Source organism: Ochotona princeps, chromosome Y, assembly GCF_030435755.1.
Source record: "Ochotona princeps isolate mOchPri1 chromosome Y, mOchPri1.hap1, whole genome shotgun sequence".
Classification (NCBI taxonomy): Eukaryota; Metazoa; Chordata; class Mammalia; order Lagomorpha; family Ochotonidae; genus Ochotona; species Ochotona princeps.
Genome location: NC_080866.1, coordinates 11187488 through 11331666, shown reverse-complemented (window position 1 = coordinate 11331666; position 144179 = coordinate 11187488). Strand labels below are relative to the sequence as shown.

The window sequence follows — 144179 nt, the reverse complement described above, 5'->3', positions numbered from 1 at the left end:
CATGTGGGCTGTTTCTGGGTGTGCCAGTGTCTATGTGTGTGATGGTTCCTGGGAGTTCAGGGTGTATATGTGTGCTATTTTCTGAAATGTCAGTATCTGAACTAATGCATATTCTTTGGTGTTCAGCACCTCTCCATGTGTACTGCTTTCTGAAAGGCTAGGGGCAATGTGTTAATTATTTTATTGGCGGCAGGGCTCTGAGTTAGGGGCTTTCCCTTTGAACCTTGGGATTAGATGTATCTTGTTTCCTTGAATTCTGGAGACTGTGCATGTGTTACTTCCTAGGAGTGTGCGGTGATAGCTCTCACTTGTATTGCTCTGGCAGTGGTATTGGTCTCATTCTCAAGTCCTAAGCCATTAGTTATAGCATTATGATTGTACCTGTGAGTTGTAGAGTCTATTTTCTGTTGTTAATATCACATTGCCAGGTCTGTGTTGTAGTGAATGTGTACCTTTGCTAACCCTGATGAATCAATTCATTAAAAATGAAAATGATAAAGAAAGGAAATTGTATTGCTAGGAGAAAAATGAGAAAACAGTGAAGCAGAATAAGGGAGAACTTTCCAGTACAGAATCAAAACAGGAAATACATATATTTAATACTTGAGGCTATAGCTGAAGGGGAAGATAAAGTATTAGTGACAGAAAAAAATAACGTCAACTTAGAGAAAGATACAAATTTGAATGTCTTTGCCTTGAATAACCACAAAAGTGTTCAGCGGAAGAGAACAAGTAAATTCAAGAGATGTATTAAATGTCACAATGAGCATAGAGAAATATAACAAATGCTAATTTTTTAAAAAACATATTTTTATTTCATTTTCTTTTTTTTTAAATTAATTACATTGCATTATGTGATACATTTTTTTTTATGCACTGGGATTTTTCCCTGCCCCTCCCCAAACCCTCCCCCCCATGGTGGATTGCTCCACCTTGTTGCATTTCCATAGTTCAAATTCAATTGAGATTCTTTCATTGGAAGTTTTGACCAATCATAAATTGCAGCATCTTATTGTCCTGGTAAGTTCAATGGTTTCTTGGTGAGACCATCTCTGGTCTGAAGGTAGAGCCAGCAGGGTATCATCCCAATCAATTAAAAGCCACAACATAATATTTCCAATCATTTACAACATTATGGCATTAATTGACATGGTATTGGTTAATCAATATGTTAATAGGAAAATGCAGGTTCTCAACCACATCCTGTGACTTCTTCATAGACATTTCAATTTTGGTTTACATTCAACCGTGTTCTATACACCTTAAAATGGCTTAGATGGCTATTCAGCTGTCTCATGCCTATTTTCATTTTAGTCTTTAGCAGTTTATAGCATTGAAGCATGTTTTCGCTGAACCTGGCTGTTTTTCAGGTGGTCTAACTCTATAATTCTAACTGGATATATTTCAACAGTTTAGGTGAGCATGTTTAGCAGGGGTGTGCAGAGAAATGTTCCATACCCTAGTGAGGAGTAACTAAACTTTGTGTCCCACACAGTGAGTTATAAGTGCATCCATGCTAACCATTTCCTGTCTGTTTCTAAGCTTTCCTTGTTGTTCTCTGTCTATCTATTCTAGTTTGGTTTGTTGGTTTGTTTGTGTGTTTGTTTTGAGTGGTTTCTGGAGCCCTCCTGATGGTTATTACGAGAGAGGGTGGGGACCCAAAGTTGGAAGCAGGCAAGGACCAGAGAAAGCTCCTCTCCCTCGTCCCGAAGAAAGTTTACTGTTCTTCTGTGTCTGCGGACCACTCAGGGTTCCTGGTTGTTGTTCCGATGACCTTGGATCCTGCAAGGCAGGACTTGGGCTTCTTCCATCCCATGTGGTAGATCCAAATGGGGGTGGTTGACCTCAGAGTTCTTGGTCTCTGAAGGCACTCCATTTCCTCATGGTCTCCTTGGCAGTAGGGATGTAGTCCTCGGTGCTCCTTGGTACTGGTAGTCCTTGGTGAGTATCTGGGAGTATTAAGGATTGGTATAAAAGCCTCCTCCTGTCCGCCTGACCATTCTGAGGTCCCCCCTGCTCTATGCATATGCCCTCCTGTTAAGAGGTTGTTAGGATTACTCCTGATTCCCCCATATGCCTTTGTATATTTACTATTGTCTAATGCTAATTCGAATCTATTTCTATGAGTTACCAGTTATGATCCTGATAGGTTATATTTCCCGTCTGCCTCACACCTTCTAGGGTGATGTAGATTTCTCTGTTCTCCCTCCCCTTTTCCAAGTATCATGGGGCCTTACAAGTACATTAGGTTTAATTTTCCTGTTTTTTTTTTTTTCTTGCCTTAATATTTATGCTTACTATTGCTGGGAATCACCAGAAATTCATCTCTGACCTACACTGGGAGTCCATTTGGGCACCATTTCTAATCCTAGTGGCCCTGCTTCTCACCCAGCTCCCTGCTTGTAGCATGGTAAGGCATTTGAAAGATGTGGGACCCTTCATATATGGGGGAGACCTGGAAGAAGCTCCTGTCTGCTTGCTTCGGGTTGCTTTAGCTCCAGACATTGCAGCTGCTTAGGGAGTGAATCAGTGAACCGATGATCTTCTCCCCTGTCTCTGCGTCTCTCTGTATATCTGATTTTCCAATGAAAATATCTTTAAAAAAGATATATATATATATATATATATATATATATATATATATATATATATATATATATATTTATTTATTTATTTATTTATTTTCCAGCTGTCTTTAATCTACGTAATTACCAAATCAGGTCTAGCCCAATACAGTAACTTCTTGCTTTGTGAGAATGCTTACTTCCTGAGAAACACATTCTCATGCAGTTTTCTGTGTGTATAAATACCATGCTGTGTGCTCAAACTAAGATGATTACAATGTTTGTGGGTGATGAGATCACTCTTTTCTGAGAACTTGCTAAATTGTGTTATACAGTGCTTGCTAAGTTGCTTGCTATACTCAACCATGTGCATGCATATCCATATAAAAGCCCTATCCATTGCAACAAAAAGAAGGACACTCTTTTAGGGTTTGCCAGTGGGTGACCAGGTGCACCAATTATGGCATATCTGTGTAAGAGTATAGAAAAATAATGTCATTGGGAATGGAGCTGAAAGCTTTTTATTTTATGCTGCCATATATTTTTGAATCTGTGTATTATTTAAAGCCGTTTATTTTTATTAGAAGGAGTAACGTAGGGACTGGAAAGGGAGGAGAAAGAATAAGGTAGGTAAGGAGAAAGGGAGAGTGGGAAGGAATAGACAGTCTGGGGTAGGATAGAGGAAAATAGGTCTCTCATCTGCTGATTCAGCCCGAAATTGCTACAAAAGCCAGGAGTAGGCCATTATGATGTTCCCTGCAGGTGTGTAGGTGCCAGAGCACATTGGCTATCTTCCACTATTCTGTCACATTAGCAGGAAGCTTGATCAGAAGAGGAGCACCAAGACTCCAATCATGTCCCAAATGAAATTCTAGGATTCTGGGTGATGCTTTACCGATGCCAGACCTGGCCCTGGAGATACATATGTCATTTCACATTTTCTATAGATGCTTTGTCATATTCCCACACAATGTTGAGTCATGCCAAGTGGAGCATAATGGATAGAGTAATACCGTGCATTAACATCCTACAACCAATTATTAACAAGAGAGGACATGCACTTGGACTGGAAGGGAGGATGTCCTTGTGTGAAGGGATAGTAGTTTCTCTCTGATCCTGCTTCAACATATCTATTAACACATAAACTGGGAGGCAGCAGGTGGTGGCTCCTGAGTCTAGATGTCTGTCACCTGCCTGAGAAATGCAAATGGAATCCTGATTCCAGCCTTTGGCTTATCGTAGCTGTGGATGTTGCACATATTTTGAGAGTGAAATAGTGCCACACAGAAGCTCAGCTCCAGGGAGAACAGGTCTGCATTGAGCGGGTCACAGAACAACTGCAGGGTTGACTGCAGATGCACATCTCTGGTTTTCCTTTGGAGGAACACACAGAGTAGATCTCCCATCTCTCAAAGTGGGGCCAACTGTGGTCATCTTTACACACGTTTGTCCCTGGTGATTTGCGTATGTTTAGAGGCAGCCCAATAGTCACATTGCAGTACCATATCCACTCCTGGGAGAAGCAACCTGATAGATTTGTTTTCATACACAAATTTTAAAAAATGCAGTTTAATCTTTTTTTGTGATGCAGTTCCATAGGCTCTAGCATTTACCTTCCCTCTTACCTGTACTCCACAGCCTGTTTTCGCCTCTATCATCACAATAGTGTTGTCCTTCCAAAATAGTCATTAAGTTCATTACTCTGCTATTTAAGTATATCCTGACAATTTAATACGAACAATGCCTTAAAAGGAACCATTATAAATACTATATTATAATACATGTTATATCTTGTATAGTATATCTATGTATTTTTAATTATATATTTATATTTTATACTTTAAACATTTAATTTTTATTGAGATTTTTTTCCTGGCAAAACCATAAGTACATGTAATTTATGCAGTATTTTAAATTGTAACATTTCTGTGCTTCTGTTATATGTATTCATATAACATATCATTTAAAATGATCCACTGTTTTCCTAACATAGTGATTTTCTGAAGAAAAATTCTGAATCTAGGATTACAACATTCATCTGACAATTATTCATGTTAATTCTGCTTTACTTTATTTCAATCTCATTTTGGATACCCTGTCAGTGAGGATCAGGCCAACAACTTACAGAATATTTCACCTTTTTTATTTTACTTTTTATCCCCCCTACTTCCTTATATGTTAATTTTTATTTAATAGAGTCATTTATCCCTCCAGAATTGTCTGCTTTCTTGAGAGGCTGCCGTGTGTTAGATTCTCGCTTCATCCCTAGGAGTGTGTAGCAGTATGCAGGGTCTTGAGGACCCATGTTTTGGTTTAGTTTGAAGACTAAGAAATTTAGAGCCAACAGGTTTTTGCTCTGTTACTCAGACATACAAATAGGGGGATAAATCTGAAAAAATTAGGTTTCTTGTAAAGTGGAATGACTTGTAAGTGTGTTTTGAGTAAGTTCAATCCTGCTAGTTACTCTGATTCATGACATAGTTGAATGAGTCTGAGAAATGTAAAATGTTCTCCACTCAGATTTCTCACAGGCAATAAGCTAAACTCTATGGCAAATATTTCAGAAAGATATGAAAGCATGCTGTGGGTTTCTATCAGATCATCTTATACTATACTTGAATAACACCTTAGGATCCTTTGTTGTCGAGATGATCTTCTGTCTAGGGTGATAATATATAGGAAAATCTTAGCAAAGCATGAAACATTAGATTAAAGTCTAACAAACTCTGAGGTTAAATGGAATGTCAGTGCCTAGTTTGTCAAATTTGCTTTGTAAAGATCCCTTAATTCCATGGTTAAGTTTTTTTCGAGGTACTTACAGAGTTCTCTCAGCTTTGTGAATGGGACCCTATCAGGCATTTCATGTCTCTTTTCATATTCTAGTTTTGAAGAATCGCTGTGTTCCTTTTAGGGAGTCTTACTCACTTCTGTGTTTTTGTTTCTTGTATTTCTGTATTTATTTTTAGGCATATCTAGAAGTACTTTTTGGTTTTTCCTCTGATGGCTTTTATCTTTGAACTACTCTCTGTGACTTGGTTGCGTGACTTCTTCAGTGAAGATCTGGGGGTGTATCGATCGAGGGAATTATCAAGGCATAATCACAGTATCACATCCTCTCTTTCCAGAAGAGCAACAGCCATGATTAGCCCATAGTGGCTACAACTGTCAGCACTTGCAGCACACAGAACCTCAGTGTAGGCCTGTAAGTGCAGAGCCCTGCAATGATTTACCTTGGATACATAGAGATCTTTTAGCCTTGATGTCAGACATGTTGAATGCCCAAAGACCCAGCTTTACACCATACACTATCATGCAGTCACAGCATTCCCATAGTCTTTGCATAGAAGACTCCAACAGTCACAAAATGTTGGGAATTCTCTTGTTTCTGCGAATCTGCCCCACCTGCAGGGTGAGGAGTGGTGTTCCCAGCGCCAGTTATGAATGGCCTGCCTTCGTAGTTTGTGCCCAAGAAACTGGGCTCAAAGTCAGTGAGGAACATGCATTATCCTTATAATACAATCATCTAGCAGTGCTCTTGTAGAACTAGGTGTGCACCACAGCCACTACAATCCCTGCTGATCTCAAAGAGGTGGTTTCTCCTGAATAAACCAGGGCACACCAAAGTAACACTATCTCCTACTGGTCCATATGAGTTATAGATTTTTAATTATATATATATATATATATATACACACACATATACATCATACATATACATCATACATATACGTTATATGTATATATTATACACACATCACATACATATATACATATATACATATACATATAACATACATATATACATATATTATACATACATTATGCATATACATTACACATATCCATTATATGTGTATATATGTATATATATTAAAGGTATATGTATTTTTTTATTGTTGATTATTTTGCATTATGTGACAGTTTCATAGGCTCTGGGTATCCCCCTCTCCCTCCCCCTCCCCTCCCCCCTGGTGGATTCCTCCACCTTGATGCAGTATTACAGTTCAAATTCAATCAAGATTCTTTCATTGCAAACATATACCAAACATAGAGTCCAGCTACTTATTGTCCAGATGGGTTGAACAGTTTCTTGGGGAGACCATTTCTGGTCTGAAGTTTGAGCTGGCAGAATATCATCACAGTCAATTAAGAGTCCCAATATAACATCAACAGCAATTTGCAATGTTATGGAATTGACATGGTTTTGAGTAACCAGTGTATTAAAAAGAAAATAAATAAATTAAAAAAAAAAAAAAAAGGAAAACAAGTCCTAGCCACAACCTATGATTAGCTCATTGACATTTCAATTTAGTTCATATACAGGACCGGCTGCTCTATACCTTAAAATGGCCATAAGGCACCATTCAGCTGTTTCGTGTCCATTTCATCTTAGTATTTAGCCAGTTGTTGTGTTGAAGTAAAATTTTGCTGATCTTGGCAGATTTTAGGATAATCCAGACTGGCTTGTAACTCTAACAAGATATATGTCAACATTTTAGGTGCAGAACATTTTTTTTGGGGGGGGGGTGCAGGAAAATCCTCAACACCATGGTGAGGAGTAAAACTAATCTTTGTGACCCACCCAGCGAGGCATGAGCCAATCCATGCCAGCTCTTTCCTGTCAGATTTCAAGTTCTACTTTCTGTTGTTTATTTATTTTAGGGTTTTTTTTTTTTTTTTAGTTTGTATGATTGTTTGCTGTGAGGGGTTTTCAAAGCGATCCCGTGGTCATTGCGAGGGAGGGGCGTCCAGAGGTGGAGCCAGGCTCGGACCAGAGAAAGCTCTCCTCCCTGGTCCCGAAGGACGTTTATTGTTCTTCTGTTTCTGCAGAACACTCAGGGCTTCTGGTTGTCTTTCCGATGACGTTGGTTTCTGCGCAGTAGTGTTTGGACTTCTTCCATCCCCTGTGGAAGCTCCGGTTGGGGGTGGGTGACCTCAGAGTACTCGGCCTCCGAGGGCATCCAATTCCCTGTGGCCTCCTTGGCAGTTGGGATATAGTCCTTGTTGCTCGTATTAATAGTTTGTGGTGAAGGTCTGGGAGTCTTCATGGTTGGGATCCAAGCTTCCTCCTTACCACCTGCTCCACTCTGGAGTGCTCCCCTACTCCACGCACATGACCTCCTGTTAAGAGGTTGTCAGAATCGCACCCGATTCCCCCCTCATGCATTGGTATAGTAGTTTTAGTGTTGTTTAGTGCCGCTTTGAGTCTGTTATCTATGAATTACCAGATTTGATCTTGATAGGCTATATTGTACTTTTTTCTCACTCTTTTTATGGTCCTGAAAGATTTCCCTGCACTCCCCCCCATTACAGGTTAACATAGTGTATTGAGGGTATAGTAGGTTTTACAGATTTTCGATGTAGATCTTAAGTATTCTGACATTAATTGTTGTTTTATAGATTATATCGCCTTATCTTATTGCATTGGATACAGGTTGTTAGAGATTGCACTAATATTACAATATACAGGTACTATTTTCCAAGTTGTTCTCTTTTCATCTCAGATTAAGGCAAACATGTGGTATTTAACCTTTTGGGATTGGTTCATTTCTCTTAGCATGATGGATTCCAGTCGGGCCCATTTGTCCACAAAGAACTGCATTTCGTTTTTTTTAATAGCTGAGTAGTATCCCATGGAGTAGATGAACCATAGCTTTCTTAGCCAGTCTTCCACTGATGGGCATTTTGGCTGCTTCCAGGTTTTTGCGATCATAGATTGTGCTGCTATGAACATAGATGTGCATGTTGGTTTCTTGAGTAGAAGATGTTTTGGATATATCCCAAGGAGTGCTATTGCTGGATCATATGGTATGTTGATTTTCAGTTGTTTGAGTATTCGCCAAACTGATTCCCATAGAGGCTGTACAAGTCTGCACTCCCACCAGCAGTGGAGAAGGGTTCCCTTTTCCCCACATCCTCGCCAGCAAGTGTTGGTGGTATTATGTATGTGTGCCATCCTTACTGGAGTTAGGTGGTACCTCATTGTTGTCTTCATTTGGATTTCCCTTATTGCCAGGGAACTTGAGCATTTTTTCATATGCTTGTTTGCCATTTGGGTTTGTTCTTTTGTGAAGTGTTTGCCCATTTCCCGTGCCCATTTCTTGAGCAGTTTGTTTGTTCTGGTGTTTTGGTTTCTCTGTAGCTCTTTGTATATTCTGGAGATTAGCCCTCTATCACCTATGTCGTGTGCGAAGATCTTCTCCCATTCTGTGGGTTGCCTTTTTACTGTATTGATTGTTTCTCTAGCTGTACAGAAGCTTTTTAGTTTGATGAGGTCCCAATTGTTTATTTTGGTCTCGATTTCTACTGCATTTGGCGTCTTTTTTAGGAAGTGAGGGCCTACCCCTAAGTGTTGCAGTGTGTTTCCAACATTTTCTTCCAAAAGTTTGAAGGTTTCTGGATGTAGGTTTGGGTCTTTTATCCATTTAGATTCGATCTTGGTGTATGGTGAGAGATGTGGGTCTATCTTTTTGTTTCTGCAGGCTATTAACCAGTTGTCCCAACAGCATTTATTGAACAGACCTTTCCATTTGCTTGGGTTGTTGTCTGTCTTTTTGTCGAAGATTAATTGACTGTATCTGTGTGGGTTTCCATCTGTTGTTTCTATTCTGCTCCACTGATCTTCCTCTCTATCTTTGTGCCAGTACCAGGCTGTTTTGATGACCACTGCCCTATAGTATGTCCATAGATCCGGTACTGTGATTCCCCCTGTTAAGTGCCTGTTCTTCAGAGTGGTTCTGGCTATTCGTGGTTTTTTGTGTTTCCAGATGAATCTGTGTATCATTTTTTCCAGTTTGACGAAGAATGCTGTGGGTAATTTGATTGGGATTGCATTGAATGTATATATTGCTTTTGGTAGTATAGACATTTTGATGATACTAATTTTGCCTATCCAGGAGCATGGGATGTTGTTCCATCTTTCGAGGTCTTGTTCTATTTGATTTTTGAGTGTTTTGTAATTTTCTTCATAAAGGTCATCTACGCTTTTGGTTAAATTTATTCCCAGATATTTCATGCTTTTCTCTGTTATTTTGAATGGTAGCTTGTTGGTTAGATCTTCTTCCATCTTGCGGCCATTTGCATACACCATGGCTATTGATTTTTGTTCACTTATCTTGTATCCTGCCACTCTGCCAAATTCTCGTATGAGTTCTAGGAGTCTTTGTATTGAGTTTTTTGGTTCTTCTATGTAGAGAATCATGTCGTCTGCGAATAGTGAAAGCTTGACCTCTTCATTTCCAATTTGGATTCCTTTGATTTCTTTGTCTTGTCTTATGGCTTCTGCAAGTACCTCTAGGACTATATTGAATAGCAGTGGTGATAGTGGGCAGCCTTGTCTTGTTCCAGATCTCAGTGGGAAGGGATCCAGTTTTTCTCCATTTAGTATGATGCTGGCATTGGGTTTTTCATATATTGCTTTGATTATGTTGTGGATTGTTCCTTCTATCCCCACCCTGGTTAGGGTTTTTAACATGAAGGGGTGTTGAATTTTGTCGAAGGCTTTTTCTGCATCTATTGATACTCTTATATGGTTTTTGTTTTTCAGTTTTTGGATGTGATGTATCACATTTCTGGATTTTCTTATGTTGAACCATCCCTGCATTCCCTGGATGAAACCTACTTGGTCTGGGTGGATGATCTGTCTGATGTTTTTTTGTATTCTATTGGCTAGGATTTTGTTGAGAATCTTAGCGTCAACGTTCATCAGGGAGATCGGTCTGTAGTTTTCCTTCTCTGTTAATTCTCTATTCGGTTTGGGGATTAAGGTGATATTGGCTTCATAGAATGAGTTTGGAAGAGTTGCTTCCTTTTCTATTGTTTTGAAGAGCTTGTAAAGGATTGTGGTTAGCTCTGGTTGGAATGTTTTATAGAATTCTGTGGTAAAACCATCTGGGCCTGGGCTTTTCTTTGTTGGGAGCTCTTTAATCACTGATTCTATCTCTGATTCAGTAATGGGTTTATTCAGGTCTTCTGTTGCTTCTGGGGTGAGTTTTGGTAAGTGGTGGGAGTCTAGGAATCTTTCCATTTCCAAGTGGTTATCGAATTTGTTGGCATATAGTTCTTTGTAATAATTTCTAATTATTTCCTTAATGGTAGTAGCGTCTGTTGTTATGTTGCCTTTTTCATCTTTGATACTGCTAATACTTGCTTTGTCTTGTTTTTTCTTTGTCAATCGGGCCAATGGGGTATCTATTTTGTTTATCCTCTCAAGGAACCAGCTTTTTGATTCATTTATTTTCTGAATGGTTTTTTTAATTTCTTTCTGATTTAGTTCTTGTCTTGTTTTGATAATTTCTTGTTTCCTCTTGTTTGTGGGGTCTTTCTGCTGTTGCTTTTCCAGTTCCTGGAGGTGTGTCCTTAATTCTTGCATTTGTTGCCTTTCTTGGGCTTTGACGTGCGCGCTTATTGCAATAAACTTACCACGCAACACTGCTTTGGAGGTGTCCCATAACTGTTGGACTTTTGTATCTGGGTTTTCGTTGATTTCCATAAATTTTTTGATCTCGTCTTTAATTTCTTCTCTAACCCATTGTTCGTTTAATAGCATATTGTTCAGCCTCCAGGAGTTTACATGTTTCCTGGGACATTTTGAGTTGTTGATTTCCAGTTTCACTCCGTGATGGTCTGAGAAGGTACATGGTACGATTCTGATATTTTTGTAATTAGTTAAACTTGCTTTGTGTCCTATTATGTGGTCTATCCTGGAGAAGGTGCCATGCACTGCTGAGAAGAAGGTGTAGTCTGTGGCCTTAGGATGAAATATTCTATAGACGTCTACTAGGTCCGGTTGTTCTATTGTGTGTGTGAGATCTGTGGCTTCTCTGTTGAGCTTTTGCTGCGTTGATCTATCTATTGGTGTTAGTGGGGTGTTCAGGTCTCCCAGAAATATCGTATGTTCATCTATGTCTCCCTTTAAGTCCAAAAGTAGTTGTTTCACGTAGCTGGGTGCATCCGGGCTAGGAGCATAAATGTTAAGAATGGCGATTGGTTCTTGTTGGATCCTCCCTTTCAAGAAGATGTAGCGCCCTTCCCTATCCTTTTTGACATTTGTTACTTTGAAGTCCGTATCATCTGAGAATAGGACTGCCACACCAGCCTTTTTTTCTCGTCCATTGGCATGGAATATTTGTTTCCACCCTTTCACTTTAAGTTTCCTGAAGTTCCTTCTGGTTAGATGTGTTTCTTGCAAGCAGCATAGAGTTGGGTCCTGATTTTTAACCCAGTCTGCTAATCGGTGCCTTTTGAGTGATGAATTTAAGCCATTTGTGTTGAGGGTTAATATTGAGAAATTATAATTTTGCCGTGACATATACCTGTGTTTTTGAGGTTGTTGGTAATTGATTGTCGTTTCTGTGGATGGACTTTATTGAGATCTCCCTGATTGCCATCCTTGCTTATGGCTTGCTTCCTTTTTCTCTGGGAGTAGCGCATTTCTAAGGAGATTTTGTAGAGTTGGTTTTGTGTTGGCATATTCTTCTAATTTCTCTTTGCTGTGGAAGTATCTAGTTTCGTTCTCGTATACAAATGAAATCTTTGCTGGGTAGAGTATTCTTGGTTGACAGTTGTTCTCTTTCAGTACTTGAAAGATTTTGTTCCACTCTCTTCTTGCCTGGAGCGTCTGTTCTGAGAAGTCGGCAGTGATTCTGATGGTCCTGCCCCTAAATGTAAGCTTCTCTTTGGTTTGTGCTAACCTTAGGATTCTTTCTTTGCATTCATTGGAGGGTAGCTTGATTACCACGTGTCTTGGGGAGGATCGTTTTGGGTCCACCCTGTGGGGAGTCCTCTGGCCTTCCTGAATTTGGATTGGGTTCATGTTCCAGGTATTTTGGAAGTTCTCCTGCATAATTTCCTCAAGTACTGGTTGTATGCCTGTCTCTCTTTCCACTCCTTCTGGGAGCCCCATTATTCTGATATTTGACTTCTTGATGTTGTCGTTCATCTCTTGGATCGTCTTGGTTGCCTTGTGTAGTTGTGACTCTAGTTGGTTAATAATCTGCCTGTTTTCATTCTGGGAATCTTCCAAGTCGGATATCCTGTTTTCTGCTGCTATAATTCTGTTGGCTAAGCTCTCAACTTTGTTCTTCAAGTCTAGGATCTCATTTTTGAGCGATTTTGTTTCTGTGATTATGTGGTTTTTAAAATCTTTGAGCTCGTCCCATCGCTTTTCATTGTCTCTGAAGAGTTTTATAATTATTTTTCTGAACTCCTTATCAGAGACGTCTTCAATTTCTTCATCTGTAATCTCTGCGATTGACCAGGCTTTATGGTGGCTTTTTGGGGCGGAGCAAGCTGTGTCTACATCACTAACTCTCTTATTCCTTCCCATATTTGTGGCCCAAGGTGTTGCTGGATTCTCACCCTAGTCTAGTGTTTGTTTTTGAGAGACCCAGGCACCAGCTTGCTGAGGGGTCTCCAAGCGCTATCCTGTAGAGATCCGAGCGTGCAGGTGTGGAGTAGCAGGGTGCGGGAATTTTCAAGGCACTTTTGGTGCGTCTCCAGTACACTGGACAACAGGGCGCCACTTCCAAGGCCCAGCAGATTCAAAGCGCACACTCAGCTTGTCCCCTACACGTATGAGACCACAGGACGTGGGGGAATGAAGGCACTCTGTGTGCGCCCCCTTTGCGCAGGAACACAGGGCACAGAGGATTCTAGGTGCTTTCTCAGTGTGTCCCCAGTGTCAGGGACTGCAGGGCGTGGAGGTTCCAGGCGCTCTCTGGGAACGCCTCCTGCACGCGGGTCCGCAGTGCCCTCCTGGTGTGTTTTCCAAGCACAGGACTGTAGGGCGTGGGTTGTTCCAGATGCTCTCTAGAAGCACCTCCTGCGCAGGTCCGCCCACCCCAGCAGCACGGGACCGCCCACCCGAGTGCAGGGGACCGCCCGCCCCAGCGCTTGTACAGGACTGCCCAGCCCAGAGGCACACCCGGGTCCTCACAGTCCAGAGGTGTGGGTTCCTGTGGGTCAGTACCGCCTAGCTGTGTGCCAGTCTGCAAGGCACGGGGGAGTATTCAGTGTGCCTTCTGCCTTTCTCCTCAGCTCACAGGACCACTGTGCGTCAACTCCAAGACAGTTTTGGCAGTTTTAACGCACTTGCCTTGTGTCCCCAGAGGCTGGAGTCGCCCGGGGGGGGGGGGTTGGAGGGGTGGGGAGATGAGTACCAAGGATGTTCAGGGTCTGTGCCTGCCGCTGGAGAGTTAACTCCCGGAGCCTCCGACCCACTGCTGCCCCTACCCAGCATAGTACATACCCTTACATAGTACATACCCTTACATAGTACATATTGTAACATATATAAATATTGAACAACTATTTAAGGGAAGAAGAAATTGAGAGAATGCAAGAAAATATTGGAACGTGATTAATTGAGTGTGAGTCTGCTTGTATCAAGTGTATATGAGCTTCTCAAATAAAGCATCTGCAACAGCAGCAACAGAAGAAAAGCAATGCATTTATTAGATGCTTGTGCACATTTCTTAAAAAAACAAAGCAGGATTATAAACAGAATGAATCATGCTCTCAAATCTTGATAGTTTTGTAAAGAAAAGTGATTTTCTAGCACTTTGTGAATTTCCTAAAGAAGGAAAGCTCAGTACATCTGGCTTTTCCCTTTAACTGCTCTTCGAGTCCCTGAATATCAATTCTGAGTTGTGAGGAAGCACTTTTTTGCAGTTCAGTGTTACCCACATGATGTAGGACATTGATTGTTACTGAATTCATTATAAGGCCATGTGCAGCTGAAACCACATGCCAAGGTTTACATGTTAAAATGATATCTTGTTTTTATTTGAACCACCAACATGGAAACAGAATGAATGACGCTGTGAGGCTGATTCAGCAGATTGTTTCAAAGAACAATTCAAACTGTAGCCCACATAATTTGATAAAGAAGACAATCTCCTCATCCAAATTAGAAAATTATCAGAGACGTAAGATTTACAATGCTGACAAATCACTGCATCAGTTGTGAGTAAAGTTAATTTAATCTGGCCTAATTTCCCTTGTGTATGGCAAGTAATCTAACCAGAATTCCCCACATATTAACCTGTGATATATTGACGATAAAGGACTTGGCATTTTCCTGTAATCTGAGTCAAATGTACATTTCATCCTATGGTCAATAAAGGAATGCTGCAATCTTCATGGAATAAGTCTCTTGAATTTTTAGTTTTTCTTGACATTATAATCTTGTAATATATGCAAGGTCAGGTGTATGCTGGAGATTTGAAAATTGAGAGGAGAACTATTTTCTCATTTTTTCTTCTGTGTCACTGCATATTAATATTCCACATATTTGCAACAGAATATTCTGAAAAAACACATACTAAACTTTCAGAATTGCCTTTGAAATTTGGATAGGATAATTTAACTACACAGATGGAAGAGAAGTTGAAACCTAATTGAATATATATAAAAAGTGAATCCAAACTTGAATTATCCTATCATCTTATTCTGATACATTTCTCCTTACATTGAAATAAATTATTTAGCATGTTAAACATATATGTTCTTTTAAAATTTTGTCTTCAATAGAGAAATAGGGAAAGACATATCTCAGTGAAATTCCTGGATCAATGACATGCTCTACTGATATTCTTATCTTGCCATATCCCTCTTTGGATCCACATTTTTACAGTTGTGCACCCTAGAAAGGAATAGGTGATGGCCAAGAAACATATTTCCTGCTGTTCATGAGGAAGTTTGAGTTTGAGTTTCTTTCTCACACAAATGACTGACCTATTCCTGATGACTGTAAAAATCTCAACAAATGCTGCAAGTTTGCCTTGTGCGTCATTGGGGAGAAGAACAATCAAAAAGAAAGGCGCAGGGGTCTTTGCCTGGAGAGCTATCAAGATTTATTTTCAGGGTTTCAGTTCCTACATACTTATAAAGCAATAACTCAAACACAACTCAGAATTAGATCATGAATGTAAGCAGGAAGTTCAAAGAAAATTAACAAGGGAGCTTTGTCAAAGCACTATTAAAATGCAGAAGAGATAAAGAGTACCGTCTGACCTTGGTTAACTGATTAGACTGACCACAGATGTTCGCCTTTCCTCAAGGAGTGGATGAAAACACCTTGGAGGACTCAGTGGTGGTACCATGTATGCTGGGTGAGAGGTCCTGTTCCCCCGTTCCTAGATACTCTTTTTGACACATCCCCAACCTTGAATCTGTCACCCCCGATTTACCTTGTTGGATGCATTCCAACAACAAGCACGACCTCACCACATACATTGAAACACTTACACACAGACTTCTCATATCTAACAATAGGAGTTAACTGATGGAGATTGTCAAAGGAAACTGGAAGATAGACTTAGATTAAAGTGAGAATAGCCTTCTCTTTTGAATTATAGTATAGGCTGATTTAGTTGCTGGGCTCCATGCAGTAGGTTTGGATAACACAGCAACTTCAAAGGTGTGAAGAGAACAGCTCCCATGTTTGGCAGGACCTAGGGTAGCTGCCAGCAGTTTGGCAGGGTCTGGTGGGTGTCTCTCTAACCACCTTGACACAGCTTCACCCCATTTTGCACAGACACTCAACCACTGCACACAGTTATGGGTTATTTCACTTGCCTTTGCCTAGCTAATTATTATTAGGAACTTGTAACTGGAATAAAGGTTATAACACATCTTCTACTTTGACTTTTGCAACCCTAACCATTAAATATTTTGGAGAGTATAAACCAGACAAAATAATCTCTCTCACTTCCTTACACTTACACTTACACTTACATAGCGTAAAATTTATTTCAAAGTCAACAGATTGTTAATGAAAGAAAAGCTTTGGCCAAGGTAAATTACATGGAATACAAATTACTTGAAAGTGTGTCACTGAAACATAAGTCCACCTAGTACACACCAAAGGGATTTGGTTTATTTTATTTTATTAAATTTATTCATTCATTACATTGTGTTGTAATTTCGCAGGAACCGGGATTCTCCCCCCCAATTCCCCATATCCTCCCCCCATGGTGGGTTCCTCCACCCTGTTGCATAACCATAGTTCAAGTTCAGTGAGATACCCTCTTAGCAAGCATATGCTAAGCATAGAGTCCAACATCTGATAGTCCAGTCAAGTCCAACTACTTATTGGGGAGACCCTCTCTGGTCTGAGGGCATAGCCAACAGAGTATCATCCCAGTCAAATAAAACCACTAACATATTATCAGCAACAATTAACATCATTATGGAATTAATTGACATAGTATTGAGCAGCCAACATGTTAAAAAATAAATGCGATTTCTCTTTTTTTAATATTTTATTTTTTTATTCATTGATTACATTGTATTATGTGATACAGTTTCGTTGGAACTGGGAGCTTTCATTGGAACTGGAAGCTTGAGACTGATGTAACCGAGAGTTCTAAAATTCAGGGACAGGAGCAGTCTGAAGTGAGCCCGAAAGGAAAAGAACCTTGGGGAACACTATGAGAAATTCCCCACTATCCCCTGGACTGAAAAAGGCAGCACACAGCAGAAATAAGAACGCAAAATACTGGGATCAGAAGCATGAGAAGGACAAAGAGGGAGCCCTGAGCTGCAGAGACTCAAGTGAAATTGGCGAGTGATATTTGGGGAGCAAACCCTGGTGAGTTGCTAATACAGGGAAATGTCCACCCTTAGCAGGAGGCCAAATCAGGTGAGCGAAATTCTGGGAGCGAACATAGATGAGTTGCCAACACAGGGAAGTGCCTGCCCATAGCAGAAAGAACTTGGGAGAAAAACACGGTGAAATTCAATCGAATCTGGGCAGGTTTGGATCTGGGCAGACAGGTCGGAGAGGGCAACAAGGCACAGAAACAAAGAACCTGGGCAACTCTGGTAGCTGGAGCTCCCAGCAATGGGTGGTGCCAATCCCAGGGCCATGAGAGGTTCACAGAAGGGACATTCAAAGCTACCGTAGGGCCCGGTGGTGTGGCCTAGCAACTAAAGTCCTTGCCTTGAATGCACCAGGATCCCATATGGACACCGGCTCTAATCCCGGCAGCTCCACTTCCCATTCAACTCCCTGCTTGAGGCCTGGGAAAGCAGTTGAAAAAGTCAGACACTGCACTCACATGAAAGACCCAGAAAAGGATCCTGGTTCCCTAGCCTCGGATCGGCACAGCACCAGACATTGCGGCTCACTTGGGGAGTGAATCATCGGACAGAATATCTTCCTCTGTATTCCTTCTTCTCTCTACATGCCTGACTTTGTAATATAAATAAATAAATAAATAAATCTTTGCAAGAAAGAAAAAAAGGCTAACATAAATCCCAGTTTTAAAGAGCCCACAAAACCACAGACTTAAGTCGGGGGAGGGAAATTCAGATGCCACAAAGAAGAAAAAAAAAATCTAGGTTTGCAAGACCTCAGGTCAATCACTTGGTGGCAGCGTGGTCAAGCGATAGAAGCCAGCAATGCCCATTATCACATAGACATGAGGCGAGGTCACAAAAATAAATGAGTCAGAGGAAGGAGCCAGTGCCACCCCAAAAAGACACTGAAAGGCCTGGTCAATCGCAGAGATTACAGATGAAGACATTGAAGACCTATCCGAGAAGGAGTTCAGCAAAGTAATGATGACACTTTTCAGAAACAATGAGAAACGATGGGAGGAAATTAAGCAATTCAAAAACCACATAATCACAGAAACAAAATTAGTCAAAAATGCGATCCTTGACCTGAAGCACAGAATTGAGAGTTTAGCCAACAGAATTATAGCAGCAGAAGGCAGGATATCCAAATTGGAAGATTCCCAGAATGAAAGCAGGAAGATTATTAACCAAGTAGAGATACAACTGAACAAAACCAACGAGGCAATGCAGGAGATGAATGCCAACATCAAGAAGTCAAATATCAGAGCTATAGTCCTTCCAGTAGGAGTAGAAAGAGAGACAGGCATACAATCGGTGCTCAATGAAATTATACAGGAGAATTTCCAAAACACTTGGAACATGAGCCAAGTCCAAATCCAAGAAGGGCAGAGAACATCCCACAGATTTGACCCAAAAAGATCTTTACCCATATATGTGGTAATCAAGCTCCCCACTAACGAATACAAAGAGAGAATCCTGACGTTAGCACGAAGCAAAGGCAAGCTTACATTTAGAGGCAGACCCATCAGGATCACTGCTGACGTCCCTGAACAGACACTCCAAGCAAGAAGGGAATGGAATAAAGTCTTTCAAATCCAGAAACAGAACAATTGTTAACAAAGAATAATGTACTCAGTCAAGATCTTCTTTGCATTCGAGAATGAAATTACATACTTCCATAGAAAGGAGAAATTAGAAGAATGTGCCAGCATAAAACCAGCTCTGAAAAATCTCTTTAGAAATGCGCCTCAGCCAGAGAAAAAGAAAGAAAACCATAAGCAAGGATGGCAAATGGGAAGACGTCCCCACTAAAGTCCAGGCAAGGAAGAACAATTAGATACCAACAACCTGAAAAACACACGCAATGCAGGACAAAAGGGTAACCTCTAAATATTAACCCCAAACACAAATGGCCTAAATGCATCAATCAAAAGACATAGATTAACAGATTGAATCAGTAAACAGGACCTAATGATATGCGGCCTACCAGAGATGCATCCAAGCAGAAAAGATCCTAAGAAACTGAAAGTGAAGGGATGGAAAAAAGATGATTCATGCCAACCCATGAGAAAAAAAGGCTGCTGTAGTGGTCCTAATCTCAGATGATATAGACTTCAACGTGACAAACATCAAAAAGGACACACACAGGCATTTTATACTGTTGAAAGGAAAGATCCATTAGGAAGTGATTATCATGCTTAACATTCATGCTGCAAGTCCAGATGCACCCAGCTATGTGAAACAATTACTTATAGGCGTAAAGGGAGATAAAGATGAACATGCAATAATCCTGGGAGATCTGAACACCTCATTGACACCAATAGATAGATCAATGAGACAAAAGCTCAACAGAGAAGCTACAGAGCTCACACAAACAATAGAACAATTGGACCTAGTAGGTATATACAAAACAGTTCATGCTAAGGCCACAGATTACACAATTTATTCAGCAGTGCATGTCACCGTCTCCAGCATAGACAACATGATAAGACACAAAGCAAGTCTAATTACCTTCAAAATATCAGAATCATACCATGTACCTTCTCAGATCATCAAGAATGAAACTGCAAATCAGCAATTCAAAATGCCCCAGGAAATATATAAACTCTTGGAGATGGAATAATATGTTATTAAAGGATTGATGGGCTAGAGAAGAAAGTAAAGATGAGATACAAAATTATGGAAATCATTGAAAACTCAGATACAGCAGCCCAAAACTTGTGGGACACCGCCAGACACTGTTACAATAAGCTTATTGCAATTGGTGCTCATGTCAAGGCCCAAGAAAGACATCAAATACAAGAATTAAGCACACACCTCCAAGAATTGGAAATACAGCAGCAAAACGACGCCACAAACCATAGCAAACAAGAAATTTTCAAAGGAATGGAGGAACTTAATCAAATAGAAATAAAAAGCTATACACAAAATCCATGAATCAAAAAGCTGGTTTCTTGAGAAGATAAATAAAATAGACACCCCACTGGCCTGACTGACAAAGACAAAGCAAGAGAAAGCAAGAATTAGCAGCATCAAAGATGAAAAAGGCAATATAACAACAGACATTGCAACCATTAAGAAAATATTTAGAAATCACCACAATGAACTGTACTCCAACAAATCAGAAAACCACCAGGAAATGGAAAGGTTCCCAGATTCCCATCACTTACCAAAATGTACCTGAGAGGCGACAGAAAATCTGAATAAACCTATATCTGAAGCAGATATAGAATCAGTGATTAAAGATATCCTAACAAAGAAAAGCCCAGGTCCAGATGGCATCACCGTAGACCTCTACAAAACATTGCAACCAGAGCTAACCCCAATCCTCTACAAGCTCTTCAAACCAATAGAAAAGGAAGCAACCCTGACAAACTCAATCTATGAAGCCAACATCACTTTAATCCCAAAACCAGATAGAGAATTAACACAAAAGGACAACTACAGACCAATCTCCCTGATCAACACTGATGCTCAGATTCTCATCAAATTCCTAGCCAATAAAATTCAAAAGCACATCAGACAGATCATTCATCCAGACCAGGGAGGTTTCATCCTGGAATGAAGGGATGGTTCAACACACAGAAATCCAGAAATGTAATACACCACATCCAAAAACTGAAGAACAAAAACCATATAATATTATCAATAGATACAGAAAAAGCCTTCGACAAAATCCAACATCACTGCATGTTCAAAATTTTAACCAGGGTAAGCATAGAAGGAGCAATCCACAACATAATCAAAGCAATATGTGAAAAACCCAATGCCAGCATCATACTGAATGGAGAAAAACTGGATCCCTTCCCACTGAGATCTGGAACAAGACAAGGATGTCCACTATCACCACTGCTATTCAACATATTCCTAGAGGTACTCGCAGAGGCCATAAGACAAGACAAACAAACCAAAGGAATCTAAATTGGACGTTCAAATGGGAAAGCAAGAATTCAAGCTTTCACCGTTTGCAGGTGACATGATCTTCTACATAGAATAACCAAGAGACTCAATACAGAGACTCCTAGAACTTCTGCAAGAATTTGGTAAAGTGGCAGGGTAAAAAATAAATGAACAAAAATCAACAGCCATAGTATATACGAACAGCCCCCAAATGGAAGAAGATCTAACCAGCAAGATACCATTCAAAACAACAGAGAAAAGTATGAATCATCTGGGATAAATCTAACCAAAAATGTAGGAGACTTTTATGAAGAAAATTATGAAATGCTTAAAAAAGAAATTGAGCAAGACCTCAAAAGATAAAACAACCTCCCATGCTCCTGGGAGGGCAAAATCAATATCATTAAAATGCCTATACTACCAAAAGCAATACATACATTCAGCGCAATCCCAATCAAATTGCCCAAAACAGTCTATATTGAACTGGATAAAATGATACAAAGGTTCACCTGGAAACACAAAAAACCATGAATAGCTAGAACCACTCTGAAAAATAGGAACTTAATAGGGGGAATCACAATCCAGGACCTCTGGACATACTATAGGGCAGTGGTTATCAAAACAGCCTGGTACTGGCACAAATATAGAGAGGAGGATCAATGGTACAGAATAGAAATACCAGAAGGAAACCCACACAGATACAGGAAAATAATCTTTGAGAAAAAGACAGAGGACAATCCAAGCAAATGGGAAGGACTCTTCAATAAACACTGTTGGGACAACTGGTTGATAGCCTGTAGAAACAAGAAGATAGACCCACATTTTTAACCATGCGCCAAGTTCAAATCTAAATGGATAGAAGGACCTAAACCCACACCCAGAAATCTTTGAACTTTTGGAAGGAAATGTTGGAAACACATTGCAAGATTAGGTGTAGGCCCTGACTTCCTAAAAAGGACACCAAAAGCACTAGCAATCAAGGCCAAAGTAAACAAATGGGACTTCAAAAAAACGAAGAAACTTCTGTACAGCAAGGGAAACAATCAACAAAGTAAAAAAGCAACCCAAAACTGGGAGACCTTTTCATACTACATAGGTGATATGGGGCTAATCTCCAGAATATACAAGGATCTCCAGAACAACCAAAACAGAAAAACAAACAAACCACTCTAGAAATGGGCAGATGTTTCACAAAGGAACAAACCCAAATGGTAACCAAACAAACATGAAAAAATGCTCATGTTCTTTGGCAATAAGGGAAATCCAAATTAAGACAACAATGGGGTACCACCTAACACCAGTAAGTATGGAACAGATACAAAAAAACACCAACAGCACTTGCTGGTAAGGATGTTGGGAAAAGGGAACCCTACTCCACTGCTGGTGGAACTGCAAACTTGTACAACCTCTGTGGAAATCAGTATGGAGAACACTCAAACAAATGAAAATCTGCATACCATACGATCTAATAATAGCACTCCTAGGAATATAACCAAAACACTTGCTACACAAGAAACCAACATGCATCCCTATGTTTATAGCAGCACAATCAATAATTGCAAAAACGTGGAAGCAATCAAAATGCTCATCAACAGAAGACTGGATAAGAAATCTATGGCTCATTGACTCCAGCGAATACTACTTAACTATGAAAAAAAACAAAATGCGGGTTTTTTTTGTGGCCAAATGGGTCCAACTGGAAATCATTATGCTAAGGGAAATGAGCCAATCCCAAAAGGTTAAATACCACATGTTTGCCTTACTATAAGGTGAAAGGATGTCAATCCAGAAAATGGTACCCCTGTATTATAATATTATTATTAGTTTTTAAATTGTGCTGTTTTGGCTTCATCTCTTGATTTTTTTTAAGATTCATTTATTTTTATTGCAAAGTGAGATATACAGAGAGGAAGAGAGACAGAGAGGAAGATCTTCTGTCCGATGATTCACTTTCCAAGTAGGCTCAATGGCCAGTGCTGTGCTGATCCAAAGCCGGGAACCAGCGACCTCTTGCTTGTCTCCCACATGGGTGCAGGGTCCTAAAGTTTTGGGCCATCCTCAACTGCTATCACAGGCCACAAGCAAGAAGTTGGATGGAAAGTAGCGTGGCCAGCATTAGAACAGGAGCCCATATGGGATCCTGGGGCGTTCAAGGTGAGGACTTTAGCCACTAGGCCACGCCACCAGGCCCTGTAATAGTATTTTAACTTCAAGCAGTCTGTGTATCTAATGCATTATGATATTGTGATGTATCAAGGAACATACAATTAATGTGAATCAGACTGCTTATGTTCTACATGAAAGAATTGTAAAACCTAATATACTTTTAAGACCCTAAGCCACTCAAAAATGGGGTGGAAAAACAGGGGAAATCTTCCATCTCCTTAGAATGTCTGAAGAAGGCATAAAGCATAACCTATTAGAAACATAGCAGGTCATTCATAGACAATAGACTCAAATCAGCATTAAGCCATAGTTAAATTATAAAGACATACAGGGGAATCAAGAGCTATCCTGACAACCTCTTAACAGGAGGTCATATGCACAGCGCAGGGGGGAACCCCAGAGTGGAGCAGGTGGACAAGAGGAGGCTTGTATCCCAAGCCTGAAGACTCGGATTCTCACCAAAGACTATCAGTATGGGCACCAAGGACTACATCCTAAGAGACTAGGAACACATGGGGCATTGGAGTGCCTTCTGAGGCTGAGAACTCCAAGGTCACCCAGCCCCATCTAGATCTATCACATGGGATGCAACAGGCCAAATTCCTTCCTCAACAGACCCAAGGTCATTGGAACAACAGGACCCAAGGAATCCTGAGTGATTTGCAGAAACAGAAGAACAGCAAAGTTCCTTTGGGACTAGAGAGAGGAGCTTCTTTTGGTCCTTACTTAGTTCCAACATTGGATCCCCACCCTCTCTTGCAATGACCTTCAGGATTGCCCTGGAGCCTCAAAATTCAATCAATCAATCAATCAATCAATCAATCAATCAATCAATCAAATATAATAGAAAGTGAGAAAAATACAAGGAAAGCTTAGAACCAAACAGGATATTATCATCGTGGATCCACATACACCTTACTAGATGGGATGCAAAGATTACTTACTCCTCACTAGGTATGGGCTATTTCCCTGCACACCCCTACTAAAACAGTTCTACACCTCAACTGTAAACAAAGGCCTGATTAGAATTATAAACCAGTTTTTAAACTATGCTAAAATTTACCAGGTTCAGCAAAATTATGCATCCACACAATAAACAGCTAAATTATAAAATGAAAACACACATGAGACAGCTGAATAGTAGCCTATAGACACTTTAAAGTGTATAGCAGCCGGGGCTGAGTACAAACAAAATGCTGAAGTGTCAATGAAGTAATCACAGGAGGTGGTTCAGAACTTGCACTGTTATAATGTATTGATTATTCAATACTATATCAATTAATTCTATAATGTTGTACAATGTTGTTGATGTTGTGCTGGGGCTTGTAATTGATAAGGACGATATTCTGCCAGTTCTACCTTCAGACCAGAGAAGGTCTCCCCAACAAACTGTTGAATTGATCTGGACAATAAGATGCTGGACTCTATGCTTGGTATATGATTACAACGGAAGAATCTTGACTGAATTTGAACTGTAATACTGCAACAAGTTGGAGGAACCCACCAAAGGAGGAGGGCATGGGGAGGGCATGGGGGAATCCCAGAGCCTATGAATCTGTGTCACATGATGCAACGTAATTAATAATAAAAAAAAAAGCTTACAAAAGTTTCCTGTCACTCCAGTGAAATTGGTGGTATTCACTGCAAGAAGAGATGTGGATAGGAACAGCATGCTCGATTTCCAACAGGAAGAGAAGTATGCAGGACAGGATAGAATCACATCGCCAGTTACCTGTCACTCATGTCCTATGTGTACTCTCTGAGAAACATCTCACCATTGATGTTAGCTCGATATTCCTTAACAATCACTGTGTTAGAGAAATAGGGATTGCTGAGGAAGAACAACCTGATCTTGATGCAATTCTTGGGAGCTGGAGTTTGGCCACCTGCTAGGAGAAGATGGAGCAGCTCCTGTGTGGATTTCGGTGTCATGTGCAAGGTGAATATCTAGTCTTTCAGCCTTTAACCGTTGCCCATATGTCCCTCATTTATGCTGTCTCTGTCACTTTCTCTTGTTGACAAAGAATTAACATTTTAAAAACAGAAGACACACATATTCAAGAGATAGAATATTTACTTGCTTTAGTTTGAATCTACTTTCTCAAGACAACAGCAGTTATAATCTTAAGACACCTTTCAGTTTGTTTTATTGTGATGGAAGCTTCATCTAGAAGGCCTACAGGGAAGTGTTGCCCAGAGAACCTCAAAAAAGAACATTCAGGAACCTTAAATACTGTTAAGAAACACCATGTATTTATGAATTGGTACGCAGAAGTTCTAGAGTATTTTTAAATTATTGAGGATATTGACATAAAGACATCTGACTTTGAATCTGGTGTGTTGGCCCAATTAGTACAACCATACTTTGCATGTGCTGTGATCACACATGGATGCTGCTTAGTGACCTGGCTGCTGAAATTGCCACTGAGCATCCTGTTGTGACCTGGGAAAACAGTACTGGATGGCCCAAAGCCTGTGACCCTGCTCCCAAGTGGGAAATCAGGAAGAAGCTTTGAGTTCTTGCCTTCAGATTGGCTAGATTCAGCTCTGGATATTGGGGCTTATTTGGGACTGAAGCATTCGATGGTCAATCTTTCACTCTGAATCTCTTTCACACTGTAAATCTGCCTTTCCAATATAAATAAATAAATAAATAGTTAAAAGAAAACACCAGTCTTCATATATTACTGAAACTATGAGCATATTATTCTTCTGAGGCAGTCATCAAGCTTTGTTCCTATGAGGCTACAACTGATAGAAGGAGACATTTTGACAAGCAGCAATTTATCCAGTTTGTCGATTCTGCTGCTAAAACTACCAATCCTATTATGTTCACTGATAGAGGCTATTTTCTGCTGAATCTTATGGCTATTCCTAATCAGCTTAATCAACTTACTATCTTTCATTGATGTCTTGGATTGATGTTCTTGTCTATTTGCCCTTCTGTATTGTAACTCACTGAGTTTCCTTAGAGTTGCTATTTTGAATCATGCAATTGTTCTTTCACTGAGACGTTGAGAGATTTGGGAGCACTCGTACAACCCTGCTTTTATTTGTTTCATGTGTCCTCATCATAGTCTGCTCATCTAGCTACATGTCCAACTTTCTAGAAGGAGTTGGTTTTATGATTCGTGAGTTTATCTCTCTTCATCATACTTGAATTGGATTGGGTTTCTTTCGCAGCCATAGGGCTGCTTGTATATCAACATTTGCTAACTTCAGTGGAATTATTTTCTTTTTTTTTATGTGTAACAAGTTTATTTTATTTTATTTATTTTGTTATTTTTTAATTATTATTTTAATTCATTCATTACATTGTATTATGTGACACAGTTTCATAGGTACTTGGATTCCCTCTTCCCCTCCCCAAACCCTCCCACCATGGTGGATTCCTCCACCTTGTTGCATAACCACAGTTCAAGTTCAGTTGAGATTCCCGCATTGCAAGCATATACCAAACACAGAGTCCAGCATCTTATTGTCCAGTCAAGTTCAGCGGCTTCTTAGGTATATCCTCTCTGGTCTGAAGACAGAGCCAGCAGAGTATCATCCAGATCAATTAATAGTCCCAACATACCATCAGCAAAAATTTACATCGTTATGGAATTAAGTGACATAGTACTGAGTAACCAATATGTTAAAAGTAAATGCGAGTTCTTAACCAACTTCTGTGACCACCTCATTGACATTTCAATTTTAGTTGATACACAACATATCACATACATGACATAACATGTTATGCATAACATCATATCATCTTAAATTAAGGCAAACATGTGGTATTTAACCTTTTGGGATTGGCTCATTTCCCTTAGCATTATGGTTTCCAGTTTGGCCCATTTGGCCACAAAGAACTGCATTTTGTTTTTTTTAATAGCTGAGTAGTATTCTCTGGAGTAGATGAACCATAGCTTTCTTATCCAATCCTCTGCGGATGTGGATTTTGGCTGCTTCCATGTTTTTGCAATTACTGATTGTGCTGCTATGAACATAGGAGTGCATGTTGGTTTCTTGTAAAACAGGCGTTTTGCATATATTTCTAGGGGTGCTATTGCTGGATCATACGGTATGTTGATTTTGAGTTGTTTGAATGTTCTCCATACTGATTTCCATAGAGGCTGTACCAGCCTGCACCCCCACCAGCAGTGAAGTAGGGTTCCCTTTTCCCAGCAACTTTGCCAGCAAGTGTTATTGGTGCATTTATTCACGTGGGCCGGTGTTACTGGTGTTAGGTGGTACGTCACTGATGTTTTAATTTGGATTTCCCTTATTGCCAGGTTACTTGAGCATTTTTTCATATGTTTATTTGCCATTTGGCTTTGTTGCTTTGTGAATTGTCTGCCCATTTCCCGTGCCCATTTCTTGAGTGGCTTGTTTGTTTTGGTGTTTTGGCTGTTTTGTAGTTCTTTGTATCTTCTGGAGATTAGGCCTCTATCACCTACGTAGTGCACAAAGATCTTCTCCCATTCTGTGGGCTGCTTTTTTGCTTTATTGATTGTTTCCTTTGCTGTACAGAAGCTTCTTAGTTTGATGAGGTCCCATTTGTTTATAATCGTCTTGATTTCTAGTGCTTTTGGATTCCTTTTTAGGAGGTAGGGACCTACCCCTAGATCTTGCACAGTATGTCCAACATTTTCTTCCAAAAGTTTGAAGGTTTCTGGATGTCGGTTTAGATCTTCTATCCATTTAGATTTGATCTTGGTGTATGTTGAGAGATGTGGGTCTATCTTTTTGTTTCTACAGGCTATTAACCAGTTGTCCCAACAGCATTTATTGAACAGACCTTCCAATTTGCCAGGATTATTGTTTGTCTTTTGTCAAAGATTATTTGGCTGTATCTGTGTAGGTTCCCGTCTGGTGTTTCTATTCTGCTCCATTGATCTTCCTCTCTACCTTTGTGCCAGTACCAGGCTGTTTTGATAACCACTGCCCTATAGTATGTCCAGAGGTTTGGAACTGTGATTCCCGCTAACTAAAACCCTGTTCTTCAGGATGGTTCTGGCTATTCGTGGTTTTTTGTGTTTCCAGATGAACCTTTGGATCATTGTTTCCAGTTCCATGAAGAATTTTTTTTTTTTTTTTTTTTTTGGCAATTTGATTGGAATTGCGCTGAATGTATATATTGCCTTTGGCAATATAGACATTTTAATGATATTGATTTTACCTATCCAGGAGCATAGGATGTTACTCCATCTTTCAAGGTCTTGTTCAATTTCTTTTTTAAGTGGTTTGCAGTTTTCCTCAAATAGGTCTCCTACATTTTTGGTTAGGTTAATTCTCAGATGCTTCATACTTTTCTCTGTTATTTTGAATGGTATCTTGCTGCTTAGGTCTTTTCCAACTTGGGGCTGTTTGCATACACTATGCTGTTGATTTTGGTTCGTTAATTTTGTGCCCTGCCACACTACCAAACTCTCGTATAAGTTCTAGGAGTCTCTGTTTTGAGCCTCTTGGCTCTTCTATATAAAGAATCATGCCATCTGCATATAGTGAAAGCTTGACCTCTTCATTTCCCATTTGGATTCCTTTGATTTCTTTTTCTTGTCTTATGGCCTCAGCGAGTACCTCTAGGACTATGTTGAATAGCAGTGGAGAAAGTGGACATCCTTGTATTATTACAGATCTCAGCGGGAAGGGTTCCAGTTTTTCTCCATTCAGTATGATGCTGGTATTGGGTTTTTCATAAATTGCTTTAATTATGTTGTGGATTTTTCCATCTATGCCTACCTTGGTTAGGGTTTTTAGCAGGAAGTGGTGTTGGATTTTGTTGAAAGCTTTTTCTGTATCTATTGATACTATTACAGGGTTCTTGTTTTGTAGTTTTTGGATGTGGTGTATCACATTTATGGATTTCCTTATGTTGAGCCACCCCTGCATTCCAGGGATGAATCCTACTTGATCCGGATGAATGATGTGTCGGATGATTTTTTGAATTCTATTGGCTAGGATTTTGTTGAGTATCTTAGCATCAATGTTCATCAGAGAGATAGGTCTGTAGTCTTCCTTCTTGGTTGGATCTCTGTCTGGTTTGGGGATTAAGGTAATGTTGGCTTCAGAGAATGAGTTTGGAAGGGTTGCTTCCTTTTCTATTGTTTTGAAGAGTTTGTAGAGGATTGGGGTCAGTTCTGTTGGGAATGTCTTGTAGAATTCTGCAGTGAAGCCATCTGGGCCTGTGCTTTTCTTTGTTGGGAGATCTTTAATCACTGATTCAATCTCCACTTCAGTTATGGGTTTGTTCAATTCATTTGTTGCCTCTGGCCTCAGTTTTTGCAGATGGTGTGAGTCTAAGAACCTTCCATTTCTTGGTGGTCCTCTGATTTGTTGGAGTACAGTGCTTTGTAGTAATTTCTAATTATGTTCTTAATGGTTGCAATGTCTATTGTTATGTTGCCTTTTTCACCTTTGATGCTGTTAATTCTTGCTTTCTCTTGCTTTTTCTTTGTCAGTCAGGCCAGTGGGGTGTCTATATTGTTTATCTTTTCAAAAAACCAGCTTTTACATTCATTGATTTTGTGTGTGTGTTTTTTCTTAAATTTCTATCTGGTTGATTTCCTCCCTTGTTTTGATGATTTCTTGTTTCCTGTTGTGTGTGGGCCCCTTCTCTGCTGTTTCTTATCCAAATCCTGGAGGTGTATGGTTGGTTCCTGTATTTGGTGCCTCTCTTGGGCCTTGACATGAGCTCCAATTGCAACGAATTATTCCGTAGCACTGCTTTGGCCGTGTCCCACAAGTTTTGGAATGTTGTGTCAGAGTTTTCATTGGATTCCATAATTTTTTTATCTCATCTTTAATTTCTTCCCTGACCCATTGTTTAATTTCATATTGTTCAACCTCCAAGAGTTTCTGTATTTCCTTGAGCATTTTGAATTGCTGATTTCCAGTTTCATTCCGTGGTGGTCTGAGAGGGTATATGGTATGAGTCCTATCTTTTTGAAGTTATTTTGATTTGCTTTGTGTCCTATCATGTGGTCGATCCTGGAGAAGGTGCCATGCACTGCTGAAAAAAATGTATCATCTGTGGCCATGGGGTAAAAAGTTCTATAAATGTCTACTAAGTCCAGTTGTTCTAATGTTTATATTAGCTCTGTTGTTTCTTTGTTGAGTTTTTGTTTTGTTGATCTGTCTATAGTTGTTAGCGGAGTGTTAAGATCGCCCACTATTATTGTGTGTATATCTATGTCTCCCCTTAAGTCTGTAAGTAATTGCTTCACGTAGCTAGGTGCATTGGAATTAGGTGTATATATGTTCACGATTGTAATTACTTCCTGGTGGATCAATACCTTCATCAATATATAATGTCCTTCTCTGTCCTTTTTGATGTCTGTCAGCTTGAAGTTTAAATCATCTGAGATTAGGACAGCTATGTCAGCCTTTATTCTCGTCCATTGGCATGAAATGTGCTTTTCCATCCCTTCACTTTCTTTTCTTTTTTTGTTTGTTTTGCATTGGTTGATTTCATTGGTTCTTTTTTTTAATCAAATTTATTCATTAATTACATTGTGTTGTAATTACATAGAATCCGGGATTCTCCCCCCACAATCTCCCCATGGCGGGTTCCTCCACTTTGTTGCATAACCATAGTTCAAGTTCAGTTGAAATTCCCTCTTGCAAGTATATGCCAAGCATAGAGTCCAACATCTTATAGTCCAGTCAAGTCCAACTACTTATTGGGTAGACCCTCTCTGGTTTGAGGGCAGAGACAGCAGGGCATCATCTCGGTCAAATAAAAGCACTAATATACCATCAGCAACAATTAACATCGTTATGGAATTAGTTGACATAGTATTGAGTAGTCAACATGTTAAAAATAAATGCGCACTTGATGAACTCCACCTTTCCATGTTGGCTTCCTTATATGAGAGAATATATGGTATTTATTCTTTTGTGATTGACTCATTTCGCTGAGCATAATAGTTTCTAGTTGGGGCCACCTGGTTTTGAATAGAATAATATCATCAAGTGACCATGGAGTATGCGAAGGAAACATAGTTCCTAAGAGACTTCTGTGTTTCCTTTTAGTTAAGCATGTGCTGCCTATTCAGTGACACATCACTTAATAAAGGTGTTACAATTTGTCGTTGACGTTGTTGCTGTTGTTATTCATGCTGTGATTGATGTGTTAAATTTGCATTAGTCAGTCATTTTCCTTGTAAAATGCTATGATTTATAGGTAGCTGAAAGAGCTGTGCATTTAGTCTAATCAGTATGTGTAAAAGTGCATATGCAGGGTTAAAGATGGGAATTATTGAAAAGATGGTTGATGTTACTGTTAAAATTATTGTACTTCTTTATAAGTAGTTCTGATCTAAAATATAGATTGCTGCAAGTCAGGTCCCACAGCAAGAGATGGTGAGAATTCTCTGTTCTAGGCATGTAGGCATTCCATGGATGAAGTAACAACAGCGTATATTTAGCATGTTGTGAACATGAATATGGCAAATTGGCAGTTTCCGTCAGTTGCTGGCAATAGTTTAGAGTGATGACAAATATTATTTTGATTTTTTGTGTGTTGTTTAGTTATGAGGAAAGTGTATGGTAAGCAGTCCATTTGATGGTTTACTAATTTCCTCGTTGTTCAGAAGTCCGAGTTGATTATGTAATTAATATGATAACCATTTGTGTGCTGTGAATTGCATTAAGAGTTATGTAGGGCAGAGTTGATGCTTACTAAATGTACAAAATGGATTGAAGAGATTAGCCCGTTAAATCTTTTCACCAGTAAGGCACACAACAGCCCATGAGATATTTATTAGAAATGTCAAGTAAATCCTCTTATTTTTGTATCATAGTGTCAAATAGCAGTAAAATAAACATGTTGAGATCCTTAATCTACTGCTATGTTTCACTGCAAAATTTACCTTTGTTAAAATTTGCTTCTGTTCAAATTTGTTGAGACCGCACGTAAAAGTATCCTAATATTACTTTGGCTGGTATTTTCTAATTACTGTACAATATTTTGGGAATGCAAATTTTATTTGAATGTCAACTACAGTTAAGCATGTGCCGTTTGTTTTTCTTACTCAGGTTTTGTAATTTGATGGAATGTTTTTATCACAATTTAATAAATGCTTGCTTTATTTAAAAAAAAATAAATGCAGTTTCTTAACCACTTTCTGTGACCCCCCCATTCACAGTTCAATTTTAGTTTATATACTACATATGACATAATATCCATAACATAACATGTTATGCTTAACATCATATCATCTTAAATTAAGGCAAACATGTGGTATCTAACCTTTTGGGTATGGTTTATTTCCCTTAGCATTATGGTTTCCAGTTTGGCCCAAATACAAATGAGAGCTTTGCTGGGTACATTATTCTTGGTTGGCAGTTGTTTTGTTTCAGAATTTGAGAGTTTTACCTCATTCTCACCTTGCTTGCAGCGTTTCTTCTGATAGGTCGGCTGTGATTCTGATTTGCCTTCCTCTGAAAGTAATCTTACCCTTTTTCTTACTTGTCTTAGAATAGTTTCCTTGTATTCACTTGAAGGTAGCTTGAGGACCACAGGTCTGGGTGAGCATCTGTTTGGATCGAATCTGTTGGGGGTTCTTTGTTCTTCCTGGATTTGTGGTGGATTTATATTTCCCGTGTTCTGGAAGTTCTCCTGTCTTATCTGATTGAGCACCGGTTGCAAACCTGTCTCCTTTTCCACTCCTTCGGGAAGGCCTATTATTCTAATATTTGACTTTTTGAGGTTGTCTTTCATTTCCTGTATGGACCTATTGGCTTTCTCTAGATTTGTCTCCACCTGTTTGATGAGCTGCTGCCTTTCATTCTGATTGTCTTCCAGTTCTGATATTCTGTCCTCTGCTGTGTTCATTCTGTTGGTTAGGCTTTCAATTTTGTGTTCTATATCAAGGATTCCCTTTTTGACTTGATTTATTTCTGCAGTGACATGGGTTTCGAATACCTTGGACACTTCCCAGCACTTCTCACTGTCTCTGATGTATTTCATCACTAGTTTCTTAAAGTCCTTATCTGGTATTTCATCTATGTCTTCATCTTGCATCTCAGATATTGAGATTAGTTTTGGCTGTATTAGGAGGGAGTGCTTGATCTTTCCTCTGGGTCATTTTTCTGATACTTCTCCTCATTGTGTTTTTGCTTCTTGTTGTTTTGGGATTTTAGTGTCTGACTTGCTTGTCCACAGCCGTTGCCCTCAGTGCTGTAATCTGTAGGAGGTGTGATCTAGCTGCTGCTGTATGGGGTGCTGGCATAAGCGTTATATTTCTTACTCTATTGGGGACAGCAGGTGATGGTGTGGTTGTTGTTGGGTTGCTTCGTTTGTGCCTGGGTTTATATTTCTGCCACCTGGCTCCGTTGCAGCTAGTTGGTTAGGAGTTGTCCTACGTGCACCACCACCTCTGAGGCTCCAGCTGAGTAGAGCAGTGGGTGCTGCCTGAGTCACCAGCTGCATGCTGCTCAGAGTTTGTAATCTACAGCCCTGAGCTGGGTCAGAAGGCTTTGTGGGCCAGCCCTAGTGCCAGGCCCCTTCCGCTGCGGCACTCTCTCAAAGGCGTTGCCCCACTGAGGACTTCTGCCTCAGTGCTGAACCAATACACTCCTTCAGGGCTTAAGATTAGCACCGCAAGTGCCTCTGCTGCTCGAAACTTGAAATCCCCAACCCCGGGCTGGGTTGGAAATTTCTGCGGGCCTCAGCACCACCAAACTCTGCTCTCCAGAATTCCCACTCAGAAGTGCTGCTCCACTGAGAGGTGCAACACCGCTTCCCGCCACAGGGCAGGCAGACTTTTCTGAGCGGGCTGCCACTGGGAGAGCCTGTCAGGTCGATTCCGCTGAGCCGGCTCTGGTTTGGGGTCTCCAGCTGAGCCTGGCAGGGTGTACTGCCTGAGTCACCAGCTACTTGCTGTTCAGGGTCTGTAGATCACAGCCCCGAGCTGGGTCAGGAGGCTTTGTGGGCCAGCCCTAGTGTTGGGCCCCTCCCCCTACAGCTCCCATTCCAAGGCGTTGCCCCACTGAGATTCACTCTGCCGAGCCGCACCTCGGCTCTGGGTCACAGGCCTAGCACAGTGGGGGTTTCTGCCTCAGTCCCAAGCCGAGATTCTCCTTCAGGACTTGAAGTTAGCACAGCAGAGGACTCTGATGCTTGAAACTTGAAATCCCCAACCCCAGGCTGGGTGGGAAATTTCTGCTGGCCTCAGCGCTGCCGAACTTTGCTCTCCAGAAATTCCCACTCAGAAGCGCTGCTCCGCTGAAAGGTGCAACACCGCCTTCCGCCACTGGGCAGACAGGCTTTTCTGAGCGGGCTCCTGCTGGGAGAACCTGTCTGGCCCATTCCACTGAGCCGGTTCTGGTTTGGCCTCTCCAGCTGAGCCCAGCAGGGGATTCTGCCTGAGGCAGTGGCTGTTCACTGCTTCGAATTCACAGCCCTGGCACCTATATGAAGCTACTTTCTCAGTTGCACTTTCTCAATGGTGGAAGCAGAGCCCTGAGAGGCACAGAGCTGTGAGGGGCGTGCAGCCATGCCCCTACTAGTTTGCTCTTCTGCCCAGGTCGTGAGGTTCTGCTGAGTGTTGCCCAGCCTCTGGAGCTCAGGCTGAGCCCAGCAAAAGGATCCACTGGATTCTCTAGCAGCCAGTCCAGTGTTCGGAGCTGAGATGGGGATTTCTGAGCCCCAGTCCCACAGCGCAGCTCCAGTTCCCTCTGCACTCTCTCAAAGCTGCTAAACAGTTGGGAGGAACGCTTCTGGGAAATCTCCCCTGCTTGTCCTCCACTTCCGCAGGGGATGATGACCCCTATGATCAGTCCAGTAGCCTCCTCTTGGGGCTCCTGCCCTCCAGTGGACTGGTGCTCCTGTCGGTGTGGGCGCCTATCCTTCCAGCCACCTCTGTTTTCCCTGGAACGGTTGAGACTCTGCCTCCTTACCCCTGGCTGGGATCGTGACTCACCAGGTTTCTTGCTGCGTGCTGTATTTTCTTTCCCACTTTTTGTGGCTGTTCCTTCACGCTGTGTAGATCTTGCTTTAGTGAACTCCAGTGACCTTCCCGCTCTTCTCCCTACAATTTTGGTTTACCTGGCGTGTTTCTCTGCTGGATCGGTTCCCCTCTTTCCCTACTCCACCCTACACCAGCTTTCTGCGATAGGCCATCTTTTTCCTATCCCCCACCCCGATGATTTTCTATCTAACAATTCCACTATACTTTCCTGTGAACTCTAGTAGTAGTCTTATGGTAGTCTGTATTCCCTTGTGCAGATAATAGTTTGATGTGCCCCAATATTCTCCTGACTTCCTCTCTTACACTTTGTATCCACTTGATACTCATTTCTTCGATTAAAATATCCAGGATTCTATTTACTAACTGGAAAGAAAGCGTGCATTTTCCTTGTCCCAGGATACTAGCATGTATCTACAGATTTTTCCCTATTCAATATGATATTGAGCTATGTGTGTTGAAAGCATTGCTCATTTTGAGAAACATTGTTCATTTCCAACTTTGCTTTATGTTTTCAGCACAAAAGCCTATTATATTACAACCAATGTTTTTCCTGGGTCTATTGAGTTAAGCAATGCTTTCATTCGTTTAATAGGTTGTAGTCTTGTGTAATATTTATTGATCTTATATAGGAATAATCGCTGCACAACTTTCATACATTCTCTAAGTGGGTAGTGTTCTTAGTGAGATGAGGGATATGATTAGCTAGCATTTGTTGAGAATTTCTTTTGATTAAGGTTTATGTGGCATTAAGAGATCATTTATTAGTTACTTTTCTGATTATCAATATAGGTGTGAGCTTATCTTATTCATTTTTTGTTGCAAGTTGTGACTTGCTGTGTTGTTACATTCATTCACTTCCAGGCATGTTTCAGTTTTCTTTTGATATCTGCCATGGCCAGTTTTTCTTCCAGGAGCATGTTATCGCAGTTCTCTTTCTTTGCACACTTCCTACAGTTTCATTAACTGTTGATTCCTTTTCATTTAATGGTGGTCACAAAGTAAATAGTCTACATTTCAGTTTTCACAGTCTTAGGTATCTTTTTCCATAGCATATACTATTTCTCTGGTTTTTGATGTGTGTGTGTGTGTGTGTGTGTGTGTGAGTGTGATGAAGCTGAAATATCTAAATGTTTGACTATAGTTGTATTGAATCCTTTGTCCTACTTTGCATGTATTAAGAAATGCTTTAAATAAGTTGGTGCCATGATGTTGGTCCATATATACCTTCTGAAAGAATTTCTCTATATTGAATATTGCATTATCTTTTACTGAAACACATCTTCGTTTCTTCTATGATTTTTTTCTGATATCTGAATGACTGATGTCCGTTTTTCTCCATTGACATGGAATTTCTCTACCACTATTTCACTCTGTATCTGTGTATTTCCATTGGTGAGTTGCAATACTTAGAGACAGCAAATGGACTGTCTTATTATTTAATACGTTAGGTAAGTATAATCTTTTGGTTTAAGACTTTAAGGCCATTTGCATATGGGTTTATTATTGAAAACTAACAATCTGATATTATCATTTTTCCATAAGCATTTCAGTACCTAATTTGTGTCCTTTGCACATTGATCAGGGAGAATTTCTTCTCACATTCTTCTCGCGAAATGATTGTAATTCTGCATTGTTGAGTACAGCACTTGGTTAATTATTACTTGTGTCAGAATAGGTACTGGTCATTTCCTCAAGTTGCTGATCATTTTGGATTATTTTCCTACCTGATTTTCATTGTGTTTTCTTTTTGCATTCAACTGGCTGCCATAGATGTGGGGTGTAATTTTTGAGCTGGATTTTGTTTTTTCCAGAATCTAAATATTGAAGAGGAAAGATGACAGTCTAAGGTGCAGACAGGTTTAACTGAAGGAGAATCATAAGTGAGGGTGAATCACAAAGGGCAGATTCCAGGAAAAGAAATCTGGCCAAGAGCAGTGGAATACCTGGAATCCCCTGCATGCAGCGGAAGTGACAAGAGCACAGCAGCACAGCAGAAATCAGATATACATGTGGCAGTCAACAAACAGGCATGCCATCCAAACTCCAGGGATAGTCAAAACGTCAGCAGCAGCCAGGTTAGAGATGAAATTCACTGGGAGCTTAGGAATTGAAGACAGAAAGAGAATGGTCATTCTCTTGATGCACTTGACTGGATATGAGCAGTCACAGATGGAAAAGGTCATTTGGTATATTTGGCATGCACCTTACATCGTTTGGTTTCACTTTTGTTAGTTTATATCATTATTCAGGTGTTTATAAATTTTACCCAACTTCATTCCAGTGTGTCTTGTGTGATAATCTCTACTACACAGATACCTTTCTCTCTGGAATGTTTCATCCTTACTGTTAAAATTTCTACAAGTGCTCTCTATTTTATGCTATTTGTATATATATACAAAGGTATGTAAACATAGACAAAGCTGTGTTTCTTACCCATTTCTTAACCTATTTCCTATTGAATTTCACTATTTTCATCTCATACATTCAAAAATCTTTGGAATTTGAGTTTTGTGTTTTAGTAGTATAATGCATTTGTTGTGGTCAAGACATAAAATGGCATATGGAGAGAAGTGCACTAGGCTGATAAGATGGGTGCCGATGATGCTTGAGAACAGTCTTCCTACAGTATCCGCAGGGGCTGTGTGACCTGGAGATTTCAAAGTGTGAGGCAGAAAACTGGAGTATGATTTGAGTAACTGTGTAGGAGTCATTGTGTGGTGCAGACACAGCGTAGACTTGTAAGCTGATTCACTATGTGTGGGCACTAGTTCAGGGTTGTTAGCGTGTGCACCACAGAACAAGAGATAACACTAATAGAAAAAGCATTCATGAAATTGAAGATTATGACCGATGTATCAGCGAGTGTTGTCTTAAGGGTTGCAATATCACTTTAAATGGGCACCTTCACTATTCATCGTCAGGACCCATGCTATAGGATCAATTCTTGCAGAGATTCAAAGTGCTGTATCCGAACTCAACTAGCTGCACAATCTGAATTCAAATTGAACTGTACGACTTAGTACTACATCCTTCTAACAATAATTTGTTGTAACCCATGAAATATGTGAAAATCAAATACACAATAGTATTTGCACATGTCGTAAGATCCAGTGAAAATCAGTAAAAGTTTGCATTCTGCAAGAGATACAAATGAGACAAAGAAAGATTCACCAGTGGCTTCTATGTGAAAGACACAAACAGAGATAAAAAAGAAAGATGTAATTTGTCTAATGGCAAATTAATCGCACATTAAATATCGCCAGATGCTTATTTTGATTGGTAACTGATCTCTAAGCCATTAACTTCTGGACAGAACACATTTCTAGTGTCTTCCTTTCGAATAATTCTGTTGTGATGGTAGAATGAATACTCTTTTGCAGGATTGTTTAGTAACTTAGTGAGGCTCCATAGGTAATGTTGAGTTGTTATTCATATTCTTTAAAACCCTGCCAAGATACAAAACATAAAGTTATTGTCCAAGTTGTACTTTGTGTGTTATCCACATTAGATTCAGGTGGCTAAAGAGTCCCAGGAGTTTTCATAAGCTTGTTTGATAATATACTGTCATGATTTTGCAGTCTGTATCATGTGGATCCCTTACTTTTTCAGTATTATTTTTCAGTAAGTAGTGTAGGATTTTGCAGTATAAATCACATGGATCCCTTAAGTGATAAGTGGAATTTTCAAGCGCTTTGATTTGCAGAAATAAACTACTTTCCTCCATTTAACATTTAGGGGATGATTTGCAGAAAGAAACTACTTTCCTCCATTTAACGTTTAGGGGATGAGTAAAGCAGGGCTGGCTTAGAACAGTGCATGTGGAATGTGTATAGTTACTTCTCACTTTCTCGGTAATAAAGACAACGGACAGATTGTGGAAGTTTTCACCATAACTTTCAAATTAGTAAATATTAAATACTAAGAAAATCTCTTCCTCTTGCAAAATTTAATTCTTTTCAGTCACTGTTGTCTTTTGCTGTAAGATCTCTTTGTGAAAAATTTCTTCATTGCCATTAAATATCCTTCATTCTCATCCCACATCCCTATTTCAATTTGGGTCTGCCTATTACTTGGATATTTCATATAAAGAAAACCCTCATCTTTCACGTCCTACTGCTCTATTTCTGAGTCAGATCCCTGCTAACGAGCATGGGAAGGCAGCAGATGATGACTCAAGCCCTTGTGTCCTTAAATCCACATGAGAGAACTGCAAGGAGCTCCGGGCTCCCAGTCTCCTTACTGCTCAGCTCTGGACATTGCAGTGATTTGGGGAATGAAGCAGTACTTCAGAGACGTCTCTGGCTTTCAAATAAGTAAGTTACACTTTAGAAACAAAGAAAAACACTTTACATTCAACACTGAAAAAGACAAATGAAAAAGAGAAAAAAATATATCTAAACAGCTACTCAATTACAAGGTTTGCAGCTTTCCAGGAAAGACACAAAGCAACACTCAACATCCTTTCATAAGGAAAAGATACACAGAAAATACAGCAGTAATGCACACCAATCAAAAGAGTCAAGAACACTCCTAACACAAATTAAAACTTCAATAAAGCACGACAGAAATAGAAATTCTCACTCATTGCTGGTGGAACATGTAATAGTTTGCTGGTTTGGAAGAATATTAAGCAGTTTTTCCCAGTGTTAACCTGAGTCTCAGCATATTCTCTAGCACTTCGGAAACCATAAATCATAAAACTAGAAAAATAGCTTTGAAGATGGCTATCCAGATAACATTAAAATGTGGTAGAATTGAATTCATACACCAAACAACATGAGAAATTGCAATGCCCTTCAATAGATGGGAAAATGGCAAAATCTTTTTAGTGGTTCTGTAGTGTTCTGTGGAGTAGATGTTCCACATTTTCTGTTAGATGTGCTAAAGAAAGAAAATACCAACTAAGTACAAACAGACCTTCATTATGCAAAGAGAAGTCTGTTCCTGGGCCTATCTCTTGTGGCAATGGCAAAAGACAGAAGAAAAGACAGAAGCACTGTGAATGTTACTGAACACTCTCCAGCAAAGGAGCAAAAGCCTCTACTACCCACAAAGTTAACTGAGGAAGACAAGAGAGAACTCATTATAAAATGCCTGACCAACAACAAGAAGCACATACAAGAGTTCAAGGAATTTAAGGAATATGTCACACAGGAAATAATGGCAATGAATTAAAATAAGAACACAGTGGAGCAAATTAAAAGCAAAGAGGGGAGTATCAAAAATAGAAAGAATGAAGCAGAAGAAAGAATGTTAGAATTGGAAGATATTTTCTGTCACCATGAAGAAATAAGAAAAAAAAAAAAAACCTGGAAGCAGAGATGGGTCAAGCTAAAACAAGTATTCAATAATTAAAAGACATGATTAAAAGGCCCAACATGAGAGTTATGGGAGTTCCAGAAGGCACAGAAGGAGAAGTTGGGATTCAAGCTGTATTTAATGAAATGATAAAGGGAAACTAACCTAATCTGGAGACAGAATTGGAAAACAATATACAGGAGGGTCACCAAATTCTCAACAGGGTTGATTAAAAATGAACTTCACACCAATACATGAAAATCGTGCTCTCTTCATTTGAACAAAAAGGAAAAAATCCTTAAGTGTTCACCTTTAAAGAAATGAAGTGACCTATACAGGAAGCACAATCAATCAATCAGCACAGCTGACCTCACAGGGCAAACACTACAGGCCAGAAGAGAATGGAATGACATATTCCAGATTCTAAAAGCAAACAAGTTCAGCCCAGAATAATGTACCCTGTAAAGTTTTCCTTTGTCTTTGAAAATGAAATAAAATTCTTCCACAATAGAGAAAAACTTCAAGAATTTGCCTCTTCTAAACATGTCCCACAAATGATACTCAAAGAAGTTCCCATGAAAGTCAAAAGGGGAAAGCAACTACAAAATGCAAAAGCAAATGTGGAGAACATCCCACTAAAAGGCTAACAGAAGACTCACTCAAGGAACAACCCATCGCTAAAATGACAGGACCAAACTGCCCCTTACCATAATAATGCTGAACTTAAATGGCCTAAACTCATCAGTCAAATGGCATAAATTAGAGGACCAGATCAAAAAACAAAATACATCAATCTGCTGCTGACAAGAGACACATCTCACCAACAAAGATCAGAGGCAATTGAAAGTGAAAGGATGGGAGAAGATATTGTAAGTGAATCATAAGGAAAAATGTGCAGGGGTAGCCATTCTTATGTCCGACGACATAGGCTTTGATGTGAAGAACATTAAAGACATAAAGATGGACAACACAAAATGATCCAAGGATCCATTCGGCAAGAAGATCATCATAACAAATGTATATGTGCCAAATGCCAAAGCATCTAGCTATGTGAAACAAATATTAATGGCTTTAATGGAAGAAACAGACTCCAAGATGATCATAGTGGGGGATCTTAATACCCCATTAGCATCAATGAACAGATCAAGGAGACAGAAACTAAGGAAAGAAATAGCAGAACTCACCCAAACTCTAAAGCAAATGGACTTAGCTTATATCTCTCAAACAGTCCATCATACAGACAGAAAATAAGCCTTTTTTTTTATTCAGAGCATGGAACTGTCTCCAGAATTGACCATGTTTCATGCCACAAAATAAGCCTCGGCAAATTTTAAAAATTAAATTTATACCAAGCATCTTCTCAGACAATCTTCGACTGAAGCTAGAAACTAAGAATTCAAAACACCAAACAAGACTTGCTAACACATGCACACTAAATAATATGTTACTAAATGAGTAGTTGGTTAGTGAGGAAATCAAAGGGAAATCAATGTGTTGCTAAGAGAAAAGTTCATTTCAATCAGTGCTTATGTCAAGAAACTAGAAAAGCATCAAATAGATCGTCTAACCTTACAGTTCAAGAAGCTAGAAAAACAACAGCAACTCAATCCTGATATTAGAAGCAAGAAAAAAAAACAACAAAATAAGGGAAGGAATAAGCAAAAAAGAGATAAAAGAACTAGACATAAGACAATGAATCAAAGAGCTGGTTCTTTGAGAAACTTAACAAAACAGACTCCCCACTAGCCCATCAGGAACTATTACAAGCAACTATATGCAGCAAATCACAAGATCTAAAAGAGATGGATAGATCTTTGGACACATACAATCCAACAAAACTGAATCAAGAAGCAATTAACAACCTAAGTAGACCTATCCCATTGCATTGAAATTGAGTCAGTAATTAAAGCCCTTCCAACCAAGAAATGTCCTATACCAGATGGCTTTACTGTTGAACTCTAACAAATGTTTCAAGATGAACTTTCCCCAATTCTCCACAAGATTTTCCAAATAATAGAAAGAGAGACAAATCTTCCAAACTCTTTCTATGAATCCAATATCACTTTAACACCAAAGCCAGAGAGAGAAACAACAGAAAAAGAGAACTACAGACCGATATCCTTGATGAACATAGATTCAGAGATCCTCAACAAAATGCTAGCCAACCAGATCCAACGACACATCAGATCATTCACCTGGACCATATGGGATGGTTCAACATCCACAAATCAATAAATATGATACAGCACATACACAAATCAAAAATAAAAACCATATGATCTTCTCAACAGATGCAAAGAAGGCATTGGATAAAATCCAACACACTTCATGCTGAAACTCCTAAGTAAGAGAGACATAGAAGGAACATTCCACAACACAATCAAAGCAATATACGAGAAAACCAATGCCAGCATCATACTAAATGGAGAAAGATTGGAAACCTATCCACTAAAATCAAGAATTAGACAGGGATGACATCTGTCACCACTACTCTTCACCATAGTATTGGAAGTCCTTACCAGAGCCATCAGGCAAGAAAGAACAGAATTAAAGGAATCCAAACTGGAAATGAGGAACTGAAATTGTTGCTACTTGAAGACTACATGATTCTCTACATACGAGAACCAAAGACTCAGCCAAGAGACTGTTGGAACTCATTAGAGATTGTGGCATAGTAGCAGGATACAGAGTTACTGAGCACAAGTCAATGGCACTGCGTACGCAAACAATTTCAAGGCTGAGAAAGAAATTGTAAGTACAGTTCCCTTTAACATAGAAGAGAGCAACCTTAAATGCCTTAAATGGGACTACATCAAACTAAAAAAATTCTGTGCGGCAAAGGAGACAATTATCAAAGGGAGGAAGTAACCAACAGAAACAGAGAAATATTTGCACACCACACAAGTGATAGGAGACTAATATCCAGGATTTACAAATGGCTACAGAATCCCAGAGACAATAAAAAGCAAACAAGCAAACAAGCCTGTAAAGAAATGGGCAAAGGATTGAGCAGACATTTTTCAATAGAACAGACTCAAATGGCTAACTGACATATAAAAAGATACTCAGGCTCTCAAGCCATCAGAGAGATCTAATTGAAAGCCATGTTGAAGTACCAGCTAACTCCAGTGAGACTGGCCTACACTCAGAACTCAAGTAACAATACCTGCTGGCAAAGATGTGGAGAGAAAAGTAGTCTCCTTCACTGCTGGTGGCAGTGTAGGCTAATGCAACCATTGTGGAAATCAGTATAGAGAGTGCTGGGAGAATTGTAAACAAGTCTGCCATATGATACAGTTCTCCTGCTCTTACGAATATACCCAATAGGGATGAAATCTGCATATGTGAAGGGGATCTATAGGCCTATATTTGCAGAAGCAAAATCTACACTGGCAAAGACATGGAAACAATCCAGATGTGCTCCCAAAGAAGAACAGTTAAAGAAGCTGTGCTGCTTCTACTCCTTGAAATAGTATTATCTATTAAGATGAACAAAATTATGCCATTTACAACCAGGTGGTCCCAAGGAGAGTCCATTATGCTCAGTCAAATATATCAATCCCAGAAGAGCAAATACATACGTTCTCACTAATATTAAGAAACCATCATGGAAAGTATAACTTCAATGACCTGATCCATACTGGTTTTTATGTGTTTGTTAGTTTGTTAGTTTTTGACTATTTTATTTATATTTTTTTGCTGCATCCCATCTTTTAATGTTTTAGAACTCAGTTACATTTATCCCAGATACATTCTTTTCCTGACTGGACAATAAGATGCTGGACTCAATGATTGGTATATGCTTGCAATGGGGGAATCTCAACTGAACTTGAACTGTGGTTATGCAACAAGGTGTAGGAATCCACCATGGTTGGAGGGTTTGGGGAGTGGTGAGGAGAATCCAAGTACCTATGAAACTGTGTCACATAATACAATATAATAAATGAATCAAAATTAATAAATAAATAAAAAAGAAGCCATCATGGAAAGTATAACTTCAGTGACCTGATCCATACTGGGTTTTATTTGTTTGTTAGTTTGTTAGTTTTTGACTGTTTTATTTATTTATTTATTTATTTATTTATTTATTTATTTATTTATTTATTTATTTATTTTTGCTGCATTCCATCTTTTGATGTTTTAGATTTCAGTTTCATTATCCCAAATACATTCTTTCCTTTATTTGAATTCCTCACTGCCTCGTGGATTACATGGTGGCATCATTTTTCCCAAGAGACTTATTTTTGATAAAGATTGGTTAATTTTTATTGCAAAGTCAGATATACAAAGAGGAGCAGAGATATAGAGGAAGATCTTCCGTCTGATGATTCATTCCCCAAGTGAGTTCAAGGGCCAATGCTGTGCTGATCCAGAGCCAGGAGCCAGGAACCTCCTCCATGTCTCCCACATGGGTGCAGGATCCCAAAGTTTTGGGCTATGCTTGACTGCTTTTGCAGGCCACAAACAGGGAGCTGGATAGGAAGTGGAGCTGCCGGAATTAGAACCGTTGCTCATATGAGATCCCGGGCACGCTCACGGTGAGGACTTTAGCCCCTAGGCCACGCTGCTGGGCCATAAGAGACTTTCGCGTTTTTTTTTGTTTGTTTGTTTGTTTGTTGGTTTGTTTTGTCACACTTGTGTTGTTTAATCAGTGGTGGTTTTTTCATGGTGTTGTAATTGCTGTGGTGATTCCTGGTTCCTGTTATTCTAATTCATACCAGTATTTGACTTTGTTTTATGGCTTCTCATTTATGGAAATGAGGGGAACAATGCAACATTCATTCGTGCTTCCAAACAAAAGGTGGGCTCCCAATAAAATTGTTGGAAATATGTAGACAATGGGTTGCTGAACTGTTTGACATTGTCTGCACCAGCAATGCTTGGGCACACTTCAATAAGAGACTGATGCAATTATGACATAATTATGGAATTATCTGGAAGTTTTTGTTGTGCTGTGTGGTAGAATCCCAGTCTATACAATATTGAACCACAAAATTCAAAAATTTCAAAAAATATATACAAAAAAGCAAAAGAATCAGCTAATGAGAAGTACAATGCTCAAGAGTAAAAGCAGAGACCAAATCACAACATAGATAACTGAAGACTCCCCTGCCAAGGAAGAAAAGCCTTTAGCTCCCTCCATGATAACTCAGGACTACATTGAGAAAATGGGCCTACAGAATGACAGTGGCAGAAGAATAATCTCAGAGTTCAACGATATTTCTTATTACAATGGGAAAACAATTAAAAGGTGGAAGCAGAGCTGGGTAAAGCTATAAAAGGAGAAAAGGTATTTAAGAAGTAAGACACACTATTAAAAGACCCACATAGAAGAGTTATAGAAATCCTAGAAGGTGCAGAAAGAGAAGTTCTGCTTAAAAATGCATTCAATGGGCCAAGCAGCATGTGCTAACAGCTGGGTTCCTCATCTTGGTGGCGCCCGGGGTCCCGTGTGGGTGCTGGTTCTAATCCTGGCAGCTCCACGTCCCATTCAGTTCTCTGCTTGTGGCCTGGGTAAGCAGTCAAACACAGTCCAAAGTTCTGGGATCCTGCAGCCATGTGGGAGACCCAGAAGAAACACCTGGCTCCTGGCTATGGATTGACTCAGCTCCAGCTGTTGCACTCACTTGTGAAGTGAATCATCGGACGAAAGATCTTCCTCTCTGTCTCTCTTCCTCTCTGTATATCTGACTTTGTAACAAAAATAAATAAATCTTTATCAAAGAAATGAATTCAATGGGTCTGGCATGGTAGTCTAGCGTTCAGAATCATCATTTTTCATGCATCAAGAACTCATAGGACACTAGTTCTAATACACATGACCTGACTTACCCTACAGCTCCTGGCTTGTGTCCTTGGAAAACAGTGAAGGATGGCCCAAACCATGCTATGCTGTACCCAGACTGGAGACCTACAAGAGGCTCCTGGCTCCTGTTTTCAAATCAACTCAGCTCCTGCCATCACTGATGCTTGGGAAGTGAGTCAACAGGCAGAAGATCTTCCTCTGACTCTCCTGCTCTATATATTTGACTTCCCAATAAACATAAAATAAATCTATTTTAAACAACAAATTCAATGAAATAACAAATGAGAAATTTCACAAACTGCAAAAAGAATAGACATTAACATCGAGAAAGGGCACAGAACACCCTACAGGTGTTTTGATCAAAACTAATCTTGACCACAATGCAAGATAATCAAGCTCTAGTCAATGGAACACAAAGAAGAAATCCTTCAATGCAGTCGAGAAAAAAAAAAAATCAATTGACATATAGAGGAAGTACAATTAAATTCATAGCTGATCTCTCACAGCAGACTATAGGCCAGAAGAGAATGGTGTGATATATTCCAAATTCTGAAAGCAAAGATTGTGAGTTCAGGATAACATCTCAGCAAAGCTTTTCTTTGTCATCTTCTCCTAGTTTTGGATTTTTATTTATTTTCATTTTTGGTGATTTTTTACATAGGTGATAAGGATGAATAGGGTCAAGGGCTACAGGACAATGGGTGAGATCACAATTTCCACGTTCTCTCTTTTTTTCTTTTATTGCTGAATCTGCAGGAAGGGAGTAGTCAAGGAGAGAAGTCACATTCAGCCTCCTTTATTGACAAGGCAGATAGAGAGGAGGAAAGACAGAGATCTTCTGTTCAATGATTCAGTCTCAAAGTGACCACAATGCCCAGATCTGAGCCGATCTGAAACCAGGAGCCAGGAGCTTCTTCTAGGTCTCCCATGTGCATGCAGGGTCCCAAGGCTTTAGGCCATGCTCGACTGCTTCCCAGGCCACATACAGGGTGCTGGATGGGAAGTGAAGTGGACCACTGGGATTAGAGCCAGCACCCATATGAGATCCTGGCCTGTGCAAGTGAGGACTCTAGGCTACCGTGCTGTGCCTGGCTTTGTTTTGTAAAAATGAAGATTCTTCCACAGTAAAGAAAAAAGAATATGCCTTGACTGCTCTCCATGAGCCAGCATGCAGGTGGAGCAGTGGGCAGGCCTTCCAAAACCAGAGTGTCTTTGGGAGGAAGAAATGTCTTTGCTTTCACAATATGCCTTATACACAAATTGTCTGGTTCCAATTCTATGAAATCTGTGAGATTGTTCGGTGCACAGCTGTTAGCTAAGAGGAAGGAAATTTACAACTGACAGTTCAATCATAACATGCACTTTGCCCCCATGGCGATTTTCTGGTTTCATGGCCCCTACAGAAATGAGCATCAGGATTATTTAGAAGGATGAGCAAGTGCATGGAAAGAAGCTGCATGGAAATGGAAGCCAAGGAAAAGAAGGGAAATAAGTAACAAAAAGAAATAGTGTTGGCCTATGCAGAGGGAACCTGCTTTGCAGAGACTGAAAGGAGCATGTGTAGTTCTTGTCCACGTTGGAGGATGTTCCTGGTACTCAGTGACGTGCCTTGGGAGAACACAGTCATCTCCATGCTGAAGCCTCATGCAATTAAAATGTGACAGTTCTCCTCAGCATTCTCATTCTGCAAAATCATTCTGGTACTGGGTCTGTGAGCTGATGTTTACCTAACAGAATGAATTGCCTAGCGAAATGATTCTATCAATGAATACATGATTGTCCCATGACTTACTTTAGGGTGGAGATAGAACGTTGTAGTAGTGGGAGGTGGGGGGCAGCCTCATTCCATGACTGTTCGGAGAATTTCCGCCTCACTCACCTTTTGCTTCCCAAATCACTGAACCCTAATCTTCTTTGGCCATCAGCCTCTGTTACCCACACCAAGATTCAAAAACTCTACAATTCCCCACCTATGTAGCCCTTTGAGAATAGCTAGTAAGATGAATGAGTGTATTAAAGGAACTGCCTGAGAAGAGAATATTGAACACCAACCTATGAAAAAAAAGGTCCTGGATCTATGATAATGTGGTGATTGCCAAGTGAAATATTCCGTATTACACAGAACACTGAATCCTACAGATGACACTACTATTACATATGATTGTATTAAACGTTACAAAGGAAAAAGCCAGAGTTTGATGAAAATGTGAATGGATGTCTAGATGGGTCCAGAGGCAAGGTCCAAACCTCAACAGTTTAAGAAGAAATTCCCTAATCAAATATTTAAACTGAACTTCAAAGGATCAATGAGTACCAGATGAGTAACAGTTGCTCTAGTGGTTAAGACACTGGTGGAGGGGTCAGCACTGTGGCCACTACCTGTACCTTAACCTGTACTTTAAGCCATTACCTGTGATGCCCACATCCTGCATGAGCATGGGTTGGAGTCCTGGCTGCTCTACCTCTGATCCATTTCAAATAAATATTGATAACAAAAAATCATTGAGACATCACACTCCGTGTCAGAGTTCCTTCAGTATGACACAGAATGAATCATCCAGACAGAAAGCCAATAAACCTAAATTCAAGTCAAATCATGCTATCCAGCAGATGGGCTTCACAGACAGTTTGCATAATATTTGACCTAATATCTACAAACTACACACTGTTCTCATCAGCATTTGGAACCGTATCAGAATTAGACCACGTATCATACCCCAAATCGAGTCTCAGCAAAAGTCAAAAGTATTTTCTCACCCTAACCATTGAAAAGCTGCCATGTAATACTGTCCAAAGCTTCTCTGGGTAGCCAAATGAGTACTGCTTCCCAAGCCCTTGCACGACCTGAGAAATTCTCCACTTAGACCTGGAACTGGCACCAACTCATCTGTAGTTCTGTGCAGCCAATCCTGGGAGCCACTGGTGTCCCTGTACTGGGTGTAGCATCTGTGTAGATGGATTCATAATTGTAGTGTGTCTACCCATGACTGGTCAGGCCCTGAAACTTTGGACCTTTTCTCACTGTTTCTCCCCAGCCCCATCAGACACAATATGAATTCTCTACCCTCAGACACACCCAGCCAGCAAATGTTACCTGGGTCCTTGCAGTCTCAGGAGCATCGGCTTCTCCTATAATTAGCATATAGGAGAGAAACACACATGAATATGTGTTACTCATGATCATAGGCACATACATACATATGTCATTACAATTCCCTGACATGCACACAGGTGCACATTTCCATGACACCCACATAGTCATGCAAACACCTACATGTAAGTGCACCATACATCTGTTGGTCTTCAACCCTGAGGGTATAGAGCCTGGAAACAGCAGGTGGAGGTACCAGAAGATGCCATTTCTTGCAACAATATCAGAGCCAAAGTCAAAGAGAGGCCATCATGCTTCACTGGAGATAAGATTCCTCTCCTAAACCCAGTGTCTGTTTAACAACAGGTTTCTCTCCCACAGTCTGTGAACAGATCCGCCTTTCATATACTCAAAAGAAATACAGGTTTACAGCTCCATGAAGTCTTAAGGAAACCTGATCTAGAACCTCTGTCTTAAACAGTAATAGCAGTGGTGGCATGTAACTTGGTCTTCAGGTGTGTATGCAGACAACATTCATTAGCATGAAGAAAACAGGTTGGTGAAAGATGTGTCTAAGGGTCACAAGTCAACATCCCCCAAAAATCTCAGCAACACTCCTCTGTTCTCTAACCCATTTCTCATGAGAGTGGAAACGTGCTTAAACATTTCTTCAGTCTGTACACTGTTGGAGAAACTCATGACTCCAATAGCTCAAGACCTCTCTGAACTAAATGCTGCTGGCTTGTGTTGGCTGTTAGATGATTTTATCTCTCTTTCACTCTCCTTCTCCACAAACACGCTGCTTCCTCCCACATGTGTTCTCTAGTAAGCTGATGAGTGTAGTCTCAACCACACTCCCTGAAAGCATATGGCTTCTACCTTCTGTGTCCTCTGGTGTGTGATGAAATGTAACTTCTGTGTGAAAACCCTCCTACACTCCCTTCAAATTGAGAGCTTCTCCCTTGTGAGTCTCTTGGTGCCTGGTGAGGTGTGATTTTTGTGTGAAGCATTGCCTGCATTATTCACAATCATTGGGTTTCTTCCCAGTTTGCAAACTCTCTGGTGACAGATAATAATCTGTGACATATCACTGATGCCCTACAAACAGTTGCCATACTCAGTCCCTACTCTATTTGGGAATGCTACCTCTCACAGAAGATTTGAATGCTTCCTCTGCATTCACTGCCTAGCCTCTTGTGGGATCATCCTCTTTTTCTCACTCTCACTCGAGGCCTCCAATGACTTTTGGGTGGAGGCTGGAAGAAAAAAAGAATTGCCCTTATTTCTCCCTCTGCTTTCTTGTTTTTGAAATGGGTTTGGAATTTTTATGGACCTCTCGTCCTTAACTGTGTCATGGCAACTATGTGGATCAGATGGTGCCCATCCCCTTGAGAATGGTTCCCTGGTTACAGGAGCTGTCTTGCAGATGTTTCTGAGAAGTCCCAAGAGCAGTAACTAAGGATGGCATGTCAAATGAGGGACTTGTGACTGAAAACGACAAGCGAGCATAGGTAACCAGGATGGATTTCTGACTACATTGTGTCTTCCAAAATAAGATGGTTTGAGGTTAGGACAGATACAGAGAAACAGCCTGGCTACCTGCTTTCACTTGGGTTAAGCCTGTCCTACTATTTGTTCCTCATGTACTAGAAACAGCTGGCATCCACCAAGTGATCCTGTGTGATACGTCAATTATCTTCTTTTTTTTTTTAATTTCTATGACAGCTTTAGAAATCCAAAAGGTCTGTATCAGCAGATCTTTTCACAAATGAACCAGTCCAATGCAACCCAACTACCATTCTGTAGTTTCACTCTTAGACTACCTTCATAGCTTAGACCTCAGGGACCTCTACCACATCTGTTGAGGATGTCCTCTTCATTCATGTTTCCCTGTACTTCTCTGTCCCCCAAAGCCTTCACTTGGATCCCTGGCACTTTGTCTGAAAAGCTACTTGAGGCTATCTTTTTGTGTTGAAAAGAACTCTGATCACTCAGGGTAGAATTTCCTTCTTGACACTCTTTATGAACAGGAAGAGTTCTATGAAGGAAGAAGCCACACAACAGGAGATCCACAAATTTGGAAGACACATTTTGTTTAAGATGAGCACCTATGAGTAGATCTGTGTTTCTCAACCCAAAATAAGTGCAACTTGATGTTTTGTGCTACTGCTCTGGCTAGGCAAGGGACAGTAATGCTCGTTCCTGAGTCTGAGACAACCTAACTACCACTGACTCATGCCTACGCCAAGGATTGCTTTTCCTCCCTGTCACACAAATCATGTGAAAGACTATCGTCAGGTGTCATGCCTCTCTGTATTGACCAATCTCAGCGTTTGCCTATTTTCCATGCATTGGACCTTCCCACTTCCAAGATTACTCCATCCATTGACTGACTAGCTCTCTGACCCCAATTTCAGATACCCACTGCCCTCTGATAGGTTTACACATAAGACTCTATCAACCTCAGTGAGATGACCCAAATCTCCACAAGAGTCTTTTTTACTCAGGAAAATCTAGACGGGGGAAAACAGCGTGGTGGTGAGGTGCGTTAAGCTTCAGACTGCAGTGCTGCCAGCCTGTATATATGATTGCTGGACTCGTAGCTATGCTGCTTCTGAGCAACCCCCCTGAGAGTACGTCTGGGAAAACAGCAGACTATGGCCTTAGTTTGTAGATGCCACTATGTGCGAAACCTGAAAGAAATTCTTTGGCCCTGACCTAAATCTGGTCCAGCCCTTGTTGTTGGGGCTATTTGGGAAATGAGCCAGCAGATAATGGATTTCTCTCTTCCCTGTTTGTAGCTTTTCAAGTAAATAGAAAAGTCTTTCTAAAGAGGCAAACAGACATGAAAACCAGACCTATTCTGAAACACTTGGCTGTGCTCATACTCATATTTCACTCAATTGTATTATTCAGCAAATCTCCATTTCCATGGACATTCTTAAGCACAAAATTCACATGACAACATCGCATTGAAACAATGACTAAATAGAAACATATGGCTTTTTTTTGGAGGGGGCGGGGAGCATGGAGAAAATGTAAAATAAACTGTTCATGATCCAGAGGGAACTTCCATAGTAGAAGAGCTGCAAAGTGACCAAGACCTTGTTTTTTGTGTTGGGCCCTCTCCAAAGGGGGTGTTGTGGGATATTTTTGTGCACCAAGTATTTAACAAGTAAAAGAACTAAATGAAAACGGTATCAATTGTACCCAGGAGTCAAAGACATAAAAAATGGGTCAGGATTTGGTTACACTGGTTTAAGTCACTGACTATGACACTAGTATGCCGTAGAAGCATTAGATTGAGCTCTGGTTGCTCCATGTTCAATCTCCTGTGTGTTACTGTACCCAGGGAAAGAGCACAAGATGGTTCAAGTGCTGAAATACATGGGAGACCTAGATGCATTCCAGACTCCTGGCTCAAGCCAGAGATAGTTTTGGCAGGTGCAGCATTAAATCTAATTGCATTTATATATGTATATATATATACATATATATTATATTACATATTTATATATATCATATGCAGATACATGGTTGGTGTAGAGACAGAGAGGAAATCTTCTGCCTTTTGATTCACTCCCCAGTGGCCACAATAACCAGAGATGTGTCCATTCAAAGTCTTGAGCCAGGAACTTCTTCCAGGGTCCCCCATGTGTGTGTAGTATCCCAAGGCTTGAAGCCATCCTCACGTGCTTTCCCAGACCACAAACAGGATTCTGGAAGGGATTTGGAGCAGTCAGGACATGAACCGGTGTCCATATGGGATCCCAGCATGTCCAAGGTGAGGACTTTAGCCATAGGATGCCATACTATGCCCTAGTGCAGCTTTTGGGGAATAAAACAGTAGGTGGTGATCTCTCCTTTCTATCTCTCTCTATCTCTGTGCTTGAGTCTCTTATAACTCTTCCTTTTATTTGATAAGTAAGTCTTTGTTTTTGCTAAATGGAAATCACATTTGAATTGAACTTTGGCAGCACTTACAATACATTTGACTCCTTAGAGTTGAATCACAAATATTCCCAAGGGGACTCCTTTGCTTATTTCAACACAACAGTGCTACTTACCTCTCACTGTTGTGAGCTCTTCCTTTTTCTTCCCTTCTTTTTCTTCTCGTTGCTTCCCTTGATACCCAGCTTCTGGCCATACTCATCCCCATACCATATTAGCAGCTCACAGCCTGGTTTGATGACCTGGCAGGTGCGGTAAAATATCTGCCTGTGGTACTTACTGGAAGGCCACCAAATTCTGCTCCTCATCATTGCGGGCACAGTTCACATATCTGGGGTGGAGGTAAATGCTGAGTTTGAATGCTCTGTCACGTTCAAATCTCGTGTGTTCTGTAATAGCCTCCACCCTGCTTGAATCCCAATTCTGCAAGAGCTCTCCCAGAAAACATACACCTCTCTCATGAGATCAGTGAACTCCCAGGTACAAGTTGTAGATACAGTGTTCATTGTGATAAGTATGCTTTCTTCCTTCCTTCCTCACTAGTCATCCTCAAAACTCAAGCCCACCTTACTCCCACCTTGACTGCCATGAAGCACACAGAGTTTCCCTAAACTCCAAATTTCATTCAGTTTTCTGCTACAGAATTGGATGAGTGGACACACTCCTTACATCTAGCTTTCCACACATGCTCCACACCTCAGCTTTCCCAAAGGCAATCCTTTGGAGTCCTTTCTCTTGGATCTTTCTCCTGGATCTTGGGAGTCCAAGATCCAGATCCAGAAATGTAGATGAGTCTTCATTGTTTCTTATCCTCTCACAGAACTGCTCACAGAAACCTTTGTCCAGATACAGCTTCCTTCTCTCATCCACATCCCAGGTTTGGTTTTGTTTTGCTTAATTGATAAAGTTTAGTGTTTTATTTTTATTTGAGAGGCAGAGAAGCAAAGAGGACAAGGGGAAAAAGACAGAGATGCCAGGAGAACAGGTGGAATGGGGACACAGAAAGGACACAGTGGCAGGCAGGAGCTTCAACCAGGTCTTCCACGTGGGCACAGAGGTCAAAGATTGAGGACATTCTCCAAAACTTCCCTGGATGCATGGGGAAGCCACTGGTTTGGCAGTAGAGCAACCAGTACTTGGGATGCAGGCTTCACAGTCACTGCCTTAGCCCACTGCTTGTCAATGCCTGTCCCCAGAACCCAGCTGTTTACTCTTTTTTTTTTTTTTTTTTATCTTTCACTGTCTCATCGATTGAAGGTCTTATGTCTGAAGTTGTTCTGACAGTGTATAATTGTCAAAAGACTAAGAAACATTACTGCCAGGCACCAATTTCATGGAATCTCCATGTATTTAGGAAATTTTTGACACTGGAAGGGCTTAATCAATGCTAATTAGAGAAAGAGTGAGTCTAATGGCCCCAGTTGATCTAGATTCCTCAAGGCCCATCTTTGTGTTCTGTTTATTAAGCATAGTGATTTATGTTATGGTAAGAAAGCAAGAATTAACAGCATCAAAGATGAAAAAGGCAACATAACAACAGACACCGCAGCCATTAAGGACATAATTAGAAATTACTACAAAGCGCTGTACTCCAACAAATCAGAAGACCAACAAGAAATGGAAAAGTTCTTAGGCTCACACCACCTGCCAAAACTTAGTCCAGAGGCAGCAAACGAACTGAACAAACCCATAACTGAAGCAGAGATTGAATCAGTGATTAAAGATCTCCCATCAAAGAAAAGCCAGGCCCTGACGAAAACGCTACAGAATTCTACAAAACATTCCGAACACAACTAACCCCAATCCTCTACAAACTCTTCAAAACAATAGAAAAGGAAGCAACCCTGACAAACTCGTTCTATGAAGTCAACATTACCTTAATCCGAAAACCAGACAGAAAACCAACAGAGAAAGAAAACTACAGACCTATCTCTTTGATGAATATTGATGCTAAGATTCTCAACAAAACCCTAGAAAATAGAATTCAAAAACACATCGGACAGATCATTCATTCAGATTAGGTAGGATTCATCCCTGGAATGCAGGAATGGTTCAACATCCGGAAATCCATATATGTGATACACCACATCCAAAAACTGAAAAACAAAAATCACATGATCGTATCAATAGACGCAGAAAAAGCTTTCGACATAATCCAACACCACTTCCTGCTAAAAACCCTAACCAAGGTAGGCATTGATGGAATAAACCACAACATAATCAAAGCGATATATGAAAAACCCAACGCCAGCATCATACTGAATGGAGAAACACTGGAACCCTTCCCATTGAGATCTGGAACAAGACAGGGATGTCCACTTCCTCCAATACTATTCAACATAGTCCTAGAGGTACTCGCTGAGGCCATAAGACAAGAAAAAGCAATCAGAGGAATCCAAATGGGACACAAATCAAGCTCTCACTGTACACTCTCACCATACACTAAGATCAAATCTAAATGGATAACAGATCTAAACCTACATCAAGAAACCTTCAAACCTTTGGAAGAAAAGGTTGGAAATACTCTGCAAGATCTGGGGGTAGGTCCATACTTCCTAAAAAGGACACCAAAGGCAATAGCAATCAAGACCAGAATAAACAAATGGGATTTCATCAAACTAAGAAGCTTCTGTACAGCAAGGGAAATAATCAACAAAGTAACAAAGTAACCCACAGAATGGGAGAAGATATTCACGCACTACATAGGTGATAGAATATACAAAGAGCTACAAAACAACCAAAATGTCAAAACAAACAAGCCACTCAAGAAATGGGCATGGGAAATGGGCAGACACTTCACAAAAGAACAAACCCAAATGGCAAATAAACATACGAAAAAATGCTCAAGTTCCCTGGCTTTTAATTGATTGGGATGATACTCTGCTGGCTCTGCCTGCCGTCCAGAGAGGGTATGCCTAAGAAGCCGTTGAACTTGGCTGGACAATAAGATGCGGGTTTCTATGTTTGGTATATGCTTGCAATGGAGGAATCTCAACTGAACTTGAACTGTGGTTATGCAAAATGTGGAGGAATCCACTATGGTGGGAGGGTTTGGGGAGGAGTGGGGAGAATCCAAGTACCTATGAAACTGTGTCACATAATACAATGTAATTAATGAATAAAAAAAAATAGTATTTATATAGAATATGCTTTTAGAAACAGGTCATGACATTCACAGGTCATTAGAATAAACATGAAAGAGGACATATGATGCAAAAGTCACGGAGGAAAGTAAAGGAGAAAGGAAAGAGATCTTGTCTTGGAGAGAAATATCCTGTATAGTTGTAACATGCCATGGCTCTTACCTCATCCAGTTGGCCAAAGAAGTATCCTTTCCATCCACGTACTCATAGCTGTTCCTGCCCTTGGCTATCTGAGTTTCAAAAAAATAGGTTAATACGTTTCTGAAATGGGTGTAGTTCAGCAGAATTATTAACAACTCTATCCTCATGTTCTGTGACATTACATGACTCCGACACATGTTGAGACTTTACATAGTGTTGGTACACATTTATTCTGGTTTATTTCCCTACAGTAGAAGCCCATAGAGGAGATTGCCACTGCTTTATTTTTAACAGCTCAGTGATTTTCTCTAGGCTAATATTTATTTATTTTTTGGAATTATTTATTTTTATTACAAAGTCAGATGTACAGAAGAGGAGACAGAGAGAGAGATTGGAAGGTCTACCATCTGATGAGCCACTCCCCCAACTAACCACAGCAGCCGGTACTGTGCCGATCCGAAGCTGGGAACCAGGAAACTCTTTGGGGTCTCCCATGCAGATGCAGGGTGCCAAGGCGTGGGCTGTCCTCAACTGCTATCCTAGGCCACAAACAGGGAGCTGGATGGCAAGTGGAACTGCTGGTATTAGAAAGAGTGCCCAGTTTTGATCCCAGCAGGTTCAAAGTGAGGACTTTAGCCACAAGGCCACGACGCCGAGCCCTGTGCTAATCTTTACAGCCTGGCTGATCATGTTGGCTCAACTCATGCCATAATGTGTAGAAGGACACATGAACCAGTCTCATGCTAGGTAGGTGAAAAGCCATCAGACTGGAAAGGGATGTGCTTCTTACCTGCCAGCTGTACCCACTGTCAGCTTCATCTTCTACTTCTGTGATCTTGCCCTCAAAAGGACCAAAGTGCAGCCCCAAAGGCAGATCAGATGCTTCATTAAATACTCCAAGCCCAGCTTCCGGAATGCTCGATGGGCCAACTCGAAGTCCAGTGGGCACACTGAGGAGAGCACGACTAGGATGTCCCTTTTCCACTGGATTGTCCTTTAGAAACACGGGGGGTCCATGAGCAGGAAGCAGATCTGACACTTCTCACAATCTGGAGATGAGACTGGAAGGGATGAGGAACATATACCAAACGTTGCTGGCTATAGAGAGTATCAGAAGCAGTCAAGTGCTCACATCACTCAGTCTCAGTCTTGCACCCCAAGTTACCAGAAGACAGAATGATGTAAGACCAAATTACAAGTGGAATTTCAATTCAGACTATGGGATTTTTCTTTGTGGATGTGCCAAAGGGTCACTTACACAGGTAGTCATCATCCTCAGTCTCACTGAACTCTTTGTATGTCTAACTCTTTCTTCCTTTCAAGTTGTACATCTGAAATTCTTCATTCTCATCCTTTCTTCTGAGTTCTGAGATGGAGAGACTAAGTCAGTGAAGTTATCAGTTCTTTTGGGTTTAATGTTTCAAATAAAATAAAGGGCTTTCAAGACAAGGAAAAACTGCATGGACATTTGTTTTTCATTCCAATCTCTGGTTTTAATTCATTTCCCCTGAAGTTTGAATATCTGTTTATTTAAACAGCAAAGAAAGACACATCTAGAGATTGACACAGCAGTTGAGAGAATCAGAGTATACAGAAGGCAGAGAGAGGTGGGTGGGTTCACTTTTTGAGTAACCTGGATAGCACCCAAATCAGTCTCAGATCAGAAAGCTTTATTCAGTTTTCCCAGGGGGTTGTAAGACCTCAATCACTTATCTCCTCACCAAGTGTTACTAATTTGTATATCAACAATTTCCTAGAGTCAGAGATAGGGTCAGTTCTGGAACCCAGGCACTCTGCCATGGGAAACAGGCATATTAACTAGTATCTTCACTCCTAGGACAACTGACTTCCTCTCCATGAAGTGTCTGCATATAGGCTAAGTAACCTGATCCCACTATTTTTTTTTTTTTTTTAGATATTCCCCAAAGAGCTTAAAATGTAATCATGTTTCTAGAGGCTCTATTTATTTTGTGTTGAGTGTGACCCAAGCATGCAATTGCATCCCTCACAGCTTGACCATCCTCATCAAGCTTCACCTTCCTTGGGCTTCCTAGTGGGCCTAGAGAGACAGCTCCTGAAATTATTTTCTTACCAAGTTTTTGTGTAGAGTGCTGTCCTGAGCTGTTTGATTCCTTAGGATGGAACACTGTTTCCCGGCCCTTCTTTGAGCCAGTTGTGTTTAGTAAATTTGCTGTTCCTGATGATTCCTTCGTACTGATTTCATTATGTAAAGGCCCGCTGGACTTTCCCTTTAATGAGAAAGTAACATTTTTTTAAACTCATTGTTCAGTGCATTTGTCCTTTGGGATTGCAAAGTGTTTTCAGGTACATGGCATTCTTTAAAGTATCAGCAAACATGCGAACATATGAGGTGATTGAATACTAAAGGGAAAAGCAGTGTCTGTGTTTCTAGTGTATTTGGGGATAGATCACATCATTTGAGGCTGTTTCTCTCTAGATGGTTTTCAATTTCCTCTGCACAAATGAAAGTGGAAAAGGGGAGAACATTTAGAAAGATAATCTGGAGGACAATATTTGTGAAAGCAGGTTGGTAGGGCTTCTTTAGGACAGTATGTCTTATCAACCTGTGGACCGTGAAGGGAAAATATAGGAAAGCACAGACAGGATGAAATACAACTGGAGAATTTGGTGGCATACATGAGGTTAGAAAAAAAATTAAGATGGTGATAAAAGCTGAAAAGGACAATATCCTGAGCTTAATTGATTTGGGGATTGGATGAGCTGGTGCCTATATCAATTGGCTTGAACCCAGATGTACTGTTAGATACTTCTCCACAGCTACTCTTGTTGACCTGTAAATTGGCATACATATAGCTAAAGTTCATTTTGAGATATTACATACTCATTAATTTGATTTAGTAATATCTATAGTGCTACGACCAGTTTACCATGTTTTTATAGCTGAAACCCAAGTCATACATACATATATCATATATATGATACATATAGCAGATATGTATAAGATATATATATATCTTTAGAATTCCTTGGACTTGCTTTTCTGTTTTATCAGAAAATGTTGAATGAATTTTCCAGAAAATTTGGGGAAGTTCTTCATGACCCAAACTCTGCCAAAATTTTGGAGAAATATTTGTAATCAACTGGACGCTCAAAAGTCACGTTGTATTGTCGAAGCAACAGGAAACAAAAATAATTGCAAACATTGGAAGGACTGCGTACTCAGTACCCAGAGAAAGAGGATGTTGTTTTATCCTACAAGAATGAGGACATGAGTTCAAGATACAATTCTGTTTAATGTATGAGTGAACACAGAGGGAAGTTTAAGTTACTGCCTGTTTGATACATTCTCAGCATTAAAGCCTGGAGTCTTCAGGCTTGGAGGTTCTCTCTCTCTCTCTCCAGTAAGATTTCATGTTAATTCGTAAGGAACATTTCCAGAGGGAAAGAGAGACAACTATTATCAGTCCACTGGATCATTCCCAAGTGATGGCTACAGCCAGAGCCAGGCTGATCTGAAGCCCAGAACCAGGAGCCTCCTCCAGGTCTCCCACGTGGTGCCATGGTCGTAAGGTTGGGGCCATCCTACACTGCTTTCCCAGGCCATCAGCAGGGAACTGGATGGGAAGTGGAACAGCTGGGAAATGAACTGGCTTCCACATGGGACCTCGGAGTGTGCAAGGTGAGGATTTAGCCACTAGGCCCTTGCAGACTTTCTCTGCTCTAAATAAAGTCCCTATGAAGGTGTGGACACCCACTCTTATCTCAAACACTTAACAGTACTATACCTCACATTCCTCAACATTTAAAGGAGTGTATTTCAGTAACTGATTCATAGGGTTGTTGGAAGGTTTAACTGTGTGTGTTGATGATAAACCTTACAAAGTCTGAAATACCGTGAAAACAACACAAGAAGTAGCAACACAAGAAGTCTTGTTTAAGGTTCCTGATCATGTTAGCTATTACGAAAGATCATGAGAGGAAGAAGACAGTTAATAGTATATGGTGTCCTTTCTTCTCTTACCTGTGAGGGACTTAAGAGGATCATTATTTATCGATTTATTATTATTTTCTTTTAGTGAAAGGGTTTTAAGAGCTACTCACCTTCTGCTGTCTGGTGTGTTTCTTTTTGCAGGTCATGCGATGAGGTTTGACTAGAAGGTGACAAGAAAGCATTGATAAATATTTCAAAACTTTGCAAACTCTTAGCAGAAAAGAATTTTGGATCAGAGAGTAGGGATTCTACCTGTGATCCAGATGTGACATGAAAATATCTTTTAACTATCACTAAGATGTATGTGTATGTGTTGAAGATTTTTATCTTTAAAACAGACCCAAAAAAACAAAAGAAATCCTTCATTTCCACCTCCACTCTGACTTATGTCTATTGTGTTCAATTAAATAAAGTAATTTGATTTTCAGAATGTAACTGATGAACAATTTAGGAACAGAAAGAAATTTCCTTGAAAAGAAAATAAAAATCATACGGAAAAATCTGTAATTAATTGCATAGTTAGTTTTTAGAAATTGAAAATAATTTCTCTAAGATCAGAAACGAGGAATGGTTTCTACATACTTGCTACTAATATTTGATCTGAAACTTTTCCTAGACAGAACAATGAGGTGAGGAAATAGCTTCTCCAATTTGGAAATGAAGCAACATGTTTTCTACATTTGCATTTGGCATGAGCTTACACATGGAAAACCCTGAAAATTCCATTAACAACCTGTGAGACTTAATAAAAAAAATAGCATAGTCATCAGAAAGAAAGAAAGTCAACACTTCCAATGAATTGTTGGGCGGCAGTTTGAGTAGTCTACAACATGAGCAACCCCATTCTTGAGCACTGGTTTCAGTTCCACCTGTCATTTTCACTTCATCACCTGGTGGTGCAATTGGGGAAGCAGGAAGTAATGGCCCTAATACTTGGGATTCTTCTACCCAAATGAAAGCTTCCGGTCTCTAATGTTGACCAGGTTCATCTGCACAGACTAGGGAGTGAATAAATGGGTAGATCTTTCTGTCTCTTTTTCGCTCCCTGTCTCTGACTTTGAACAACATACACAAACCACTTATGTACAAGCTTGGTTGTACTTCCGTCTTGAATTAGTTAGTTCATGTTAAGTGTCAACTGTTCATACATTTTCCACTTTTTGTCTGATTAATAGCATAGTTACTGTTCTAGGATCTAATATAAGTCAGCAGCCTCTGACAGGCACTGTTTTCAAGATAGTAAATGGTGTTAATCAAATATTGCTGAGTTTGATCCCAAGAATGGTTTTCAGTTGCTGCTTATTTCTCCTGGCCCTCACTTTCTTTATAGGCCTCTATTCTCAAAAGCATTAGTGTTGTCCAGGGGCTGTGAGTGCCAGCACTCATAAGAAAACCAGTTGAGGGGGCTCTCAGAGTTAGATTAAAGCAAAATCTTCCCTTTAGGCAATACACCTAGAAGAAGAAGTGCTAGGCAAAGCGATTCATAGCACTCCCAGGATGCACGGGGAGTATTGAGTACAGGTGAGAGGTCTGCATAGTCAGAACACAAACATCCTTGTCCATATTCATCCCTGAACAGGTGGGACAAGGGGAGGGGAAACACACAGGCACAATGGGCTGATGCTGCATAGGTCTGTGTGACTTGCATGCTATATTTCCACTTCATTTTTGAAAGTTGGTCTGCTCTGACTTGCCAATCTTTGCACACTATTCCTTGGAGAACTACATGGAAACATTTTTGAAGGCATCTTGGAATGTTAGAAGACATGAGAGGTTGCTGTGTAATCACAGTGGCTACAGAAGAACAAAGTATCAGCCATGTCCTCTGGTCTCGATACAGTTGTCTATTCTGCCAATGCTAAACATCTGTCCTGAACCTCCTGTGCCAACCTCACTAACACAGCAATGTGCCCGAGGCTCTCACCTCCAGATTTCCCAGTGCTGAAGCTGGGTGTGTCCAAGCTTGCTTTGGCAGGAATCTTGACACATGTGATTCTGGTATCCCACTCCAACTCCTCTGAGTCTGTCATCAAGCAAGAATTCTGAGAGAGGGAAGATGCAGGGGCTTGCTCTGAGCTAGGTCTGAAAACCAGGAACCCAGCCATGGGCTGTGGCACCAGCAGGATAGTGATCAACAGGCAGGCTCTGCTCTCACTGAATTCCTACAGCTCTAGACATCTGCTGTCTCAACAAAGAGAGGTGCATCGTCATGGAAACCAGAATGTGGGGCAGACAGGCAGTTAATGGAATACTGGAATTCAGGGCTCCTTGGGGGTGAGGAGGGGGCCAAGCATGTCAACTTGCAGATCTTCAGGTTTGTACTGAGAATGATGGGCTTCCCCAGAGGTGGATAAAGTTTGCGGTCTCAGGTGAAACAGGGTTAGAGTCTAAGATGGGAAGCTTATGAGCCTGACTGAAGAGTATGTGCCTTTGGTACTTTGAGGTTACTGAAACCTGGGTAAGTGTATGCATTATTTGAGGCTAAGCATTTGTGTGAATGAGGCTTGGGATCTCTCAAGTTGGGCAGTTTAGGACTGGCCTGTACTTTATTCAAAGGACAACTCTGTGATTGGTGACATGCTGGGTGGGGGTTATTGCAGCACACCAGGCTTGAGGGCAAAGGGCTCTCTCAGGCTAGTGGACATGGTCTCTCAACTGCAAAGGACCCATACTCTATCACCCTGAGGAGATTGGTAGGTGCTCAGGGTGAAGGGGCCTGTGGCACAGGCTAAGGAGAAAGGGGTCACACTATAATGTCACGGCCTGGGCTCTGGTCTATTATTCCTGCTCTCCCAAGTGCTGTTAACCATTGTTGTCCCCTCCTGTGACACGTCTGGGATTACAGAAAATGCCAGTATGAAGTGTGAATATTCTGTATGGTACTGCTTTTTGATGATGCTATGATGAAAGCAATAGTGCTGTTTGGCAATCTAGGAACTGATGATGTTCCCTGCAGGTGTGTAGGTGCCAGAGCACATTGGCTATCTTCCACTATTCTGTCACATTAGCAGGAAGCTTGATCAGAAGAGGAGCACCAAGACTCCAATCATGTCCCAAATGAAATTCTAGGATTCTGGGTGATGCTTTACCGATGCCAGACCTGGCCCTGGAGATACATATGTCATTTCACATTTTCTATAGATGCTTTGTCATATTCCCACACAATGTTGAGTCATGCCAAGTGGAGCATAATGGATAGAGTAATACCGTGCATTAACATCCTACAACCAATTATTAACAAGAGAGGACATGCACTTGGACTGGAAGGGAGGATGTCCTTGTGTGAAGGGATAGTAGTTTCTCTCTGATCCTGCTTCAACATATCTATTAACACATAAACTGGGAGGCAGCAGGTGGTGGCTCCTGAGTCTAGATGTCTGTCACCTGCCTGAGAAATGTAAATGGAATCCTGATTCCAGCCTTTGGCTTATCGTAGCTGTGGATGTTGCACATATTTTGAGAGTGAAATAGTGCCACACAGAAGCTCAGCTCCAGGGAGAACAGGTCTGCATTGAGCGGGTCACAGAACATCTGCAGGGTTGACTGCAGATGCACATCTCTGGTTTTCCTTTGGAGGAACACACAGAGTAGATCTCCCATCTCTCAAAGTGGGGCCAACTGTGGTCATCTTTACACACGTTTGTCCCTGGTGATTTGCGTATGTTTAGAGGCAGCCCAATAGTCACATTGCAGTACCATATCCACTCCTGGGAGAAGCAACCTGATAGATTTGTTTTCATACACAAATTTTAAAAAATGCAGTTTAATCTTTTTTTGTGATGCAGTTCCATAGGCTCTAGCATTTACCTTCCCTCTTACCTGTACTCCACAGCCTGTTTTCGCCTCTATCATCACAATAGTGTTGTCCTTCCAAAATAGTCATTAAGTTCATTACTCTGCTATTTAAGTATATCCTGACAATTTAATACGAACAATGCCTTAAAAGGAACCATTATAAATACTATATTATAATACATGTTATATCTTGTATAGTATATCTATGTATTTTTAATTATATATTTATATTTTATACTTTAAACATTTAATTTTTATTGAGATTTTTTTCCTGGCAAAACCATAAGTACATGTAATTTATGCAGTATTTTAAATTGCAACATTTCTGTGCTTCTGTTATATGTATTCATATAACATATCATTTAAAATGATCCACTGTTTTCCTAACATAGTGATTTTCTGAAGAAAAATTCTGAATCTAGGATTACAACATTCATCTGACAATTATTCATGTTAATTCTGCTTTACTTTATTTCAATCTCATTTTGGATACCCTGTCAGTGAGGATCAGGCCAACAACTTACAGAATATTTCACCTTTTTTATTTTACTTTTTATCCCCCTACTTCCTTATATGTTAATTTTTATTTAATAGAGTCATTTATCCCTCCAGAATTGTCTGCTTTCTTGAGAGGCTGCCGTGTGTTAGATTCTCGCTTCATCCCTAGGAGTGTGTAGCAGTATGCAGGGTCTTGAGGACCCATGTTTTGGCTTAGTTTGAAGACTAAGGAATTTAGAGCCAACAGGTTTTTGCTCTGTTACTCAGACATACAAATAGGGGGATAAATCTGAAAAAATTAGGTTTCTTGTAAAGTGGAATGACTTGTAAGTGTGTTTTGAGTAAGTTCAATTCTGCTAGTTACTCTGATTCATGACATAGTTGAATGAGTCTGAGAAATGTAAAATGTTCTCCACTCAGATTTCTCACAGGCAATAAGCTAAACTCTATGGCAAATATTTCAGAAAGATATGAAAGCATGCTGTGGGTTTCTATCAGATCATCTTATAGTATACTTGAAGAACACCTTAGGATCCTTTGTTGTCGAGATGATCTTCTGTCTAGGGTGATAATATATAGGAAAATCTTAGCAAAGCATGAAACATTAGATTAAAGTCTAACAAACTCTGAGGTTAAATGGAATGTCAGTGCCTAGTTTGTCAAATTTGCTTTGTAAAGATCCCTTAATTCCATGGTTAAGTTTTTTTCGAGGTACTTACAGAGTTCTCTCAGCTTTGTGAATGGGACCCTATCAGGCATTTCATGTCTCTTTTCATATTCTAGTTTTGAAGAATCGCTGTGTTCCTTTTAGGGAGTCTTACTCACTTCTGTGTTTTTGTTTCTTGTATTTCTGTATTTATTTTTAGGCATATCTAGAAGTACTTTTTGGTTTTTCCTCTGATGGCTTTTATCTTTGAACTACTCTCTGTGACTTGGTTGCGTGACTTCTTCAGTGAAGATCTGGGGGTGTATCGATCGAGGGAATTATCAAGGCATAATCACAGTATCACATCCTCTCTTTCCAGAAGAGCAACAGCCATGATTAGCCCATAGTGGCTACAACTGTCAGCACTTGCAGCACACAGAACCTCAGTGTAGGCCTGTAAGTGCAGAGCCCTGCAATGATTTACCTTGGATACATAGAGATCTTTTAGCCTTGATGTCAGACATGTTGAATGCCCAAAGACCCAGCTTTACACCATACACTATCATGCAGTCACAGCATTCCCATAGTCTTTGCATAGAAGACTCCAACAGTCACAAAATGTTGGGAATTCTCTTGTTTCTGCGAATCTGCCCCACCTGCAGGGTGAGGAGTGGTGTTCCCAGCGCCAGTTATGAATGGCCTGCCTTCGTAGTTTGTGCCCAAGAAACTGGGCTCAAAGTCAGTGAGGAACATGCATTATCCTTATAATACAATCATCTAGCAGTGCTCTTGTAGAACTAGGTGTGCACCACAGCCACTACAATCCCTGCTGATCTCAAAGAGGTGGTTTCTCCTGAATAAACCAGGGCACACCAAAGTAACACTATCTCCTACTGGTCCATATGAGTTATAGATTTTTAATTATATATATATATATATATACACACACATATACATCATACATATACATCATACATATACGTTATATGTATATATTATACACACATCACATACATATATACATATATACATATACATATAACATACATATATACATATATTATACATACATTATGCATATACATTACACATATCCATTATATGTGTATATATGTATATATATTAAAGGTATATGTATTTTTTTTATTGTTAATTATTTTGCATTATGTGACAGTTTCATAGGCTCTGGGTATCCCCCCCTCCCTCTCCCTCCCCTCCCCCCTGGTGGATTCCTCCACCTTGATGCAGTATTACAGTTCAAATTCAATCAAGATTCTTTCATTGCAAACATATACCAAGCATAGAGTCCAGCTACTTATTGTCCAGATGGGTTGAACAGTTTCTTGGGGAGACCATTTCTGGTCTGAAGTTTGAGCTGGCAGAATATCATCACAGTCAATTAAGAGTCCCAATATAACATCAACAGCAATTTGCAATGTTATGGAATTGACATGGTTTTGAGTAACCAGTGTATTAAAAAGAAAAAAAATAAATTAAAAAAAAAAAAAGGAAAACAAGTCCTAGCCACAACCTATGATTAGCTCATTGACATTTCAATTTAGTTCATATACAGGACCGGCTGCTCTATACCTTAAAATGGCCATAAGGCACCATTCAGCTGTTTCGTGTCCATTTCATCTTAGTATTTAGCCAGTTGTTGTGTTGAAGTAAAATTTTGCTGATCTTGGCAGATTTTAGGATAATCCAAACTGGCTTGTAACTCTAACAAGATATATGTCAACATTTTAGGTGCAGAACATTTTTTTGGGGGGGGGGTGCAGGAAAATCCTCAACACCATGGTGAGGAGTAAAACTAATCTTTGTGACCCACCCAGCGAGGCATGAGCCAATCCATGCCAGCTCTTTCCTGTCAGATTTCAAGTTCTACTTTCTGTTGTTTATTTATTTTAGGGTTTTTTTTTTTTTTTTTTTTTTTTTTTTTTTTAGTTTGTATGATTGTTTGTTTGCTGTGAGGGGTTTTCGAAGCGATCCCGATGGTCATTGCAAGGGAAGGGGGGTCCAGAGGTGGAGCCAGGCTCGGACCAGAGAAAGCTCTCCTCCCTCGTCCCGAAGGACGTTTATTGTTCTTCTGTTTCTGCAGACCACTCAGGGCTTCTGGTTGTCTTTCCGATGACGTTGGTTTCTGCACGGTAGTGTTTGGACTTCTTCCATCCCCTGTGGAAGCTCCGGTTGGGGGTGGGTGACCTCAGAGTACTCGGCCTCCAAGGGCATCCAATTCCCTGTGGCCTCCTTTGCAGTTGGGATATAGTCCTTGTTGCTCGTATTAATAGTTTGTGGTGAAGGTCTGGGAGTCTTCATGGTTGGGATCCAAGCTTCCTCCTTACCACCTGCTCCACTCTGGAGTGCTCCCCTACTCCACGCACATGACCTCCTGTTAAGAGGTTGTCAGGATCGCACCCGATTCCCCCCTCATGCATTGGTATAGTAGTTTTAGTGTTGTTTAGTGCCGCTTTGAGTCTGTTATCTATGAATTACCAGATTTGATCTTGATAGGCTATATTGTACTTTTTTCTCACTCTTTTTATGGTCCTGAAAGATTTCCCTGCACTCCCCCCCATTACAGGTTAACATAGCGTATTGAGGGTATAGTAGGTTTTACAGATTTTCGATGTAGATCTTAAGTATTCTGACATTAATTGTTGTTTTATAGATTATATCGCCTTATCTTATTGCATTGGATACAGGTTGTTAGAGATTGCACTAATATTACAATATACAGGTACTATTTTCCAAGTTGTTCTCTTTTCATCTCAGATTAAGGCAAACATGTGGTATTTAACCTTTTGGGATTGGTTCATTTCTCTTAGCATGATGGATTCCAGTCGGGCCCATTTGTCCACAAAGAACTGCATTTCGTTTTTTTTAATAGCTGAGTAGTATTCCATGGAGTAGATGAACCATAGCTTTCTTAGCCAGTCTTCCACTGATGGGCATTTTGGCTGCTTCCAGGTTTTTGCGATTGTAGATTGTGCTGCTATGAACATAGGCGTGCATGTTGGTTTCTTGAGTAGAAGATGTTTTGGATATATCCCAAGGAGTGCTATTGCTGGATCATATGGTATGTTGATTTTCAGTTGTTTGAGTATTCGCCAAACTGATTCCCATAGAGGCTGTACAAGTCTGCACTCCCACCAGCAGTGGAGAAGGGTTCCCTTTTCCCCACATCCTCGCCAGCAAGTGTTGGTGGTATTATGTATGTGTGCCATCCTTACTGGAGTTAGGTGATACCTCATTGTTGTCTTCATTTGGATTTCCCTTATTGCCAGGGAACTTGAGCATTTTTTCATATGCTTGTTTGCCATTTGGGTTTGTTCTTTTGTGAAGTGTTTGCCCATTTCCCGTGCCCATTTCTTGAGCAGTTTGTTTGTTCTGTTGTTTTGGTTTCTCTGTAGCTCTTTGTATATTCTGGAGATTAGCCCTCTATCACCTATGTCATGTGCGAAGATCTTCTCCCATTCTGTGGGTTGCCTTTTTACTTTATTGATTGTTTCTCTAGCTGTACAGAAGCTTTTTAGTTTGATGAGGTCCCAATTGTTTATTTTGGTCTCGATTTCTACTGCATTTGGCGTCTTTTTTAGGAAGTGAGGGCCTACCCCTAAGTGTTGCAGTGTGTTTCCAACATTTTCTTCCAAAAGTTTGAAGGTTTCTGGATGTAGGTTTAGGTCTTTTATCCATTTAGATTCGATCTTGGTGTATGGTGAGAGATGTGGGTCTATCTTTTTGTTTCTGCAGGCTATTAACCAGTTGTCCCAACAGCATTTATTGAACAGACCTTTCCATTTGCTTGGGTTGTTGTCTGTCTTTTTGCCGAAGATTAATTGACTGTATCTGTGTGGGTTTCCATCTGTTGTTTCTATTCTGCTCCACTGATCTTCCTCTCTATCTTTGTGCCAGTACCAGGCTGTTTTGATGACCACTGCCCTATAGTATGTCCATAGATCCGGTACTGTGATTCCCCCTGTTAAGTGCCTGTTCTTCAGAGTGGTTCTGGCTATTCGTGGTTTTTTGTGTTTCCAGATGAATCTGTGTATCATTTTTTCCAGTTCGATGAAGAATGCTGTGGGTAATTTGATTGGGATTGCATTGAATGTATATATTGCTTTTGGTAGTATAGACATTTTGATGATACTAATTTTGCCTATCCAGGAGCATGGGATGTTGTTCCATCTTTCGAGGTCTTGTTCTATTTGATTTTTGAGTGTTTTGTAATTTTCTTCATAAAGGTCATCTACGCTTTTGGTTAAATTTATTCCCAGATATATCATGCTTTTCTCTGTTATTTTGAATGGTAGCTTGTTGGTTAGATCTTCTTCCATCTTGCGGCCATTTGCATACACCATGGCTATTGATTTTTGTTCATTTATCTTATATCCTGCCACTCTGCCAAATTCTCGTATGAGTTCTAGGAGTCTTTGTATTGAGTTTTTTGGTTCTTCTATGTAGAGAATCATGTCGTCTGCGAATAGTGAAAGCTTGACCTCTTCATTTCCAATTTGGATTCCTTTGATTTCTTTGTCTTGTCTTATGGCTTCTGCAAGTACCTCTAGGACTATATTGAATAGCAGTGGTGATAGTGGGCAGCCTTGTCTTGTTCCAGATCTCAGTGGGAAGGGATCCAGTTTTTCTCCATTTAGTATGATGCTGGCATTGGGTTTTTCATATATTGCTTTGATTATGTTGTGGATTGTTCCTTCTATCCCCACCCTGGTTAGGGTTTTTAACATGAAGGGGTGTTGAATTTTGTCGAAGGCTTTTTCTGCATCTATTGATACTCTTATATGGTTTTTGTTTTTCAGTTTTTGGATGTGATGTATCACATTTATGGATTTTCTTATGTTGAACCATCCCTGCATTCCCTGGATGAAACCTACTTGGTCTGGGTGGATGCTCTGTCTGATGTTTTTTTTGTATTCTATTGGCTAGGATTTTGTTGAGAATCTTAGCGTCAACGTTCATCAGAGAGATCGGTCTGTAGTTTTCCTTCTCTGTTAATTCTCTATTCGGTTTGGGGATTAAGGTGATATTGGCTTCATAGAATGAGTTTGGAAGAGTTGCTTCCTTTTCTATTGTTTTGAAGAGCTTGTAAAGGATTGGGTTTAGCTCTGGTTGGAATGTTTTGTAGAATTCTGTGGTAAAACCATCTGGGCCTGGGCTTTTCTTTGTTGGGAGCTCTTTAATCACTGATTCTATCTCTGATTCAGTAATGGGTTTATTCAGGTCTTCTGTTGCTTCTGGGGTGAGTTTTGGTAAGTGGTGGGAGTCTAGGAATCTTTCCATTTCCAAGTGGTTATCGAATTTGTTGGCATATAGTTCTTTGTAATAATTTTCTAATTATTTCCTTAATGGTAGTAGTGTCTGTTGTTATGTTGCCTTTTTCATCTTTGATACTGCTAATTCTTGCTTTGTCTTGTTTTTTCTTTGTCAATCGGGCCAATGGGGTATCTATTTTGTTTATCCTCTCAAGGAACCAGCTTTTTGATTCATTTATTTTCTGAATGGTTTTTTTAATTTCTTTCTGATTTAGTTCTTGTCTTGTTTTGATAATTTCTTGTTTCCTCTTGCTTGTGGGGTCTTTCTGCTGTTGCTTTTCCAGTTCCTGGAGGTGTGTCCTTAATTCTTGCATTTGTTGCCTTTCTTGGGCTTTGACGTGCGCACTTATTGCAATAAACTTACCACGCAACACTGCTTTGGAGGTGTCCCATAAGTGTTGGACTTTTGTATCTGGGTTTTCGTTGATTTCCATACATTTTTTGATCTCGTCTTTAATTTCTTCTCTAACCCATTGTTCGTTTAATAGCATATTGTTCAGCCTCCAGGAGTTTACATGTTTCCTGGGACATTCTGAGTTGTTGATTTCCAGTTTCACTCCGTGATGGTCTGAGAAGGTACATGGTACGATTCTGATATTTTTGTAATTAGTTAAACTTGCTTTGTGTCCTATTATGTGGTCTATCCTGGAGAAGGTGCCATGCACTGCTGAGAAGAAGGTGTAGTCTGTGGCCTTAGGATGAAATATTCTATAGACGTCTACTACGTCCGGTTGTTCTATTGTGTGTGTAGTCTGTGGCCTTAGGATGAAATATTCTATAGACGTCTACTAGGTCTGGTTGTTCTATTGTGTGTGTGAGATCTGTGGCTTCTCTGTTGAGCTTTTGCTGCGTTGATCTATCTATTGGTGTTAGTGGGGTGTTCAGGTCTCCCAGAAATATCGTATGTTCATCTATGTCTCCCTTTAAGTCCAAAAGTAGTTGTTTCACGTAGCTGGGTGCATCCGGGCTAGGAGCATAAATGTTAAGAATGGCGATTGGTTCTTGTTGGATCCTCCCTTTCAAGAAGATGTAGCGCCCTTCCCTATCCTTTTTGACATTTGTTACTTTGAAGTCCGTATCATCTGAGAATAGGACTGCCACACCAGCCTTTTTTTCTCGTCCATTGGCATGGAATATTTGTTTCCACCCTTTCACTTTAAGTTTCCTGAAGTTCCTTCTGGTTAGATGTGTTTCTTGCAAGCAGCATAGAGTTGGGTCCTGATTTTTAACCCAGTCTGCTAATCGGTGCCTTTTGAGTGATGAATTTAAGCCATTTGTGTTGAGGGTTAATATTGAGAAATTATAATTTTGCCGTGACATATACCTGTGTTTTTGAGGTTGTTGGTAATTGATTGTCGTTTCTGTGGATGGACTTTATTGAGATCTCCCTGATTGCCATCCTTGCTTATGGCTTGCTTCCTTTTTCTCTGGGAGTAGCGCATTTCTAAGGAGATTTTGTAGAGTTGGTTTTGTGTTGGCATATTCTTCTAATTTCTCTTTGCTGTGGAAGTATCTAGTTTCGTTCTCGTATACAAATGAAATCTTTGCTGGGTAGAGTATTCTTGGTTGACAGTTGTTCTCTTTCAGTACTTGAAAGATTTTGTTCCACTCTCTTCTTGCCTGGAGCGTCTGTTCTGAGAAGTCGGCAGTGATTCTGATGGTCCTGCCCCTAAATGTAAGCTTCTCTTTGGTTTGTGCTAACCTTAGGATTCTTTCTTTGTATTCATTGGAGGGTAGCTTGATTACCACGTGTCTTGGGGAGGATCGTTTTGGGTCCACCCTGTGGGGAGTCCTCAAGGTATTTTGGAAGTTCATGTTCATGTTTGGTTCATGTTCCAGGTATTTTGGAAGTTCTCCTGCATAATTTCCTCAAGTACTGGTTGTATGCCTGTCTCTCTTTCCACTCCTTCTGGGAGCCCCATTATTCTGATATTTGACTTCTTGATGTTGTCGTTCATCTCTTGGATCGTCTTGGTTGCCTTGTGTAGTTGTGACTCTAGTTGGTTAATAATCTGCCTGTTTTCATTCTGGGAATCTTCCAAGTCGGATATCCTGTTTTCTGCTGCTATAATTCTGTTGGCTAAGCTCTCAACTTTGTTCTTCAAGTCTAGGATCTCGTTTTTGAGCGATTTTGTTTCTGTGATTATGTGGTTTTTAAAATCTTTGAGCTCGTCCCATCGCTTTTCATTGTCTCTGAAGAGTTTTATAATTATTTTTCTGAACTCCTTATCAGAGACGTCTTCAATTTCTTCATCTGTAATCTCTGCGATTGACCAGGCTTTATGGTGGCTTTTTGGGGCGGAGCAAGCTGTGTCTACATCACTAACTCTCTTATTCCTTCCCATATTTGTGGCCCAAGGTGTTGCTGGATTCTCACCCTAGTCTAGTGTTTGTTTTTGAGAGACCCAGGCACCAGCTTGCTGAGGGGTCTCCAAGCGCTATCCTGTAGAGATCCGAGCGTGCAGGTGTGGAGTAGCAGGGTGCGGGAATTTTCAAGGCACTTTTGGTGCGTCTCCAGTACACTGGACAACAGGGCGCCACTTCCAAGGCCCAGCAGATTCAAAGCGCACACTCAGCTTGTCCCCTACACGTATGAGACCACAGGACGTGGGGGAATGAAGGCACTCTGTGTGCGCCCCCTTTGCGCAGGAACACAGGGCACAGAGGATTCTAGGTGCTTTCTCAGTGTGTCCCCAGTGTCAGGGACTGCAGGGCGTGGAGGTTCCAGGCGCTCTCTGGGAACGCCTCCTGCACACGGGTCCGCAGTGCCCTCCTGGTGTGTTTTCCAAGCACAGGACTGTAGGGCGTGGGTTGTTCCAGATGCTCTCTAGAAGCACCTCCTGCGCAGGTCCGCCCACCCCAGCAGCACGGGACCGCCCACCCGAGTGCAGGGGACCGCCCGCCCCAGCGCTTGTACAGGACTGCCCAGCCCAGAGGCACATCCGGGTCCGCACAGTCCAGAGGTGTGGGTTCCTGTGGGTCAGTACCGCCTAGCTGTGTGCCAGTCTGCAAGGCACGGGGGAGTATTCAGTGTGCCTTCTGCCTTTCTCCTCAGCTCACAGGACCACTGTGCGTCAACTCGAAGACAGTTTTGGCAGTTTTAACGCACTTGCCTTGTGTCCCCAGAGGCTGGAGTCGCCCGGGGGGGGGGGGTTGGAGGGGTGGGGAGATGAGTACCAAGGATGTTCAGGGTCTGTGCCTGCCGCTGGAGAGTTAACTCCCGGAGCCTCCGACCCACTGCTGCCCCTACCCAGCATAGTACATACCCTTACATAGTACATACCCTTACATAGTACATATTGTAACATATATAAATATTGAACAACTATTTAAGGGAAGAAGAAATTGAGAGAATGCAAGAAAATATTGGAACGTGATTAATTGAGTGTGAGTCTGCTTGTATCAAGTGTATATGAGCTTCTCAAATAAAGCATCTGCAACAGCAGCAACAGAAGAAAAGCAATGCATTTATTAGATGCTTGTGCACATTTCTTAAAAAAACAAAGCAGGATTATAAACAGAATGAATCATGCTCTCAAATCTTGATAGTTTTGTAAAGAAAAGTGATTTTCTAGCACTTTGTGAATTTCCTAAAGAAGGAAAGCTCAGTACATCTGGCTTTTCCCTTTAACTGCTCTTCGAGTCCCTGAATATCAATTCTGAGTTGTGAGGAAGCACTTTTTTGCAGTTCAGTGTTACCCACATGATGTAGGACATTGATTGTTACTGAATTCATTATAAGGCCATGTGCAGCTGAAACCACATGCCAAGGTTTACATGTTAAAATGATATCTTGTTTTTATTTGAACCACCAACATGGAAACAGAATGAATGACGCTGTGAGGCTGATTCAGCAGATTGTTTCAAAGAACAATTCAAACTGTAGCCCACATAATTTGATAAAGAAGACAATCTCCTCATCCAAATTAGAAAATTATCAGAGACGTAAGATTTACAATGCTGACAAATCACTGCATCAGTTGTGAGTAAAGTTAATTTAATCTGGCCTAATTTCCCTTGTGTATGGCAAGTAATCTAACCAGAATTCCCCACATATTAACCTGTGATATATTGACGATAAAGGACTTGGCATTTTCCTGTAATCTGAGTCAAATGTACATTTCATCCTATGGTCAATAAAGGAATGCTGCAATCTTCATGGAATAAGTCTCTTGAATTTTTAGTTTTTCTTGACATTATAATCTTGTAATATATGCAAGGTCAGGTGTATGCTGGAGATTTGAAAATTGAGAGGAGAACTATTTTCTCATTTTTTCTTCTGTGTCACTGCATATTAATATTCCACATATTTGCAACAGAATATTCTGAAAAAACACATACTAAACTTTCAGAATTGCCTTTGAAATTTGGATAGGATAATTTAACTACACAGATGGAAGAGAAGTTGAAACCTAATTGAATATATATAAAAAGTGAATCCAAACTTGAGTTATCCTATCATCTTATTCTGATACATTTCTCCTTACATTGAAATAAATTATTTAGCATGTTAAACATATATGTTCTTTAAAAATTTTGTCTTCAATAGAGAAATAGGGAAAGACATATCTCAGTGAAATTCCTGGATCAATGACATGCTCTACTGATATTCTTATCTTGCCATATCCCTCTTTGGATCCACATTTTTACAGTTGTGCACCCTATGGCCAAGAAACATATTTCCTAATGTTCATGAGGAAGTTTGAGTTTGAGTTTCTTTCTCACACAAATGACTGACCTATTCCTGATGACTGTAAAAATCTCAACAAATGCTGCAAGTTTGCCTTGTGCGTCATTGGGGAGAAGAACAATCAAAAAGAAAGGGGCAGGGGTCTTTGCCTGGAGAGCTATCAAGATTTATTTTCAGGGTTTCAGTTCCTACATACTTATAAAGCAATAACTCAAACACAACTCAGAATTAGATCATGAATGTAAGCAGGAAGTTCAAAGAAAATTAACAAGGGAGCTTTGTCAAAGCACTATTAAACTGCAGAAGAGATAAAGAGTACCGTCTGACCTTGGTTAACTGATTAGACTGACCACAGATGTTCGCCTTTCCTCAAGGAGTGGATGAAAACACCTTGGAGGACTCAGTGGTGGTACCATGTATGCTGGGTGAGAGGTCCTGTTCCCCCGTTCCTAGATACTCTTTTTGACACATCCCCAACCTTGAATCTGTCACCCCCGATTTACCTTGTTGGATGCATTCCAACAACAAGCACGACCTCACCACATACATTGAAACACTTACACACAGACTTCTCATATCTAACAATAGGAGTTAACTGATGGAGATTGTCAAAGGAAACTGGAAGATAGACTTAGATTAAAGTGAGAATAGCCTTCTTTTTTGAATTATAGTATAGGCTGATTTAGTTGCTGGGCTCCATGCAGTAGGTTTGGATAACACAGCAACTTCAAAGGTGTGAAGAGAACAGCTCCCTTGTTTGGCAGGACCTAGGGTAGCTGCCAGCAGTTTGGCAGGGTCTGGTGGGTGTCTCTCTAACCACCTTGACACAGCTTCACCCCATTTTGCACAGACACTCAACCACTGCACACAGTTATGGGTTATTTCACTTGCCTTTGCCTAGCTAATTATTATTAGGAACTTGTAACTGGAATAAAGGTTATAACACTTCTTCTACTTTGACTTTTGCAACCCTAACCATTAAATATTTTGGAGAGTATAAACCAGACAAAATAATCTCTCTCACTTCCTTACACTTACACTTACACTTACATAGCGTAAAATTTATTTCAAAGTCAACAGATTGTTAATGAAAGAAAAGCTTTGGCCAAGGTAAATTACATGGAATACAAATTACTTGAAAGTGTGTCACTGAAACATAAGTCCACCTAGTACACACCAAAGGGATTTGGTTTATTTTATTTTATTAAATTTATTCATTCATTACATTGTGTTGTAATTTTGCAGGAACTGGGATTCTCCCCCCCAATTCCCCATATCCTCCCCCCATGGTGGGTTCCTCCACCCTGTTGCATAACCATAGTTCAAGTTCAGTGAGATACCCTCTTAGCAAGCATATGCTAAGCATAGAGTCCAACATCTGATAGTCCAGTCAAGTCCAACTACTTATTGGGGAGACCCTCTCTGGTCTGAGGGCATAGCCAACAGAGTATCATCCCGGTCAAATAAAACCACTAACATATTATCAGCAACAATTAACATCATTATGGAATTAATTGACATAGTATTGAGCAGCCAACATGTTAAAAAATAAATGCGATTTCTCTTTTTTTAATATTTTATTTTTTTATTCATTGATTACATTGTATTATGTGATACAGTTTCGTTGGAACTGGGAGCTTTCATTGGAACTGGAAGCTTGAGACTGATGTAACCGAGGGTTCTAAAATTCAGGGACAGGAGCAGTCTGAAGTGAGCCCGAAAGGAAAAGAACCTTGGGGAACACTATGAGAAATTCCCCACTATCCCCTGGACTGAAAAAGGCAGCACACAGCAGAAATAAGAACGCAAAATACTGGGATCAGAAGCATGAGAAGGACAAAGAGGGAGCCCCGAGCTGCAGAGACTCAAGTGAAATTGGCGAGTGATATTTGGGGAGCAAACCCTGGTGAGTTGCTAATACAGGGAAATGTCCACCCTTAGCAGGAGGCCAAATCGGGTGAGCGAAATTCTGGGAGCGAACATAGATGAGTTGCCAACACAGGGAAGTGCCTGCCCATAGCAGAAAGAACTTGGGAGAAAAACACGGTGAAATTCAATCGAATCTGGGCAGGTTTGGATCTGGGCAGACAGGTCGGAGAGGGCATCAAGGCACAGAAACAAAGAACCTGGGCAACTCTGGTAGCTGGAGCTCCCAGCAATGGGTGGTGCCAATCCCAGGGCCATGAGAGGTTCACAGAAGGGACATTCAAAGCTACCGTAGGGCCCGGTGGTGTGGCCTAGCAACTAAAGTCCTTGCCTTGAATGCACCAGGATCCCATATGGACACCGGCTCTAATCCCGGCAGCTCCACTTCCCATTCAACTCCCTGCTTGAGGCCTGGGAAAGCAGTTGAAAAAGTCAGACACTGCACTCACATGAAAGACCCGGAAAAGGATCCTGGTTCCCTAGCCTCGGATCGGCACAGCACCAGGCATTGCGGCTCACTTGGGGAGTGAATCATCGGACAGAATATCTTCCTCTGTATTCCTTCTTCTCTCTACATGCCTGACTTTGTAATATAAATAAATAAATAAATAAATCTTTGCAAGAAAGAAAAAAAGGCTAACATAAATTCCAGTTTTAAAGAGCCCACAAAACCACAGACTTAAGTCGGGGGAGGGAAATTCAGATGCCACAAAGAAGAAAAAAAAAATCTAGGTTTGCAAGACCTCAGGTCAATCACTTGGTGGCAGCGTGGTCAAGCGATAGAAGCCAGCAATGCCCATTATCACATAGACATGAGGCGAGGTCACAAAAATAAATGAGTCAGAGGAAGGAGCCAGTGCCACCCCAAAAGGTCACTGAAAGGCCTGGTCAATCGCAGAGATTACAGATGAAGACATTGAAGACCTATCTGAGAAGGAGTTCAGCAAAGTAATGATGACACTTTTCAGAAACAATGAGAAACGATGGGAGGAAATTAAGGAATTCAAAAACCACATAATCACAGAAACAAAATTAGTCAAAAATGCGATCCTTGACCTGAAGCACAGAATTGAGAGTTCAGCCAACAGAATTATAGCAGCAGAAGGCAGGATATCCAAATTGGAAGATTCCCAGAATGAAAGCAGGAAGATTATTAACCAAGTAGAGATACAACTGAACAAAACCAACGAGGCAATGCAGGAGATGAATGCCAACATCAAGAAGTCAAATATCAGAGCTATAGTCCTTCCAGTAGGAGTAGAAAGAGAGACAGGCATACAATCGGTGCTCAATGAAATTATACAGGAGAATTTCCAAAACACTTGGAACATGAGCCAAGTCCAAATCCAAGAAGGGCAGAGAACATCCCACAGATTTGACCCAAAAAGATCTTTACCCAGATATGTGGTAATCAAGCTCCCCACTAACGAATACAAAGAGAGAATCCTGACGTTAGCACGAAGCAAAGGCAAGCTTACATTTAGAGGCAGGAGCATCAGGATCACTGCTGACGTCCCTGAACAGACACTCCAAGCAAGAAGGGAATGGAATAAAGTCTTTCAAATCCAGAAACAGAACAATTGTTAACAAAGAATAATGTACTCAGTCAAGATCTTCTTTGCATTCGAAAATGAAATTACATACTTCCATAGAAAGGAGAAATTAGAAGAATGTGCCAGCATAAAACCAGCTCTGAAAAATCTCTTTAGAAATGCGCCTCAGCCAGAGAAAAGAAAGAAAACCATAAGCAAGGATGGCAAATGGGAAGACGTTCCCACTAAAGTCCAGGCAAGGAAGAACAATTAGATACCAACAACCTGAAAAACACACGCAATGCAGGACAAAAGGGTAACCTCTAAATATTAACCCCAAACACAAATGGCCTAAATGCATCAGTCAAAAGACATAGATTAACAGATTGAATCAGTAAACAGGACCTAATGATATGCTGCCTACCAGAGATGCATCCAAGCAGAAAAGATCCTAAGAAACTGAAAGTGAAGGGATGGAAAAAAGATGTTTCATGCCAACCCATGAGAAAAAAAGGCTGCTGTAGTGGTCCTAATCTCAGATGATATAGACTTCAACGTGACAAACATCAAAAAGGACACACACAGGCATTTTATACTGTTGAAAGGAAAGATCCATTAGGAAGTGATTATCATGCTTAACATTCATGCTGCAAGTCCAGATGCACCCAGCTATGTGAAACAATTACTTATAGGTGTAAAGGGAGATAAAGATGAACATGCAATAATCCTGGGAGATCTGAACACCTCATTGACACCAATAGATAGATCAATGAGACAAAAGCTCAACAGAGAAGCTACAGAGCTCACACAAACAATAGAACAATTGGACCTAGTAGATATATACAAAACAGTTCATGCTAAGGCCACAGATTACACAATTTATTCAGCAGTGCATGTCACCGTCTCCAGCATAGACAACATGATAAGACACAAAGCAAGTCTAATTACCTTCAAAATATCAGAATCATACCATGTACCTTCTCAGATCATCACAGAATGAAACTGCAAATCAGCAATTCAAAATGCCCCAGGAAATATATAAACTCTTGGAGATGGAATAATATGTTATTAAAGGATTGATGGGCTAGAGAAGAAAGTAAAGATGAGATACAAAATTATGGAAATCATTGAAAACTCAGATACAGCAGCCCAAAACTTGTGGGACACCGCCAAACACTGTTACAATAAGCTTATTGCAATTGGTGCTCATGTCAAGGCCCAAGAAAGACATCAAATACAAGAATTAAGCACACACCTCCAAGAATTGGAAATACAGCAGCAAAACGACGCCACAAACAATAGCAAACAAGAAATTTTCAAAGGAATGGAGGAAATTAATCAAATAGAAATAAAAAGCTATACACAAAATCCATGAATCAAAAAGCTGGTTTCTTGAGAAGATAAATAAAATAGACACCCCACTGGCCTGACTGACAAAGACAAAGCAAGAGAAAGCAAGAATTAGCAGCATCAAAGATGAAAAAGGCAATATAACAACAGACATTGCAACCATTAAGAAAATATTTAGAAATCACCACAAAGAACTGTACTCCAACAAATCAGAAAACCACCAGGAAATGGAAAGGTTCTCAGATTCCCATCACTTACCAAAATGTACCTGAGAGGCGACAGAAAATCTGAATAAACCTATATCTGAAGCAGAGATAGAATCAGTGATTAAAGATATCCTAACAAAGAAAAGCCCAGGTCCAGATGGCATCACCGTAGACCTCTACAAAACATTGCAACCAGAGCTAACCCCAATCCTCTACAAGCTCTTCAAACCAATAGAAAAGGAAGCAACCCTGACAAACTCAATCTATGAAGCCAACATCACTTTAATCCCAAAACCAGATAGAGAATTAACACAAAAGGATAACTACAGACCAATCTCCCTGATCAACACTGATGCTCAGATTCTCATCAAATTCCTAGCCAATAAAATTCAAAAGCACATCACACAGATCATTCATCCAGACCAGGGAGGTTTCATCCTGGAATGAAGGGATGGTTCAACACACAGAAATCCATAAATGTAATACACCACATCCAAAAACTGAAGAACAAAAACCATATAATATTATCAATAGATACAGAAAAAGCCCTCGACAAAATCCAACATCACTGCATGTTCAAAATTCTAACCAGGGTAAGCATAGAAGGAGCAATCCACAACATAATCAAAGCAATATGTGAAAAACCCAATGCCAGCATCATACTGAATGGAGAAAAACTGGATCCCTTCCCACTGAGATCTGGAACAAGACAAGGATGTCCACTATCACCACTGCTATTCAACATAGTCCTAGAGGTACTCGCAGAGGCCATAAGACAAGACAAACAAACCAAAGGAATCCAAATTGGACGTTCAAATGGGAAAGCAAGAATTCAAGCTTTCACCGTTTGCAGGTGACACGATCTTCTACATAGAAGAACCAAGAGACTCAATACAGAGACTCCTAGAACTTCTGCAAGAATTTGGTAAAGTGGCAGGGTAAAAAATAAATGAACAAAAATCAACAGCCATAGTATATACGAACAGCCCCCAAATGGAAGAAGATCTAACCAGCAAGATACCATTCAAAACAACAGAGAAAAGTATGAATCATCTGCGATAAATCTAACCAAAAATGTAGGAGACCTTTATGAAGAAAATTATGAAATGCTTAAAAAAGAAATTGAGCAAGACCTCAAAAGATAAAACAACCTCCCATGCTCCTGGGAGGGCAAAATCAATATCATTAAAATGCCTATACTACCAAAAGCAATACATACATTCAGCGCAATCCCAATCAAATTGCCCAAAACAGTCTATATTGAACTGGATAAAATGATACAAAGGTTCACCTGGAAACACAAAAAACCATGAATAGCTAGAACCACTCTGAAAAATAGGAACTTAATAGGGGGAATCACAATCCAGGACCTCTGGACATACTATAGGGCAGTGGTTATCAAAACAGCCTGGTACTGGCACAAATATAGAGAGGAGGATCAATGGTACAGAATAGAAATACCAGAAGGAAACCCACACAGATACAGGAAAATAATCTTTGAGAAAAAGACAGAGGACAATCCAAGCAAATGGGAAGGACTCTTCAATAAACGCTGTTGGGACAACTTGTTGATAGCCTGTAGAAACAAGAAGACAGACCCACATTTTTAACCATGCGCCAAGTTCAAATCTAAATGGATAGAAGGACCTAAACCCACACCCAGAAATCTTTGAACTTTTGGAAGGAAATGTTGGAAACACATTGCAAGATTAGGTGTAGGCCCTGACTTCCTAAAAAGGACACCAAAAGCACTAGCAATCAAGGCCAAAGTAAACAAATGGGACTTCAAAAAAACGAAGAAACTTCTGTACAGCAAGGGAAACAATCAACAAAGTAAAAAAGCAACCCAAAACTGGGAGACCTTTTCATACTACATAGGTGATATGGGGCTAATCTCCAGAATATACAAGGATCTCCAGAACAACCAAAACAGAAAAACAAACAAACCACTCTAGAAATGGGCAGATGTTTCACAAAGGAACAAACCCAAATGGTAACCAAACAAACATGAAAAAATGCTCATGTTCTTTGGCAATAAGGGAAATCCAAATTAAGACAACAATGGGGTACCACCTAACACCAGTAAGTATGGAACAGATACAAAAAAACACCAACAGCACTTGCTGGTAAGGATGTTGGGAAAAGGGAACCCTACTCCACTGCTGGTGGAACTGCAAACTTGTACAACCTCTGTGGAAATCAGTATGGAGAACACTCAAACAAATGAAAATCTGCATACCATACGATCTAATAATAGCACTCCTAGGAATATAACCAAAACACTTGCTACACAAGAAACCAACATGCATCCCTATGTTTATAGCAGCACAATCAATAATTGCAAAAACGTGGAAGCAATCAAAATGCTCATCAACAGAAGACTGGATAAGAAATCTGTGGCTCATTGACTCCAGCGAATACTACTTAACTATGAAAAAAAACAAAATGCGGGTTTTTTTTGTGGCCAAATGGGTCCAACCGGAAATCATTATGCTAAGGGAAATGAGCCAGTCCCAAAAGGTTAAATACCACATGTTTGCCTTACTATAAGGTGAAAGGATGTCAATCCAGAAAATGGTACCCCTGTATTATAATATTATTATTAGTTTTTAAATTGTGCTGTTTTGGCTTCATCTCTTGATTTTTTTTAAGATTCATTTATTTTTATTGCAAAGTGAGATATACAGAGAGGAAGAGAGACAGAGAGGAAGATCTTCTGTCCGATGATTCACTTTCCAAGTAGGCTCAATGGCCAGTGCTGTGCTGATCCAAAGCCGGGAACCAGCGACCTCTTGCTTGTCTCCCACATGGGTGCAGGGTCCTAAAGTTTTGGGCCATCCTCAACTGCTATCACAGGCCACAAGCAAGAAGTTGGATGGAAAGTAGCGTGGCCAGCATTAGAACAGGAGCCCATATGGGATCCTGGGGCGTTCAAGGTGAGGACTTTAGCCACTAGGCCACGCCACCAGGCCCTGTAATAGTATTTTAACTTCAAGCAGTCTGTGTATCTAATGCATTATGATATTGTGATGTATCAAGGAACATACAATTAATGTGAATCAGACTGCTTATGTTCTACATGAAAGAATTGTAAAACCTAATATACTTTTAAGACCCTAAGCCACTCAGAAATGGGGTGGAAAAACAGGGGAAATCTTCCATCTCCTTAGAATGTCTGAAGAAGGCATAAAGCATAACCTATCAGAAACATAGCAGGTCATTCATAGACAATAGACTCAAATCAGCATTAAGCCATAGTTAAATTATAAAGACATATAGGGGAATCAAGAGCGATCCTGACAACCTCTTAACAGGAGGTCATATGCACAGAGCAGGGGGGAACCCGAGAGTGGAGCAGGTGGACAAGAGGACGCTTGTATCCCAAGCCTGAAGACTCGGATTCTCACCAAAGACTATCAGTATGGGCACCAAGGACTACATCCTAAGAGACTAGGAACACATGGGGCATTGGAGTGCCTTCTGAGGCTGAGAACTCCAAGGTCACCCAGCCCCATCTGGATCTATCACATGGGATGCAACAGGCCAAATTCCTTCCTCAACAGACCCAAGGTCATTGGAACAACAGGACCCAAGGAGTCCTGAGTGATTTGCAGAAACAGAAGAACAGCAAAGTTCCTTTGGGACTAGAGAGAGGAGCTTCTTTTGGTCCTTACTTAGTTCCAACATTGGATCCCCACCCTCTCTTGCAATGACCTTCAGGATTGCCCTGGAGCCTCACACCACAAAATTCAATCAATCAATCAATCAATCAATCAATCAATCAATCAATCAATCAAATATAATAGAAAGTGAGAAAAATACAAGGAAAGCTTAGAACCAAACAGGATATTATCATCGTGGATCCACATACACCTTACTAGATGGGATGCAAAGATTACTTACTCCTCACTAGGTATGGGCTATTTCCCTGCACACCCCTACTAAAACAGTTCTACACCTCAACTGTAAACAAAGGCCTGATTAGAATTATAAACCAGTTTTTAAACTATGCTAAAATTTACCAGGTTCAGCAAAATTATGCATCCACACAATAAACAGCTAAATTATAAAATGAAAACAGACATGAGACAGCTGAATAGTAGCCTATAGACACTTTAAAGTGTATAGCAGCCGGGGCTGAGTACAAACAAAATGCTGAAGTGTCAATGAAGTAATCACAGGAGGTGGTTCAGAACTTGCACTGTTATAATGTATTGATTATTCAATACTATATCAATTAATTCTATAATGTTGTACAATGTTGTTGATGTTGTGCTGGGGCTTGTAATTGATAAGGACGATATTCTGCCAGTTCTACCTTCAGACCAGAGAAGGTCTCCCCAACAAACTGTTGAATTGATCTGGACAATAAGATGCTGGACTCTATGCTTGGTATATGATTACAACGAAAGAATCTTGACTGAATTTGAACTGTAATACTGCAACAAGTTGGAGGAACCCACCAAAGGAGGAGGGCATGGGGAGGGCATGGGGGAATCCCAGAGCCTATGAATCTGTGTCACATGATGCAACGTAAATAATAATAAAAAAAAAGCTTACAAAATTTCCTGTCACTCCAGTGAAATTGGTGGTATTCACTGCAAGAAGAGATGTGGATAGGAACAGCATGCTCGATTTCCAACAGGAAGAGAAGTATGCAGGACAGGATAGAATCACATCGCCAGTTACCTGTCACTCATGTCCTATGTGTACTCTCTGAGAAACATCTCACCATTGATGTTAGCTCGATATTCCTTAACAATCACTGTGTTAGAGAAATAGGGATTGCTGAGGAAGAACAACCTGATCTTGATGCAATTCTTGGGAGCTGGAGTTTGGCCACCTGCTAGGAGAAGATGGAGCAGCTCCTGTGTGGATTTCGGTGTCATGTGCAAGGTGAATATCTAGTCTTTCAGCCTTTAACCGTTGCCCATATGTCCCTCATTTATGCTGTCTCTGTCACTTTCTCTTGTTGACAATTAATTAACATTTTAAAAACAGAAGACACACATATTCAAGAGATAGAATATTTACTTGCTTTAGTTTGAATCCACTTTCTCAAGACAACAGCAGTTATAATCTTAAGACACCTTTCAGTTTGTTTTATTGTGATGGAAGCTTCATCTAGAAGGCCTACAGGGAAGTGTTGCCCAGAGAACCTCAAAAAAGAACATGCAGGAACCTTAAATACTGTTAAGAAACACCATGTATTTATGAATTGGTACGCAGAAGTTCTAGAGTATTTTTAAATTATTGAGGATATTGACATAAAGACAACTGACTTTGAATCTGGTGTGTTGGCCCAATTAGTACAACCATACTTTGCATGTGCTGTGATCACACATGGATGCTGCTTAGTGACCTGGCTGCTGAAATTGCCACTGAGCATCCTGTTGTGACCTGGGAAAACAGTACTGGATGGCCCAAAGCCTGTGACCCTGCTCCCAAGTGGGAAATCAGGAAGAAGCTTTGAGTTCTTGCCTTCAGATTGGCTAGATTCAGCTCTGGATATTGGGGCTTATTTGGGACTGAAGCATTCGATGGTCAATCTTTCACTCTGAATCTCTTTCACACTGTAAATCTGCCTTTCCAATATAAATAAATAAATAAATAGTTAAAAGAAAACACCAGTCTTCATATATTACTGAAACTATGAGCATATTATTCTTCTGAGGCAGTCATCAAGCTTTGTTCCTATGAGGCTACAACTGATAGAAGGAGACATTTTGACGAGCAGCAATTTATCCAGTTTGTCGATTCTGCTGCTAAAACTACCAATCCTATTATGTTCACTGATAGAGGCTATTTTCTGCTGAATCTTATGGCTATTCCTAATCAGCTTAATCAACTTACTATCTTTCATTGATGTCTTGGATTGATGTTCTTGTCTATTTGCCCTTCTGTATTGTAACTCACTGAGTTTCCTTAGAGTTGCTATTTTGAATCATGCAATTGTTCTTTCACTGAGACGTTGAGAGATTTGGGAGCACTCGTACAACCCTGCTTTTATTTGTTTCATGTGTCCTCATCATAGTCTGCTCATCTAGCTACATGTCCAACTTTCTAGAAGGAGTTGGTTTTATGATTCGTGAGTTTATCTCTCTTCATCATACTTGAATTGGATTGGGTTTCTTTTGCAGCCATAGGGCTGCTTGTATATCAACATTTGCTAACTTCAGTGGAATTATTTTCTTTTTTTTATGTGTAACAAGTTTATTTTATTTTATTTATTTTGTTATTTTTTAATTATTATTTTAATTCATTAATTACATTGTATTATGTGACACAGTTTCATAGGTACTTGGATTCCCTCTTCCCCTCCCCAAACCCTCCCACCATGGTGGATTCCTCCACCTTGTTGCATAACCACAGTTCAAGTTCAGTTGAGATTCCCGCATTGCAAGCATATACCAAACATAGAGTCCAGCATCTTATTGTCCAGTCAAGTTCAACGGCTTCTTAGGTATACCCTCTCTGGTCTGAAGACAGAGCCAGCAGAGTATCATCCAGATCAATTAATAGCCCCAACATACCATCAGCAAAAATTTGCATCGTTATGGAATTAAGTGACATAGTACTGAGTAACCAATATGTTAAAATTAAATGCGAGTTCTTAACCACCTTCTGTGACCACCTCATTGACATTTCAATTTTAGTTGATACACAACATATCACATACATGACATAACATGTTATGCATAACATCATATCATCTTAAATTAAGGCAAACATGTGGTATTTAACCTTTTGGGATTGGCTCATTTCCCTTAGCAGTTTGGCCCATTTGGCCACAAAGAACTGCATTTTGTTTTTTTTAATAGCTGAGTAGTATTCTCTGGAGTAGATGAACCATAGCTTTCTTATCCAATCCTCTGCGGATGGGGATTTTGGCTGCTTCCATGTTTTTGCAATTACTGATTGTGCTGCTATGAACATAGGAGTGCATGTTGGTTTCTTGTAAAACAGGCGTTTTGCATATATTTCTAGGGGTGCTATTGCTGGATCATACGGTATGTTGATTTTGAGTTGTTTGAATGTTCTCCATATTGATTTCCATAGAGGCTGTACCAGCCTGCAGCCCCACCAGCAGTGAAGTAGGGTTCCCTTTTCCCAGCAACTTTGCCAGCAAGTGTTATTGGTGCATTTATTCACGTGGGCCGGTGTTACTGGTGTTAGGTGGTACGTCACTGATGTTTTAATTTGGATTTCCCTTATTGCCAGGTTACTTGAGCATTTTTTCATATGTTTATTTGCCATTTGGCTTTGTTGCTTTGTGAATTGTCTGCCCATTTCCCGTGCCCATTTCTTGAGTGGCTTGTTTGTTTTGGTGTTTTGGCTGTTTTGTAGTTCTTTGTATCTTCTGGAGATTAGGCCTCTATCACCTACGTAGTGCACAAAGATCTTCTCCCATTCTGTGGGCTGCTTTTTTGCTTTATTGATTGTTTCCTTTGCTGTACAGAAGCTTCTTAGTTTGATGAGGTCCCATTTGTTTATAATCGTCTTGATTTCTAGTGCTTTTGGATTCCTTTTTAGGAGGTAGGGACCTACCCCTAGATCTTGCACAGTATGTCCAACATTTTCTTCCAAAAGTTTGAAGGTTTCTGGATGTAGGTTTAGATCTTCTATCCATTTAGATTTGATCTTGGTGTATGTTGAGAGATGTGGGTCTATCTTTTTGTTTCTACAGGCTATTAACCAGTTGTCCCAACAGCATTTATTGAACAGACCTTCCGATTTGCCAGGATTATTGTTTGTCTTTTGTCAAAGATTATTTGGCTGTATCTGTGTAGGTTCCCGTCTGGTGTTTCTATTCTGCTCCATTGATCTTCCTCTCTACCTTTGTGCCAGTACCAGGCTGTTTTGATAACCACTGCCCTATAGTATGTCCAGAGGTTTGGAACTGTGATTCCCGCTACTAAAACCCTGTTCTTCAGGATGGTTCTGGCTATTCGTGGTTTTTTGTGTTTCCAGATGAACCTTTGGATCATTGTTTCCAGTTCCATGAAGAATTTTTTTTTTTTTTTTTTGGCAATTTGATTGGAATTGCGCTGAATGTATATATTGCCTTTGGCAATATAGACATTTTAATGATATTGATTTTACCTATCCAGGAGCATAGGATGTTACTCCATCTTTCAAGGTCTTGTTCAATTTCTTTTTTAAGTGGTTTGCAGTTTTCCTCAAATAGGTCTCCTACATTTTTGGTTAGGTTAATTCTCAGATGCTTCATACTTTTCTCTGTTATTTTGAATGGTATCTTGCTGCTTAGGTCTTTTCCAACTTGGGGCTGTTTGCATACACTATGGCTGTTGATTTTGGTTCGTTAATTTTGTGCCCTGCCACACTACCAAACTCTCGTATAAGTTCTAGGAGTCTCTGTTTTGAGCCTCTTGGCTCTTCTATATAAAGAATCATGCCATCTGCATATAGTGAAAGCTTGACCTCTTCATTTCCCATTTGGATTCCTTTGATTTCTTTTTCTTGTCTTATGGCCTCAGCGAGTACCTCTAGGACTATGTTGAATAGCAGTGGAGAAAGTGGACATCCTTGTCTTATTCCAGATCTCAGCGGGAAGGGTTCCAGTTTTTCTCCATTCAGTATGATGCTGGTATTGGGTTTTTCATAAATTGCTTTAATTATGTTGTGGATTTTTCCATCTATGCCTACCTTGGTTAGGGTTTTAGCAGGAAGTGGTGTTGGATTTTGTTGAAAGCTTTTTCTGTATCTATTGATACTATTATAGGGTTCTTGTTTTGTAGTTTTTGGATGTGGTGTATCACATTTATGGATTTCCTTATGTTGAGCCACCCCTGCATTCCGGGGATGAATCCTACTTGATCCGGATGAATGATCTGTCGGATGATTTTTTGAATTCTATTGGCTAGGATTTTGTTGAGTATCTTAGCATCAATGTTCATCAGAGAGATAGGTCTGTAGTCTTCCTTCTTGGTTGGATCTCTGTCTGGTTTGGGGATTAAGGTAATGTTGGCTTCAGAGAATGAGTTTGGAAGGGTTGCTTGCTTTTCTATTGTTTTGAAGAGTTTGTAGAGGATTGGGGTCAGTTCTGTTGGGAATGTCTTGTAGAATTCTGCAGTGAAGCCATCTGGGCCTGTGCTTTTCTTTGTTGGGAGATCTTTAATCACTGATTCAATCTCCACTTCAGTTATGGGTTTGTTCAATTCATTTGTTGCCTCTGGGCTCAGTTTTTGCAGATGGTGTGAGTCTAAGAACCTTCCATTTCTTGGTGGTCCTCTGATTTGTTGGAGTACAGTGCTTTGTAGTAATTTCTAATTATGTTCTTAATGGTTGCAATGTCTGTTGTTATGTTGCCTTTTTCACCTTTGATGCTGTTAATTCTTGCTTTCTCTTGCTTTTTCTTTGTCAGTCAGCCAGTGGTGTGTCTATATTGTTTATCTTTTCAAAAAACCAGCTTTTTGATTCATTGATTTTGTGTGTGTGTTTTTTCTTAAATTTCTATCTGTTTGATTTCCTCCCTTGTTTTGATGATTTCTTGTTTCCTGTTGTGTGTGGGCCCCTTCTCTGCTGTTTCTTATCCAAATCCTGGAGGTGTATGGTTGGTTCCTGTATTTGGTGCCTCTCTCGGGCCTTGACATGAGCTCCAATTGCAACGAATTATTCCGTAGCACCGTTTTGGCCGTGTCCCACAAGTTTTGGAATGTTGTGTCAGAGTTTTCATTGGATTCCATAATTTTTTTATCTCATCTTTAATTTCTTCCCTGACCCATTGTTTAATTTCATATTGTTCAACCTCCAAGAGTTTCTGTATTTCCTTGAGCATTTTGAATTGCTGATTTCCAGTTTCATTCCGTGGTGGTCTGAGAGGGTATATGGTATGAGTCCTATCATTTTGAAGTTATTTAGATTTGCTTTGTGTCCTATCATGTGGTCGATCCTGGAGAAGGTGCCATGCACTGCTGAAAAAAATGTATCATCTGTGGCCATGGGGTAAAAAGTTCTATAAATGTCTTCTAAGTCCAGTTGTTCTAATGTTTATATTAGCTCTGTTGTTTCTTTGTTGAGTTTTTGTTTTGTTGATCTGTCTATAGTTGTTAGCGGAGTGTTAAGATCGCCCACTATTATTGTGTGTATATCTATGTCTCCCCTTAAGTCTGTAAGTAATTGCTTCACGTAGCTAGGTGCATTGGAATTAGGTGTATATATGTTCACGATTGTAATTACTTCCTGGTGGATCAATACCTCCATCAATATATAATGTCCTTCTCTGTCCTTTTTGATGTCTGTCAGCTTGAAGTTTAAATCATCTGAGATTAGGACAGCTATGTCAGCCTTTATTCTCGTCCATTGGCATGAAATGTGCTTTTCCATCCCTTCACTTTCTTTTCTTTTTTTGTTTGTTTTGCATTGGTTGATTTCATTGGTTCTTTTTTTAAATTAAATTTATTCATTAATTACATTGTGTTGTAATTACATAGAATCCGGGATTCTCCCCCCACAATCTCCCCATGGAGGGTTCCTCCACTTTGTTGCATAACCATACTTCAAGTTCAGTTGAAATTCCCTCTTGCAAGTATATGCCAAGCATAGAGTCCAACATCTTATAGTCCAGTCAAGTCCAACTACTTATTGGGTAGACCCTCTCTGGTTTGAGGGCAGAGACAGCAGGGCATCATCCCAGTCAAATAAAAGCACTAATATACCATCAGCAACAATTAACATCGTTATGGAATTAATTGACATAGTATTGAGTAGTCAACATGTTAAAAATAAATGCGCACTTGATGAACTCCACCTTTCCATGTTGGCTTCCTTATATGAGAGAATATATGGTATTTATTCTTTTGTGATTGACTCATTTCGCTGAGCATAATAGTTTCTAGTTGGGGCCACCTGGTTTTGAATAGAATAATATCATCAAGTGCCCATGGAGTATGCGATGGAAACATAGTTCCTAAGAGACTTCTGTGTTTCCTTTTAGTTAAGCATGTGCTGCCTATTCAGTGACACATCACTTAATAAAGGTGTTACAATTTGTCGTTGACGTTGTTGCTGTTGTTATTCATGCTGTGATTGATGTGTTAAATTTGCATTAGTCAGTCATTTTCCTTGTAAAATGCTATGATTTATAGGTAGCTGAAAGAGCTGTGCATTTAGTCTAATCAGTATGTGTAAAAGTGCATATGCAGGGTTAAAGATGGGAATTATTGAAAAGATGGTTGATGTTACTGTTAAAATTATTGTACTTCTTTATAAGTAGTTCTGATCTAAAATATAGATTGCTGCAAGTCAGGTCCCACAGAAAGAGATGGTGAGAATTCTCTGTTCTAGGCATGTAGGCATTCCATGGATGAAGTAACAACAGAGTATATTTAGCATGTTGTGAACATGAATATGGCAAATTGGCAGTTTCCGTCAGTTGCTGGCAATAGTTTAGAGTGATGACAAATATTATTTTGATTTTTTGTGTGTTGTTTAGTTATGAGGAAAGTGTATGGTAAGCAGTCCATTTGATGGTTTACTAATTTCCTCGTTGTTCAGAAGTCCGAGTTGATTATGTAATTAATATGATAACCATTTGTGTGCTGTGAATTGCATTAAGAGTTATGTAGGGCAGAGTTGATGCTTACTAAATGTACAAAATGGATTGAAGAGATTAGCCAGTTAAATCTTTTCACCAGTAAGGCACACAACAGCCCATGAGATATTTATTAGAAATGTCAAGTAAATCCTCTTATTTTTGTATCATAGTGTCAAATAGCAGTAAAATAAACATGTTGAGATCCTTAATCTACTGCTATGTTTCACTGCAAAATTTACCTTTGTTAAAATTTGCTTCTGTTCAAATTTGTTGAGACCGCACGTAAAAGTATCCTAATATTACTTTGGCTGGTATTTTCTAATTACTGTACAATATTTTGGGAATGCAAATTTTATTTGAATGTCAACTACAGTTAAGCATGTGCCGTTTGTTTTTCTTACTCAGGTTTTGTAATTTGATGGAATGTTTTTATCACAATTTAATAAATGCTTGCTTTATTTAAAAAAAAAATAAATGCAGTTTCTTAACCACTTTCTGTGACCCCCCATTCACAGTTCAATTTTAGTTTATATACTACATATGACATAATATCCATAACATAACATGTTATGCTTAACATCATATCATCTTAAATAAAGGCGAACCTGTGGTATCTAACCTTTTGGGTATGGTTTATTTCCCTTAGCATTATGGTTTCCAGTTTGGCCCAAATACAAATGAGAGCTTTGCTGGGTACATTATTCTTGGTTGGCAGTTGTTTTGTTTCAGAATTTGAGAGTTTTACCCCATTCTCACCTTGCTTGCAGCGTTTCTTCTGATAGGTCGGCTGTGATTCTGATTTGCCTTCCTCTGAAAGTAATCTTATCCTTTTTTCTTACTTGTCTTAGAATAGTTTCCTTGTATTCACTTGAAGGTAGCTTGAGGACCACAGGTCTGGGTGAGCATCTGTTTGGATCGAATCTGTTGGGGGTTCTTTGTTCTTCCTGGATTTGTGCTGGATTTATATTTCCCGTGTTCTGGAAGTTCTCCTGTCTTATCTCATTGAGCACATTTTGCAAACCTGTCTCCTTTTCCACTCCTTCGGGAAGGCCTATTATTCTAATATTTGACTTTTTGAGGTTGTCTTTCATTTCCTGTATGGACCTATTGGCTTTCTCTAGATTTGTCTCCACCTGTTTGATGAGCTGCTGCCTTTCATTCTGATTGTCTTCCAGTTCTGATATTCTGTCCTCTGCTGTGTTCATTCTGTTGGTTAGGCTTTCAATTTTGTGTTCTATATCAAGGATTCCCTTTTTGACTTGATTTATTTCTGCAGTGACATGGGTTTCGAATACCTTGGACACTTCCCAGCACTTTTCACTGTCTCTGATGTATTTCATCACTAGTTTCTTAAAGTCCTTATCTGGTATTTCATCTATGTCTTCATCTTGCATCTCAGATATTGAGATTAGTTTTGGCTGTATTAGGAGGGAGTGCTTGATCTTTCCTCTGGGTCATTTTTCTGATACTTCTCCTCATTGTGTTTTTGCTTCTTGTTGTTTTGGGATTTTAGTGTCTGACTTGCTTGTCCACAGCCGTTGCCCTCAGTGCTGTAATCTGTAGGAGGTGTGATCTAGCTGCTGCTGTATGGGGTGCTGGCATAAGCGTTATATTTCTTACTCTATTGGGGACAGCAGGTGATGGTGTGGTTGTTGTTGGGTTGCTTCGTTTGTGCCTGGGTTTATATTTCTGCCACCTGGCTCCGTTGCAGCTAGTTGGTTAGGAGTTGTCCTACGTGCACCACCACCTCTGAGGCTCCAGCTGAGTAGAGCAGTGGGTGCTGCCTGAGTCACCAGCTGCATGCTGCTCAGAGTTTGTAATCTACAGCCCTGAGCTGGGTCAGAAGGCATTGTGGGCCAGCCCTAGTGCCAGGCCCCTTCCGCTGCGGCACCCTCTCAAAGGCGTTGCCCCACTGAGGACTTCTGCCTCAGTGCTGAGCCGATACACTCCTTCAGGGCTTAAGATTAGCACCGCAAGTGCCTCTGCTGCTCGAAACTTGAAATCCCCAACCCCGGGCTGGGTTGGAAATTTCTGCGGGCCTCAGCACCACCAAACTCTGCTCTCCAGAATTCCCACTCAGAAGTGCTGCTCCACTGAGAGGTGCAACACCGCTTCCCGCCACACGGCAGGCAGACTTTTCTGAGAGGGCTGCCACTGGGAGAGCCTGTCAGGTCGATTCCGCTGAGCCGGCTCTGGTTTGGGGTCTCCAGCTGAGCCTGGCAGGGTGTACTGCCTGAGTCACCAGCTACTTGCTGTTCAGGGTCTGTAGATCACAGCCCCGAGCTGGGTCAGAAGGCTTTGTGGGCCAGCCCTAGTGTTGGGCCCCTCCCCCTACAGCTCCCATTCCAAGGCGTTGCCCCACTGAGATTCACTCTGCCAAGCCGCACCTCGGCTCTGGGTCACAGGCCTAGCACAGTGGGGGTTTCTGCCTCACTCCCAAGCCGAGATTCTCCTTCAGGACTTGAAGTTAGCACAGCAGAGGACTCTGATGCTTGAAACTTGAAATCCCCAACCCCAGGCTGGGTGGGAAATTTCTGCTGGCCTCAGCGCTGCCGAACTTTGCTCTCCAGAAATTCCCACTCAGAAGCGCTGCTCCGCTGAAAGGTGCAACACCGCCTTCCGCCACTGGGCAGACAGGCTTTTCTGAGCGGGCTCCTGCTGGGAGAACCTGTCTGGCCCATTCCACTGAGCCGGTTCTGGTTTGGCCTCTCCAGCTGAGCCCAGCAGGGGATTCTGCCTGAGGCAGTGGCTGTTCACTGCTTCGAATTCACAGCCCTGGCACCTATATGAAGCTACTTTCTCAGTTGCACTTTCTCAATGGTGGAAGCGGAGCCCTGAGAGGCACAGAGCTCTGAGGGGCGTGCAGCCGTGCCCCTACTAGTTTGCTCTTCTGCCCAGGTCGTGAGGTTCTGCTGAGTGTTGCCCAGCCTCTGGAGCTCAGGCTGAGCCCAGCAAAAGGATCCACTGGATTCTCTAGCAGCCAGTCCAGTGTTCGGAGCTGAGATGGGGATTTCTGAGCCCCAGTCCCACAGCGCAGCTCCAGTTCCCTCTGCACTCTCTCAAAGCTGCTAAACAGTTGGGAGGAACGCTTCTGGGAAATCTCCCCTGCTTGTCCTCCACTTCCGCAGGGGATGATGACCCCTATGATCAGTCCAGTAGCCTCCTCTTGGGGCTCCTGCCCTCCAGTGGACTGGTGCTCCTGTCGGTGTGGGCGCCTATCCTTCCAGCCACCTCTGTTTTCCCTGGAACGGTTGAGACTCTGCCTCCTTACCCCTGGCTGGGATCGTGACTCACCAGGTTTCTTGCTGCGTGCTGTATTTTCTTTCCCACTTTTTGTGGCTGTTCCTTCACGCTGTGTAGATCTTCTTGCTTTAGTGAACTCCAGTGACCTTCCCGCTCTTCTCCCTACAATTTTGGTTTACCTGGCGTGTTTCTCTGCTGGATCGGTTCCCCTCTTTCCCTACTCCACCCTACACCAGCTTTCTGCGATAGGCCATCTTTTTCCTATCCCCCACCCCGATGATTTTCTATCTAACAATTCCACCATACTTTCCTGTGAACTCTAGTAGTAGTCTTATGGTAGTCTGCATTCCCTTGTGCAGATAATAGTTTGATGTGCCCCAATATTCTCCTGACTTCCTCTCTTACACTTTGTATCCACTTGATACTCATTTCTTCGATTAAAATATCCAGGATTCTATTTACTAACTGGAAAGAAAGCGTGCATTTTCCTTGTCCCAGGATACTAGCATGTATCTACAGATTTTTCCCTATTCAATATGATATTGAGCTATGTGTGTTGAAAGCATTGCTCATTTTGAGAAACATTGTTCATTTCCAACTTTGCTTTATGTTTTCAGCACAAAAGCCTATTATATTACAACCAATGTTTTTCCTGGGTCTATTGAGTTAAGCAATGCTTTCATTCATTTAATAGGTTGTAGTCTTGTGTAATATTTATTGATCTTATATAGGAATAATCGTTGCACAACTTTCATACATTCTCTAAGTGGGTAGTGTTCTTAGTGAGATGAGGGATATGATTAGCTAGCATTTGTTGAGAATTTCTTTTGATTAAGGTTTATGTGGCATTAAGAGATCATTTATTAGTTACTTTTCTGATTATCAATATAGGTGTGAGCTTATCTTATTCATTTTTTGTTGCAAGTTGTGACTTGCTGTGTTGTTACATTCATTCACTTCCAGGCATGTTTCAGTTTTCTTTTGATATCTGCCATGGCCTGTTTTTCTTCCAGGAGCATGTTATCGCAGTTCTCTTTCTTTGCACACTTCCTACAGTTTCATTAACTGTTGATTCCTTTTCATTTAATGGTGGTCACAAAGTAAATAGTCTACATTTCAGTTTTCACAGTCTTAGGTATCTTTTTCCATAGTATATACTATTTCTCTGGTTTTTGATGTGTGTGTGTGAGTGTGATGAGTGTGAGTGTGATGAAGCTGAAATATCTAAATGTTTGACTATAGTTGTATTGAATCCTTTGTCCTACTTTGCATGTATTAAGAAATGCTTTAAATAAGGTGGTGCCATGATGTTGGTCCATATATACCTTCTGAAAGAATTTCTCTATATTGAATATTGCATTATCTTTTACTGAAACACATCTTCGTTTCTTCTATGATTTTTTTCTGATATCTGAATGACTGATGTCCGTTTTTCTCCACTGACATGGAATTTCTCTACCACTATTTCACTCTGTATCTGTGTATTTCCATTGGTGAGTTGCAATACTTAGAGACAGCAAATGGACTGTCTTATTATTTAATACGTTAGGTAAGTATAATCTTTTGGTTTAAGACTTTAAGGCCATTTGCATATGGGTTTATTATTGAAAACTAACAATCTGATATTATCATTTTTCCATAAGCATTTCAGTACCTAATTTGTGTCCTTTGCACATTGATCAGGGAGAATTTCTTCTCACATTCTTCTCGCGAAATGATTGTAATTCTGCATTGTTGAGTACAGCACTTGGTTAATTATTACTTGTGTCAGAATAGGTACTGGTCATTTCCTCAAGTTGCTGATCATTTTGGATTATTTTCCTACCTGATTTTCATTGTGTTTTCTTTTTGCATTCAACTGGCTGCCATAGATGTGGGGTGTAATTTTTGAGCTGGATTTTGTTTTTTCCAGAATCTAAGTATTGAAGGGGAAAGATGACAGTCTAAGGTGCAGACAGGTTTAACTGAAGGAGAATCATAAGTGAGGGTGAATCACAAAGGGCAGATTCCAGGAAAAGAAATCTGGCCAAGAGCAGTGGAATACCTGGAATCCCCTGCATGCAGCGGAAGTGACAAGAGCACAGCAGCACAGCAGAAATCAGATATACATGTGGCAGTCAACAAACAGGCATGCCATCCAAACTCCAGGGATAGTCAAAACGTCAGCAGCAGCCAGGTTAGAGATGAAATTCACTGGGAGCTTAGGAATTGAAGACAGAAAGAGAATGGTCATTCTCTTGATGCACTTGACTGGATATGAGCAGTCACAGATGGAAAAGGTCATTTGGTATATTTGGCATGCACCTTACATCGTTTGGTTTCACTTTTGTTAGTTTATATCATTATTCAGGTGTTTATAAATTTTACCCAACTTCATTCCAGTGTGTCTTGTGTGATAATCTCTACTACACAGATACCTTTCTCTCTGGAATGTTTCATCCTTACTGTTAAAATTTCTACAGGTGCTCTCTATTTTATGCTATTTGTATATATATACAAAGGTATGTAAACATAGACAAAGCTGTGTTTCTTACCCATTTCTTAACCTATTTCCTATTGAATTTCACTATTTTCATCTCATACATTCAAAAATCTTTGGAATTTGAGTTTTGTGTTTTAGTAGTATAATGCATTTGTTGTGGTCAAGACATAAAATGGCATATGGAGAGAAGTGCACTAGGCTGATAAGATGGGTGCCGATGATACTTGAGAACAGTCTTCCTACAGTATCCACAGGGGCTGTGTGACCTGGAGATTTCAAAGTGTGAGGCAGAAAACTGGAGTATGATTTGAGTAACTGTGTAGGAGTCATTGTGTGGTGCAGACACAGCGTAGACTTGTAAGCTGATTCACTATGTGTGGGCACTAGTTCAGGGTTGTTAGCGTGTGCACCACAGAACAAGAGATAACACTAATAGAAAAAGCATTCATGAAATTGAAGATTATGACCGATGTATCAGCGAGTGTTGTCTTAAGGGTTGCAATATCACTTTAAATGGGCACCTTCACTATCCATCGTCAGGACCCATGCTATAGGATCAATTCTTGCAGAGATTCAAAGTGCTGTATCCGAACTCAACTAGCTGCACAATCTGAATTCAAATTGAACTGTACGACTTAGTACTACATCCTTCTAACAATAATTTGTTGTAACCCATGAAATATGTGAAAATCAAATACACAATAGTATTTGCACATGTCGTAAGATCCAGTGAAAATCAGTAAAAGTTTGCATTCTGCAAGAGATACAAATGAGACAAAGAAAGATTCACCAGTGGCTTCTATGTGAAAGACACAAACAGAGATAAAAAAGAAAGATGTAATTTGTCTAATGGCAAATTAATCGCACATTAAATATCGCCAGATGCTTATTTTGATTGGTAACTGATCTCTAAGCCATTAACTTCTGGACAGAACACATTTCTAGTGTCTTCCTTTCGAATAATTCTGTTGTGATGGTAGAATGAATACTCTTTTGCAGGATTGTTTAGTAACTTAGTGAGGCTCCATAGGTAATGTTGAGTTGTTATTCATATTCTTTAAAACCCTGCCAAGATACAAAACATAAAGTTATTGTCCAAGTTGTACTTTGTGTGTTATCCACATTAGATTCAGGTGGCTAAAGAGTCCCAGGAGTTTTCATAAGCTTGTTTGATAATATACTGTCATGATTTTGCAGTCTGTATCATGTGGATCCCTTACTTTTTCAGTATTATTTTTCAGTAAGTAGTGTAGGATTTTGCAGTATAAATCACATGGATCCCTTAAGTGATAAGTGGAATTTTCAAGCGCTTTGATTTGCAGAAATAAACTACTTTCCTCCATTTAACATTTAGGGGATGATTTGCAGAAAGAAACTACTTTCCTCCATTTAACGTTTAGGGGATGAGTAAAGCAGGGCTGGCTTAGAACAGTGCATGTGGAATGTGTATAGTTACTTCTCACTTTCTCGGTAATAAAGACAACGGACAGATTGTGGAAGTTTTCACCATAACTTTCAAATTAGTAAATATTAAATACTAAGAAAATCTCTTCCTCTTGCAAAATTTAATTCTTTTCAGTCACTGTTGTCTTTTGCTGTAAGATCTCTTTGTGAAAAATTTCTTCATTGCCATTAAATATCCTTCATTCTCATCCCACATCCCTATTTCAATTTGGGTCTGCCTATTACTTGGATATTTCATATAAAGAAAACCCTCATCTTTCACGTCCTACTGCTCTATTTCTGAGTCAGATCCCTGCTAACGAGCATGGGAAGGCAGCAGATGATGACTCAAGCCCTTGTGTCCTTAAATCCACATGAGAGAACTGCAAGGAGCTCCGGGCTCCCAGTCTCCTTACTGCTCAGCTCTGGACATTGCAGTGATTTGGGGAATGAAGCAGTACTTCAGAGACGTCTCTGGCTTTCAAATAAGTAAGTTACACTTTAGAAACAAAGAAAAACACTTTACATTCAACACTGAAAAAGACAAATGAAAAAGAGAAAAAAATATATCTAAACAGCTACTCAATTACAAGGTTTGCAGCTTTCCAGGAAAGACACAAAGCAACACTCAACATCCTTTCATAAGGAAAAGATACACAGAAAATATAACAGTAATGCACACCAATCAAAAGAGTCAAGAACACTCCTAACACAAATTAAAACTTCAATAAAGCACGACAGAAATAGAAATTCTCACTCATTGCTGGTGGAACATGTAATAGTTTGCTGGTTTGGAAGAATATTAAGCAGTTTTTCCCAGTGTTAACCTGAGTCTCAGCATATTCTCTAGCACTTCGGAAACCATAAATCATAAAACTAGAAAAATAGCTTTGAAGATGGCTATCCAGATAACATTAAAATGTGGTAGAATTGAATTCATACACCAAACAACATGAGAAATTGCAATGCCCTTCAATAGATGGGAAAATGACAAAATCTTTTTAGTGGTTCTGTAGTGTTCTGTGGAGTAGATGTTCCACATTTTCTGTTAGATGTGCTAAAGAAAGAAAATACCAACTAAGTACAAACAGACCTTCATTATGCAAAGAGAAGTCTGTTCCTGGGCCTATCTCTTGTGGCAATGGCAAAAGACAGAAGAAAAGACAGAAGCACTGTGAATGTTACTGAACACTCTCCAGCAAAGGAGCAAAAGCCTCTACTACCCACAAAGTTAACTGAGGAAGACAAGAGAGAACTCATTATAAAATGCCTGACCAACAACAAGAAGCACATACAAGAGTTCAAGGAATTTAAGGAATATGTCACACAGGAAATAATGGCAATGAATTAAAATAAGAACACAGTGGAGCAAATTAAAAGCAAAGAGGGGAGTATCAAAAATAGAAAGAATGAAGCAGAAGAAAGAATGTTAGAATTGGAAGATATTTTCTGTCACCATGAAGAAATAAGAAAAAAAAAAAAAAAACCTGGAAGCAGAGATGGGTCAAGCTAAAACAAGTATTCAATAATTAAAAGACATGATTAAAAGGCCCAACATGAGAGTTATGGGAGTTCCAGAAGGCACAGAAGGAGAAGTTGGGATTCAAGCTGTATTTAATGAAATGATAAAGGGAAACTAACCTAATCTGGAGACAGAATTGGAAAACAATATACAGGAGGGTCACCAAACTCTCAACAGGGTTGATTAAAAATGAACTTCACACCAATACATGAAAATCGTGCTCTCTTCATTTGAACAAAAAGGAAAAAATCCTTAAGTGTTCACCTTTAAAGAAATGAAGTGACCTATACAGGAAGCACAATCAATCAATCAGCACAGCTGACCTCACAGGGCAAACACTACAGGCCAGAAGAGAATGGAATGACATATTCCAGATTCTAAAAGCAAACAAGTTCAGCCCAGAATAATGTACCCTGTAAAGTTTTCCTTTGTCTTTGAAAATGAAATAAAATTCTTCCACAATAGAGAAAAACTTCAAGAATTTGCCTCTTCTAAACATGTCCCACAAATGATACTCAAAGAAGTTCCCATGAAAGTCAAAAGGGGAAAGCAACTACAAAATGCAAAAGCAAATGTGGAGAACATCCCACTAAAAGGCTAACAGAAGACTCACTCAAGGAACAACCCATCGCTAAAATGACAGGACCAAACTGCCCCTTACCATAATAATGCTGAACTTAAATGGCCTAAACTCATCAGTCAAATGGCATAAATTAGAGGACCAGATCAAAAAACAAAATACATCAATCTGCTGCTGACAAGAGACACATCTCACCAACAAAGATCAGAGGCAATTGAAAGTGAAAGGATGGGAGAAGATATTGTAAGTGAATCATAAGGAAAAATGTGCAGGGGTAGCCATTCTTATGTCCGACGACATAGGCTTTGATGTGAAGAACATTAAAGACATAAAGATGGACAACACAAAATGATCCAAGGATCCATTCGGCAAGAAGATCATCATAACAAATGTATATGTGCCAAATGCCAAAGCATCTAGCTATGTGAAACAAATATTAATGGCTTTAATGGAAGAAACAGACTCCAAGATGATCATAGTGGGGGATCTTAATACCCCATTAGCATCAATGAACAGATCAAGGAGACAGAAACTAAGGAAAGAAATAGCAGAACTCACCCAAACTCTAAAGCAAATGGACTTAGCTTATATCTCTCAAACAGTCCATCATACAGACAGAAAATAAGCCTTTTTTTTTTTTTATTCAGAGCATGGAACTGTCTCCAGAATTGACCATGTTTCATGCCACAAAATAAGCCTCGGCAAATTTTAAAAATTAAATTTATACCAAGCATCTTCTCAGACAATCTTCGACTGAAGCTAGAAACTAAGAATTCAAAACACCAAACAAGACTTGCTAACACATGCACACTAAATAATATGTTACTAAATGAGTAGTTGGTTAGTGAGGAAATCAAAGGGAAATCAATGTGTTGCTAAGAGAAAAGTTCATTTCAATCAGTGCTTATGTCAAGACACTAGAAAAGCATCAAATAGATCGTCTAACCTTACAGTTCAAGAAGCTAGAAAAACAACAGCAACTCAATCCTGATATTAGAAGCAAGAAAAAAAAAACAACAAAATAAGGGAAGGAATAAGCAAAAAAGAGATAAAAGAACTAGACATAAGACAATGAATCAAAGAGCTGGTTCTTTGAGAAACTTAACAAAACAGACTCCCTACTAGCCCATCAGGAACTATTACAAGCAACTATATGCAGCAAATCACAAGATCTAAAAGAGATGGATAGATCTTTGGACACATACAATCCAACAAAACTGAATCAAGAAGCAATTAACAACCTAAGTAGACCTATCCCATTGCATTGAAATTGCGTCAGTAATTAAAGCCCTTCCAACCAAGAAATGTCCTATACCAGATGGCTTTACTGTTGAACTCTAACAAATGTTTCAAGATGAACTTTCCCCAATTCTCCACAAGATTTTCCAAATAATAGAAAGAGAGACAAATCTTCCAAACTTTTTCTATGAATCCAATATCACTTTAACACCAAAGCCAGAGAGAGAAACAACAGAAAAAGAGAACTACAGACCGATATCCTTGATGAACATAGATTCAGAGATCCTCAACAAAATGCTAGCCAACCAGATCCAACGACACATCAGATCATTCACCTGGACCATATGGGATGGTTCAACATCCACAAATCAATAAATATGATACAGCACATACACAAATCAAAAATAAAAACCATATGATCTTCTCAACAGATGCAAAGAAGGCATTGGATAAAATCCAACACACTTCATGCTGAAACTCCTAAGTAAGAGAGACATAGAAGGAACATTCCACAACACAATCAAAGCAATATACGAGAAAACCAATGCCAGCATCATACTAAATGGAGAAAGATTGGAAACCTATCCACTAAAATCAAGAATTAGACAGGGATGACATCTGTCACCACTACTCTTCACCATAGTATTGGAAGTCCTTACCAGAGCCATCAGGCAAGAAAGAACAGAATTAAAGGAATCCAAACTGGAAATGAGGAACTGAAATTGTTGCTACTTGAAGACTACATGATTCTCTACATACGAGAACCAAAGACTCAGTCAAGAGATTGTTGGAACTCATTAGAGATTTTGGCAGACTAACAGGATACAGAGTTACTGAGCACAAGTCAATGGCACTGCGTACGCAAACAATTTCAAGGCTGAGAAAGAAATTGTAAGTACAGTTCCCTTTAACATAGAAGAGAGCAACCTTAAATGCCTTAAATGGGACTACATCAAACTAAAAAAATTCTGTGCGGCAAAGGAAACAATTATCAAAGGGAGGAAGTAACCAACAGAAACAGAGAAATATTTGCACACCACACAAGTGATAGGAGACTAATATCCAGGATTTACAAAGGGCTACAGAATCCCAGAGACAATAAAAAGCAAACAAGCAAACAAGCCTGTAAAGAAATGGGCAAAGGATTGAGCAGACATTTTTCAATAGAACAGACTCAAATGGCTAACTGACATATAAAAAGATACTCAGGCTCTCAAGCCATCAGAGAGATCTAATTGAAAGCCATGTTGAAGTACCAGCTAACTCCAGTGAGACTGGCCTACACTCAGAACTCAAGTAACAATACCTGCTGGCAAAGATGTGGAGAGAAAAGTAGTCTCCTTCACTGCTGGTGGCAGTGTAGGCTAATGCAACCATTGTGGAAATCAGTATAGAGAGTGCTGGGAGAATTGTAAACAAGTCTGCCATATGATACAGTTCTCCTGCTCCTACGAATATACCCAATAGGGATGAAATCTGCATATGTGAAGGGGATCTATAGGCCTATATTTGCAGAAGCAAAATCTACACTGGCAAAGACATGGAAACAATCCAGATGTGCTCCCAAAGAAGAACAGTTAAAGAAGCTGTGCTGCTTCTACTCCTTGAAATAGTATTATCTATTAAGATGAACAAAATTATGCCATTTACAACCAGGTGGTCCCAAGGAGAGTCCATTATGCTCAGTCAAATATATCAATCCCAGAAGAGCAAATACATAGTTCTCATTAATATTAAGAAACCATCATGGAAAGTATAACTTCAATGACCTGATCCATACTGGTTTTTATGTGTTTGTTAGTTTGTTAGTTTTTGACTATTTTATTTATATTTTTTTGCTGCATCCCATCTTTTAATGTTTTAGAACTCAGTTACATTTATCCCAGATACATTCTTTTCCTGACTGGACAATAAGATGCTGGACTCAATGATTGGTATATGCTTGCAATGGGGGAATCTCAACTGAACTTGAACTGTGGTTATGCAACAAGGTGTAGGAATCCACCATGGTTGGAGGGTTTGGGGAGTGGTGAGGAGAATCCAAGTACCTATGAAACTGTGTCACATAATACAATATAATAAATGAATCAAAATTAATAAATAAATAAAAAAGAAGCCATCATGGAAAGTATAACTTCAGTGACCTGATCCATACTGGGTTTTATTTGTTTGTTAGTTTGTTAGTTTTTGACTGTTTTATTTATTTATTTATTTATTTATTTATTTATTTATTTATTTATTTTTGCTGCATTCCATCTTTTGATGTTTTAGATTTCAGTTTCATTATCCCAAATACATTCTTTCCTTTATTTGAATTCCTCACTGCCTCGTGGATTACATGGTGGCATCATTTTTCCCAAGAGACTTATTTTTGATAAAGATTGGTTAATTTTTATTGCAAAGTCAGATATACAAAGAGGAGCAGAGATATAGAGGAAGATCTTCCGTCTGATGATTCATTCCCCAAGTGAGTTCAAGGGCCAATGCTGTGCTGATCCAGAGCCAGGAGCCAGGAACCTCCTCCATGTCTCCCACATGGGTGCAGGATCCCAAAGTTTTGGGCTATGCTTGACTGCTTTTGCAGGCCACAAACAGGGAGCTGGATGGGAAGTGGAGCTGCCGGAATTAGAACCGTTGCTCATATGAGATCCCGGGCACGCTCACGGTGAGGACTTTAGCCCCTAGGCCACACTGCTGGGCCATAAGAGACTTTCGCGTTTTTTTTTTGTTTGTTTGTTTGTTTGTTGGTTTGTTTTGTCACACTTGTGTTGTTTAATCAGTGGTGGTTTTTTCATGGTGTTGTAATTGCTGTGGTGATTCCTGGTTCCTGTTATTCTAATTCATACCAGTATTTGACTTTGTTTTATGGCTTCTCATTTATGGAAATGAGGGGAACAATGCAACATTCATTCGTGCTTCCAAACAAAAGGTGGGCTCCCAATAAAATTGTTGGAAATATGTAGACAATGGGTTGCTGAACTGTTTGACATTGTCTGCACCAGCAATGCTTGGGCACACTTCAATAAGAGACTGATGCAATTATGACATAATTATGGAATTATCTGGAAGTTTTTGTTGTGCTGTGTGGTAGAATCCCAGTCTATACAATATTGAACCACAAAATTCAAAAATTTCAAAAAATATATACAAAAAAGCAAAAGAATCAGCTAATGAGAAGTACAATGCTCAAGAGTAAAAGCAGAGACCAAATCACAACATAGATAACTGAAGACTCCCCTGCCAAGGAAGAAAAGCCTTTAGCTCCCTCCGTGATAACTGAGGACTACATTGAGAAAATGGGCCTACAGAATGACAGTGGCAGAAGAATAATCTCAGAGTTCAAAGATATTTCTTATTACAATGGGAAAACAATTAAAAGGTGGAAGCAGAGCTGGGTAAAGCTATAAAAGGAGAAAAGGTATTTAAGAAGTAAGACACACTATTAAAAGACCCACATAGAAGAGTTATAGAAATCCTAGAAGGTGCAGAAAGAGAAGTTCTGCTTAAAAATGCATTCAATGGGCCAAGCAGCATGTGCTAACAGCTGGGTTCCTCATCTTGGTGGCGCCCGGGGTCCCGTGTGGGTGCTGGTTCTAATCCTGGCAGCTCCACGTCCCATTCGGTTCTCTGCTTGTGGCCTGGGTAAGCAGTCAAACACAGTCCAAAGTTCTGGGATCCTGCAGCCATGTGGGAGACCCAGAAGAAACACCTGGCTCCTGGCTATGGATTGACTCAGCTCCAGCTGTTGCACTCACTTGTGAAGTGAATCATCGGACGAAAGATCTTCCTCTCTGTCTCTCTTCCTCTCTGTATATCTGACTTTGTAACAAAAATAAATAAATCTTTATCAAAGAAATGAATTCAATGGGTCTGGCATGGTAGTCTAGCGTTCAGAATCATCATTTTTCATGCATCAAGAACTCATAGGACACTAGTTCTAATACACATGACCTGACTTACCCTACAGCTCCTGGCTTGTGTCCTTGGAAAACAGTGAAGGATGGCCCAAACCATGCTATGCTGTACCCAGACTGGAGACCTACAAGAGGCTCCCGGATCCTGTTTTCAAATCAACTCAGCTCCTGCCATCACTGATGCTTGGGAAGTGAGTCAACAGGCAGAAGATCTTCCTCTGACTCTCCTGCTCTATATATTTGACTTCCCAATAAACATAAAATAAATCTATTTTAAACAACAAATTCAATGAAATAACAAATGAGAAATTTCACAAACTGCAAAAAGAATAGACATTAACATCGAGAAAGGGCACAGAACACCCTACAGGTGTTTTGATCAAAACTAATCTTGACCACAATGCAAGATAATCAAGCTCTAGTCAATGGAACACAAAGAAGAAATCCTTCAATGCAGTCGAGAAAAAAAAAAAAAAAAAGATCAATTGACATATAGAGGAAGTACAATTAAATTCATAGCTGATCTCTCACAGCAGACTATAGGCCAGAAGAGAATGGTGTGATATATTCCAAATTCTGAAAGCAAAGATTGTGAGTTCAGGATAACATCTCAGCAAAGCTTTTCTTTGTCATCTTCTCCTAGTTTGGGATTTTTATTTATTTTCATTTTTGGTGATTTTTTACATAGGTGATAAGGATGAATAGGGTCAAGGGCTACAGGACAATGGGTGAGATCACAATTTCCACGTTCTCTCTTTTTTTCTTTTATTGCTGAATCTGCAGGAAGGGAGTAGTCAAGGAGAGAAGTCACATTCAGCCTCCTTTATTGACAAGGCAGATAGAGAGGAGGAAAGACAGAGATCTTCTGTTCAATGATTCAGTCTCAAAGTGACCACAATGCCCAGATCTGAGCCGATCTGAAACCAGGAGCCAGGAGCTTCTTCTAGGTCTCCCATGTGCATGCAGGGTCCCAAGGCTTTAGGCCATGCTCGACTGCTTCCCAGGCCACATACAGGGTGCTGGATGGGAAGTGAAGTGGACCACTGGGATTAGAGCCAGCACCCATATGAGATCCTGGCCTGTGCAAGTGAGGACTCTAAGCTACCGTGCTGTGCCTGGCTTTGTTTTGTAAAAATGAAGATTCTTCCACAGTAAAGAAAAAAGAATATGCCTTGACTGCTCTCCATGAGCCAGCATGCAGGTGGAGCAGTGGGCAGGCCTTCCAAAACCAGAGTGTCTTTGGGAGGAAGAAATGTCTTTGCTTTCACAATATGCCTTATACACAAATTGTCTGGTTCCAATTCTATGAAATCTGTGAGATTGTTCGGTGCACAGCTGTTAGCTAAGAGGAAGGAAATTTACAACTGACAGTTCAATCATAACATGCACTTTGCCCCCATGGCGATTTTCTGGTTTCATGGCCCCTACAGAAATGAGCATCAGGATTATTTAGAAGGATGAGCAAGTGCATGGAAAGACACTGCATGGAAATGGAAGCCAAGGAAAAGAAGGGAAATAAGTAACAAAAAGAAATAGTGTTGGCCTATGCAGAGGGAACCTGCTTTGCAGAGACTGAAAGGAGCATGTGTAGTTCTTGTCCACGTTGGAGGATGTTCCTGGTACTCAGTGACGTGCCTTGGGAGAACACAGTCATCTCCATGCTGAAGCCTCATGCAATTAAAATGTGACAGTTCTCCTCAGCATTCTCATTCTGCAAAATCATTCTGGTACTGGGTCTGTGAGCTGATGTTTACCTAATAGAATGAATTGCCTAGCGAAATGATTCTATCAATGAATACATGATTGTCCCATGACTTACTTTAGGGTGGAGATAGAACGTTGTAGTAGTGGGAGGTGGGGGGCAGCCTCATTCCATGACTGTTCGGAGAATTTCCGCCTCACTCACCTTTTGCTTCCCAAATCACTGAACCCTAATCTTCTTTGGCCATCAGCCTCTGTTACCCACACCAAGATTCAAAAACTCTACAATTCCCCACCTATGTAGCCCTTTGAGAATAGCTAGTAAGATGAATGAGTGTATTAAAGGAACTGCCTGAGAAGAGAATATTGAACACCAACCTATGAAAAAAAAGGTCCTGGATCTATGATAATGTGGTGATTGCCAAGTGAAATATTCCGTATTACACAGAACACTGAATCCTACAGATGACACTACTATTACATATGATTGTATTAAACGTTACAAAGGAAAAAGCCAGAGTTTGATGAAAATGTGAATGGATGTCTAGATGGGTCCAGAGGCAAGGTCCAAACCTCAACAGTTTAAGAAGAAATTCCCTAATCAAATATTTAAACTGAACTTCAAAGGATCAATGAGTACCAGATGAGTAACAGTTGCTCTAGTGGTTAAGACACTGGTGGAGGGGTCAGCACTGTGGCCACTACCTGTACCTTAACCTGTACTTTAAGCCATTACCTGTGATGCCCACATCCTGCATGAGCATGGGTTGGAGTCCTGGCTGCTCTACCTCTGATCCATTTCAAATAAATATTGGTAACAAAAAATCATTGAGACATCATACTCCGTGTCAGAGTTCCTTCAGTATGACACAGAATGAATCATCCAGACAGAAAGCCAATAAACCTAAATTCAAGTCAAATCATGCTATCCAGCAGATGGGCTTCACAGACAGTTTGCATAATATTTGACCTAATATCTACAAACTACACACTGTTCTCACCAGCATTTGGAACCTTTTCAGAATTAGACCACGTATCATACCCCAAATCGAGTCTCAGCAAAAGTCAAAAGTATTTTCCCACCCTAACCATTGAAAAGCTGCCATGTAATACTGTCCAAAGCTTCTCTGGGTAGCCAAATGAGTACTGCTTCCCAAGCCCTTGCACGACCTGAGAAATTCTCCACTTAGACCTGGAACTGGCACCAACTCATCTGTAGTTCTGTGCAGCCAATCCTGGGAGCCACTGGTGTCCCTGTACTGGGTGTAGCATCTGTGTAGATGGATTCATAATTGTAGTGTGTCTACCCATGACTGGTCAGGCCCTGAAACTTTGGACCTTTTCTCACTGTTTCTCCCCAGCCCCATCAGACACAATATGAATTCTCTACCCTCAGACACACCCAGCCAGCAAATGTTACCTGGGTCCTTGCAGTCTCAGGAGCATCGGCTTCTCCTATAATTAGCATATAGGAGAGAAACACACATGAATATGTGTTACTCATGATCATAGGCACATACATACATATGTCATTACAATTCCCTGACATGCACACAGGTGCACATTTCCATGACACCCACATAGTCATGCAAACACCTACATGTAAGTGCACCATACATCTGTTGGTCTTCAACCCTGAGGGTATAGAGCCTGGAAACAGCAGGTGGAGGTACCAGAAGATGCCATTTCTTGCAACAATATCAGAGCCAAAGTCAAAGAGAGGCCATCATGCTTCACTGGAGATAAGATTCCTCTCCTAAACCCAGTGTCTGTTTAACAACAGGTTTCTCTCCCACAGTCTGTGAACAGATCCGCCTTTCATATACTCAAAAGAAATACAGGTTTACAGCTCCATGAAGTCTTAAGGAAACCTGATCTAGAACCTCTGTCTTAAACAGTAATAGCAGTGGTGGCATGTAACTTGGTCTTCAGGTGTGTATGCAGACAACATTCATTAGCATGAAGAAAACAGGTTGGTGAAAGATGTGTCTAAGGGTCACAAGTCAACATCCCCCAAAAATCTCAGCAACACTCCTCTGTTCTCTAACCCATTTCTCATGAGAGTGGAAACGTGCTTAAACATTTCTTCAGTCTGTACACTGTTGGAGAAACTCATGACTCCAATAGCTCAAGACCTCTCTGAACTAAATGCTGCTGGCTTGTGTTGGCTGTTAGATGATTTTATCTCTCTTTCACTCTCCTTCTCCACAAACACGCTGCTTCCTCCCACATGTGTTCTCTACTACGCTGCTGAGTGTAGTTTCAACCACACTCCCTGAAAGCATATGGCTTCTACCTTCTGTGTCCTCTGGTGTGTGATGAAATGTAACTTCTGTGTGAAAACCCTCCTACACTCCCTTCAAATTGAGAGCTTCTCCCTTGTGAGTCTCTTGGTGCCTGGTGAGGTGTGATTTTTGTGTGAAGCATTGCCTGCATTATTCACAATCATTGGGTTTCTTCCCAGTTTGCAAACTCTCTGGTGACAGATAATAATCTGTGACATATCACTGATGCCCTACAAACAGTTGCCATACTCAGTCCCTACTCTGTTTGGGAATGCTACCTCTCACAGAAGATTTGAATGCTTCCTCTGCATTCACTGCCTAGCCTCTTGTGGGATCATCCTCTTTTTCTCACTCTCACTCGAGGCCTCCAATGACGTTTGGGTGGAGGCTGGAAGAAAAAAAGAATTGCCCTTATTTCTCCCTCTGCTTTTTTGTTTTTGAAATGGGTTTGGAATTTTTATGGACCTCTCGTCCTTAACTGTGTCATGGCAACTATGTGGATCAGATGGTGCCCATCCCCTTGAGAATGGTTCCCTGGTTACAGGAGCTGTCTTGCAGATGTTTCTGAGAAGTCCCAAGAGCAGTAACTAAGGATGGCATGTCAAATGAGGGACTTGTGACTGAAAACGACAAGCGAGCATAGGTAACCAGGATGGATTTCTGACTACATTGTGTCTTCCAAAATAAGATGGTTTGAGGTTAGGACAGATACAGAGAAACAGCCTGGCTACCTGCTTTCACTTGGGTTAAGCCTGTCCTACTATTTGTTCCTCATGTACTAGAAACAGCTGGCATCCACCAAGTGATCCTGTGTGATACGTCAATTATCTTCTTCTTTTTTTTTTAATTTCTATGACAGCTTTAGAAATCCAAAAGGTCTGTATCAGCAGATCTTTTCACAAATGAACCAGTCCAATGCAACCCAACTACCATTCTGTAGTTTCACTCTTAGACTACCTTCATAGCTTAGACCTCAGGGACCTCTACCACATCTGTTGAGGATGTCCTCTTCATTCATGTTTCCCTGTACTTCTCTGTCCCCCAAAGCCTTCACTTGGATCCCTGGCACTTTGTCTGAAAAGTTACTTAAGGCTATCTTTTTGTGTTGAAAAGAACTCTGATCACTCAGGGTAGAATTTCCTTCTTGACACTCTTTATGAACAGGAAGAGCTCTATGAAGGAAGAAGCCACACAACAGGAGATCCACAAATTTGGAAGACACATTTTGTTTAAGATGAGCACCTATGAGTAGATCTGTGTTTCTCAACCCAAAATAAGTGCAACTTGATGTTTTGTGTTACTGCTCTGGCTAGGCAAGGGACAGTAATGCCCGTTCCTGAGTCTGAGACAACCTAACTACCACTGACTCATGCCTACGCCAAGGATTGCTTTTCCTCCCTGTCACACAAATCATGTGAAAGACTATCGTCAGGTGTCATGCCTCTCTGTATTGACCAATCTCAGCGTTTGCCTATTTTCCATGCATTGGACCTTCCCACTTCCAAGATTACTCCATCCATTGACTGACTAGCTCTCTGACCCCAATTTCAGATACCCACTGCCCTCTGATAGGTTTACACATAAGACTCTATCAACCTCAGTGAGATGACCCAAATCTCCACAAGAGTCTTTTTTACTCAGGAAAATCTAGACGGGGGAAAACAGCGTGGTGGTGAGGTGCGTTAAGCTTCAGACTGCAGTGCTGCCAGCCTGTATATATGATTGCTGGACTCGTAGCTATGCTGCTTCTGAGCAACCCCCCTGAGAGTACGTCTGGGAAAACAGCAGACTATGGCCTTAGTTTGTAGATGCCACTATGTGCGAAACCTGAAAGAAATTCTTTGGCCCTGACCTAAATCTGGTCCAGCCCTGGTTGTTGGGGCTATTTGGGAAATGAGCCAGCAGATAATGGATTTCTCTCTTCCCTGTTTGTAGCTTTTCAAGAAAATAGAAAGGTCTTTCTAAAGAGGCAAACAGACATGAAAACCAGACCTATTCTGAAACACTTGGCTGTGCTCATACTCATATTTCACTCAATTGTATTATTCAGCAAATCTCCATTTCCATGGACAGTCTTAAGCACAAAATTCACATGACAACATCGCATTGAAACAATGACTAAATAGAAACATATGGCTTTTTTTTTTTGGAGGGGGCGGGGAGCATGGAGAAAATGTAAAATAAACTGTTCATGATCCAGTGGGAACTTCCATAGTAGAAGAGCTGCAAAGTGACCAAGACCTTGTTTTTTGTGTTGGGCCCTCTCCAAAGGGGGTGTTGTGGGATACTTTTGTGCACCAAGTATTTAACAAGTAAAAGAACTAAATGAAAACGGTATCAATTGTACCCAGGAGTCAAAGACATAAAAAATGGGTCAGGATTTGGTTACACTGGTTTAAGTCACTGACTATGACACTAGTATGCCGTAGAAGCATTAGATTGAGCTCTGGTTGCTCCATGTTCAATCTCCTGTGTGTTACTGTACCCAGGGAAAGAGCACAAGATGGTTCAAGTGCTGAAATACATGGGAGACCTAGATGCATTCCAGACTCCTGGCTCAAGCCAGAGATAGTTTTGGCAGGTGCAGCATTAAATCTAATTGCATTTATATATGTATATATATATACATATATATTATATTACATATTTATATATATCATATGCAGATACATGGTTGGTGTAGAGACAGAGAGGAAATCTTCTGCCTTTTGATTCACTCCCCAGTGGCCACAATAACCAGAGATGTGTCCATTCAAAGTCTTGAGCCAGGAACTTCTTCCAGGGTCCCCCGTGTGTGTAGTATCCCAAGGCTTGAAGCCATCCTCACGTGCTTTCCCAGACCACAAACAGGATTCTGGAAGGGATTTGGAGCAGTCAGGACATGAACCGGCGTCCATATGGGATCCCAGCATGTCCAAGGTGAGGACTTTAGCCATAGGATGCCATACTATGCCCTAGTGCAGCTTTTGGGGAATAAAACAGTAGGTGGTGATCTCTCCTTTCTATCTCTCTCTATCTCTGTGCTTGAGTCTCTTATAACTCTTCCTTTTATTTGATAAGTAAGTCTTTGTTTTTGCTAAATGGAAATCACATTTGAATTGAACTTTGGCAGCACTTACAATACATTTGACTCCTTAGAGTTGAATCACAAATATTCCCAAGGGGACTCCTTTGCTTATTTCAACACAACAGTGCTACTTACCTCTCACTGTTGTGAGCTCTTCCTTTTTCTTCCCTTCTTTTTCTTCTCGTTGCTTCCCTTGATACCCAGCTTCTGGCCATACTCATCCCCATACCATATTAGCAGCTCACAGCCTGGTTTGATGACCTGGCAGGTGCGGTAAAATATCTGCCTGTGGTACTGGAAGGCCACCAAATTCTGCTCCTCATCATTGCGGGCACAGTTCACATATCTGGGGTGGAGATAAATGCTGAGTTTGAATGCTCTGTCACGTTCAAATCTCGTGTGTTCTGTAATAGCCTCCACCCTGCTTGAATCCCAATTCTGCAAGAGCTCTCCCAGAAAACATACACCTCTCTCATGAGATCAGTGAACTCCCAGGTACAAGTTGTAGATACAGTGTTCATTGTGATAAGTATGCTTTCTTCCTTCCTTCCTCACTAGTCATCCTCAAAACTCAAGCCCACCTTACTCCCACCTTGACTGCCATGAAGCACACAGAGTTTCCCTAAACTCCAAATTTCATTCAGTTTTCTGCTACAGAATTGGATGAGTGGACACACTCCTTACATCTAGCTTTCCACACATGCTCCACACCTCAGCTTTCCCAAAGGCAATCCTTTGGAGTCCTTTCTCTTGGATCTTTCTCCTGGATCTTGGGAGTCCAAGATCCAGATCCAGAAATGTAGATGAGTCTTCATTGTTTCTTATCCTCTCACAGAACTGCTCACAGAAACCTTTGTCCAGATACAGCTTCCTTCTCTCATCCACATCCCAGGTTTGGTTTTGTTTTGCTTAATTGATAAAGTTTAGTGTTTTATTTTTATTTGAGAGGCAGAGAAGCAAAGAGGACAAGGGGAAAGAGACAGAGATGCCAGGAGAACGGGTGGAATGGGGACACAGAAAGGACACAGTGGCAGGCAGGAGCTTCAACCAGGTCTTCCACGTGGGCACAGAGGTCAAAGATTGAGGACATTCTCCAAAACTTCCCTGGATGCATGGGGTAGCCACTGGTTTGGCAGTAGAGCAACCAGTACTTGGGATGCAGGCTTCACAGTCACTGCCTTAGCCCACTGCTTGTCAATGCCTGTCCCCAGAACCCAGCTGTTTACTCTTTTTTTTTTTTTTATCTTTCACTGTCTCATCGATTGAAGGTCTTATGTCTGAAGTTGTTCTGACAGTGTATAATTGTCAAAAGACTAAGAAACATTACTGCCAGGCACCAATTTCATGGAATCTCCATGTATTTAGGAAATTTTTGACACTGGAAGGGCTTAATCAATGCTAATTAGAGAAAGAGTGAGTCTAATGACCCCAGTTGATCTAGATTCCTCAAGGCCCATCTTTGTGTTCTGTTTATTAAGCATAGTGATTTATGTTATGGTAAGAAAGCAAGAATTAACAGCATCAAAGATGAAAAAGGCAACATAACAACAGACACCGCAGCCATTAAGGACATAATTAGAAATTACTACAAAGCGCTGTACTCCAACAAATCAGAAGACCAACAAGAAATGGAAAAGTTCTTAGGCTCACACCACCTGCCAAAACTTAGTCCAGAGGCAGCAAACGAACTGAACAAACCCATAACTGAAGCAGAGATTGAATCAGTGATTAAAGATCTCCCATCAAAGAAAAGCCAGGCCCTGATGAAAACGCTACAGAATTCTACAAAACATTCCGAACACAACTAACCCCAATCCTCTACAAACTCTTCAAAACAATAGAAAAGGAAGCAACCCTGACAAACTCGTTCTATGAAGTCAACATTACCTTAATCCGAAAACCAGACAGAAAACCAACAGAGAAAGAAAACTACAGACCTATCTCTTTGATGACTATTGATGCTAAGATTCTCAACAAAACCCTAGAAAATAGAATTCAAAAACACATCGGACAGATCATTCATTCAGATTAGGTAGGATTCATCCCTGGAATGCAGGAATGGTTCAACGTCCGGAAATCCATATATGTGATACACCACATCCAAAAGCTGAAAAACAAAAATCACATGATCATATCAATAGACGCAGAAAAAGCTTTCGACATAATCCAACACCACTTCCTGCTAAAAACCCTAACCAAGGTAGGCATTGATGGAATAAACCACAACATAATCAAAGCGATATATGAAAAACCCAACGCCAGCATCATACTGAATGGAGAAACACTGGAACCCTTCCCATTGAGATCTGGAACAAGACAGGGATGTCCACTTCCTCCAATACTATTCAACATAGTCCTAGAGGTACTCGCTGAGGCCATAAGACAAGAAAAAGCAATCAGAGGAATCCAAATGGGACACAAATCAAGCTCTCACTGTACACTCTCACCATACACTAAGATCAAATCTAAATGGATAACAGATCTAAACCTACATCAAGAAACCTTCAAACCTTTGGAAGAAAAGGTTGGAAATACTCTGCAAGATCTGGGGGTAGGTCCATACTTCCTAAAAAGGACACCAAAGGCAATAGCAATCAAGACCAGAATAAACAAATGGGATTTCATCAAACTAAGAAGCTTCTGTACAGCCAGGGAAATAATCAACAAAGTAACAAAGTAACCCACAGAATGGGAGAAGATATTCACGCACTACATAGGTGATAGAATATACAAAGAGCTACAAAACAACCAAAATGTCAAAACAAACAAGCCACTCAAGAAATGGGCATGGGAAATGGGCAGACACTTCACAAAAGAACAAACCCAAATGGCAAATAAACATACGAAAAAATGCTCAAGTTCCCTGGCTTTTAATTGATTGGGATGATACTCTGCTGGCTCTGCCTGCCGTCCAGAGAGGGTATGCCTAAGAAGCCGTTGAACTTGGCTGGACAATAAGATGCGGGTTTCTATGTTTGGTATATGCTTGCAATGGAGGAATCTCAACTGAACTTGAACTGTGGTTATGCAAAATGTGGAGGAATCCACTATGGTGGGAGGGTTTGGGGAGGAGTGGGGAGAATCCAAGTACCTATGAAACTGTGTCACATAATGCAATGTAATTAATGAATAAAAAAAAAAGAAATAGTATTTATATAGAATATGCTTTTAGAAACAGGTCATGACATTCACAGGTCATTAGAATAAACATGAAAGAGGACATATGATGCAAAAGTCACGGAGGAAAGTAAAGGAGAAAGGAAAGAGATCTAGTCTTGGTGAGAAATATCCTGTATAGTTGTAACATGCCATGGCTCTTACCTCATCCAGTTGGCCAAAGAAGTATCCTTTCCATCCACGTACTCATAGCTGTTCCTGCCCTTGGCTATCTGAGTTTCAAAAAAATAGGTTAATACGTTTCTGAAATGGGTGCAGTTCAGCAGAATTATTAACAACTCTATCCTCATGTTCTGTGACATTACATGACTCCGACACATGTTGAGACTTTACATAGTGTTGGTACACATTTATTCTGGTTTATTTCCCTACAGTAGAAGCCCATAGAGGAGATTGCCACTGCTTTATTTTTAACAGCCCAGTGATTTTCTCTAGGCTAATATTTATTTATTTTTTGGAATTATTTATTTTTATTACAAAGTCAGATGTACAGAGAAGAGGAGACAGAGAGAGAGATTGGAAGGTCTACCATCTGATGAGCCACTCCCCCAACTAACCACAGCAGCCGGTACTGTGCCGATCCGAAGCTGGGAACCAGGAAACTCTTTGGGGTCTCCCATGCAGATGCAGGGTGCCAAGGCGTGGGCTGTCCTCAACTGCTATCCTAGGCCACAAACAGGGAGCTGGATGGCAAGTGGAACTGCTGGTATTAGAAAGAGTGCCCAGTTTTGATCCCAGCAGGTTCAAAGTGAGGACTTTAGCCACAAGGCCACGACGCCGAGCCCTATGCTAATCTTTACAGCCTGGCTGATCATGTTGGCTCAACTCATGCCATAATGTGTAGAAGGACACATGAACCAGTCTCATGCTAGGCAGGAGAAAAGCCATCAGACTGGAAAGGGATGTGCTTCTTACCTGCCAGCTGTACCCACTGTCAGCTTCCTCTTCCACTTCTGTGATCTTGCCCTCAAAAGGACCAAAGTGCAGCCCCAAAGGCAGATCAGATGCTTCATTAAATACTCCAAGCCCAGCTTCCGGAATGCTCGATGGGCCAACTCGAAGTCCAGTGGGCACACTGAGGAGAGCACGACTAGGATGTCCCTTTTCCACTGGATTGTCCTTTAGAAACACGGGGGGTCCATGAGCAGCACAGCTCTTCAGGAAGCAGATCTGACACTTCTCACAATCTGGAGATGAGAGTGGAAGGGATGAGGAACATATACCAAACGTTGCTGGCTATAGAGAGTATCAGAAGCAGTCAAGTGTTCACATCACTCAGTCTCAGTCTTGCACCCCAAGTTACCAGAAGACAGAATGATGTAAGACCAAATTACAAGTGGAATTTCAATTCAGACTATGGGATTTTTCTTTGTGGATGTGCCAAAGGGTCACTTACACAGGTAGTCATCATCCTCAGTCTCACTGAACTCTTTGTATGTCTGACTCTTTCTTCCTTTCAAGTTGTACATCTGAAATTCTTCATTCTCATCCTTTCTTCTGAGTTCTGAGATGGAGAGACTAAGTCAGTGAAGTTATCAGTTCTTTTGGGTTTAATGTTTCAAATAAAATAAAGGGCTTTCAAGACAAGGAAAAACTGCATGGACATTTGTTTTTCATTCCAATCTCTGGTTTTAATTCATTTCCCCTGAAGTTTGAATATCTGTTTATTTAAACAGCAAAGAAAGACACATCAAGAGATTGACACAGCAGTTGAGAGAATCAGAGTATACAGAAGGCAGAGAGAGGTGGGTGGGTTCACTTTTTGAGTAACCTGGATAGCACCCAAATCAGTCTCAGATCAGAAAGCTTTATTCAGTTTTCCCAGGGGGTTGTAAGACCTCAATCACTTATCTCCTCACCAAGTGTTACTAAGTTGTATATCAACAATTTCCTAGAGTCAGAGATAGGGTCAGTTCTGGAACCCAGGCACTCTGCCATGGGAAACAGGCATATTAACTAGTATCTTCACTCCTAGGACAACTGACTTCCTCTCCATGAAGTGTCTGCATATAGGCTAAGTAACCTGATCCCACTATTTTTTTTTTTTTTTAGATATTCCCTAAAGAGCTTAAAATGTAATCATGTTTCTAGAGGCTCTATTTATTTTGTGTTGAGTGTGACCCAAGCATGCAATTGCATCCCTCACAGCTTGACCATCCTCATCAAGCTTCACCTTCCTTGGGCTTCCTAGTGGGCCTAGAGAGACAGCTCCTGAAATTATTTTCTTACCAAGTTTTTGTGTAGAGTGCTGTCCTGAGCTGTTTGATTCCTTAGGATGGAACACTGCTTTCCGGCCCTTCTTTGAGCCAGTTGTGTTTAGTAAATTTGCAGTTCCTGATGATTCCTTCGTACTGATTTCATTATGTAAAGGCCCGCTGGACTTTCCCTTTAATGAGAAAGTAACATTTTTTTAAACTCATTGTTCAGTGCATTTGTCCTTTGGGATTGCAAAGTGTTTTCAGGTACATGGCATTCTTTAAAGTATCAGCAAACATGCGAACATATGAGGTGATTGAATACTGAAGGGAAAAGCAGTGTCTATGTTTCTAGTGTATTTGGGGATAGATCACATCATTTGAGGCTGTTTCTCTCTAGATGGTTTTCAATTTCCTCTGCACAAATGAAAGTGGAAAAGGGGAGAAGATTTAGAAAGATAATCTGGAGGACAATATTTGTGAAAGCAGGTTGGTAGGGCTTCTTTAGGAAAGTATGTCTTATCAACCTGTGGACCGTGAAGGGAAAATATAGGAAAGCACAGACAGGATGAAATACAACTGGAGAATTTGCTGGCATACATGAGGTTAGAAAAAAAATTAAGATGGTGATAAAAGCTGAAAAGGACAATATCCTGAGCTTAATTGATTTGGGGATTGGATGAGCTGGTGCCTATATCAATTGGCTTGAACCCAGATGTACTGTTAGATACTTCTCCACAGCTACTCTTGTTGACATGTAAATTGGCATACATATAGCTAAAGTTCATTTTGAGATATTACATACTCATTAATTTGATTTAGTAATATCTATAGTGCTACGACCAGTTTACCATGTTTTTATAGCTGAAACCCAAGTCATACATACATATATCATATATATGATACATATAGCAGATATGTATAAGATATATATATCTTTAGAATTCCTTGGACTTGCTTTTCTGTTTTATCAGAAAATGTTGAATGAATTTTCCAGAAAATTTGGGGAAGTTCTTCATGACCCAAACTCTGCCAAAATTTTGGAGAAATATTTGTAATCAACTGGACACTCAAAAGTCACGTTGTATTGTCGAAGCAACAGGAAACAAAAATAATTGCAAACATTGGAAGGACTGCGTACTTAGTACCCACAGAAAGAGGATGTTGTTTTATCCTACAAGAATGAGGACATGAGTTCAAGATACAATTCTGTTTAATGTATGAGTGAACACAGAGGGAAGTTTAAGTTACTGCCTGTTTGATACATTCTCAGCATTAAAGCCTGGAGTCTTCAGGCTTGGAGGTTCTCTCTCTCTCTCTCCAGTAAGATTTCATGTTAATTCGTAAGGAACATTTCCAGAGGGAAAGAGAGACAACTATTATCAGTCCACTGGATCATTCCCAAGTGATGGCTACAGCCAGAGCCAGGCTGATCTGAAGCCCAGAACCAGGAGCCTCCTCCAGGTCTCCCACGTGGTGCCATGGTCGTAAGGCTTTGGGCCATCCTGCACTGCTTTCCCAGGCCATCAGCAGGGAACTGGATGGGAAGTGGAACAGCTGGGAAATGAACTGGCTTCCACATGGGACCTCGGAGTGTGCAAGGTGAGGATTTAGCCACTAGGCCCTTGCAGACTTTCTCTGCTCTAAATAAAGTCCCTATGAAGGTGTGGACACCCACTCTTATCTCAAACACTTAACAGTACTATACCTCACATTCCTCAACATTTAAAGGAGTGTATTTCAGTAACTGATTCATAGGGTTGTTGGAAGGTTTAACTGTGTGTGTTGATGATAAACCTTACAAAGTCTGAAATACCGTGAAAACAACACAAGAAGTAGCGACACAAGAAGTCTTGTTTAAGGTTCCTGATCATGTTAGCTATTACGAAAGATCATGAGAGGAAGAAGACAGTTAATAGTATACAGTGTCCTTTCTTCTCTTACCTGTGAGGGACTTAAGAGGATCATTATTTATCGATTTATTATTATTTTCTTTTAGTGAAAGGGTTTTAAGAGCTACTCACCTTCTGCTGTCTGGTGTGTTTCTTTTTGCAGGTCATGCGATGAGGTTTGACTAGAAGGTGACAAGAAAGCATTGATAAATATTTCAAAACTTTGCAAACTCTTAGCAGAAAAGAATTTTGGATCAGAGAGTAGGGATTCTACCTGTGATCCAGATGTGACATGAAAATATCTTTTAACTATCACTAAGATGTATGTGTATGTGTTGAAGATTTTTATCTTTAAAACAGACCCAAAAAACAAAAGAAATCCTTCATTTCCACCTCCACTCTGACTTATGTCTATTGTGTTCAATTAAATAAAGTAATTTGATTTTCAGAATGTAACTGATGAACAATTTAGGAACAGAAAGAAATTTCCTTGAAAAGAAAATAAAAATCATACGGAAAAATCTGTAATTAATTGCATAGTTAGTTTTTAGAAATTGAAAATAATTTCTCTAAGATCAGAAACGAGGAATGGTTTCTACATACTTGCTACTAATATTTGATCTGAAACTTTTCCTAGACAGAACAATGAGGTGAGGAAATAGCTTCTCCAATTTGGAAATGAAGCAACATGTTTTCTACATTTGCATTTGGCATGAGCTTACACATGGAAAACCCTGAAAATTCCATTAACAACCTGTGAGACTTAATAAAAAAAATAGCATAGTCATCAGAAAGAAAGAAAGTCAACACTTCCAATGAATTGTTGGGCGGCAGTTTGAGTAGTCTACAACATGAGCAACCCCATTCTTGAGCACTGGTTTCAGTTCCACCTGTCATTTTCACTTCATCACCTGGTGGTGCAATTGGGGAAGCAGGAAGTAATGGCCCTAATACTTGGGATTCTTCTACCCAAATGAAAGCTTCCGGTCTCTAATGTTGACCAGGTTCATCTGCACAGACTAGGGAGTGAATAAATGGGTAGATCTCTCTGTCTCTTTTTCGCTCCCTGTCTCTGACTTTGAACAACATACACAAACCACTTATGTACAAGCTTGGTTGTATTTCCGTCTTGAATTAGTTAGTTCATGTTAAGTGTCAACTGTTCATACATTTTCCACTTTTTGTCTGATTAATAGCATAGTTACTGTTCTAGGATCTTATATAAGTCAGCCTCTGACAGGCACTGTTTTCAAGATAGTAAATGGTGTTAATCAAATATTGCTGAGTTTGATGCCAAGAATGGTTTTCAGTTGCTGCTTATTTCTCCTGGCCCTCACTTTCTTTATAGGCCTCTATTCTCAAAAGCATTAGTGTTGTCCAGGGGCTGTGAGTGCCAGCACTCATAAGAAAGCCAGTTGAGGGGGCTCTCAGAGTTAGATTAAAGCAAAATCTTCCCTTTAGGCAACACACCTAGAAGAAGAAGTGCTAGGCAAAGCGATTCATAGTACTCCCAGGATGGACTGGGAGTATTGAGTACAGGTGAGAGGTCTGCATAGTCAGAACACAAACATCCTTGTCCATATTCATCCCTGAACAGGTGGGACAAGGGGAGGGGAAACACACAGGCACAATGGGCTGATGCTGCATAGGTCTGTGTGACTTGCATGCTATATTTCCACTTCATTTTTGAAAGTTGGTCTGCTCTGACTTGCCAATCTTTGCACACTATTCCTTGGAGAACTACATGGAAACATTTTTGAAGGCATCTTGGAATGTTAGAAGACATGAGAGGTTGCTGTGTAATCACAGTGGCTACAGAAGAACAAAGTATCAGCCATGTCCTCTGGTCTTGATACAGTTGTCTATTCTGCCAATGCTAAACATCTGTCCTGAACCTCCTGTGCCAACCTCACTAACACAGCAATGTGCCAGAGGCTCTCACCTCCAGATTTCCCAGTGCTGAAGCTGGGTGTGTCCAAGCTTGCTTTGGCAGGAATCTTGACACATGTGATTCTGGTATCCCACTCCAACTCCTCTGAGTCTGTCATCAAGCAAGAATTCTGAGAGAGGGAAGATGCAGGGGCTTGCTCTGAGCTAGATCTGAAAACCAGGAACCCAGCCATGGGCTGTGGCACCAGCAGGATAGTGATCAACAGGCAGGCTCTGCTCTCACTGAATTCCTACAGCTCTAGTCATCTGCTGTCTCAACAAAGAGAGGTGCATCGTCATGGAAACCAGAATGTGGGGCAGACAGGCAGTTAATGGAATACTGGAATTCAGGGCTCCTTGGGGGTGAGGAGGGGGCCAAGCATGTCAACTTGCAGATCTTCAGGTTTGTACTGAGAATGATGGGCTTCCCCAGAGGTGGATAAAGTTTGCGGTCTCAGGTGAAACAGGGTTGGAGTCTAAGATGGGAAGCTTATGAGCCTGACTGAAGAGTATGTGCCTTTGGGACTTTGAGGTTACTGAAGCCTGGGTAAGTGTATGCATTATTTGAGGCTAAGCATTTGTGTGAATGAGGCTTGGGATCTCTCAAGTTGGGCAGTTTAGGACTGGCCTGGACTTTATTCAAAGGACAACTCTGTGATTGGTGACATGCTGGGTGGGGGTTATTGCAGCACACCAGGCTTGAGGGCAAAGGGCTCTCTCAGGCTAGTGGACATGGTCTCTCAACTGCAAAGGACCCATACTCTATCACCCTGAGGAGATTGGTAGGTGCTCAGGGTGAAGGGGCCTGTGGCATAGGCTAAGGAGAAAGGGGTCACACTACAATGTCACGGCCTGGGCTCTGGTCTATTATTCCTGCTCTCCCAAGTGCTGTTAACCATTGTTGTCCCCTCCTGTGACACGTCTGGGATTACAGAAAATGCCAGTATGAAGTGTGAATATTCTGTATGGTACTGCTTTCTGATGATGCTATGATGAAAGCAATAGTGCTGGTTGGCAATCTAGGAACTGATGGTGCACGGCAGAGGAAGGAGCCACGACTATCAGTCATGGTTACCTCAGCCTTGGGTCCTGTTGGTTTGGGTGGAGCTGAGTTTACTCGCACCCAAGTCCTGGCCCTATGCACAGCACATCTGTGTCCTACTCAGGGAATAGTAAGACCTCCAAGAGTCAAGCTCAAGTCAAGCTTCAACTTCAGAATGCTGCATTTATGCTGGGCCTTTCTGGAACCAAAGCCAGACTTGTTTTCAATAGCTCAACTCCAGGCAGAAGCAACTGTGTCCTGAAAAGTCAAAATCCATGTTGTGTATTGTGTCCAGGGTATGCTGAAACACATGTGGGCTGTTTCTGGGTGTGCCAGTGTCTATGTGTGTGATGGTTCCTGGGAGTTCAGGGTGTATATGTGTGCTATTTTCTGAAATGTCAGTATCTGAACTAATGCATATTCTTTGGTGTTCAGCACCTCTCCATGTGTACTGCTTTCTGAAAGGCTAGGGGCAATGTGTTAATTATTTTATTGGCGGCAGGGCTCTGAGTTAGGGGCTTTCCCTTTGAACCTTGGGATTAGATGTATCTTGTTTCCTTGAATTCTGGAGACTGTGCATGTGTTACTTCCTAGGAGTGTGCGGTGATAGCTCTCACTTGTATTGCTCTGGCAGTGGTATTGGTCTCATTCTCAAGTCCTAAGCCATTAGTTATAGCATTATGATTGTACCTGTGAGTTGTAGAGTCTATTTTCTGTTGTTAATATCACATTGCCAGGTCTGTGTTGTAGTGAATGTGTACCTTTGCTAACCCTGATGAATCAATTCATTAAAAATGAAAATGATAAAGAAAGGAAATTGTATTGCTAGGAGAAAAATGAGAAAACAGTGAAGCAGAATAAGGGAGAACTTTACAGTACAGAATCAAAACAGGAAATACATATATTTAATACTTGAGGCTATAGCTGAAGGGGAAGATAAAGTATTAGTGACAGAAAAAAATAACGTCAACTTAGAGAAAGATACAAATTTGAATGTCTTTGCCTTGAATAACCACAAAAGTGTTCAGCGGAAGAGAACAAGTAAATTCAAGAGATGTATTAAATGTCACAATGAGCATAGAGAAATATAACAAATGCTAATTTTTTAAAAAACATATTTTTATTTCATTTTCTTTTTTTTTTAATTAATTACATTGCATTATGTGATACATTTTTTTTTATGCACTGGGATTTTTCCCTGCCCCTCCCCAAACCCTCCCCCCCACGGTGGATTGCTCCACCTTGTTGCATTTCCATAGTTCAAATTCAATTGAGATTCTTTCATTGGAAGTTTTGACCAATCATAAATTGCAGCATCTTATTGTCCTGGTAAGTTCAATGGTTTCTTGGTGAGACCATCTCTGGTCTGAAGGTAGAGCCAGCAGGGTATCATCCCAATCAATTAAAAGCCACAACATAATATTTCCAATCATTTACAACATTATGGCATTAATTGACATGGTATTGGTTAATCAATATGTTAATAGGAAAATGCAGGTTCTCAACCACATCCTGTGACTTCTTCATAGACATTTCAATTTTGGTTTACATTCAACCGTGTTCTATACACCTTAAAATGGCTTAGATGGCTATTCAGCTGTCTCATGCCTATTTTCATTTTAGTCTTTAGCAGTTTATAGCATTGAAGCATGTTTTCGCTGAACCTGGCTGTTTTTCAGGTGGTCTAACTCTATAATTCTAACTGGATATATTTCAACAGTTTAGGTGAGCATGTTTAGCAGGGGTGTGCAGAGAAATGTTCCATACCCTAGTGAGGAGTAACTAAACTTTGTGTCCCACACAGTGAGTTATAAGTGCATCCATGCTAACCATTTCCTGTCTGTTTCTAAGCTTTCCTTGTTGTTCTCTGTCTATCTATTCTAGTTTGGTTTGTTGGTTTGTTTGTGTGTTTGTTTTGAGTGGTTTCTGGAGCCCTCCTGATGGTTATTACGAGAGAGGGTGGGGACCCAAAGTTGGAAGCAGGCAAGGACCAGAGAAAGCTCCTCTCCCTCGTCCCGAAGAAAGTTTACTGTTCTTCTGTGTCTGCGGACCACTCAGGGTTCCTGGTTGTTGTTCCGATGACCTTGGATCCTGCAAGGCAGGACTTGGGCTTCTTCCATCCCATGTGGTAGATCCAAATGGGGGTGGTTGACCTCAGAGTTCTTGGTCTCTGAAGGCACTCCATTTCCTCATGGTCTCCTTGGCAGTAGGGACGTAGTCCTCGGTGCTCCTTGGTACTGGTAGTCCTTGGTGAGTATCTGGGAGTATTAAGGATTGGTATAAAAGCCTCCTCCTGTCCGCCTGACCATTCTGAGGTCCCCCCTGCTCTATGCATATGCCCTCCTGTTAAGAGGTTGTTAGGATTACTCCTGATTCCCCCATATGCCTTTGTATATTTACTATTGTCTAATGCTAATTCAAATCTATTTCTATGAGTTACCAGTTATGATCCTGATAGGTTATATTTCCCGTCTGCCTCACACCTTCTAGGGTGATGTAGATTTCTCTGTTCTCCCTCCCCTTTTCCAAGTATCATGGGGCCTTACAAGTACATTAGGTTTAATTTTCCTGTTTTTTTTTTTTTTTTTCTTGCCTTAATATTTATGCTTACTATTGCTGGGAATCACCAGAAATTCATCTCTGACCTACACTGGGAGTCCATTTGGGCACCATTTCTAATCCTAGTGGCCCTGCTTCTCACCCAGCTCCCTGCTTGTAGCATGGTAAGGCATTTGAAAGATGTGGGACCCTTCATATATGGGGGAGACCTGGAAGAAGCTCCTGTCTGCTTGCTTCGGGTTGCTTTAGCTCCAGACATTGCAGCTGCTTAGGGAGTGAATCAGTGAACCGATGATCTTCTCCCCTGTCTCTGCGTCTCTCTGTATATCTGATTTTCCAATGAAAATATCTTTTAAAAACATATATATATATATATATATATATATATATATATATATATATATATATATATATATATATTTATTTATTTTCCAGCTGTCTTTAATCTACGTAATTACCAAATCAGGTCTAGCCCAATACAGTAACTTCTTGCTTTGTGAGAATGCTTACTTCCTGAGAAACACATTCTCATGCAGTTTTCTGTGTGTATAAATACCATGCTGTGTGCTCAAACTAAGATGATTACAATGTTTGTGGGTGATGAGATCACTCTTTTCTGAGAACTTGCTAAATTGTGTTATACAGTGCTTGCTAAGTTGCTTGCTATACTCAACCATGTGCATGCATATCCATATAAAAGCCCTATCCATTGCAACAAAAAGAAGGACACTCTTTTAGGGTTTGCCAGTGGGTGACCAGGTGCACCAATTATGGCATATCTGTGTAAGAGTATAGAAAAATAATGTCATTGGGAATGGAGCTGAAAGCTTTTTATTTTATGCTGCCATATATTTTTGAATCTGTGTATTATTTAAAGCCGTTTATTTTTATTAGAAGGAGTAACGTAGGGACTGGAAAGGGAGGAGAAAGAATAAGGTAGGTAAGGAGAAAGGGAGAGTGGGAAGGAATAGACAGTCTGGGGTAGGATAGAGGAAAATAGGTCTCTCATCTGCTGATTCAGCCCGAAATTGCTACAAAAGCCAGGAGTAGGCCATTATGATGTTCCCTGCAGGTGTGTAGGTGCCAGAGCACATTGGCTATCTTCCACTATTCTGTCACATTAGCAGGAAGCTTGATCAGAAGAGGAGCACCAAGACTCCAATCATGTCCCAAATGAAATTCTAGGATTCTGGGTGATGCTTTACCGATGCCAGACCTGGCCCTGGAGATACATATGTCATTTCACATTTTCTATAGATGCTTTGTCATATTCCCACACAATGTTGAGTCATGCCAAGTGGAGCATAATGGATAGAGTAATACCGTGCATTAACATCCTACAACCAATTATTAACAAGAGAGGACATGCACTTGGACTGGAAGGGAGGATGTCCTTGTGTGAAGGGATAGTAGTTTCTCTCTGATCCTGCTTCAACATATCTATTAACACATAAACTGGGAGGCAGCAGGTGGTGGCTCCTGAGTCTAGATGTCTGTCACCTGCCTGAGAAATGCAAATGGAATCCTGATTCCAGCCTTTGGCTTATCGTAGCTGTGGATGTTGCACATATTTTGAGAGTGAAATAGTGCCACACAGAAGCTCAGCTCCAGGGAGAACAGGTCTGCATTGAGCGGGTCACAGAACAACTGCAGGGTTGACTGCAGATGCACATCTCTGGTTTTCCTTTGGAGGAACACACAGAGTAGATCTCCCATCTCTCAAAGTGGGGCCAACTGTGGTCATCTTTACACACGTTTGTCCCTGGTGATTTGCGTATGTTTAGAGGCAGCCCAATAGTCACATTGCAGTACCATATCCACTCCTGGGAGAAGCAACCTGATAGATTTGTTTTCATACACAAATTTTAAAAAATGCAGTTTAATCTTTTTTTGTGATGCAGTTCCATAGGCTCTAGCATTTACCTTCCCTCTTACCTGTACTCCACAGCCTGTTTTCGCCTCTATCATCACAATAGTGTTGTCCTTCCAAAATAGTCATTAAGTTCATTACTCTGCTATTTAAGTATATCCTGACAATTTAATACGAACAATGCCTTAAAAGGAACCATTATAAATACTATATTATAATACATGTTATATCTTGTATAGTATATCTATGTATTTTTAATTATATATTTATATTTTATACTTTAAACATTTAATTTTTATTGAGATTTTTTTTCCTGGCAAAACCATAAGTACATGTAATTTATGCAGTATTTTAAATTGCAACATTTCTGTGCTTCTGTTATATGTATTCATATAACATATCATTTAAAATGATCCACTGTTTTCCTAACATAGTGATTTTCTGAAGAAAAATTCTGAATCCAGGATTACAACATTCATCTGACAATTATTCATGTTAATTCTGCTTTACTTTATTTCAATCTCATTTTGGATACCCTGTCAGTGAGGATCAGGCCAACAACTTACAGAATATTTCACCTTTTTTATTTTACTTTTTATCCCCCTACTTCCTTATATGTTAATTTTTATTTAATAGAGTCATTTATCCCTCCAGAATTGTCTGCTTTCTTGAGAGGCTGCCGTGTGTTAGATTCTCGCTTCATCCCTAGGAGTGTGTAGCAGTATGCAGGGTCTTGAGGACCCATGTTTTGGTTTAGTTTGAAGACTAAGAAATTTAGAGCCAACAGGTTTTTGCTCTGTTACTCAGACATACAAATAGGGGGATAAATCTGAAAAAATTAGGTTTCTTGTAAAGTGGAATGACTTGTAAGTGTGTTTTGAGTAAGTTCAATTCTGCTAGTTACTCTGATTCATGACATAGTTGAATGAGTCTGAGAAATGTAAAATGTTCTCCACTCAGATTTCTCACAGGCAATAAGCTAAACTCTATGGCAAATATTTCAGAAAGATATGAAAGCATGCTGTGGGTTTCTATCAGATCATCTTATAGTATACTTGAAGAACACCTTAGGATCCTTTGTTGTCGAGATGATCTTCTGTCTAGGGTGATAATATATAGGAAAATCTTAGCAAAGCACGAAACATTAGATTAAAGTCTAACAAACTCTGAGGTTAAATGGAATGTCAGTGCCTAGTTTGTCAAATTTGCTTTGTAAAGATCCCTTAATTCCATGGTTAAGTTTTTTTTGAGGTATTTACAGAGTTCTCTCAGCTTTGTGAATGGGACCCTATCAGGCATTTCATGTCTCTTTTCATATTCTAGTTTTGAAGAATCGCTGTGTTCCTTTTAGGGAGTCTTACTCACTTCTGTGTTTTTGTTTCTTGTATTTCTGTATTTATTTTTAGGCATATCTAGAAGTACTTTTTGGTTTTTCCTCTGATGGCTTTTATCTTTGAACTACTCTCTGTGACTTGGTTGCGTGACTTCTTCAGTGAAGATCTGGGGGTGTATCGATCGAGGGAATTATCAAGGCATAATCACAGTATCACATCCTCTCTTTCCAGAAGAGCAACAGCCATGATTAGCCCATAGTGGCTACAACTGTCAGCACTTGCAGCACACAGAACCTCAGTGTAGGCCTGTAAGTGCAGAGCCCTGCAATGATTTACCTTGGATACATAGAGATCTTTTAGCCTTGATGTCAGACATGTTGAATGCCCAAAGACCCAGCTTTACACCATACACTATCATGCAGTCACAGCATTCCCATAGTCTTTGCATAGAAGACTCCAACAGTCACAAAATGTTGGGAATTCTCTTGTTTCTGCGAATCTGCCCCACCTGCAGGGTGAGGAGTGGTGTTCCCAGCGCCAGTTATGAATGGCCTGCCTTCGTAGTTTGTGCCCAAGAAACTGGGCTCAAAGTCAGTGAGGAACATGCATTATCCTTATAATACAATCATCTAGCAGTGCTCTTGTAGAACTAGGTGTGCACCACAGCCACTACAATTCCTGCTGATCTCAAAGAGGTGGTTTCTCCTGAATAAACCAGGGCACACCAAAGTAACACTATCTCCTACTGGTCCATATGAGTTATAGATTTTTAATTATATATATATATATATATATATACACACACATATACATCATACATATACATCATACATATACGTTATATGTATATATTATACACACATCACATACATATATACATATATACATATACATATAACATACATATATACATATATTATACATACATTATGCATATACATTACACATATCCATTATATGTGTATATATGTATATATATTAAAGGTATATGTATTTTTTTATTGTTGATTATTTTGCATTATGTGACAGTTTCATAGGCTCTGGGTATCCCCCTCTCCCTCCCCCTCCCCTCCCCCCTGGTGGATTCCTCCACCTTGATGCAGTATTACAGTTCAAATTCAATCAAGATTCTTTCATTGCAAACATATACCAAACATAGAGTCCAGCTACTTATTGTCCAGATGGGTTGAACAGTTTCTTGGGGAGACCATTTCTGGTCTGAAGTTTGAGCTGGCAGAATATCATCACAGTCAATTAAGAGTCCCAATATAACATCAACAGCAATTTGCAATGTTATGGAATTGACATGGTTTTGAGTAACCAGTGTATTAAAAAGAAAATAAATAAATTAAAAAAAAAAAAAAAAGAAGGAAAACAAGTCCTAGCCACAACCTATGATTAGCTCATTGACATTTCAATTTAGTTCATATACAGGACCGGCTGCTCTATACCTTAAAATGGCCATAAGGCACCATTCAGCTGTTTCGTGTCCATTTCATCTTAGTATTTAGCCAGTTGTTGTGTTGAAGTAAAATTTTGCTGATCTTGGCAGATTTTAGGATAATCCAGACTGGCTTGTAACTCTAACAAGATATATGTCAACATTTTAGGTGCAGAACATTTTTTTTTGGGGGGGGGTGCAGGAAAATCCTCAACACCATGGTGAGGAGTAAAACTAATCTTTGTGACCCACCCAGCGAGGCATGAGCCAATCCATGCCAGCTCTTTCCTGTCAGATTTCAAGTTCTACTTTCTGTTGTTTATTTATTTTAGGTTTTTTTTTTTTTTTTTTTTTTTTTTTTTTTTAGTTTGTATGATTGTTTGTTTGCTGTGAGGGGTTTTCAAAGCGATCCCGATGGTCATTGCGAGGGAGGGGCGTCCAGAGGTGGAGCCAGGCTCGGACCAGAGAAAGCTCTCCTCCCTCGTCCCGAAGGACGTTTATTGTTCTTCTGTTTCTGCAGACCACTCAGGGCTTCTGGTTGTCTTTCCGATGACGTTGGTTTCTGCACGGTAGTGTTTGGACTTCTTCCATCCCCTGTGGAAGCTCCGGTTGGGGGTGGGTGACCTCAGAGTACTCGGCCTCCGAGGGCATCCAATTCCCTGTGGCCTCCTTGGCAGTTGGGATATAGTCCTTGTTGCTCGTATTAATAGTTTGTGGTGAAGGTCTGGGAGTCTTCATGGTTGGGATCCAAGCTTCCTCCTTACCACCTGCTCCACTCTGGAGTGCTCCCCTACTCCACGCACATGACCTCCTGTTAAGAGGTTGTCAGGATCGCACCCGATTCCCCCCTCATGCATTGGTATAGTAGTTTTAGTGTTGTTTAGTGCCGCTTTGAGTCTGTTATCTATGAATTACCAGATTTGATCTTGATAGGCTATATTGTACTTTTTTCTCACTCTTTTTATGGTCCTGAAAGATTTCCCTGCACTCCCCCCCATTACAGGTTAACATAGTGTATTGAGGGTATAGTAGGTTTTACAGATTTTCGATGTAGATCTTAAGTATTCTGACATTAATTGTTGTTTTATAGATTATATCGCCTTATCTTATTGCATTGGATACACGTTGTTAGAGATTGCACTAATATTACAATATACAGGTACTATTTTCCAAGTTGTTCTCTTTTCATCTCAGATTAAGGCAAACATGTGGTATTTAACCTTTTGGGATTGGTTCATTTCTCTTAGCATGATGGATTCCAGTCGGGCCCATTTGTCCACAAAGAACTGCATTTCGTTTTTTTTAATAGCTGAGTAGTATTCCATGGAGTAGATGAACCATAGCTTTCTTAGCCAGTCTTCCACTGATGGGCATTTTGGCTGCTTCCAGGTTTTTGCGATCATAGATTGTGCTGCTATGAACATAGATGTGCATGTTGGTTTCTTGAGTAGAAGATGTTTTGGATATATCCCAAGGAGTGCTATTGCTGGATCATATGGTATGTTGATTTTCAGTTGTTTGAGTATTCGCCAAACTGATTCCCATAGAGGCTGTACAAGTCTGCACTCCCACCAGCAGTGGAGAAGGGTTCCCTTTTCCCCACATCCTCGCCAGCAAGTGTTGGTGGTATTATGTATGTGTGCCATCCTTACTGGAGTTAGGTGGTACCTCATTGTTGTCTTCATTTGGATTTCCCTTATTGCCAGGGAACTTGAGCATTTTTTCATATGCTTGTTTGCCATTTGGGTTTGTTCTTTTGTGAAGTGTTTGCCCATTTCCCGTGCCCATTTCTTGAGCAGTTTGTTTGTTCTGGTGTTTTGGTTTCTCTGTAGCTCTTTGTATATTCTGGAGATTAGCCCTCTATCACCTATGTCGTGTGCGAAGATCTTCTCCCATTCTGTGGGTTGCCTTTTTACTGTATTGATTGTTTCTCTAGCTGTACAGAAGCTTTTTAGTTTGATGAGGTCCCAATTGTTTATTTTGGTCTCGATTTCTACTGCATTTGGCGTCTTTTTTAGGAAGTGAGGGCCTACCCCTAAGTGTTGCAGTGTGTTTCCAACATTTTCTTCCAAAAGTTTGAAGGTTTCTGGATGTAGGTTTGGGTCTTTTATCCATTTAGATTTGATCTTGGTGTATGGTGAGAGATGTGGGTCTATCTTTTTGTTTCTGCAGGCTATTAACCAGTTGTCCCAACAGCATTTATTGAACAGACCTTTCCATTTGCTTGGGTTGTTGTCTGTCTTTTTGTCGAAGATTAATTGACTGTATCTGTGTGGGTTTCCATCTGTTGTTTCTATTCTGCTCCACTGATCTTCCTCTCTATCTTTGTGCCAGTACCAGGCTGTTTTGATGACCACTGCCCTATAGTATGTCCATAGATCCGGTACTGTGATTCCCCCTGTTAAGTGCCTGTTCTTCAGAGTGGTTCTGGCTATTCGTGGTTTTTTGTGTTTCCAGATGAATCTGTGTATCATTTTTTCCAGTTTGACGAAGAATGCTGTGGGTAATTTGATTGGGATTGCATTGAATGTATATATTGCTTTTGGTAGTATAGACATTTTGATGATACTAATTTTGCCTATCCAGGAGCATGGGATGTTGTTCCATCTTTCGAGGTCTTGTTCTATTTGATTTTTGAGTGTTTTGTAATTTTCTTCATAAAGGTCATCTACGCTTTTGGTTAAATTTATTCCCAGATATTTCATGCTTTTCTCTGTTATTTTGAATGGTAGCTTGTTGGTTAGATCTTCTTCCATCTTGCGGCCATTTGCATACACCATGGCTATTGATTTTTGTTCATTTATCTTGTATCCTGCCACTCTGCCAAATTCTTGTATGAGTTCTAGGAGTCTTTGTATTGAGTTTTTTGGTTCTTCTATGTAGAGAATCATGTCGTCTGCGAATAGTGAAAGCTTGACCTCTTCATTTCCAATTTGGATTCCTTTGATTTCTTTGTCTTGTCTTATGGCTTCTGCAAGTACCTCTAGGACTATATTGAATAGCAGTGGTGATAGTGGGCAGCCTTGTCTTGTTCCAGATCTCAGTGGGAAGGGATCCAGTTTTTCTCCATTTAGTATGATGCTGGCATTGGGTTTTTCATATATTGCTTTGATTATGTTGTGGATTGTTCCTTCTATCCCCACCCTGGTTAGGGTTTTTAACATGAAGGGGTGTTGAATTTTGTCGAAGGCTTTTTCTGTATCTATTGATACTATTATATGGTTTTTGTTTTTCAGTTTTTGGATGTGATGTATCACATTTCTGGATTTTCTTATGTTGAACCATCCCTGCATTCCCTGGATGAAACCTACTTGGTCTGGGTGGATGATCTGTCTGATGTTTTTTTGTATTCTATTGGCTAGGATTTTGTTGAGAATCTTAGCGTCAACGTTCATCAGGGAGATCGGTCTGTAGTTTTCCTTCTCTGTTAATTCTCTATTCGGTTTGGGGATTAAGGTGATATTGGCTTCATAGAATGAGTTTGGAAGAGTTGCTTCCTTTTCTATTGTTTTGAAGAGCTTGTAAAGGATTGTGGTTAGCTCTGGTTGGAATGTTTTATAGAATTCTGTGGTAAAACCATCTGGGCCTGGGCTTTTCTTTGTTGGGAGCTCTTTAATCACTGATTCTATCTCTGATTCAGTAACGGGTTTATTCAGGTCTTCTGTTGCTTCTGGGGTGAGTTTTGGTAAGTGGTGGGAGTCTAGGAATCTTTCCATTTCCAAGTGGTTATCGAATTTGTTGGCATATAGTTCTTTGTAATAATTTCTAATTATTTCCTTAATGGTAGTAGCGTCTGTTGTTATGTTGCCTTTTTCATCTTTGATACTGCTAATACTTGCTTTGTCTTGTTTTTTCTTTGTCAATCGGGCCAATGGGGTATCTATTTTGTTTATCCTCTCAAGGAACCAGCTTTTTGATTCATTTATTTTCTGAATGGTTTTTTTAATTTCTTTCTGATTTAGTTCTTGTCTTGTTTTGATAATTTCTTGTTTCCTCTTGTTTGTGGGGTCTTTCTGCTGTTGCTTTTCCAGTTCCTGGAGGTGTGTCCTTAATTCTTGCATTTGTTGCCTTTCTTGGGCTTTGACGTGCGCACTTATTGCAATAAACTTACCACGCAACACTGCTTTGGAGGTGTCCCATAAGTGTTGGACTTTTGTATCTGGGTTTTCGTTGATTTCCATAAATTTTTTGATCTCGTCTTTAATTTCTTCTCTAACCCATTGTTCGTTTAATAGCATATTGTTCAGCCTCCAGGAGTTTACATGTTTCCTGGGACATTTTGAGTTGTTGATTTCCAGTTTCACTCCGTGATGGTCTGAGAAGGTACATGGTACGATTCTGATATTTTTGTAATTAGTTAAACTTGCTTTGTGTCCTATTATGTGGTCTATCCTGGAGAAGGTGCCATGCACTGCTGAGAAGAAGGTGTAGTCTGTGGCCTTAGGATGAAATATTCTATAGACGTCTACTAGGTCTGGTTGTTCTATTGTGTGTGTGAGATCTGTGGCTTCTCTGTTGAGCTTTTGCTGCGTTGATCTATCTATTGGTGTTAGTGGGGTGTTCAGGTCTCCCAGAAATATCGTATGTTCATCTATGTCTCCCTTTAAGTCCAAAAGTAGTTGTTTCACGTAGCTGGGTGCATCCGGGCTAGGAGCATAAATGTTAAGAATGGCGATTGGTTCTTGTTGGATCCTCCCTTTCAAGAAGATGTAGCGCCCTTCCCTATCCTTTTTGACATTTGTTACTTTGAAGTCCGTATCATCTGAGAATAGGACTGCCACACCAGCCTTTTTTTCTCGTCCATTGGCATGGAATATTTGTTTCCACCCTTTCACTTTAAGTTTCCTGAAGTTCCTTCTGGTTAGATGTGTTTCTTGCAAGCAGCATAGAGTTGGGTCCTGATTTTTAACCCAGTCTGCTAATCGGTGCCTTTTGAGTGATGAATTTAAGCCATTTGTGTTGAGGGTTAATATTGAGAAATTATAATTTTGCCGTGACATATACCTGTGTTTTTGAGGTTGTTGGTAATTGATTGTCGTTTCTGTGGATGGACTTTATTGAGATCTCCCTGATTGCCATCCTTGCTTATGGCTTGCTTCCTTTTTCTCTGGGAGTAGCGCATTTCTAAGGAGATTTTGTAGAGTTGGTTTTGTGTTGGCATATTCTTCTAATTTCTCTTTGCTGTGGAAGTATCTAGTTTCGTTCTCGTATACAAATGAAATCTTTGCTGGGTAGAGTATTCTTGGTTGACAGTTGTTCTCTTTCAGTACTTGAAAGATTTTGTTCCACTCTCTTCTTGCCTGGAGCGTCTGTTCTGAGAAGTCGGCAGTGATTCTGATGGTCCTGCCCCTAAATGTAAGCTTCTCTTTGGTTTGTGCTAACCTTAGGATTCTTTCTTTGTATTCATTGGAGGGTAGCTTGATTACCATGTGTCTTGGGGAGGATCGTTTTGGGTCCACCCTGTGGGGAGTCCTCAAGGTATTTTGGAAGTTCATGTTCATGTTGGGTTCATGTTCCAGGTATTTTGGAAGTTCTCCTGCATAATTTCCTCAAGTACTGGTTGTATGCCTGTCTCTCTTTCCACTCCTTCTGGGAGCCCCATTATTCTGATATTTGACTTCTTGATGTTGTCGTTCATCTCTTGGATCGTCTTGGTTGCCTTGTGTAGTTGTGACTCTAGTTGGTTAATAATCTGCCTGTTTTCATTCTGGGAATCTTCCAAGTCGGATATCCTGTTTTCTGCTGCTATAATTCTGTTGGCTAAGCTCTCAACTTTGTTCTTCAAGTCTAGGATCTCGTTTTTGAGCGATTTTGTTTCTGTGATTATGTGGTTTTTAAAATCTTTGAGCTCGTCCCATCGCTTTTCATTGTCTCTGAAGAGTTTTATAATTATTTTTCTGAACTCCTTATCAGAGACGTCTTCAATTTCTTCATCTGTAATCTCTGCGATTGACCAGGCTTTATGGTGGCTTTTTGGGGCGGAGCAAGCTGTGTCTACGTCACTAACTCTCTTATTCCTTCCCATATTTGTGGCCCAAGGTGTTGCTGGATTCTCACCCTAGTCTAGTGTTTGTTTTTGAGAGACCCAGGCACCAGCTTGCTGAGGGGTCTCCAAGCGCTATCCTGTAGAGATCCGAGCGTGCAGGTGTGGAGTAGCAGGGTGTGGGAATTTTCAAGGCACTTTTGGTGCGTCTCCAGTACACTGGACAACAGGGCGCCACTTCCAAGGCCCAGCAGATTCAAAGCGCACACTCAGCTTGTCCCCTACACGTATGAGACCACAGGACGTGGGGGAATGAAGGCACTCTGTGTGCGCCCCCTTTGCGCAGGAACACAGGGCACAGAGGATTCTAGGTGCTTTCTCAGTGTGTCCCCAGTGTCAGGGACTGCAGGGCGTGGAGGTTCCAGGCGCTCTCTGGGAACGCCTCCTGCACGCGGGTCCGCAGTGCCCTCCTGGTGTGTTTTCCAAGCACAGGACTGTAGGGCGTGGGTTGTTCCAGATGCTCTCTAGAAGCACCTCCTGCGCAGGTCCGCCCACCCCAGCAGCACGGGACCGCCCACCCGAGTGCAGGGGACCGCCCGCCCCAGCGCTTGTACAGGACTGCCCAGCCCAGAGGCACATCCGGGTCCGCACAGTCCAGAGGTGTGGGTTCCTGTGGGTCAGTACCGCCTAGCTGTGTGCCAGTCTGCAAGGCACGGGGGAGTATTCAGTGTGCCTTCTGCCTTTCTCCTCAGCTCACAGGACCACTGTGCGTCAACTCCAAGACAGTTTTGGCAGTTTTAACGCACTTGCCTTGTGTCCCCAGAGGCTGGAGTCGCCCGGGGGGGGGGGTTGGAGGGGTGGGGAGATGAGTACCAAGGATGTTCAGGGTCTGTGCCTGCCGCTGGAGAGTTAACTCCCGGAGCCTCCGACCCACTGCTGCCCCTACCCAGCATAGTACATACCCTTACATAGTACATACCCTTACATAGTACATATTGTAACATATATAAATATTGAACAACTATTTAAGGGAAGAAGAAATTGAGAGAATGCAAGAAAATATTGGAACGTGATCAATTGAGTGTGAGTCTGCTTGTATCAAGTGTATATGAGCTTCTCAAATAAAGCATCTGCAACAGCAGCAACAGAAGAAAAGCAATGCATTTATTAGATGCTTGTGCACATTCCTTAAAAAACAAAGCAGGATTATAAACAGAATGAATCATGCTCTCAAATCTTGATAGTTTTGTAAAGAAAAGTGATTTTCTAGCACTTTGTGAATTTCCTAAAGAAGGAAAGCTCAGTACATCTGGCTTTTCCCTTTAACTGCTCTTCGAGTCCCTGAATATCAATTCTGAGTTGTGAGGAAGCACTTTTTTGCAGTTCAGTGTTACCCACATGATGTAGGACATTGATTGTTACTGAATTCATTATAAGGCCATGTGCAGCTGAAACCACATGCCAAGGTTTACATGTTAAAATGATATCTTGTTTTTATTTGAACCACCAACATGGAAACAGAATGAATGACGCTGTGAGGCTGATTCAGCAGATTGTTCCAAAGAACAATTCAAACTGTAGCCCACATAATTTGGTAAAGAAGACAATCTCCTCATCCAAATTAGAAAATTATCAGAGACGTAAGATTTACAATGCTGACAAATCACTGCATCAGTTGTGAGTAAAGTTAATTTAATCTGGCCTAATTTCCCTTGTGTATGGCAAGTAATCTAACCAGAATTCCCCACATATTAACCTGTGATATATTGACGATAAAGGACTTGGCATTTTCCTGTAATCTGAGTCAAATGTACATTTCATCCTATGGTCAATAAAGGAATGCTGCAATCTTCATGGAATAAGTCTCTTGAATTTTTAGTTTTTCTTGACATTATAATCTTGTAATATATGCAAGGTCAGGTGTATGCTGGAGATTTGAAAATTGAGAGGAGAACTATTTTCTCATTTTTTCTTCTGTGTCACTGCATATTAATATTCCACATATTTGCAACAGAATATTCTGAAAAAACACATACTAAACTTTCAGAATTGCCTTTGAAATTTGGATAGGATAATTTAACTACACAGATGGAAGAGAAGTTGAAACCTAATTGAATATATATAAAAAGTGAATCCAAACTTGAGTTATCCTATCATCTTATTCTGATACATTTCTCCTTACATTGAAATAAATTATTTAGCATGTTAAACATATATGTTCTTTAAAAATTTTGTCTTCAATAGAGAAATAGGGAAAGACATATCTCAGTGAAATTCCTGGATCAATGACATGCTCTACTGATATTCTTATCTTGCCATATCCCTCTTTGGATCCACATTTTTACAGTTGTGCACCCTATGGCCAAGAAACATATTTCCTGCTGTTCATGAGGAAGTTTGAGTTTGAGTTTCTTTCTCACACAAATGACTGACCTATTCCTGATGACTGTAAAAATCTCAACAAATGCTGCAAGTTTGCCTTGTGCGTCATTGGGGAGAAGAACAATCAAAAAGAAAGGGGCAGGGGTCTTTGCCTGGAGAGCTATCAAGATTTATTTTCAGGGTTTCAGTTCCTACATACTTATAAAGCAATAACTCAAACACAACTCAGAATTAGATCATGAATGTAAGCAGGAAGTTCAAAGAAAATTAACAAGGGAGCTTTGTCAAAGCACTATTAAACTGCAGAAGAGATAAAGAGTACCGTCTGACCTTGGTTAACTGATTAGACTGACCACAGATGTTCGCCTTTCCTCAAGGAGTGGATGAAAACACCTTGGAGGACTCAGTGGTGGTACCATGTATGCTGGGTGAGAGGTCCTGTTCCCCCGTTCCTAGATACTCTTTTTGACACATCCCCAACCTTGAATCTGTCACCCCCGATTTACCTTGTTGGATGCATTCCAACAACAAGCACGACCTCACCACATACATTGAAACACTTACACACAGACTTCTCATATCTAACAATAGGAGTTAACTGATGGAGATTGTCAAAGGAAACTGGAAGATAGACTTAGATTAAAGTGAGAATAGCCTTCTTTTTTGAATTATAGTATAGGCTGATTTAGTTGCTGGGCTCCATGCAGTAGGTTTGGATAACACAGCAACTTCAAAGGTGTGAAGAGAACAGCTCCCTTGTTTGGCAGGACCTAGGGTAGCTGCCAGCAGTTTGGCAGGGTCTGGTGGGTGTCTCTCTAACCACCTTGACACAGCTTCACCCCATTTTGCACAGACACTCAACCACTGCACACAGTTATGGGTTATTTCACTTGCCTTTGCCTAGCTAATTATTATTAGGAACTTGTAACTGGAATAAAGGTTATAACACTTCTTCTACTTTGACTTTTGCAACCCTAACCATTAAATATTTTGGAGAGTATAAACCAGACAAAATAATCTCTCTCACTTCCTTACACTTACACTTACACTTACATAGCGTAAAATTTATTTCAAAGTCAACAGATTGTTAATGAAAGAAAAGCTTTGGCCAAGGTAAATTACATGGAATACAAATTACTTGAAAGTGTGTCACTGAAACATAAGTCCACCTAGTACACACCAAAGGGATTTGGTTTATTTTATTTTATTAAATTTATTCATTCATTACATTGTGTTGTAATTTTGCAGGAACTGGGATTCTCCCCCCCAATTCCCCATATCCTCCCCCCATGGTGGGTTCCTCCACCCTGTTGCATAACCATAGTTCAAGTTCAGTGAGATACCCTCTTAGCAAGCATATGCTAAGCATAGAGTCCAACATCTGATAGTCCAGTCAAGTCCAACTACTTATTGGGGAGACCCTCTCTGGTCTGAGGGCATAGCCAACAGAGTATCATCCCGGTCAAATAAAACCACTAACATATTATCAGCAACAATTAACATCATTATGGAATTAATTGACATAGTATTGAGCAGCCAACATGTTAAAAAATAAATGCGATTTCTCTTTTTTTAATATTTTATTTTTTTATTCATTGATTACATTGTATTATGTGATACAGTTTCGTTGGAACTGGGAGCTTTCATTGGAACTGGAAGCTTGAGACTGATGTAACCGAGGGTTCTAAAATTCAGGGACAGGAGCAGTCTGAAGTGAGCCCGAAAGGAAAAGAACCTTGGGGAACACTATGAGAAATTCCCCACTATCCCCTGGACTGAAAAAGGCAGCACACAGCAGAAATAAGAACGCAAAATACTGGGATCAGAAGCATGAGAAGGACAAAGAGGGAGCCCCGAGCTGCAGAGACTCAAGTGAAATTGGCGAGTGATATTTGGGGAGCAAACCCTGGTGAGTTGCTAATACAGGGAAATGTCCACCCTTAGCAGGAGGCCAAATCGGGTGAGCGAAATTCTGGGAGCGAACATAGATGAGTTGCCAACACAGGGAAGTGCCTGCCCATAGCAGAAAGAACTTGGGAGAAAAACACGGTGAAATTCAATCGAATCTGGGCAGGTTTGGATCTGGGCAGACAGGTCGGAGAGGGCATCAAGGCACAGAAACAAAGAACCTGGGCAACTCTGGTAGCTGGAGCTCCCAGCAATGGGTGGTGCCAATCCCAGGGCCATGAGAGGTTCACAGAAGGGACATTCAAAGCTACCGTAGGGCCCGGTGGTGTGGCCTAGCAACTAAAGTCCTTGCCTTGAATGCACCAGGATCCCATATGGACACCGGCTCTAATCCCGGCAGCTCCACTTCCCATTCAACTCCCTGCTTGAGGCCTGGGAAAGCAGTTGAAAAAGTCAGACACTGCACTCACATGAAAGACCCGGAAAAGGATCCTGGTTCCCTAGCCTCGGATCGGCACAGCACCAGGCATTGCGGCTCACTTGGGGAGTGAATCATCGGACAGAATATCTTCCTCTGTATTCCTTCTTCTCTCTACATGCCTGACTTTGTAATATAAATAAATAAATAAATAAATCTTTGCAAGAAAGAAAAAAAGGCTAACATAAATTCCAGTTTTAAAGAGCCCACAAAACCACAGACTTAAGTCGGGGGAGGGAAATTCAGATGCCACAAAGAAGAAAAAAAAAATCTAGGTTTGCAAGACCTCAGGTCAATCACTTGGTGGCAGCGTGGTCAAGCGATAGAAGCCAGCAATGCCCATTATCACATAGACATGAGGCGAGGTCACAAAAATAAATGAGTCAGAGGAAGGAGCCAGTGCCACCCCAAAAGGTCACTGAAAGGCCTGGTCAATCGCAGAGATTACAGATGAAGACATTGAAGACCTATCTGAGAAGGAGTTCAGCAAAGTAATGATGAAACTTTTCAGAAACAATGAGAAACGATGGGAGGAAATTAAGGAATTCAAAAACCACATAATCACAGAAACAAAATTAGTCAAAAATGCGATCCTTGACCTGAAGCACAGAATTGAGAGTTCAGCCAACAGAATTATAGCAGCAGAAGGCAGGATATCCAAATTGGAAGATTCCCAGAATGAAAGCAGGAAGATTATTAACCAAGTAGAGATACAACTGAACAAAACCAACGAGGCAATGCAGGAGATGAATGCCAACATCAAGAAGTCAAATATCAGAGCTATAGTCCTTCCAGTAGGAGTAGAAAGAGAGACAGGCATACAATCGGTGCTCAATGAAATTATACAGGAGAATTTCCAAAACACTTGGAACATGAGCCAAGTCCAAATCCAAGAAGGGCAGAGAACATCCCACAGATTTGACCCAAAAAGATCTTTACCCATATATGTGGTAATCAAGCTCCCCACTAACGAATACAAAGAGAGAATCCTGACGTTAGCACGAAGCAAAGGCAAGCTTACATTTAGAGGCAGGAGCATCAGGATCACTGCTGACGTCCCTGAACAGACACTCCAAGCAAGAAGGGAATGGAATAAAGTCTTTCAAATCCAGAAACAGAACAATTGTTAACAAAGAATAATGTACTCAGTCAAGATCTTCTTTGCATTCGAAAATGAAATTACATACTTCCATAGAAAGGAGAAATTAGAAGAATGTGCCAGCATAAAACCAGCTCTGAAAAATCTCTTTAGAAATGCGCCTCAGCCAGAGAAAAGAAAGAAAACCATAAGCAAGGATGGCAAATGGGAAGACGTTCCCACTAAAGTCCAGGCAAGGAAGAACAATTAGATACCAACAACCTGAAAAACACACGCAATGCAGGACAAAAGGGTAACCTCTAAATATTAACCCCAAACACAAATGGCCTAAATGCATCAGTCAAAAGACATAGATTAACAGATTGAATCAGTAAACAGGACCTAATGATATGCTGCCTACCAGAGATGCATCCAAGCAGAAAAGATCCTAAGAAACTGAAAGTGAAGGGATGGAAAAAAGATGTTTCATGCCAACCCATGAGAAAAAAAGGCTGCTGTAGTGGTCCTAATCTCAGATGATATAGACTTCAACGTGACAAACATCAAAAAGGACACACACAGGCATTTTATACTGTTGAAAGGAAAGATCCATTAGGAAGTGATTATCATGCTTAACATTCATGCTGCAAGTCCAGATGCACCCAGCTATGTGAAACAATTACTTATAGGTGTAAAGGGAGATAAAGATGAACATGCAATAATCCTGGGAGATCTGAACACCTCATTGACACCAATAGATAGATCAATGAGACAAAAGCCCAACAGAGAAGCTACAGAGCTCACACAAACAATAGAACAATTGGACCTAGTAGATATATACAAAACAGTTCATGCTAAGGCCACAGATTACACAATTTATTCAGCAGTGCATGTCACCGTCTCCAGCATAGACAACATGATAAGACACAAAGCAAGTCTAATTACCTTCAAAATATCAGAATCATACCATGTACCTTCTCAGATCATCACAGAATGAAACTGCAAATCAGCAATTCAAAATGCCCCAGGAAATATATAAACTCTTGGAGATGGAATAATATGTTATTAAAGGATTGATGGGCTAGAGAAGAAAGTAAAGATGAGATACAAAATTATGGAAATCATTGAAAACTCAGATACAGCAGCCCAAAACTTGTGGGACACCGCCAAACACTGTTACAATAAGCTTATTGCAATTGGTGCTCATGTCAAGGCCCAAGAAAGACATCAAATACAAGAATTAAGCACACACCTCCAAGAATTGGAAATACAGCAGCAAAACGACGCCACAAACAATAGCAAACAAGAAATTTTCAAAGGAATGGAGGA

General features: G+C 40.4%; 1 pseudogene; it reads right to left on the bottom strand.

Annotated features, from left to right (window-relative positions):
* Positions 1-53506: 53506 nt before the first annotated feature.
* Positions 53507-119118, bottom strand: LOC131478782 (histone-lysine N-methyltransferase PRDM7-like; annotated as a pseudogene).
* Positions 119119-144179: the final 25061 nt, after the last annotated feature.